We start from the raw sequence: 144,179 nt of genomic DNA, 5'->3' as shown, positions 1-144,179 counted from the left end.
TGTAAAGATGGGCTCGATAAACGACAGAAATGGTATGCACCTAACAGAAGCAGAAGACATCAAGAAGAGGTACAGCAAGAATACACAGAAGAACTGTACAACAAAGACCTTCACGATCCAGATAATCACGATGGTGTGATCACTGACCTAGAGCCAGACATCCTGGAATGTGAAGTCAAGTGGGCCTTAGAAAGCATCACTATGAACAAAGCTAGGGGAGGTGATGGAATTCCAGTTGAGCTATTTCAAATCCTGAAAGATGATGCTGTGAAAGTGCTGCACTCAATATGCCAGCAAATTTGGAAAACTCAGCAGTGGCCACAGGACTGGAAAAGGTCAGTATTCCAATCCCAAAGAAAGGCAATGCCAAAGAATGCTCAAACTACTGCACAATTGCACTCATCTCACACGCTAGTGAAGTAATGCTCAAAATTCTCCAAGCCAGGCTTCAGCAATACATGAACCATGAACTTCCTGATGTTCAAGCTGGTTTTAGAAAAGGTAGAAGAACCAAAGATCAAATTGCCAACATTTGCTGGATCATGGAAAAAGCAAGAGAGTTCCAGAAAAACATCTATTTCTGCTTTATTGACTATGCCAAAGCCTTTGACTGTGTGGATCACAATAAACTGTGCGAAATTCTGAAAGAGATGGGAATACCAGACCATCTGATCTGCCTCTTGAGAAACCTATATGCAGGTCAGGAAGCAACAATTAGAACTGGACATGGAACAACAGACTGGTTTAAAATAGGAAAAGGAGTATGTCAAGGCTGTATATTGTCATCCTGCTTATTTAACTTATATGCAGAGTACATCATGAGACACGCTGGGCTGGAAGAAACACAAGCTGGAATCAAGATTGCCGGGAGAAGTATCAATAACCTCAGATATGCAGATGACACCACCCTTATGGCAGAAAGTGAAGAGGAACTAAAAGCCTCTTGATGAAAGTGAAAGAGGAGAGTGAAAAAGTTGGCTTAAAGCTCAACATTCAGAAAACGAAGATCATGGCATCCGGTCCCATCACTTCATGGGAAATAGATGTGGAAACAGTGGAAACAGTGTCAGACTTTATTTTTCTGGGCCTCAAAATCACTGCAGATGGTGACTGCAGCCATGAAATTAAAAGATGCTTACTCTTTGGAAGGAAAGTTATGTGCAACCTAGATAGCATATTCAAAAGCAGAGACATTACTTTGCCAACAAAGGTCCGTCTGGTCAAGGCTATGGTTTTTCCTGTGGTCATGTATGGATGTGAAAGTTGGACTGTGAAGAAGGCTGAGTGCCCAAGAATTGATGCTTTTGAACTGTGGTGTTGGAGAAGACTCTTGAGAGTCCCTTGGACTGCAAGGAGATCCAACCAGTCCATTCTGAAGGAGATCAGCCCTGGGATTTCTTTGGAAGGAATGATGCAGAAGCTGAAACTCCAGTCCTTTGGCCACCTCATGCGAAGAGTTGACTCATTTGAAAAGACCCTGATGCTGGGAAAGATTGAGGGCAGGAGGGGAAGGGGACGACAGAGGATGAGATGGCTGGATGGCATCACTGACTCGATGGACGTGAGTCTGAGTGAACTCTGGGAGTTGGTGATGGACAGGGAGGCCTGGCGTGCTGCGATTCATGGGGTCACAAAGAGTCGGACATGACTGAGCGACTGAACTGAACTGATGGTAACATAAGTCCTCCCCTGGTGACTCAGTGGTAAAGAATCTGTCTGCAATGCAGGAGACCCGGGTTCAATTCCTGGGTTGGGGAGATTCACTGGAGGAGGGCATGGCAACCCACTCCAGTATTCTTGCCTGGAGAATTCCATGGCCAGAGGCGCCTGGCAGGCTACAGTCCATTGGAATGCAGAGAGTCAGACACGACTGAAGCAACTTAACAGCAGCAGCAGCATGGTAGGAATATGTATCTGAGCAAACTCCGGGAGACAGTGGAGGGCAGAGGAGCCTGGCATGCTGTAGTCCATGGGGTCAAAGAGAGTCAGACCTGACTTAGTGACTGAACAGCAACATGGTAACACTGCGGGTGAAGTTAAACCTAGAAGTTGCACATCTGTGTAAGTGAATTTAGGGAGAATTGCAATGGGTTATCCAATACTAGATGAATTCAGTTAAATTCCTCTCAAGACCAAATGGCAAACTGAGATTCGAAGTCAATGACTATAACATGTGGATTTCTCAGGTAAACCGATCATTTAAAAGATAAAAAACAGAGCTAATCATTTGATTTCTTTACTCATAAAAGGAAATTTAACAGTTAAATCTTAACAGATTTTCTTTCTGTGAAGACCAGTACAGAATATGGCAGCTAGTTCCATTCAGAAATGCATGTCACTTACAGGTTCAACGTAATCTGTATCAAAATCCCAACTGTCTTCTCCCCAGCCAATCCTAAAGGAAATCAATCCTGAATATTCATTGGAAGGACTGATGCTGAAGCAGAAGCTCCAATACTCTGGCCACCTGATTCGAAGGACTGACTCACTGGAAAAAACGCTGATGCTGGGGAAGATTGAGGGCAGGAGTAGAAGGGGACGACAGAGGATGAGATGGTTGGGTGGGATCACTGACACAATGAACATGAGCCTGAGTAAACTCTGGGAGATAGCAGAGGACAGGGAAGCCTGGCATGCTGCATTTCGTGGGGTCACAGAGTTGGACACGACTTAGCTTCTTAACAAAAACAGCAAAGCTATTTTAAAAGTGTGTAGCTTACTTATCTTAGATGCATGAAAGATATATTCACACCAAAGCGAACCATTTCCATTTCATGATAGAAAGAATATTTCAAATTCAAGGTAGCCTTTAAGTTTCTGTATTATTTCCCATTATATTTTAGACATAATAGGTTATTACACATAACATACTATTTTACTTTATTATCTTGTAGTTAGGAAAATAGTAATAGTTGCTTGGGAGATTATCATAATAAGTGAAATAAGTCAGAAAGAGAAAGACAAATAGTATATGATATTGTTACTTACATGTGTAATCTAAAATATGAGACATATGAACCTGTCCATGAAACAGAAACACACTCACAGACAGAGAGCAGACTGTGGTTGCCAAGGGGATGCGGCATGGGAGTGAGACGGACTAGGAGTTTGGGATCAGCAGATGCAAACTGGTATATATAAAATGGGTAGGCAAGGTCTTTCTGTACGAAACACACTCACAGACAGAGAGCAGACTGTGGTTGCCAAGGGGATGCGGCATGGGAGTGAGACGGACTGGGAGTTTGGGATCAGCAGATGCAAACTGGTATATATAAAATGGGTAGGCAAGGTCTTTCTGTACAGCCCAGGGAGCTATACTTAATATCCTGTGATAAACCATAATGGAAAAGAATATGAAAAAGAATGTATATTTATGTATAACTGAGTCACTTTGCTGTATAGCAGTAATTGCTACTGCTGCTAAATCACTTCAGTTGTGTCTGACTCTGTGCAACCCCATAGACGGCAGCCCACCAGGCTCCCCCGTCCCTGGGATTCTCCAGGTAAGAACACTGGAGTGGGTTGCCATTTCCTTCTCCAATGCATGAAAGTGAAAAGTTAAAGTGAAATCGCTCAGTCGCGTCCGACTCTTAGTGACCCCATGGACTGCAGCCTACCAGGGTCCTCCATCAATGGGATTTTCCAGGCAAGAGTACTGGAGTGGGGTGCCATTGCCTTCTCCATAGCAGTAATTAACACATTGTAAATCAACTATACATCAGTTAAATTTTTAAAAAATCTATTATAGTTAAAAAAAAAAACCTGCAAAAAAAAGTTGCTTGTAGAAAGTTATCCACAGTGGCCATTTAGTTTTTATTCTGCAAAACTGAACTTTGTAGAGCTGCCTAGTGTAAATCCATCAGCACAGCTCAGTACAGCACAAAGGCAACCAAAACCCAGGTACCATCTCCCATGCCCCAGGCGGGCCTCTTCACTTAGAATACTAGGCAGGTTTACTTCCTCTGGTGTTTTCCCATTTTTGTCTGTATTAATTGTCTTTCTCTCATTATTATAGGTGTCTATGTTAAATTTAAACCATCTTCTGGGCTTCCCTCGTGGCGCAGTGGTAAAGAATCTGCCTACCAGTGCTGGAGACACAGGTTCGATCCTGATCTGGGAGGATCCCGCATGCTGCAGGACAGCTAAGCCCACGTGCCACAACCACTGAGCCTGTGTTCCAGAGCCCAGAACTGAAGCTACTGAGCCCATGTGCAACCACAGAAGCGCGCATGCTCTGGGGCCCATGGTCTGCGACAAGAGAAGCCACCACCATGAGAAGCCCACACCGCACGGCAAGAGAAAAGCCTGCTCAGAAACAAAGAACCAGCACAGCCAAAACCAAATAAATAAATAAAATGATAAAAAAGTTTAAACCGTCTTCTGAGAGGTACAGGAGAAGGAAGTTCTGGAGAAGGAAAGCCTAAGACAGGAATATTGGCTGTTAGAATGTCCTTGAATTTCTCTATATTTGCTGCAGAGTTCTTCCAGGAAACTTGCTGTACCTCTTTGCACTTGTGATCTAGGTTGCCTGTTTTTCTTTATCTTTTCGTTTTTCAGGATTTGCCCTCACTCTGTGATGTTGGTGCTCATTCTTTTTATGAAGCAAGTATAGTAGTGATTCTTAGGCCCCTTTCAAAGAGTCTAGGATTTTTCAGGCAGGTATTTATCTGTAAAAAGGCTATACTTCTGAAAGAAAGAGAAAGAGGCCTAAACACCAATAGCTTTGCCCTTGACTACATTCTTCTGGGCTTTTTTCCGTGGTTCTGTGTTGCCTTTTTCCAATTTCTTGGCTCTGAGATTTCATTTCATTCTCTCTCTAAGCTAATATGCTAGCCTGTTCCTACTTCATGGGTGCTGGCAGAAATTACCAGACTCTTGGATCAAGCATCATTGCATGGATTTATGCAGACAGCATAGCAAGCAGCATCAGCATTATATGGCATGATTTTTTTTTCTCACCACCGCCTCCACAAGTCCCATGGGGATGACGCAGTGTGGGCCTGATAGCTTTTGTGCACACGGTGAGTTTTCATGACAGTTGAGAAACACGGAGCTTGGAGAACTCACTATTTTGTAGCAAGCAGTATGCAAGCCTGCTCTCTGCCCCAGAGAGAAACAGTCTCACATCTCTTAGGGCTGCTTGCTGCAAACACAATCCTAAGAAATGGCCTGGGATTAGTCAGGGTAGTCAGGGACTTGTGTTCTTGGCATAGTGTTATAGTGTTAGTGACTCAGTTGTGCTAGACTCTTTGCGACCTCACAGACTGCAGCCCGCCAGGCTCCTCTGTCCATGGGATTTTCCAGGCAAGGATACTGGAGTGGTTTGCCATTTCCTTCTCCAGTGTTTTTGGCATACCCAGCAAGAAATGAGAGACACATGGAGAACTGTCTGTCTCAACATATTGCTCCTATTTCCCATATGTGTTGACCTCCCAAAAGGGCTCCCCTAGGTAACCCACCATCTAGGAGCTTCCTGGATGGCTGTGCTAATAATGTGCTAACAACAAGCATGAAAGATAAACCTTTATTAATGCTTCCACCAGTGGGGACTGTCAAAGGAGAAGGGGCTTCATCAGCTGGAGGCAGGTGATGACAGGGTCATGGGAGGGCAGCCAGGTTACAGAAGCAAAGCTATTTATGCGTTAATTAGGGCTGGGTTACATTTTGCACAAATTCTTCCCTGACTGGCTGGATCTGGATCCTAAAAAGCTCTCACAGGTGCCACCGAAAAGGGAGCATACATATGAGTTCAATACCTATGAGGTACAGGGGTGTCAGTGGGTGAAGGGATGGAGGACATGCAGATGGGGGAAAATTGCTGGGCGTCCCAGAGTTAAGTGGGACTTAACCAAGCTGAAGTGGGTCTTAGGAAGCATCACTATGAACAAAGCTAGTGGAGGTGATGGAACTTCAGCTGAACTATTTCAAATCCTAAAAGATTATGCTGTTGAAGTGTGCACTCAGTATGCAAGCAGATTTGGGAAATTCAGCAGTGGCCACAGGACTGGAAAAAGTCAGTTTTCATTCCAATTCCAAAGAAAGGCAATGCCAAAGAATGTTCAAACTACCATACAATTGAACTCATTTCACATGTTAGCAAGATAACTCTCAAAATCCTTCAAGTTAGGGACTTCCCTGGTGGTCCAGTGGTTAAGAATCTGCCTTGCAATGCAGGGGACACAGGCTCAGTCCCTGGTCAGGGAACTAAGATCCCACATGCCGTGGAACAACTAAGCCCATGTCACAGCTGAAGATCCTGCATAAGTCAACAAAGATGCCACATGCTGCAATTAAGACATGTCACAGCCAAATAAATAAATAAATATATTTAAAAAATTCTTCAAGTTAGGCTTCAATGGTACGTGAACCGAGAAATTCTAGATGTACAAATGAGATTCAGAAAAGGCAGAGGAACCAGAGATCAAATTGCCAACATCTGTTGGATCATAGAAAAAGCAGGGGAATTAAAAAAAAAATCTGCTTCATTGACTACGTGAAAGCCTTTGACTGTGTGGATCACAACACACTGGAAAATTCTTAAAGAGATGGGAATACCAGGCCACTTTACCTGTCTCCTGAGAAACTGTATGCAGATCCAGAAGCAACAGTTAGAACCAAACAAGGAACAATGGACTGGTTCAAAATTGGGCAAGGAGGCTGTATACTGTCACCCTGCTTATTTAACTTCCATGCAGAGAGTACATCATGTGAAATGCCAGGCTGGGTGAATCACAACCTGGAATCAAGATCACTGGGAGAAATATTAACAACCTCAGATATGCAGATGACACCACTGTAATGGCAGAAAGTGAAGAGGCGCTAAAGAGCCTCTTGATGAGGGTGAAAGAGGAGAGTGAAAAAAGCTGGCTTAAAACTCAACATTCAGAAAAATGAAGATCATGGCATCCAGTTCCATCACTTCGTGGCAAAAAAAGAGGGAAAAAGCAGAAGCAATGACAGATTTTTTATTTCTTGGGCTCCAAAATCACTGTGGATGGTGACTGCAGCCATGAAATTAAAAGACGCTGCTCCTTGGAAGGAAAGCTATAACAAACTTAGTGTATTAAAAAGCAAAGACATCACTTTGCTGATAAATTTCTGTTTAGTCAAAGCTATAGTTTTTCCAATAGTCATGTACGAATGTGAGAGTTGGACCTTAAAGAAGGCTGAGCCTTTATTGAACCCTCACTAAATGACGAGAAATTGACTTTCCATTTCCCTTCAGCTCATGATTGGTCTGCTCTCCTGCTCTGTTGATAAACCTGGAGTGAACTGGGTACTTCTCTTATTTTTGGAGATGTTAGGCATCACTCCCCTCTCCAGAAAGGCATTAAGACATCAGGACATATTCACAGAGTTATGACTGTCTTATTTTGAAGATTTTGCAACCCCCCATCAATTCTCTAACTATGTAGTACCAAATTAGGCTCTTGGCTTATGTCCTAGTCAATCAGTAATTTCCTCCAAGCTTGCCTGTCTATTACAGAAGGCATATCAGAAATTCCTTTCATAGAGATAAAGTGGCCCAATGAATAGTACTATATGAGCAGGATTAAAAGTAGTGAGGGGACAATTCTCAGTTCCCGCAGCCTCCTGTGTCCTTCATTCCATGCCGTTTGCTGGGACAACTGCCTTTGGGGAGGAGTCTCAGAGGAATCAGGCGGACATGGGAAGTGGTGCAGCCTACAGTGCTCTGTCTAGACTACACTGCTTCACAGTTGAAGTGAGAAGAACACAAGTGAGAAAAACTTCAGCCAAGCCTGAATTAGCCTCTGTAAGTTGGCCGAGGCTCAATCACATATCACCCAGAATCCTGGGCTAGACAGAAAGAACAAAAGAGAAGTTGGTAGAGCTCGGAGACCCACGCCTCACGCGGAAAGATGAGGGGGCCATGTGGCTTGCAACTACTCCATTTCTCATAACTATCTGTGCTCACAAGCCAAAATTACTTTTTTTTTTTTGGCCTCACACCTTACAACAGTGAAAGCTTGAAGTCCTGACCACTGGGCTGCCAAAGAATTCCCCCCAATTACTTTTTTTAATGGCGACTGTGGTTCTCCCTGTTGCTAGTTTCCAAGGGGCAGAGGTCAAGCACAGGCCAAAGACCGTTATAAATAGAATTGCAGGACAGTGTGCATGGACGGAGCAGCAACCAGAACGGTTTCACTCAAGAAATCCTTGCTGATGGGTTACAGAACGTGATATAATACGGAATAAAATATATGAAAACTCCACTAAAGTTGTAGTTGCTATGAAGAAGCAAAAATGTTTTACTTGTGGCCTCCACAGACCTGATTTGAGCCAAACATTGTAGGGTGATTTTCCATCACCCGATTCTCACACTGAGGCAGTTTACAGCCCCAGGGCCTCTTAAATTGAAGGGGGAGGAAATCTCTCTGAGGAAAAATCTTGCGAGACTTCCCTGGTAGTCCAGTGGCTAAGACTTCACACTCCCTATGCAGCAGGGCCTGGATTTGATCCCTGGTCAGGTAACCACTAGACCACTCAGGTATGACCTAAATCAAATCCCTTATGATTATACAGTAGAAGTGAAAAATAGATTTAAGGGACTAGATCTGATAGACAGAGTGCCTGATGAACTATGGACGGAGGTTCACGACATTGTACAGGAGATAGGGATCAAAACCATCCCCAAGAAAAAGAAATGCAAAAAGCAAAATGGCTGTCTGAGGAGGCCTTACAAATAGCTGTGAGAAGAAGAGAAACAAAAAGCAAAGGAGAAAAGGAAAGATATAAGCATCTGAATGCAGAGTTCCAAAGAATAGCAAGAAGAGATAAGAAAGCCTTCCTTCCTCAGTGATCAATGCAAAGAAATAGAGGAAAACAACAGAATGAGAAAGACTAGAGATCTCTTCAAGAAAATTAGAGAGACCAAGGGAATATTTCATGCAAAGATGGGCTCGATAAAAGACAGAAATGGTATGGACCTAACAGAAGCAGAGGAGATTAAGAAGAGGTGGTGGGAATACACAGAAGAACTGTACAAAAAAGATCTTCACGACCCAGATAATCACGATGGTGTGATCACTGACCTAGAGCCAGACATCCTGGAATGTGAAGTCAAGTGGGCCTTAGAAAGCATCACTATGAACAAAGCTAGTGGAGGTGATGGAATTCCAGTTGAGCTGTTTCAAATCCTGAAAGATGATGCTGTGAAAGTGCTGCACTCAATATGCCAGCAAATTTGAAAAATTCAGCAGTGGCTACAGGACTGGAAAAGGTCAGTTTTCATTCCAATCCCAAAGAAAGGCAATGCCAAAGAATGCTCAAACTACCCCACAATTGCACTCATCTCACACGCTAGTGAAGTAATGCTCAAAATTCTCCAAGCCATGCTTCAGCAATTCATGAACCATGAAGTTCCAGATGTTCAAGCTGGTTTTAGAAAAGGCAGAGGAACCAGAGATCAAATTGCCAACATCTGCTGGATCATAGGAAAAAGAAGAGAGTTCCAGAAAAACATCTATTTCTGCTTTATTGACTATGCCAAAGCCTTTGACTGTGTGAATCACAATAAACTGGAAAATTCTTCAAGAGATGGGAATACCAGACCACCTGACCTGCCTCTTGAGAAACCTATATGCAGGTCAGGAAGCAACAGTTAGAACTGGACATGGAACAGCAGACTGGTTCAAAATAGGAAAAGGAGTACATCAAGGCTGTATATTATCACCCTGCTTATTTAACTTCTATGCAGAGTACATCATGAGAAACGCTGGGCTGGAAGAAGCACAGCTGGAATCAAGATTGCCAGGAGAAATATCAATAACCTCAGATATGCAAATGACACCACCCTTATGGCAGAAAGTGAAGAGAAATTAAAGAGCCTCTTGACGAAAGTGAAAGAAAGAAGAAAGTGAAAAAGTTGGCCTAAAGCTCAACATTCAGAAAACTAGGATCATGGCATCTGGTCCCATCACTTCATGGCAAATAGATGGGGAAACAGTGGAAACAGCATCAGACTCTTTTTTTTTTTTGGCTCCAAAATCACTGCAGATGATGACTGCAGCCATGAAATTAAAAGATGCTTACTCCTTGGAAGGAAAGTTATGACCAACCTAGATAGCATATTAAAAAGCAGAGACATTACTTTGCCAACAAAGGTCCGTTTAGTCAAGGCTATGGTTTTTCCAGTAGTCATGTATGGGTGTGAGATTTGGACTGTGAAGAAAGCTCAGTGCCGAAGAATTGATGCTTTTGAACTGTGGTGTTGGAGAAGACTCTTGAGAGTCCCTTGGACTGCAAGGGGATCCAACCGGTCCTTTCTAAAGGAGATCATTCCTGGGTGTTCGTTGGAAGGACTGATGCTAAAGCTGAAACTCCAGTACTTTGGCCACCTCATGCGAAGAGTTGAGTCATTGGAAAAGACCCTGATGCTGGGAGGGATTGGGGGCAGGAGGAGAAGGGGACGACAGAGGATGAGATGGCTGGATGGCATCACTGACTCGATGGACGTGAGTTTGAATGAACTCCGGGAGTTGGTGATGGAAATGGAAGCCTGGTGTGCTGCGATTCATGGGGTCGCAAAGAGTCGGACACGACTGAGCGACTGAACTGAACTGAACTGAACAGGTAACTAGATCCCACATGACTCAACTAAGAGTTAGGACACCATTGCTATAGATCCCGCATGATGCATCAAAGATAGAAGATCCCAGCTGCTGCAACTAAGACCCTGTGCAGCCAAATGAATGAATTAAAGAAAATAAAAAGACCCTGCATTGTGGCTACTCTTCTTCCTTGCTTTCCACATGCACCTGTGGCCACTTACCAGAGTGATTGCATATTGTAGGAAGGAAAATGCTCAGAAGTTTCAAGGATTACTGGATGCTGTCACTTAACTGATGTTATTTTCTTTTTTTTAAAAAAATTATTTAAAAAATTATGTATTTATGTTGAGCTGGAACTTTGTTGCTGTGTGAGAGCCATCTGTAGTCGTGGTGAGCAGGGGCTACTCTGTTGCGGTGTGTGGGCTTCTCATTTCGGTGGCTTCTCTTAGTGAGGAGCATGGGCTCAGTAGCTATGGTAATGGGTTTAGTTGTCTCTCAGCATGTGGGATCTTCTGGGACCAGGGTTTGAACCCTCATCCCCTGCATTGGCAGACAGAATCTTAACCAGTGGACCACCCAGAAAGTCCCAAACGATGCTTATTTTCTGATGAACCTTTGAATGGTAGGCTGAATAGTGATCCTCCCTAAGTATTTCACTTCCTAAGCCCCAAAATGGAACCTGTGAATAGATGACTTTGCTGATGTCCTTAAAGATCTTGAGATGGGGAGATTATCCTGAATTATCCAATGGACTCTTAACGGTCTTATAAGAAGGAGACAAAGGGTCAGAGAGAGAGGAGATATGATGACAAAAGCAGAGGTCAGAGTGTGCAGAGCCATGATCCAGAGAGAGTGGGAGGCTTCTAGGGGCTGAGAAAGGCAAGAAACTGATTCTCCCTTAGAGCCTCCAGCGGAGAAGGCAATGGCACCCCACTCCAGTACTCTTGCCTGGAGAATCCCATGGATGGAGGAGCCTGGTGGGCTGCAGTCCATGGGGTCGCTGAGGGTCAGACATGACTGAGCGACTTCACTTTCACTTTTCACTTTCATGCGTTGGAGAAGGAAACGGCAACCCACTCCACTATTCTTGCCTGGAGAATCCCAGGGACGGGGAAGCCTGGTTGGCTGCCATCTACGGGGTCACACAGAGTCAGACACGACTTAAGCGACTTAGCAGTAGCAGCAACAGTAGAGCCTCCAGAAGGAATGGGGCCCTGCTGATCCATTGTGAATGTTTGACCTCTAAAACTATAGTGGAGTTCTCTGGTGTCCTAGTGGTTAGGATTCTGGGCCTTCACTGCCATGGCCCTGGGAGATCCTATAGGCCATGTGTCCAAAAAAACCCCCAAACAACAAAAATAACAACAAAAAACCTCACAAAACCGTGTAAGACTTTGCACTTACTGACTGTGCCAAAGCCTTTGACTGTGTGGATCACAATAAACTGTGGAAAATTCTGAAAAAGATGGGAATACCAGACCACCTGATCTGCCTCTTGAGAAATCTGTATGCAGGTCAGGAAGCAACAGTTAGAAGTGGACATGGAACAACAGACTGGTTCCAAATAGGAAAAGGAGAACGTCAAGGCTGTATATTGTCACCCTGTTTATTTAACTTATATGCAGAGTACATCATGAGAAACACTGGACTGGAAGAAACACAAGCTGGAATTAAGATTGCCAGGAGAAATATCAATAACCTCAGATATGCAGATGACACCACCCTTATGGCAGAAAGTGAAGAGGAACTCAAAAGCCTCTTGATGAAAGTGAAAGAGGAGAGTGAAAAAGTTGGCTTAAAGCTCAACATTCAGAAAACGAAGATCATGGCATCCAGTCCCACCACTTCATGAAAAAATAGATGGGGAAACAGTGGAAACAGTGTCAGACTTTATTTTTCTGGGCTCCAAAATCACTGCAGATGGTGACTGCAGCCATGAAATTAAAAGACGCTTACTCCTTGGAAGGAAAGTTATGACCAACCTAGATAGCATATTCAAAAGCAGAGACATTACTTTGCCAACAAAGGTTCGTCTAGTCAAGGCTATGGTTTTTCCTGTGGTCATGTATGGATGTGAAAGTTGGACTGTGAAGAAGGCTGAGGGCCGAAGAATTGATGCTTTTGAACTGTGGTGTTGGAGAAGACTCTTGAGAGTCCCTTGGACTGCAAGGAGATCCAACCAGTCCATTCTGAAGGAGATCAGCCCTGGGATTTCTTTGGAAGGAATGATACTAAAGCTGAAACTCCAGTCCTTTGGCCACCTCATGCAAAGAGTTGACTCATTGGAAAAGACTCTGATGCTGGGAGGGATTGGGGGCAGGAGGAGAAGGGAACGACAGAGGATGAGATGGTTGGATGGCATCACTGACTCGATGGATGTGAGTCTGAGTGAACTCTGGGAGTTGGTGATGGACAGGTGATGGACAGTTGTGTTATAGGCTGAAACAAACTCTTTGTATACGTCATTGAATATGCCAGATAAAATATATGCAGTTAAGAGTTAATTATTTGTCTGTATACCAGTAGTTCAAAATTGTACCCTTGTTTCAATAGTTTCTGTCAACATCTTCTCATTTTTCCTTACAGACTACCAGGGTGTATCATAAATACTCCCTCTGAGAATTTGCACTTTAAGTATTTGTGTGCGTGGTTTTAGCCAAATGAAGTGTTATCAGTAATAAACGGGTCTCTTCATAGGCAAAAAAAAAAAAAAAAAAAAAATCGCAGCCTGGCGTGCTGCGATTCATGGGGTCGCAAAGATTCGGACATGACTGAGTGACTGATCTGATCTGATCTGACCATACAAGGATGGCTCAGCAATAAAGAATCTGACTGCCAATTCAGGAGACACAGGTTTGATCCCTGGGTCGGGAAGATCCCCTGGAGAAGGAAATGGCAACACATTCCAGTATTCTTGCCTGGGAAATCCCATGGACAGAATAGTCTGGTGGGCTGTGGTCCAGGGAGTTGCAAAAGAGTTCGACACCACTTATTGACTAAACAACAACAAGGAGATTGTGCATGCATGCCAAGATTTTTGGTTTGAAAAAATGTAGACTCCTAAATTTGTGAAAAAACCGACTTTGTTTTCTGCAACCAGTTTCTTTGTTGACCTTAGATTCTTAAAGTTCCTAGCCAGTTTTGTATGATACATTTAAATTTAGCCAAAGGTATACATAGAGCCCCCTTAACAGTGATTTCAGTTTCCTGCAGATTTGCATTGTGGGTTCTGTGTAACTCCCACTGCCAACTTTATAAAAGCTGTCTCTAATTGGTATAGATTGGAACTGATTTTTTCACATTTATTTTATTGACATGTACTTGAGTTACAATGTTAATTTTCACAGTGTTAATTTCTACTGTACAACAAAGTGATACAGTTATCTACATATATATTCATATTGTTTTCCATGATTTTTTTTAAAAGTCTTTATTGAATTTATTATAATATTGTTTCTGTTTTATGTTTTGGTTTTCTGGCCTCAAGGCATATGGGATCTTGGCTCCCCAACCAGGGATCAAACCCATGCCCTGCACATTGGTGAAGTCTTAACCACTGGACCACCAGGGAAGTCCCTCCATTATTGTTTATCCCAGGATATTGAATGTAGTTCTCAGGACTATACAGTAAGACCTTGTTTATCTATTCTATGTAATTGTTTGCATCTGCTAATCCCAAATTCTCAAGCTTCCTCCTCCTCCCTTCCCCCCTTCCCCCAGCCATTTGGCAACCACAAATTTTAGAACCTGGTTTCTGGCCATAAGATATTCTCTGAACGTTGTTCCCCTCACTCTCTCTGAGTATATCCTCCTGCCCCCAGACACCTCCCTTTTCGTTGGGCAATTCAAAGTTTAATTCCTTCCTCTTTTTAATCTAGTCTTGCATCCTCCTCCAACAACTTAGTAAGACAGAGGAGCTATATGACACTGTATCAGGTTCAGTCACTCAGTCATGTCTGACTCTTTGCAACCCCATGGACTATAGCACATCAGGCTTCCTTGTCCATCATCAACTCCTGGAGCTTGCTAAAAGTCATGGCCATCCAACCATCTCATCCTTTGTCATCGCCTTCTCCTCCTGCCTTCAATCCCAGCATCAGGGTCTTTTCTAAGAAGTCAGTTCTTCACATCAGGTGGCCAAAATACTGGAGCTTCAGCTTCAGTATCAGGCCTTCCAATGAATATTCAGGACTGATTTCCTTTAGGATGACTGGTTTGATCTCCTTGAAGTCCAAGGGACTCAGTGTGTTGCCATGCCCTCCAGATCTTCCCAACCCAGGAATCAAACCAGGGTCTCCTGCTTTGCAGGCGGATTGTTTACCAGCTGATCTACTAGGGAAGCTCAAACAGATACGTGACACTGTATAGAAGTAGCTAAATAAGTGGCAGAGACTTTAAGTGCTAAGAGTTCCAAGGACAAATGTGGACCAGATTTCCTTACGCTAAATAGGCACTTCAATGCAGGAGCATGTGAACATCACATAAGTGGACACATACATTCAGACAAGGAATCACAGGTTAGGAAATGGGGAGACACAAGGGCCCAAAAAGGCCTTTCGTGAAGCAGAATGGGGACCAGTGATGCAGACCAGACACTGCCCATCAAGTTCTCTGAAGTGATAAAATTAACAACTGAAAAGTCCCCCAGGAGCTTCAGTTCCTTTTTATAAATTAGGGATGCCATTGTGGGGCCAGTCAATAAAGAGAGAACAAGATGCTGGATCAAAGATGTAAAATAAGAACTGATTTGACAGAAATACAAGTAGAAGAAAGATGTAAATGTAATTAAAGATAAAGCAGTGTCAGTTCAGTTCAGTCGCTCAGTCGTGTCCGACTCTGCGACTCCATGAATCACAGCACGCCAGGCCTCCCTGTCCATCACCAACTCCCGGAGTTCACTCAGACTCAAGTCCATTGAGTCAGTGACGCCATCCAGCCATCTCATCCTCTGTCGTCCCCTTCTCCTCCTGCCCCCAATCCCTCCCAGCATCAGAGTCTTTTCCAATGAGTCAACTCTTCGCATGAGGTGGCCAAAGTACTGGAGTTTCAGCTTTAGCATCAGTGTAAAAATACTTAAAAGGTAGGCATTTACAGTTAACTTATATATGACTCCTCCGTCCTGATAGGTTACAGTCCATGGGGTCGCAAAGAGTCGGACACGACTGAATGACTTCACTTTCGCTATATATGACCATTTTTAGATATTCTGTCTTTATTGTGTTTATTAACTTACTTTTGGGCAATTTCTTTTGCCAGATGATGTGGAGCCCTATACCAAGGTCACAGGATAAAAATCTCTGGAATTGACCAACCCCGATAGCATAGCAACTGTTGCCATGTGCCTCTGGGATCTAAACCAGCCAGTTCCCTGATCCCATATTAGGTAAACTATCCACCCTACTGTCCACCCTATAGCATCCTCACCAATCACCTAATGCCACCATTTCAGTAGGAATTTTCTCTGTTTTGAGGCTATAAAAACTGGGTGCAAGGCTGTGGAAGGGCTCAGTTCTCCCTTGAGTTAGCCCACTATTCTAACAGTATCTCCCACTTTAATAAACTTTATTCTCCTCTCGTTCTGCCTCATGTTTGGAAATTCATTTCCAACCTGTGTACGCACCACGACAGGTCGTTCTTTGTTGGGAACTCTAGTAAAACAACTCTGTAAATGCAAAATATATACTAGTTCAAACAGTACAAAAATAGTAAAATATCTTAATGACATTAAAAATAACTGCACATTTAAAGGCCCTTGTTGCCTTACAAGGACCAGGTGGCCTGGGTCTGCAGGGCCAGCACCCCTGAGGACATAACTCTCCCATTGGGTCTGCCTACTCTTGAGTCCTGTGTTAAGAGAAAAAGCACACAGAGTCAACAGTGGGCTTTCGTTTCTGGAATTACAAACAGAGCTTAAAAGTTGGTAGAGTCTATGCTCTGTCTCTTAAATAGTTCAAGGAGACTCACTGATCTCATGGCAGGTCCTTTGCCCACAAGCTGACAGGGTAAGAGCAGTAGCAAGGGCAGAACATCTCCTTGGTTGAGTATGTTCACATAGACAGAGGAGGGTGATGTGGCTGGAGTTCATCATCAGATGTTGCGTGATACTGTTCTGGGGGTAAATAAAGCGGGTAAATGAGAGAGAAGGTAAAGATTGGGGGATCTACTTTAGGTGGGGAAGTGAGGAAAGTCCCTCTGAAGAGTTGATGTTGACTGTGACCTAAGAGTATGAGCAGACCTTGTGGAGAAAGGGGAAGAAGACAATTCAGTCCTGGGGTGAGGACATTGCATGGAACTAAGTAACGTCCTGTAACAGGGAAGAACAAAATCTGACTCTGTGCTGGGTCTGTTTCTTTTACTTTAGCCTTTGCTTTCCCTTGCTTTTGCTACTATAATCACTGGAAGAATGCCATGGATTCTATGTGTATGCTACAAGCATACACAGTGGCCTGCCTTGTGGAACCCTGTCCTTCTGCCTTGATGTTGAAGTACCTTTGTTCAGCTCACAGGGAGACACGCTGACCCTGCCCACCTGTGAATGGCTGCAGAAAAGAAGAAACTAACAAGCCCTCTCCACAGGCTGACCACACCAGGAGATATTTTGCAAGACTTTCGGTGGTTTTATTTTACTTCCTCCTCTCCTTCCCTCTCTCTCTTCTATAAAAGAAACTGGTATCCAGATCATGATAAAATGGTACTCTAGGACTCTAGTCTGTCACCTTCTCTGACACCCGGCTTTCTGAATAAAGTCATTATTCCTTGCCTCAATGCTGCGTCTCTCAATTATTGGTCTGTGGTGCAGAGAGCAGACTGAGTATGGATTTGGTAACAAACCCTGTGCTTGTGTGGTGACATCTAATAGGGTATAGTAGACCATAAACAAATATAGAATGGAAAAAATAAAATGGGTAAATGAGAGAGAAGGTAACAGTTTGGGGGATCTATTTTAGGTGGGGAAGTGAGGGAAATCCCTCTGAAGAGTTGATGTTGACAGTGACCTAAGTCAAGAGTATGAGCAGACCTTGTGGAGAAAGAGGAAGACAATTCAGGCAGAGGGGACAACACAGCAGGGTGTCTGTGCGTTCAAGGAGCAGTCCTGGTGAGGAGTGCATTCAGTTTACTCTTAAGAATTTTTTTAATGACAGATAGGGTGGTTAGCAGAGTCTATGGCTATTGAGCCCTTAACATGACTGAATTGAGATATGTTGTAAATGCAAAATGTATACTAGATTTCAAACACTATTACAGAAAAAGAGTAAAGTGTCTTAATAACTCTTAAAATAACTGCACATTTAAATGACAATGTATTAAATATACTGGTTAAGTAGAATATGTTGTTAAACTAATCTCACTTATTCTCTGTACATTTTAAACACTTTTTATTGAAGTATAGTTGATGTGCAATGTTGTGTTTAATTTCTGCTGCACAGAAAAGTCACTCAGCTATGCATATATATGTATATATTCTTTTTAATATTCTCTTCCTTTATGCTTTATCTCAGAATATTGAATATAGTTCCCTGTGTCTTTGTACTTTTTTAATGTGGCTACTAGAAAATTTAAAATTACATATGTGGTTCACATTTTATTTCTATCAGACACCATTGATCTAGAGATCTGGGCTCTGTCAACAGCTCCTCTTAGGCAGGGTGTCTGAACTTCTGGTTTCTACTCTATGAGTAGTGTTTGGAAGTCATCTTTCCTATCCTCACAACAAGAAAAAACTGAGTGAACTGAAAGTCAACAGAGAATTGAGTCAGAAGACAAACTGCCAACCCCAAAACTGGAGAGATGGGTAAACACAGAGAATAAAGATCATCCTACCTGAAGTAGAAGCTGCTGGAACTACTAAGTGATAGGAACGCTGAACAGGTAATTTGGACAATTTTCTAGAGGCTGAGTCTACACTAGTTTGAGAGATACCCCTGAGGGCCCAGAGTAAGGTGAGATGGGCCCTACAGTTTTGTGGGGTCTGTCTCCAGGAGCCTTCCCAGATACACAGTGAGTACCTTAGAAAAATCCGTTCATGTTTGGCCTGGTGGAAGGGAAACGCAATGATTTTGAAACAAGCCCGGAGAATTCCCAGAACAAAGACTTACCCAGTGAGGAGAAAGCCATTACTGCAGCTTTCTGACTTGGAGGGAAGGAAATCCCTGAAGTCCAGCCCCCTCTGGATATCCTGTCTCATACAATGTGAAAAGCACTTGTGGAGGTCACAGCCCTGGGAGACAGGCCTACAGAAACTAAGACCTAGTCATAGAATTGCTCAGTTTTCCCTCCCATCAACCTTACCACCACATCAACAGGACTCTTGTGATAAGGTGGGGTATACAGCTGAAAGGACTAACAGTGCCCAGGCTCTACTTAAGAAGTCGTTTCTAGGGAAACCCAAATATAAGAAAGGAAAGAAAAACAAGAGGACAACAGAGTAAATGTAGGTCTCTGATATATACAGCTTCAGCAACAGTAAACACAGCCCAACTCCTAGACGGAAAAATATAAAGGCTCACACCAAGGTCTATTTATCTCAGTTCCTCTTACCTAGTACATCATGTCTGGGCTTCAAGCAAAAATTACAGGCAACAAAGTCCTTAAAGTCAACAAAAAATATAGTCTGACAAGATAAAGCATCAGATCAGGCTCTGATACGGAGAGATTTTGGAATTATCAGACTAGAATTTGAGTAACTTTGTGTAACACGCTAAAAGCTTAAGTGAAAAATGTGGGCAACATGCAAGAATTTCTCTTTGTGTCTTCAGATGACAAAAAGGCAAGGGAGCCTTTTTTTTTTTAAGGGAACTAACCCCATGCATGAGGGTTCCACCCTCATGATCTAGCCCCTTCCAAAGACCCTGTCTACAAATATTACCACGTAAGGTTTCAACATATGAATTTAGGTGGTGGTGGTGGTTTGGTCGCGAAGTCTTGTCTGGCTCTTGTGCCCCCATAAACTGTAGCTTGCCAGGTTCCATAGGATTTTCCAGGCAAGGATACTGGATTGGGTTGCCAGTTCCTTTTCCAGGGGATCTTCCCAACCCAGGAATAGAATCTGAGTCTCCTGCATTGCAGGCAGATTCTTTACCAACTAAGCTATGAGAATTTAGGGGTGTGACACAAACATTCAGTTATAGTTCTCAGTCGCTCAGTCGTGTCTGACTCTTTGTGACACCATGGACTGCAGCATGCCAAGACTCCCTGTCCATCACCAACTCCCAGAGTTTACTCAAACTCATGTCCATTGAGTTGGTGATGCTATTCAACTATCTCATTCTCTGTCACCCCTTCTGCTCCTGCCTTCAGTCTTTTGCTGCATCAGTCTTTTCAAATAAGTCAGTTCCTCCCATCAGGTGGCAAAAGTATTGGAGTTTCAGCTTCAGCATCAGTCCTCCAATGAATATTCAGGACTGAGTTCCTTTAGGATAGACTGGTTGGATCTCCTTGGTGTCCAAGGGACTCTCAAGAGTCTTCTCCAACATCACAGTTCAAAGGCATCAATTCTTTAGCACTCAGCTTTCTTTACAATCCAACTCTCACATCCATACATGACCACTGGAAAAACCATAGCCTTAACTAGACAGACTTTTGATGGCAAATTAAAGTCTCTGCTTTTTAATAAGCTATCTAGGTTGGTCATAACTTTTCTTCCAAGGAGCAAGCGTCTTTTAATTTCATGGCTGCAGTCACCATCTGCAGTGATTTTGGAGCCCTCCAAAATAAAGTCTGTCGTTGTTTCCAATGTTTCCCCATCTATTTGCCATGAAGTGATGGGACCGGATGCCATGATCTTATTTTTCTGAATGTTGAGCTTGAAGCCAACTTTTTCACTCTCTTCTTTTACTTTCATCAAGTGGCTCTTTAGTTCTTTGCTTTCTGCCATAAGGGTGGTGTCATCTGCATATCTGAGGTTATTGTTATTTCTCCTGGCAATCTTGTGCTTCACCCAGTCCATCATTCCTCATTATATACTCTGCATATAAGTTAAATCAGTAGGGTGACAATATACAGCCTTGACACACTCCATCCTGGTTTAGAACCAGTCTGTTGTTCCATGTCCAGTTACGACTGTTGCTTCTTGACCAGCATACAGATTTCTCAGGAGGCAGGTCAGGTGGTCTGGTATTCCCATCTCTTGAAGAATTTTCCACAGTTTATTGTGATCCACACAGTCAAAGGCTTTGGTGTAGTCAGTAAAGCAGAAATAGATGTTTTTCTGGAACTCTCTTGCTTTTTCCATGATCCAATGGATGTTGGCAATTTGATCTCTGGTTCTTTTGCCTTTTCTAAATCCAGCTTGAACATCTGGAAGTTCGCAGTTCACGTATTGCTGAAGCCTGGCTTGGAGAATCTTGAGTATTACTTTACTAGCGTGTGAGATGAATGCAATTGTGCGGTAGTTTGAACGTTCTTCATTGCCTTTCTTTGGGATTGGAATGAAAACTAACTGACCTTTTCCAGTCCTGTGGCCACTGCTGAGTTTCCCAAATTTGCTGGCATACTGAGTCCAGCACTTTCACAGCATCATCTTTCAGGATTTGAAAGAGCTCAACTGGAATTCCATCACCTCCCCTAGCTTTGTTTGTAGTGATGCTTCCTAAGGCCCACTTGACTTTGCATTCCAGGATGTCTGGCTCTAGGTGAGTTATCACACCATCGTGATTATCTGGGTCATGAAGATCTTTTTTGTATAGTTCTTCTGTGTATTCCCACTACCTCTTCTTAATCTCGTCTGCTTCTGTTAGGTCCATACTATTTCTGTCCTTTATTGTGCCCATCTTTGCATGAAATGTTCCCTTGGTATCTCTAATTTTCTTGAAGAGATCTCTAGTCTTTCCCATTCTATTGTTTTCCTTTATTTCTTTGCATTGGTCACTGAGGAAGGCTTTGTTTTCTCATCTTGCTATTCTTTGGAACTCTGCATTCAAATAGGTATCTCTTTCCTTTTCTCCTTTGTCTTTCACTTCTCTTCTTTTCTCAGCTATTTGTTAGGACTTCTCAGACAATTATTTTGTCTTTTTGCATTTCTTTTTCTTAGGGATGGTCTTGATCACTGACTCCTGTACAATGTCACAAATCTCCATTCGTAGTTCTTCAGGCACTCTGTTTTTCAGATCTAATCCCTTGGATCTATTTGTCACTTCCACTGTATAGTCTTAAGGGATTTGAGTTAGGTCATACCTGAATGGTCTAGTTATTGTCCCTACTTTCTTCAATGTAAGTCTGAATTTGGCAATAGGAGTTCATGGTCTGAGCCACAGTCAGCTCCTGGTCTTGTTTTTGCTGACTGTATAGAGCTTCTCCATCTTTGGTTACAAAGAATATAATTAATCTGATTTTGACTATCTGGTGATCTCCATGTGTAGAGTTGTCTCTTGTGTTGTTGGAAGAGGGTGTTTGCTATGACCAGTGCATTCTCTTGGCAAAACTCTCTTAGCCTTTGCCCTGCTTCATTCTTTACTCCAAGGCCAAATTTGCCTGTTACTCCAGGTATGCCTTGACTTCCTACTTTCGTATTCCAGTCCCCTATAATGAAAAGGACATCTTTTTTTGGTTTAAGTTCTAGAAGGTATTGTAGGTGCTCATAGAACCGTTTTACTTCAGCTTCTTCAGTATTATTGATCGGGGCATAGACTTGGATTACTGTGATATTGAATGGTTTGCATTGGAAACAAACAGAGATCATTCTGTCATTTTTGAGATTGCATCCATGTACTGCATTTTGGACTCTTTTGTTGACTATGATGGCTCCTCCATTTCTTCTAAGGGATTCTTGCCCACAGTAGTAGATATAACGGTCATCTAAGTTAAATTCACCCATTCTAGTCCATTTTAGTTGCTGATTCCTAAAATGTCGATCTTCACTCTTGCCATCTCCTGTTTGACCACTTCCACTTTGGCTTGATTCATGGACCTAACATTTCAGGTTCCTATGCAATATTCCTCTTTACAGCATCAGACTTTACCTCCATCAGCAGTCACATCCACAACTGGGTGTTGTTTTTGCTTTGGCTCCATCTCTTCATTCTTTCTGGAGTTAGTTCTCCACTGATCTCTAGTAGCATATAGGGCACCTACCGACTTGGGGAGTTCATCTTTCAGTGTCCTATATTTTTGCCTTTTCATATTGTTCAGTTATAGTAGATGCTGATAAGATCAGTGTTTGCCAGGATTTCAGGGGAGAGGTGAATAGGTGAAGCACAGGGGATTATTAGAGGGATGAAACTATTTTGCGTGAAACTGTAATGATTATTATGTGCACATTTGTGAAAACACATAAGATAGTACAACAAGAGTGAACTGTGATGTAAACTATGTACTTTAGTAATAATGCATTTGTATTATTTCCACAAATAATACTAACAATCAGTTAGTTGTATGCTATAACTAAGCAAGTATTGGTGTTATTCATGCATCAATAGCAGACAACCAAGTTAAAACAGAGTGAAAAACTAACTCTGTATTGTGGTTAAACAATTCATTTTTAATTAAATTATCACTTGAAGTGACTTTAAAAGGCATACAAAACACACAATGGAAAACTTCTAACAAAATCTTTCTGAAGAAATATATTTTGAAACAATCATTTTCATTCCTTAAATTTTTTTGAAATTTAGTCTAGCAAGGAACAGAAAACCCAACAGTCAGCTACAGTTCTTAAGCACAGTACAGACATATAGGTATCAGACTAAGACAAGTGTTTTTTACTACTTGTTCTGCCACTCTCAAGGGACGGACTGTTTGCACCATATAACCATAAGTCAGTTAATATTTTACAGTTTTTATTTAGGTACTTACAAAAATATGTTTGGCTTTTTAGCTCACTTTATTAGTTACAATATATCGCCCAAAGACTTACTCATTTCTGGGTGGCTAAAATGACCTGCCCAGTGTCATAATTCTAAAAATATTTTACATAGTAATTTATATTTGCCAAAAAGTAATTCAAAGGACAAAGTAACCCTTGCAGATTAAGCTGCCACTTCCTATACAAAATAAGCAAAAACGTCTCATGAAATTAAAAAAAAAAATTCTTTTCTCTGCTCCCTGGAACGGAAGCTATCCAAGATAGTTTGAGATAAAGTCTAAGAAACTCAGAAACATTAAGTCGTTTGGTTCTTTACGGTGCAACAGTGCTTTTAACGGACGAGTTTAAGGAAGTGGATTCTATCCAGTCTCTTCATGTGGTAAAGCTTTTGTGTCTCAGTTGTCCCCTTGCTGCTGCTGCCGCTAAGTCTTTTCAGTCGTGTCCGACTCGGTGCGACCCCATAGACGGCAGCCCACCAGGCTCCCCCGTCCCTGGGATTCTCCAGGCAAGAACACTGGAGTGGGCTGCCATTTCCATCTCCAATGCATGAAAGTGAAAACTGCAAGTGAAGTCGCTCAGTCGTGTCCGACTCTTAGTGACCCCATGGACCGCAGCCTACCAGGCTCCTCCGTCCATGGGATTTTCCAGGCAAGAGCACTGGAGTGGGTTGCCATTGCCTTCTCCCAGTTCCCTTACATGTTCACACAACCTCAAAGAACAGCGCCTCCCAAACCAAACGGAACCTCCGGAAGCAAGGAGAGAGGCGGAACCTCTTCGGAAGTAAGATGGCAGTAGCGTGGCGCTCTGGGCGGCCCTGGCCACGACTCTGTAGCCGGAAGTCCTCCGGCGCTAGCCAGTAGGAAGCGGAAGTAAAGGGCGGTCGGCAGCTGGTCTCTCTTTTGCGAGGCCGGCTTGTGAGTAGAGCCGCGGGAAAGGCGCGTGTCGGCCGCTCACTGGCGCAGCTGCTGCCGCCTGCGCCGCTGTCCTGCCCCGCCCCGGCGTTGTCGCAGGTGCCGTCGCGGACAGAGCGCGGCCCCTGGCATGGGCTGGCAAGGGGATGAGAGCGGCGCGTGTGCTGCAGCTGCAAGACCAGTGACAGGTACCCCTGGGGTTGGAGTGGGGAGGTCTCGCCGGCGGAGAGAGGGTCTGGGGAGCGAGGCCACCGTGTGTCTCGGTCACCTTGATCTTCCAATTCTTTCCTCACTCAGTTTCCCCTCCTGTGTCTCAGCCCTTCCTCTCCGTTCGAGTCCCTTTAGAAGTCCTTCAGTGTTTTCTGGGCAAAGCCGGTTTCTGCGAGGTTGGCCGCGGACTGTCTTCATCGGTTTTGCGCCTTCATTGGAGAGCTTTGAAACCCGTGTGCCCAAGTGCAGACGGAGGTGGGGGACGTGTCCTAACACGAATTCAGACCAAGCTTGACCCCAAGGAGGTTGAGAGCCAGCGGTTTGCAGGACTCCTGTGGGAAAAAGATGGATCTTTTTATGGATTTCTGTTTTCCCTAAAATGAATTCGGGTGGTGAATTTTGTTTACCGTTTTCGTTTGTTTCAAGGATCTGTTGACTGGAAATTGGATGATCCGGTTTCACTTTTAGCCTGGGACCTGCCAGAAGAATAAGATCCGCGTACATCGCCAATGAGTTATGGGCGTGAGCTCTTCAGTGTTCCTTGGCCAGAATCTAGATTGTTTTGCATTTTTTGCCAGATTTGAAAACTAGCATAGTTTGTTCATTTGAAGTCTTGGGGTCTTATGCCTTACTGTGTGCTAACTATTTTGAAAACATTCATCATACACTTGGCCAGACAATTTTAGTGTGATATTTGAAGACGTTTTAAATAGCTATATGATAGCAACATAAAGGAAAAGGCAATGGCACCCCACTCCAGTACTCTTACCTGGAAAATCCCGTGGATTTTCCCTGGTAGGCTGTAGTCCATGGGGTCGCTGAGAGTGGGGCACGACTGAGCGACCTCTCTTTCACTTTTCACTTTCATGCATTGGACAGGGAAATGGCAACCCACTCCAGTGTTCTTGCCTGGAGAATCCCAGGGACGGGGGAGTCTGGTGGGCTGCCCTCTATGGGGTCGCAGAGTCGGACACGACTGAAGTTACTTAGCAGCAGCAGCAGCATAAAAGTTGGGTTGATTGTAGCTTTTCCGTTTGACTTGCTTTTGATATACTTAGCTGGAACTTATTTTTAATAAGGGAAATAAACATTGCTTTCTACAGTACTATAACTCCCTTCACAGTGTGTGTTCAACTTGAGGGGACTAGATTGAACTATGGAGAAAATTCTAGGTATAAATGTATATTAATTTAATTATTTCAGAAGTAAATTTATTTCTCAAGAAGGGTAACTTCCTAATATTTTTCCTTGCTATTGTCATATATGTTGAAACTCATCTATTAACCTGAACCCTTTAAGTGTTTTTTTGAGTTCATTAGCTATTTTCTTCAGTTTAAAAATGGAAAAAGTTGGTGATGACTTAGAACTTTATGCCTTTTCTATTTGTCAAAAGTGATAAACACTTGCCAGAATATAACTGATGAATACTTTAAATAAATGAGCAAGAGATAGTGTCTTTAATTTAAAGAAGCCAGGCCACACGTTAGATCTTATAGATGAATCATTTGGGCCTGGAACTTACTAAAGACTTTTTAATTTATGCATCATGCCATAAGCGTGATGCCTGTAATCATGCAGTGCCACACTGAAGATTCTGCCAACTGTTAGTTTGCAGACTATTCCTCTTAATAAGCAACCCTGAAGGACTACTAGGGTCAGAGTGATATGGGATCTCGGCAAATGAAGGTATCCTCAAATAAATGACCACTCAGAAAGGTTCTTATTTTGACTTCTGTGAACAGTCTTTTCCTCTGGTGTTACCTGTGGTATGAAGGATGTGGGGTTTGGGTATGGGAAAGCTGTTCATTAATGTATGGCTTTCCTCCCTTTTCCATCTCTAATGATGCTCTGCGGCACCCCAAGAACTCTCTCTGTGTCTTTAAAACAGGTCTAGGGGATCTCGGGGTGAGTCATGATGCGTAGTTTTCATTTTCACCCTTAAGTCCTAGGCTTTCTGAGCGCCTTTGCGTTTGGTGCCACATCCCTTTTTCTCCCAGTTCTTTTCATTCATCTGTTAATGAACAGAGTCTGTTTGTTTATGTTGAGGGCCTCCTGTGTTCCAGGCATTATGCTAGGCGTGTGATTGTGACAAACAAAACTCCCTGCTCTTGAGGAGCTCACATTCTGTTCCCAAAGTCAGTCCCAGTATGGACCTGTCAGGCTGGTTGCTTGATTGCACCCTTGGTTCCTTGGTTTCAAGGTGAAACTATACCTCTCTTGGCCATTTGGGACCCAAAGACTCTGCCCTAGAAATCCTTGAACTTGTCTTGGGTCTCGTAATAAAGCCGTATGCTCAGTCTAGGTCTGGACGTTAAGAACCCCTTCTTAAAGCCAGGGCAGAGAGCATGGTATTGTAGAACTTCTAAAAACAGGCATGTGTAGGTTCTAAGTATTGCTATTTATTAGGCAAGTTACTTAGCCTCTCTGAATTCCCATTTTCTTATTTTTAAAGTGGGGGTGATAGTGTTTCACCCATCATGCAGCGTATTTATGGACTCTCTGCCATTTGCCAGGCACTGCTGTTTACTGAGGTGAGCTGGGGAACGTGCTGTTTGCAGAGCTCTTGGCAGTGGCGCAGTCAGAGTGATCCCGCCTCTAGTAATTGCTCAGTAAATGTGGGTGTCTGCTCGGGTGAGTGGGGAGGAGCCTCCTCCTCACTCTCTGCATGCGGTCCATCTGGGAGTACTGTTAAGTGGCATCCAGTTTCTCATCTGGAATCATCACTGCTGGGGGTAACATGTCTAGGTCCCTGCAGGAAAAATTGTGAACACAGCTGGAGCATTATTACTGCTTGAACATAGTTCATATGCGCTGCCTCTGGTTTAGAAACTTACTGATTTTGGGGTAGGATTTTAAAAAATTTTTGTTGGCGCAGTGGTAAAGAACCTGCTTGCGCATGCAGGAGACACGGGTTCAGTCCCTGGGTTGCGAAGATCCCCTTGAGGAGGAAATGGCAACCTGCTCCAGTATTCTTGCCTGGAAAATTCCATGGACAGAGGAGCCTGGTGGGCTACAGTCCATGGGGTCACGGAGATGGACACAACTGAGCAGGCAGGCACTATGGCTGATCTACAATGTTGTGTTAGTCGTTGCTGTACAGCAAAGTGTTTTTCCCCCCCAGCCACAGAGGATATGTTTCCAAGGAATGTTTTTGGGGCCTTGTGATAGTGATGAGCTGTTATTCTATAGTTTAGAACATAGTTTCTAGCTTCTCTTCCTTATGACGTATTTTGCTAGAGCAGTTTAGCTTTCGTGTAGTACTTGGCACATGCTTGGCACAGTACAAAAAGTAACTTTCACTACAAAGTGACTTTTGTTACAAAGTGATTTCATGTTGCCTTCTCATTCTCCCCCATGGCAGTTACTGTTATTCTTATTTTAGAGAGTGGGAGACTAAAGGTAAGGGCGGAGGAGTTATTAGGTAACATGCTTGGGGTTAAACTGTTGGTAACTAGCAAACTCAGGAATTGATCATAGGTCTCTATTACTAACTGATGTTCTATCACGAGGAGCAGGTTTCTGAGGCTGCAGTCCATGAACCTCCAGGGGAGGGTGTCTGAGAGAGTTCTTAAGTGGTCTTAAATTGTATGTAACAGTTTGGGTCCTTGCTTGCCCCTCTGCAGGAAATGTCAATAACTTTTGCTACTTCGGGAGAGGAGCCTACATCATTTCCAGTTTCCTGTCCGTGCCCCCCACCCCTCCACCCCCCACACCCTCCCAAGCTAGGACTTACCTGCTAGCAGGTTTCATTGTCAGAGGTCTGGTTTGGTTAGTCCTAGTCTTCATTAATGTTGATTTTTTAAAAAATATCTGTTTATAAAGAGGCTTCCCTAGTGGCTGAGGGTAAAGAATCCACCTATAATGCAGAAGACGGGGGTTTAATCCGTGGGTCAGGAAGATTCTCTGGAGAAGGAAATAGCAACCCACTTCAATATTCTTGCCTGGGAAATACTATGGATAGAGAGCCTGGCGGACTCCACGGGGTCGCAAGAGACAGACACAACTTAGCGATTGAACAACTACACATTTATAAATGGAACGTTCATATTAATTTTTTTGTTTCCCAAGAAGCCAACAGTATCTGAACTTCACACTCTTTTAAAAGCAACTTTTTGGGCTTCCCTGGTTGCTCAGTGGTGAAGAATTCACCTGCCATTGTAGAAGACATGGGTTTGATCCCTGGTCTGGAGGATCCCACGTGCCATGGAGCAACTTAGCTGGCGCACCACAGCTGTTGAGTCTGTGCTTTAGAGCCTGGGAACCACAGCCACAGAGCCCCCATGCTGCAACTGCTGAGGCCCACACACCCTCGAGCCCTTGTTCCACAGCAAGAGAAGCCTATGAAATGAGAGGCTAACATCTCTGTATGGTATAGGCACCCAGGAGATGAAGTGCAGCCTTTGTAGAAAAGAGTGTAATGAACGACACACCTTTAGTTGTGTGTCAGTAATCAACTAACATCTATCGACTATCTATAGATAGTATGTGCTGTTATATTTTGGAAACATTTTTATTTCTGTCACAATCATGTTCTTTTGTGTCTCTAAGTATTAAGATTCAGGTTTAAACATTGCCTTGTAGAAAAATCTTTTTTTTTCCCTTTCTAGGACTTTGCTGTAAAATGGGCCTTCTGACTGTGCTTACTGGACTATGGCTGTTTTCCTCGGTTAAGGCAGATTCAAAAGCCATTACGACCTCTCTTACAACAAAATGGTTTTCCACTCCGTTGTTATTAGAAGCCAGGTAAGAAGACATGTTTTTTCCTTTCACGTGTTTAATTGAAAATGTGGGCTCTGCCAGTGAATATTTGGGAGCTTTTAGGGAGTGGGATTCTCATTATGCATTTAGTAGGAGCCCCACTCACTGTGCACCGTGCTGAGTCCCTTCACAGATTATGCTGCAGGCTAGGACTGCACTGATGGCAGATCCTGAGGGACTTCTTTAGACAGGTATACTGAATTGGTTAAGTTATTATGGTGTCTTCCAGGAAGAGTGTAAATATGCTAATAAGGGAAGAGAGTGTTGTACTTAAAGGAAAATTTCTGTTTATTTGAACAGGGTGCTAAGGGGTGTTTAATACAAGAAAGAGAAGAGATCTTGTTGAGATGCAGATGGAGGACATACCCCTCCTGAGAACTCAGAAGGAGACAGACCCCAGATAAAAGAGTGCAGGGGGAAGCTGAGAAAGTGTCCACATTTTATCTGATGTTAGCTTCTCCAAAATCCGAATGCAGCCAAGTTGTTATCTCACAATTAAAATTGGTAGCATCTTTCACTCTTAGCATTTTCTAAAACAATGATGTGTCTTAAAATCGACAGTTGTCTTTGGGCAGCATTTCCTGAAACATACTGGACCCTAGTCTCCTACCCCATCTACCTCAGTACCATCTGGGGCTTCAAGAAACTCTGCAAGACTGGTTCTTGCCTGTTTGCCTTCTGCCCCATGCAGCCATTTCTACTTCTGCTGTGTTCCGGGGTCTTGGTGCAGAAAATGAGTTTCAAAGGCCTAGGCTTCGAAGGGATTTAGAGTGTAGTGAATATGCAGTAAGCCACACCAAGTTTCCCACTGTTACCTCTCAAACGAGAAGAGATTCTCTGGTCTGGGGATTATGGAAGAAAATGAAAGTTGAAGGAAACTTGACAACCCTTCAATGAACCGCAAGAAGGAGTTAGTAGACAGATTGTAGAAACCAGACGTGTGTTTTTAGGGGAAAAAAGAAAACATGCATCTCAATTTCTCAGTAAAGAAGATTGCCCAAACTTGGGGGGGAGGGGAATGTCTTAAAATTGATAAAGTAAAATATAGTCAATGATTTCTTGGAAGATTTTATAAACCAAATATACTTTTTAGTAAATGGTTGTTATATAAGTATAATCAGATACCTGTCTTTTAGTCAGTTTTTTTGTTTATAGAGGGAAGCTTATTTTTATTGTATCTCAAATAACATATAGCTAGGACCTATAGCGAATCTTTCTAAAGCATACACTTAGGTAGATGAACGATAAACATTTAGTAATTTCAGAATTTGATAGAGCTGGAAATTTGAACTGTTCATCAGTTAACTTTGTGGTCTATCTTTGTGACCTTCAACTTAGAATTTCATCTTCTCACATCTTTCCTTAATCTCTAGAAAGATGGGAGCAAAGTGTTTGTTGTGTTGATGGTGTACCTCCTAAGGAAGAGCCTCCTTTGTATTGAGGAGAGGCCGGTAGGAACATGGGACATGCGGGAGCTGGTCTTGACTTGCTGAGGAGCCTTCCAACTTTCTGCCGAACAGGCTTTCTGCCGTCACTTCTCCGTGCCTCCCTCTCCTCAGCAATTAAAGGGCAGCAGAAACAAACCCCAGGCCCTGACAAACCCCTGCCCGCCCTACCAGACCCCACTGCTTATATGTCATGGTGATGTTACAATAACTAGTTAGATAAATAGGCCAAGCCCCTTGTTAGATCTTGGGTGTTTGTAGCAGTGAAGTGTGCAGGCATGTGAGGTCCGCGACTGCCTGGGCTAGCACTCTTACAACTAACTGAATGTTTTTTTCTTCCTTTCTGCTCATCTTATTTTGGATGATTTGCCTGGTGTCAGTCTAAGTCACTGAGATTTACTACTACTTTACAAATAAGTTTGTGCAGCTGTCTGTAATAGATGTTTTAAGATATTCTGCTTAATATTCATAACTAGGTTACATCCCATTACTCTCACTTATACTAACAAACTTACTGGCGTTTGGATATTTTCTTAGAAGAGTCTTATGGCATATACTTATGGACTTTTGAGAAAGTATGCTCAAGTTGTCAGCCTTAATTGATCAATTTTTTTCAGTTCTTTGATCTCAGTGAAGTGAGTATTATAAACTATTTCTTTCACCCCAGTTTACCCATAACAAACATAGCCCCTTTTCATGATATCCTGGCCATTTGCCATTTGGGTTCACTATTTTAGTTTTCCTTTGTGGCTATTTACAGATAGTTTGCTAGGGTAAAGGGTTGGGTAGACAACTCAAAAACATGCTGTGCTTGTTTGAAACCACTCCATATTCACCTCAGAGCTGGCTGAGGCCACCATCCTTCCCTCCCGCATCCACGGCAGACACTGATGGTGGGTCACAGCACGTCTGTGGTGGGAGGCTGAAGGGTCAGATACTTCTCCACACATCGAGGCATGCAGTTAACACAGACATTTTGCTTTCTTTGCTTCTGGCCCTTAGGGACTGAAAATATTCCCATGTGTATTCTTAGATTGGAACTGATGCTAATGAAGGGTTTGTAGCTTCTGTTTGTCCATCAATACTTAATTGAAGTAGAGCCCTGAATATGTTTTGCGCAGCTATAGTTACTAACAAAAACGTTGTATAAATAAAGTTCTGTTATTAAAATTGAAGCAATCATTTATTGAATGCATAAATATTACAATGGCCTGAGAATGCAGCTTGAAAGATTTGAGTGATAGAGACTGGAATGTAAATTCCAGATTTTTCTTTTACTACCTCTATGCCCTTAAGAAAGTTAATATATTTATAAATGGAGAAAATGTTCTATATGATATGCTCTCTCTCTGCCTGTCGCCCAGTTTTAGCAACTGTCAGCTCAAGTCCAATAGCCGTCACTGTCACCACCCTCCTGCCTTCTCCCACTAAGACATTGTAAAGCAAGTCACAGACACCGTAGAATTTCATCTGTGAAACTTGATTTTTTACTCAGTGGAATAGATATCAGAAGCTAAAAAACAATTTAGAGCAAAAAGCAAACAAATTGAAGCACACTGTAAGCAAATGGCAGCATTCCTTTTAATAGTGTCTTGTACTGTTCTTATCTTCCATGGCTTAGTTCAGTGGATCTGGTAATTAATTTTCTTGAGACTGTTTGACACTTAGACATTGTAAGACTTATTTATACATTGGGGTGAGAAAGAATGGATGTTTATGTTTTCCTGTAATTATATGAAAATTATATATTTATGTGCATATGGCCTTTGAAGGAGGGTCTTAGCTTAAGTGAACCCTTGTCTCAGAACTAATGTGTATTACTTTTCCCCCTTCTGCTCACTTATCTTGTGAATGCTGCTTTAATTCATGAATTTAGCATTTATTTACACATCATAATCTGTCTTAATACCTGTAAGACATTAATAGACTGTAAGCTATTATAAGATGTGTGTGATGTCTGTGTCAGTTGCTCGAAAGCCTAGAAAAATGCCACACTCAAGGAGGCACTAAATAATTTAATACATGATTATAATGGGTATTTTCAGAAACCTATTTTTAGAGAAGCTGTGCATTACCAGGAAATGTTTCTTATTTTTCCCATATTTCTGTGTCTAGCTGTGGAGTAGAGTGAGAGTTGTACACCCCAGTGTTGACAAGTAATGGGAAAGTCTTCCTTTGGCTAGGTAAGCTGAGATCCAGATCTGTAGTTTGCTCTAAGACAGGGAAAGACCACCACTACATTGGTATGGCTTGGAGGAGAAGATAACCGATTTACATGAATCATTCAATGAGTACCTGCTGCTGCTTCTCGGGATTTTAAAGGCCCTGAATGAAGGGAAGTGTAGAATAACCTTTATTTTATTTTAGGTCGGTAGAGTAAAGTCAAGGAAAAAATTAAGATGGCATTAAGTTCTGAGACCTGATTTTATTAAATCAGTGCTAACTTTAAAATTTGATGGCCTTTAAAGTTTGGATTTATGGATGTAAAAAGATTACAGCATGCTGCCTTCAGTCTCCTAGAGATGTTTCTAGGATTCATGTTTTCCTCAGGAGAACCTTAGGCGAAACATGTTGTTTTGTTCTTTGTAAGTCTTTCAGAAAATGAGTGAGCAGAACTAGTACTAGAATTAGAAATTCCTAATTCTGCTTCTACTACTGACAGCATTTTCACAAATGAGATTTCATAACCTTTCTTTATATTGGGACTTCTCTGTTGTTACAACATTTCTATTATTCTAGGCTTCTTAAGGAATACCTATGAAGTTATTAAGTGAATAAACTATGAAGCTAATTATTAATAGCTAATTAGTAAGATGTGCCTAAATTAGAAAATATTTTATTGAAATATATTACATATATTCATATATAATATATATTATCACAACTAAGCTTTGGACATTTGGAAACTTAAAGCTTATTTTTACTCTCCTTAGTAATATAACTTATATTGGAAGATTTTTATTAAGTTGTTTTATTTCTGATATTTCCCCCTTTTCTCTCAGTGAGTTTTTAGCAGAAGACAGTCAAGAGAAATTTTGGGATTTTGTAGAAGCCAGTCAAAATATCGGATCATCAGATCATCACGGTAAAATAGAAGCAGATGCTTCTTTGACTTTGGTGTCTGGGAATGTATTAGAAATTTGGTCTCTTTCAGAGTATGGTGGCATGGCAATTAATGAAAAACATTTTTATCTTTAGTGAGTAGAATTGTCATGGCAGCCAGCAGAGCCAACACAAACTAGTAATTATTTTTGAAAAAGTTTACAACTTTGGCAATAAGAATTGCCTTTGATTCCCACCCCCCCGCTTTGTGTTTTGTTCTTTTATGTTCTTTTATTGAAAGTGCTATGTGAATATTTTGCAGAAGTCAAATTCATTTAGAATCATTTAGCATCGACATAATAACCATCAGATTTGATTCGCTTTCTTTTGTTATGAACTTATTACTCAACTGATCTGTTATCTGTTGAGTTTCTTCTCACTGAGTGCCATCCAAAATGTTTTCCATTACGCATGCCAACCACTGACAACTAGAGTGTCAGGTGTCAAATTAATGTAAACTGTATACTTGTTTAGTTTTTGATGAGCTTTCACAAACGTTTTCTAATTCAATGTAAACTATATAGAATATGGACATTAATAGTCAAAGATGCTGATACATGAGTAGTTAAAACCTTGAATATTGCATTGACAGGCATAAGTCCTTGTGGAAGTGAAAGTGTGTAAAAATTATAAATATGTGACTGCTGTTAATGTTTGAATTGATTTTTAACTTTATGATTTAAAAAATTAGAGCATATTTAAAAAGTGAAGTCTAAATCTTTTTTGCAGTTTAAATATGTAAAAGTTTTGAACAAGCTTCTGTAAGTTTTAGTTAAGTAATTTAGGGTCAACTAGAATTGTTCAGGTAACCAAAAAAATCATTTTAGTTTACAGTTTCATAAAACAAACTTATCAAAGTGGTTTTTATAGTGAAATTTTAACTCTGACATTTAAAATGAAATTTCTTCAGTATAAATGCTAGTGTGTTTTTGGTTGAAGTTAGGAGAGTATGAATTCTTGAAAGTGACCATAAAAGTATATTAAACACTTTATTTGAAATATTCATACTCCTACTACCCAAAGATAGTCACTTTTAACACTCTGGCAACATTCCCTTGTGGCTCAGACGATAAAGCATCTGCCTACAATGCAGAAGACCTGGGTTCAATCCCTGGGTTGGGAAGATCTCCTGGAGAAGGAAATGGCAATCCACTCCAGTATTCTTGCTTGGAAAATCCCATGGACAGAGGAGCCTGGTAGGCTACAGTCCATGGGGTCACAAAGAGTCAGACACGACTGAGTGACTTCACAAAACATTTTAAGCCATTTCTTTCTGATCTCTTTTTCTACTTTGAAGGTGCTAATGTCATACAGAACCTTTTACATTTTGCTTTTTAAAATGTTAAATATTTTTCTTGAATTTTTCAAAAATATATAATAGTTTAAAAGTCAAAGCTTCACATACCTGAAACTATCATAATATTGTTAATCAACTATACTTCATTATAAAGTAAAATTTTAGAAGAAAAACCAAAGCTATATAAAAGGCTGTACACAGAAAAATCTTGTTCCTTCTGTTTCTCTTGGCTTTTTAATAACTATTTAAAATTAATTTGTTTAGCCTTCAGTATTTTTTTCATTCTTCTTCTTTTTTTTTTTTTTTACAACTATTGAGTTGACCAAAAATTTGTTCAGGTTTTTCCATTCTATTTTACAGAAAAACCTGAATAAACTTTTTGGCCAATCCAATACATAAGTATGTATTCTTATTTCTTATTCTTTCTAACAGTAAGAAAAAATAGTGTACTAAATATATTGTTTTGTACCTTGTGATTTTCATTTAATATATCCTTGGGATTTTTTTATACTGCTACATGTATTTTTCCCCCAGATAATTTGTTTCAATGCCTCTCCCCAAACCATAGTTTCATTAGCATCTTTTAATATCTTGTACTTCCTCATTACATTGCTCAGTCTTGTTGTGTTATTTGAATAGATAACATGTGCCAGGGGACACAAAGACACATCATAGTTTCTGTGTGCAGGGGCTCAAAGACTATTGCGGGGGGGTAGTTAGTGATTAAGTAAACGAGTGAACAATATGCTAAGTGAGAGAGGTGAGCAAAGAAGAGAGGAACATGATTGATTGAGGTGTGGGAGTAGGGGCTGGGAATGCCTCCGTAGGATAGGTGCTCTCATAAACTGAGTTCTTCCTGAGGAAGAAGGTGGGAGTTAGTCATCCAGGTAAGTGGGAAAATCTCAGTCCAGGGAGAGGGAATAGTGAAGAAAGGATTGAAGAGAGGAAGAGTCCAATTGCACAGCATACTCTAAATAATTCTAAGCATTTGACAACAGCTCAAGACAGTATGCTTTGCTTCCCTGGTGGCTCAGGAGGTTAAAGAGTTCCCCTGCAGTGTAGTAGACCTGAGTTTGATCCCTGGGTCGGAAAGATTCCCTGGAGAAGGGGATGGTTACCCACTCCAGTATTCTTGCCTGGAGAATTCCATGGATAGAGGAACCTCAAGGACTGCAGTCCATGGGGTTGCAAAAGAGTCAGACAGGACTGAGCAACTAACACTTTCACTTTGCAAGACAGTATAGTGGTAACATTTTGCAATTATTTGCTTTTGTAAACATTTTGCAAACATTTGCTTTTGTAACACATAGCTTTATACTTTATGAGCTAACTTATTTGGATACCTGTAGTTATATAGAACTATTTTGGTTGATATTCTTCCTGACAGGTACTGATTACTCCTATTATCATGCAATATTGAAAGCTGCATTTCAGTTTCTGTCACCACTACAGCAGAATCTGTTGAAATTTTGTCTGTCTCTTCGCTCCTACTCAGCTACAATACAAGCCTTCCAGCAGGTGAGTTCAGTGCTTCCCTGTGACAGTACTTTTTTTAGGGGTTGTATAACATGATTGGATATATTGCAGCTGTCCTGTCATTGTGTTACAGCACTGTACCTTTTCTACCTGAAATTTTCTAGAATTTATGATTTGTTTGTAAATAATGAGCAAAACTGATTATGTTCAACCTTCAAATAACATATAAAAAAGGTCCATCTAGTCAAGGCTGTGGTTTTCCCAGTGGTCATGTATGGATGTGAGAGTTGGACTATAAAGAAAGCTGAGCGCCGAGGAATTGATGCTTTTGAACTGTGGGGTTGGAGAAGACTCTTGAGAGTTCCTTGGACAGCACGGAGATCCAACCAGTCTATCCTAAAGGAGATCAGTCCTGGGTGTTCATTGGAAGGACTGATGTTGAAGCTGAAACTCCAATACTTTGGCCACCTGATGTAAAGAGCTGACTCATTTGAAACGACCCTGACGCTGGGAAAGATTGAGGGCGGGAGGAGAAGGGGATGACAGAGGATGAAATGGTTGGATGGCATCACCAACTTGATGGATATGAGTTTGGGTGGATTCCAGGAGTTGGTGATGGACAGGGAGGCCTGGCGTGCTGCGGTTCATGGGGTCGCAAAGAGTCGGACACGACTGAGCGACTGAACTGAACTGAACTGAATGTGCACTTATTGTCATTTAAGGAAAAAAAAATGCCTGTGCAAAAACCCTGAAACTACAGACTTCATTTATATAGCACAGCTGAAGAGAGAGATACAGTTTTGCTAAACCAGTTAACCCCAAGGGTGATCACAGTCTGTAGATCACAGGAGAACAGCAGATAGGAAATGTGAAGAAATATTACAGGGCTATAGTCAGGAAAAGCTAGAATGTGAAAGACTTTATGGCAAAATGATCTGATTTTATCAACAAATACATTAAAAAGAAAAGAAAAGAGGGAAGGAGGAATTTCAAGAGAAACTTAAAAATGTGTCACCTTAATGTAATGTGTGGATCTTACTGGATTTTGAGTTGAACAAACTTGTAAAAAAAATAGAGAGCAAGAGAATCAAAGCTGTTTGTACACTGGTTGTATGTTTGATATAAAAGAAATGCTAATTTCAAAACCATTTTTTAATTCTGAAGTGAAACTGGTATAGACAGCAACTCACAAGAAATGTATAGTGTGATGCATTATGATGAAGGGAACACTTTTGTGATTTTCACCCAGGTCAAGAAATTGAACTTGGCTTGGCACCATGGAAGCCCTGCATGTGCTGTGTGCCCACCACAGCTGACTTTTGCCCTTCAAAAGGAGTCTCTTTCTTCTTTTGGAATAATTTGCTGTTTTCTTTTAAAAAAAACCATTTCATTGCCCAAGAGTGCCTCTCCATACAATAGTTTAGTTTTCTCGGTTTTTTTACAAATTTATTAATTTTTGGTGGGAGTGTGTTCTCTTAGTTTATAGGTCTCCCTCCGTCCCTTTCTTTTCTGTTGAGTAACTTACGCAGTTTGCCCTGTACATTTCTTTTTGGCCACACCAGGTGGCTTACAGGGGATCTTTGTTCCCCAACCAGGGATTGTACCTGGGCCCTAGCAGTGAAAGTGTTGAGTCCTAACCACTGGACTCCCATGGAATTCCCAGTATATCGTTATCACTGCAGAATTTTTCTGTAAGGCTAAGAGTGTTATTCTGTTCTTTCCCCTCCTCTTTTCTTAAAGCAGCTCTGTATGGCATTTGACACTGAGACTTTCTCTGCTCAATTTGATGTGAAATTTGTTTTCTTTAACTTCCCTGGTTCCCTATCCTGTTGATTTTATGTTTTGTTAAAATATGGTGACTTAAAAAAAAAGGTAGCTTGCTTTTTGAAATTTCCTGACTCTGTTCCCTTCTTCAGATTTTATTTGGACTTTTTCTTTTATTGTCTATTTCTGTCCTACTCAAGTATTATTCTGCCCTCAAAAGTTTCTCCTTTGCGTGGGGCCCTTCCCTGGAAGGGAGTCCTAGCTTGTGAGTTCCACATTCTCAGAGGTCAGACTGCCGTGTGCTTACCTAATATTAGGCTGAACAAAACCAGTTGGTCCATCATACTTGGCCATACATCATCTCAGATTCTGGGGTTTTCTTATTCTCAGAATCATTAGAATCTCTGCAGTTTCCCTCTGCTTCCATGACCTCTGATAACTGCAGGTCTTTTTGCATTTTATATCATGGAGATTTCCTTCCCCCTGGTTTTGTCATAGTTGTGGTCCATTGGTTTCTGTTTTTATTTTTGCTCTAATGAGGGCATTTGAGAAGACAGAAAAACTATGCTGCCAATGGCCATCAACATGGAACTGTGTGACTTTTTTTTTTAGTTGTTTATTTTAAAGCTTGAGATTTTATTTGTTTATTTATTTTTAGTTTTGGCTGTGGTGGGTCTTCCTTGCTGCATGACAGCTTTCTCTAGTTGTGGCAAGCAGGGGCTGCTGTTAGCTGCAGAGCCTGGGCTTCTCACTACGGTGGCCTCTTTTGTGGAGCACGGCCTCTAGGGTGCGTGGGCTAACGTAGTTGCGGCTCACGGGCTCTAGAGCACTGGATGAGTAGTTGTGGTGCCTGGGCTTAGTTGCTCCGTGGCATGTGGGATTGTCCTGGACCAGGGATTGAACTGGTGTCCCTTGCATTGCAAGGCAGATTCTTAACCACTGGACCACCAGAGAAACCCTGGATTACTTGTTAAAAGTGATAATGGTGGTATGTTTTTAAAAGAAATCTCTGTGTTTTGGGAGTTCCTTGATGGTCTAGAGGTTAGGTCTTCGGGCTTTCACTGCCATGGCCCAGGTTTAATCTCTGTTACGTGAACTGAGATTCTGCAAGCCACGTGGTGTGGCCAAAAAAACTAAATGAATAATTTTTATGTTTTATTGAAAGGTACTGAAACATGCATGAAATGTTATTTGGAGTGCATATCAAAATGATCCAATAAAGTGTGGTAGGAAAATGGAGGAAATAAGATTTGGCCATAAATTGATAATTACCGAAATACTCATCATGGGTACATGGGATTTTATTGTACTATTCTTTCTTTTTATAAATAGAAGTTTGGAAGTTTTGTAGTGACTTAAAAAAGAGACAAAGAATGTAATGAAAAGTTTTAATGTTAATTTTTCATAGCAAGCTTTCCATTTCTTCCCCTCTTTTCTTAATTATTTGTATTCCAGCCATAGAAAAGAACATTTAGTATGAATATATTACATAAATGACATCAGTGCGTATAGCAGTGCTTGTCATCATGTCCTTTCTTTTTCCTTTCTTCACACTCGTGCATGTCGGTGAGCCTCTCATTAAGGTTGCGGGTGGACTTGCGTTGTCATGCCTGGGCGTTAGTACATTTTCCTCTGAACATACCCCATAACTCATTCAGCCTTTCTTTTAAATATCTTACTGCGCTCCTTGGGTGATTTTGCCTTTCCATATATACTCTTCTTTTCGGTCCTGTTGGTTTTTTAGATGCAGTGTCATTCTTCCTGTTTCAGGGAGGGGCTTTGCATTAATCTGCATATTACACTCAAGACTGCATTGTTGCACTTTGACACCTACGGCTGCCATTTGTAAGCTTAGTTTTCTGCAAGGTACATATTCTATTCCCTGGATAGCTTTTGATGTCTTCTAAGATAGATTTTTAAAGTTCTTTTTTCGGAATAATAATAACATCTACTTCATGGAGTGATACTGGGAGGAGCTAGGTGAACTGGTGAAATAAGGAAGGTAGTGAAGCAGAGAGCTCTTACTCCTGTCACATAATGAATGTGCAGTAGGTGTTGCCTTTGTTTTCACTGATGTCTTATTATCATTTTATTACCTATTTAGAATATTTATTTTTTCTCTTGTCTTTGGTTAGAAATTATTTTTAAAAATGTCTTGTATCTTAAATGACAGATAGCAGCTGATGAACCGCCACCAGAAGGATGTAATTCATTTTTTTCAGTGCATGGAAAGAAGACTTGTGATTTTGATACCCTTGAGACTCTTCTACTAACAGCCTCTGAAAGGTACATCTGTGTTTATTTAAGTGTCATGCATTCATTGTGCTTTCTTCTGATTTTTCTTCTGGGTTTTGTAGTTCGTAAATATAGTGGTTTAGAATATGGATTCTGGAACCAGACTGACTAGATTTAAATCCCAACTCCATCACTTAAGATAGTTTTGCCTACTTAAGCAAATTATATAACCTTTCTTTCCTCATCTTGTTTTGAAATAGAGATAATAAGAGAACTTACTGTTATTTAGTAATGACTATATCAAAGAGCTTACATAGGCTTTTTCATCAGCTTAGTAAAGAATATTCTGTGTATTTAAACCAGTACCTGGAGTAATGATATTAATGGTAATGATCTCTAGGGATAATATTACTTTCAGACAAAGGAGATTATTTAAGATAATTGCAAGCTTAGTTTGAATATTAAGTTGGTAATGGCTGACTTTTTTACTTAAAGGTAGGTTTCCTGTGATGGACAAATAATAGGTCCTTCTTGCTATCTGGCTAGGGCAGTAACCCCTCTGTATATCCTCTCATACTTTTGTAAATAGGATAATAGCGATCTCTCTCTTTGATGTTGCTCTGTGCCAGAAGTGCCAAGGGTGTTTTAGGTGAGGAAATTCTTCTTTAGTGAAATTACCTACTCAGCATCTGTCCTGTGCCCACCAGATGACATGAGTGCTTTTCCTCAGGGTGATAACCAGAAACAGTGAGCAGCATTCAGCCATCTCAGTGGGGAGGTGTGCACTTTTGAAATTGGCTGCATGGCACAGTGCTGTTCACTGGGGAAAGCAAGTTGACTGACTTGAAAAATTCTGTGTTTCATTTGTTAGAATAATGCACACCTTTATAAAGAAAAGAGTGATAATGTTTCCTCTTCTGAGATGTGGTAACTTTTTAATGGATTGGCATATATCCTCTTATACTTTTTTCCTGTGGTTATACATTTATGCAGGTAGGTGGGTTTATTTTTATAAGAGGCATCTTCCACTTAGTACATGTAAGTGTACCTCCTTGAGAGGGGTTGGTCGGTCATAACGTCTGTGCATTATGATCTTTTAATACCTTGATGCCATTCTTAAAGGAGTTTTCTTGAGGGCAGAGTTTCAAAATTTATGACGAAAACCTAAATAAATGTTAGATCCAGTAGTAGGATGATCATAATGGTAAAAATGATAGAGAAGGGAGATGCTGTGATGGGGCAGTTATATGCTTAAAATGATCCCCGCTCTTTTGCATTACTCACACTTAGGTTTTCAGATAAAAAGATAATTATATGCTATTTATATAGTAGAATAATTTACTAAAGTTTTAGTACTATGAGGTCTGGATATGTATTTGTTTCCTGGCTCCCCCCTCCTGTAGGAATTGATAACAATTTCTAGTCAAAGTCTACATTTTATAATTTATATAATTTACATTTGTTATTTTTAATTATGGACCAATAAGACTTACACCTGACAGTATTCTTACTAACTAAAAGCTATTTAAGATTGTGATACTCAATTTTCTATTAAGATGCGTATAATCTTTACTTAAATTATCCTTGCTGTAGCTTCATTTTGTACTGTTTTTAACGTTTAAAAACTTTTTTAAAGTTAACAGTCTTAAGTTTTTAATATTTATTTTCAGACCAAAACCTTTATTGTTCAAAGGAGATCACAGATACCCGTCATCTAATCCTGAAAGCTCAGTGGTTATTTTCTACTCTGAGATTGGCTCTGAGGAGTTTTATACTTTCCACCGACAACTTATTTCAAAAAGCAATGCAGGCAAAATAAATTACATATTCAGACATTATGTATCAGTAAGTATTGACTTGTTTTATAACTGTTTTAAATGTTAATTTGCCCATGAAAACCTTAGCCCTTAAGCTAATAATTTTCCCCTTTATAAAATGACTTGAACTACTTCTTTGGAAACTGTGGTACTTTCATCAGATCTGTTATTTATACTTTGCTTGCCTTACTGAAGAAGTATAAATAATTATGCTTTAAAAATGACTATATAAAGTTATGCTTTAAAATTTTAAAATAAAATTATGCTTTAAAAATAGCTTCCCAGGTGGTTCAGTGCTAAAGAATCCGTTTGCCAAGCAGGAGATGCAGGTTTGATCCCTGGATCAGGAAGATCCCCCGGAGAAGCAAATGGCAACCCACTCCAGTATTCTTCCCTGGAAAATCCTATGGGCAGAGAAGCCTGGTGGGCTACAGTCCACGGGGTCACAAAGAGTCAGACACAACTTAGCAATTAAACAACACCAGTATAAAATTTACGTTCTATTTCAAAATGAACCATGCGAATTATATTTAATTTCATCCAGATTTAATATGGGCATCATACCATGAAACTGATTCTTGAATTCAGCTCCTTTCTAAACCCTTTTTTTTTCCCCTCCTTTTTGGAATTTTTCATTTGATAGAAGGAGGAGAATGTCTAAAGAGATAAAATCTAGCTGAATGGGTTTGAAATTAAGGTTTTCAAACTTTGTGTAGCTTTTAGCATTTAAAATATTTATATGTAAAGATCATTAGCCTTTAAAGTCTCTTTGTCATATTGAGCTCAGTAAATACTGTTAAGTCCATGTGGAATAAAAATTTTAAAGGAAAACTTACATGAGCAGAAGCAGATTTGTCAGTATCCAGTTTTTGACCCTGTCCCACTATGCTCTATTGCTGGTATTAAAAGGCCATCCTCATTTAGGATGATGGTAAGCCTGTGACATTTGGTCAGCCCAAACCCTACCTGAAGACATTTAAATTCATTAAAAAATGTACACACACATTTACACACATGGTCTCAACAAAGCACTTCAAGGTTTGAAACCTTACCAGTTTTCAACCCTATGTAGGTACAGAACTTCTTTGTTATTTTCTCCATTTCTTCGTATGGTTTGGTGACCATTACGCTTTCCACTATGCCTTCATCCAGTTTTGTTTCTCCCTTGGAATTTCGGTTCTCACACTTGTGGCGGGATCCACAATCTAAGGATTCCCATAGAAGTTAAAGCGTATCATGAGTGCCTAATCCTAGGTGATGACTGCATGACATTAATGTGGTTGCACTCTGTATGCCATGGTGCATTAAGAGCTAGGTGGTCATGATGGCGTGGGAGCTCGGTGGTGATGGAATGCTTGCTCTGTCTGCAGAACCCCAGGAAGGAGCCTGTTTACCTCTCTGGCTACGGTGTGGAGTTGGCCATTAAGAGCACCGAGTACAAGGCCAAGGATGATACTCAGGTGAAAGGTGAATTTGTAAATTAAGACCAACGCGTTTTCTTTAGATACGACAAGTTAAAGGGGAATTTTTTTCTTTAATGAAAAAGAATACATTTAGGAGAATGATGAAGCTGTGTTTAAATCTTGGTTCTGTTATATTCGAGTTGGGTGACAAATTCTGTAGGTCCTAATTTTTTACTCTGTAGAGCGTGGTTAATGATATATGCCTTTTTAAGTATTTGTAAGGAGAAAATAAGATGTATAGGTAAAAAAATTTTACAAAGTTTTTGATAAAATACAGTTCAGTAAGTAGTAGCTACTGTTATTGATAATAAGTAGCTCACAAATAGTAATTAACTTGTGATCCAATATGAAATCTTAAACTATTATGTAATTAACAGTTTAATTTTTTGTTGTTGTTATTTTCTGACTTGAAACAGTTTATTATGGCTACTTCTTGTTGTAATATGCTAGGGTTTTGAATTTCAGCAAGGTTTATGTGTACTCTTTTTATGTCTTTTGCTTTATTTTAAAGGTAAAAATGATTGATTTTGGTACATGGAAGGTAGCCTAGTACTTCATCATTTTGTTCTCAATAATTATATCTAGGATTAAGTTGCCTAGTTACAAATTCCTCAGAATTTTGATATTGAAATACCTGTTATTCTTAATTTTGAGGTATTTAAATGTAAAAATTTTCAAAGTTCAAGGAAAAATACATTCTTACTTTATCCAGGAACACAGGATATATCAAAAACACATTTATAAATGCTATTTTAGTTTCAGGTATTTTAAAATGTTTTCTTATATTTTTCAAATTTTATGAAGTTATTATTTTTATATTCTGAATGATTAGACATGTAATTGCTGTGCTTTTGTAGGAACTGAAGTTAACACCACAGTGATCGGTGAAAGTGATCCTATTGATGAAGTTCAAGGGTTTCTCTTTGGAAAGTTAAGGTATGTATATTCTTTTAACTCTTTAGGCTTAACATTGTAAGTATCATCTTTCTCATTACTATATCTCCTGTTTCTCAAGAGTACTTTATATATGTATTCTGATATGAGAAGATGACCATTTAGTTTCTAGTATGTTTATGATTTTTAGTAATTCTGAAGCACATTATTCTTACATGATACTATGACTGCCTCCTATGGCTTAAGTTGATTTCCCTTTTTGGACCTTGTAGTTGACAGTATTAAAGTTACATTCCACTTTTTGATTCACATAGTAGGAGAAATCTAATAATTTTATGTAATCTTTTCCTGAGAAAATCAAGTGTATTTTAACTTAAAGAGGTTATAGCTATTTTTTTTTTGCTTGTTTTTTGTCTCTTTAAAAAAAATTATTGAAGTATAGTTGATTTACAATGTTGTGTTTATAGCTATTTACTTATGCTCAGCATAGCTTGAAAAATTGCAAAAGAGTTATAATAGGTATGGAGGATTTTATATGTTCAGTTGAAATACATTTTATTGCAATTTGATTTATATGAAAGAAGATAGAAAATGGCTTTTTGAAGAAAATTTCATTAACTTTTTTTTTCATTAACCGTTTTATGAAAGCATCTTAGAATTTTTTACCTGAAAAATCTTCTTAGCTCTTATTTTAAATGTTGTAGCTATTTCTGATATGACTTCTCATTGTTCTGAGCCCTGAATTCTGCTCAGGGCTCAGGGAAATCTTAATTAGGACATCTATGGTGTGCTTTTTAAAAAAATAGAAATAGTATATGTAGATGTAGTTTCATACACTTTAGCTTTAACATTTGGTTGAGTAAAATGGTGTAACTAAAGTTTAGCAGAGATGATTTCGTGTGGAGTGACTGCACAGACTGAGTTCATCCTGTGCGTATGTACGTTTCTTTGTGCTGAACGCCAATTATGGCCTCATTAGTATGCAGTCAGGGTCCATTTTTATTGCATCCAGATTTCCATAATTCCTTTTCATAGTCACGTTTTATGTTTGTTTTTTGGATAGCATTATGATTTCATGTATTTACAGCACAGTATTGTGTAGAATATTGAAGACATTTTCCTTTATGGACATTCAGAATAGTTATTTAGCTATTTAAAGTAATTGACCCATTTTAAGACACTTCTATCATGAAGAAAAGTTTGTAATAACTCGAATGTATTGGTTGGATGGTGAGTGATCTGAGTAAATGTTTTACTTTTGGCATGTTGTATTTAAGAAATTTTGAGTTATAATATTTAAAAACAATTAGTCTATTCCATCTGTGTTTCTAATCTAAATGATGTATGTCTGACTTTGAAAATTTGTTTTACTAACTTTAAATAGAATGCACTATATTTTGAGATAGAACTAAGAAAAGTCCAATTATTTTGGAAAGCTTGAATTATATTCATGTGAGTAAAGGATTTATGGGCAGGTATTGAAAGAAATTCATTTTGGGACCGGCAGCAAGGTATTTCCAGTTTTATTTTGAGAAATTAAAAAGATTCAGGAAAGGAGAATAATATACCCACGTACTCACCACTCAAAATTGATTGTTGCTATCATACTTGCTTTTCTATATGAAAAAACTGTGAATTGAGTTTTTTTCCCTTCAACATAATGCCTTCTTTTCCTTAAAGAAAGAAAAGAAGAAACAAGTTGAGTAAAACACAGTGAATAGCGTTGAGGTCCTCTCTCTTCCATACTCTCAGTCCCACTCCTCTCCATCCCCTCAGAGAGAGAAGCACTATTGTAGTGATGCATTTTTAAAACTGTGTTAGTTTTTAAATGAACTTATTGATTTTTTTTAAGAAAAGTAGTTATACTTTAATATTTTTCCTATATTGTAGGATTTTTTCTATTACGTAGAGGGAAAAGTCGTGAAGATAAATTTGAGGTCAACTTCTAAATGCTTTGGGAAAGAAAAGACACATGAAAGGAATTGATTTTGTGTTTCTTTCAGAGACCTGCACCCTGACCTGAAGGGACAGTTGAAAGAACTCAGAAAGCATCTCGTTGAGAGCACCAATGAAATGGCACCTTTAAAAGTCTGGCAGTTGCAAGGTAATAAAAATGTAGAAGAATCGTTCTAAATTTTACGGTGTTAAAAAAGTTAGAATTTGTATTTGTTCATATTTATTCACAGATTTTAAGGGTTGTGTGATTTATTATGATTTATCAGAAATGGAAGGAAGTCCTTTTGTAGACAGATAACACTTAGCAGAATAATATATATGTATGGAAGAGTACCAGATCTTTCTGTCTTTGCCCAGATGTGTTAGTTTGTAAAACTAGAAACAAGCTTGTCAGAATCTTTGTGTTTCTATATGTACACATTTATTAAACAGTTGGATGCTGAAGGCATCTCAGTATGGCAGGATGTGCTCTTGGTCCAAAGAACTGTATGTCAAAGTTTTTTTCGCAAGATAATTTACTAAAATCTTTTGCTATACTTTGTGATATGTTGTAAATTCAGAAGAAGGAAAAGGATTTGGGATGGATTAATCCTGTGCTGAATGTGTTTGTATGTACCCTAGTGTTTATGCCGGCAGATTGAGGAACGGCTACAGTAAACACTAGGGGCCTGTGAATTGAGTAAAACCTGGACACGCTCTGAAATGGTGGCATTCTAAGGCATTCTTAATTACCAAGAAAATAATGGGAAATCAATGTTTTTTCCTATTTCTCATTGTGTTAGATTAATACACTTCAACTTCTGTTTGACGTTGTTGCAGATCTAAGTTTTCAGACTGCTGCACGGATCTTGGCTGCACCTGTTGAGTTAGCTCTCGTGATTATGAAGGATCTCAGTCAAAACTTTCCCACCAAAGCCAGGTAACACAGAGTAATACAGTTTTGAGGCAGTCTTCTTTTTAACACATGTCTAATTATGTCCATGCTTACGCCATGTTGAAGCCACTAAATTATGAAAATGCTTAGAAAATTAAAGTTCTGTTGCTACTAGTGCTGTACTACTAATGGTACCATCTTTTCAGGAAGGCACCCTTGCATTGTGTGGTTGAGGAGAGTAACTGCAAATAATCACGTTCCTCAGCAATAAAACAGAAGTAACAGTACCTGCCTTTCAGGATTAGATGAGTTAACAAAATTTAACGTATGCAGACGTAACTAATCTAGGGTCTGGTGTGGACTCTAGTGCTTTTCTTCCTAAACAGTTTCATATATATCGTTTTAATCAGTCTTGATGAAGGAAATGAATTATAGAGGCTGACTGATAAAGGTTTGTCAGTCACTGATATAGTGACTGATTAAGGTTTTGAATGCAGCTTTTCTGCATTGCTTTCAGTTGTATAAAGGTCCTCTACTTCTCATAAATATGAGGCAAACTTGTTTTAAAAGCCACATTTTCAGAAACTTAAATGATTGTCAGTCCTTTACTTGAGTAATTGAATGAGGTGTTTTAACTGAAATGCTTTTGTAAGTAAATTTGTTTACTTGTTTAGTCTTGGAAAACACTTAGACAGGACTTAAAAATCATGTAGTACATCCTTATTTAGTCGTGTGTGCTGTTGACATGTGTGTGCGAAGTCGCTTCAGTTGTGTCTGATTCTTTGTGACCTTGTGGACTGTAGCCCACCAGGCTTCTCTGTCCATGGGGATTTTCCAGGCAAGAATACTGGAGTGGGTTGCCATGCCCTCCTCCAAGGGATTGAACCTGATCTCTTATGTATCCTGTATTAGGAGGTGGGTTCTTTACTACTAGCGGCACCCGGGAAGCCCTGTTGAAGACATACATATGCTTAAAAAGGTTGAGGAGTCTGTAGCCTTAACTTATTTAACATTATCCTTTTATTCTATGAGCTGTAGAGATGATATATAGGAATAGAGTTGCATATATTTAACTAAGTTCCTGGAAATAACTGCACTTCCATTTAAATCAGCTATTACTATTACTTTCCCTTGGTTTTCTATCTTATGATAATGAACAAATATACACGTCTGAGAGGAGAAATTTATTTTATCAGTTGTAAAGGTTTAGAGTTTTTTCCATTTAGTTTTTTTTGTAATTTATTGAACAGTGTGTTGTTTCATATAGGGAAATTGAAGTCATGTATATCAAATACTAAACCAATCACTGATAATGTTTTTCTTTCCTTAGAGCAATAACAAAAACAGCTGTGACTTCAGAACTTAGAGCTGAAGTGGAAGAGAATCAGAAGGTACTAACCAATGGAAAATAGTAGCCTTTCTATTTTGTATTATATCTTTAAAGATGCACAAATGTGAGTTAAATCAGTGACGTTTAATGGTTTTACTGTTTTATTAAAGATGATATTTTGATTCATTTGTAGAATCTTTTTTATACTTTCCGTTTTTAATCACAGTTAAATATGAATGTAACTCAAAGCATCAAATAATGTTATCAGTTTCTTTAGAAAAATAACATCCCCCCTAACATGTCCCACTCCCTGTGTATCCCCCTTCCCAGAAGCATCTGCTTTCAAATCCTGATTTGTTTTGATATTTATCTCCAGATTCTAGCAAGCTTAAATTGGTACTTTCTCATTTTCCAGTCTTATGTATTGGCTTCTGTTACAACAGTGAGGTTTAACTTTCTTTCACTGCGCTGCCTCTCCTCCCACTGTCTACCAGTACTTCATACTGGCACTGTCCCCGTCTCTCTACTGTCCCTTTAGTTTTGTCATGATTATATCGGTTTTGATCCGCTTCACTGTGGACTGGTGGTTCTTTGTGTCTAGTGTTGTGCTGTGCTTAGTCGCTCAGTAATGCTCGACTCTTTGCCACCCCATTGATTGTAGCCCACCAGGCTCCTCTCTCCATGGGGATTCTTCAAGCAAGAATACTGGAGTGGGTTGCCATGCCCTCCTCTCTCTATGTCTAGTACATATCAATTATCCTGGGACCTTCCTTTAACCTCTTTTGTTGGATCTCCTATCTCTTGGATATCTATCCATGTCTTCTTTGATTTTGGTTTACTCCCTTATTTCGGTGCAGCAAATCATTCTTCATGAGAAGGGTTGTGTGTGAGGTAAATTCTAAGAAATCGGTTTTCCTTTTTTTTTTTTCCTTGACCATGCTGTGTTGCATGGATCTCAGTACCCTGACAAGGGATCGAACCCGCACCTCCTGCAATGAAAGGGCAGAGTCTTAATCACTGGACCGCCAGGGAAGTCCCTTCTGTTTCTGTTTTTATCAGGAGCTTGGCTGGGTATAGAATTCTAGGTTGGAAATTATTTAGAAGTTTGAAGGCACTGCTCTTTGGAATTTTGGTTTCCATTATGGCTTTTGAGAAGTCTGAAGCCTTTATATGCTGTTGTGTCTTTGTTTTTTTTTGAATCATAGGATCTTTTCTTTGACCCTAGTAATCTGAAATTTCACAGTGATAATGCCAAGAAGGGCAATGCCAAAGAATGTTTAAACTACCGTAAAACTGCACTCATTTCACATGCTAGCAAGGTTATGATCAAAATCCTTCAAGCTAGGCTTCAGCAGTACATGAATTGATAACTTTCAGATGTACATGCTGGGTTTAGAAAAGGCAGAGGAACAAGAGATCAATTTGCTAACATTGTTTAATCATGGAGAAAGCAGGGGAATTCCAGAAAAACATCTGCTTTATTGGCTGCATTAAAGCCTTTGACTGTGTAGGTCACAAAAAAACTGCAAAGTTCTTAGATGAGAATACCAGGTCACCTGACCTGTCTCCTGAGAAACCTGTATGCAGGTCAATAAGCAGCAGAACCAGATGTGCAACAACTGACTGGTTAAAAATTGGGAAAGGAGTACATATTGTCACCCGGCTTATTTAAGTTGTATGCAGAGTACACCATGGGAAACGCTGGGCTGGATGAATCCCAAGCTGGGAGTTAAGATTTCTGGGAGAAATATCAGGGTCCTTAGATAGGCAGATGGTACCAGTCTGATGGAAGAAAGTGAAGAGAAACTAAAGAGCCCCATGCAAAGGGTGAAAGAGGAGAGGGAAAAAGCTGGCTTGAAACTCAACATTCAAAAATCTAAGGTCATGGCGTCAAGTCCCATCACTTCATGGCAAATAGAAGGGGGAAAACTGGAACAGTGACAGATTTTATTTTCTTGGACTCCAAAGTCACTGTGGATGGTGATTGCAGGCATGGAATTAAAAGATGCTTATTCCTTGGAAGGAAAGCTATAACAAACATAGATAGCATATTCAAAAGCAGAAACATCACTTTGCCAACAAGGGTCCGTATAGTCAAAGCTATGGTTTTTCCAGTAGTCATGTACAGATGTGAGAGTTGGACCATAAAGAAGGCTGAGTGCTGAAGAATTGATGCTTTGGAACTGTGGTCCTAGAGAAGCCTCTTGAGAGTCCCTTGGACAGAAAGGAGATCAAACCAGTCCATCCTAAAGGAAATTAACCTTGAATATTCATTGGAAGGACTGATGGTAAAGCTGAAGCTCCAGTACTTTGGCCCCCTAATGCAAAGGACATTGGAAAAGACCCTGATGCTGGGAAAGATTGAAGGCAAAAGGAGAAGAGGGTGGCAGAGGATGAGATGGTTAGATGACATCATTGACTCAATGAACATTATTCTGAGCAAACTCTGAAATAGTAGAGGATGGAGGAGCCTAATGTGCTGCAGTCCATGGAGGTGCAAAGAGTTGGACATGAATTAGCAACTGAACGACAACAACAATGCCTTTTAAAAAAGTCTGTACTTTTTAGTGGTTGGTGAACCCTTTAAATCTGGAAAATCATTTCCTTTAGTTTTGGGAAATTTTCTGGACTTATTTCTTTGCATTTGGTCTTTTTGGTTTCTCTTTTCTGTTTTTCTAGAACTCCTGTTTACTCTTAATATGTTATACCTTCTTGACTTGTTTGACCTAATTAAAAATCTTTTATTTCTTGTTTTCTAGTTCATTTGCTTTTATTTTTAAACTTTCTGGGATGGATTTTCAGACCATTTGTTGAGATTCTTTTCTTTAGTTGACAAATTTTTAATTTACAAGGGTTATTGGATTCTTCTTTTTATGGTGTTACTTTTCTGAAGATATCCGTGGTTCATGTGTGTGTTTTCTTTTCATAGTCTGTTTCCTTTTAAGTTGCCTTTCTGTCTTAGCCTCTTGTCTTAAATGTTGGAGGCTTTCCTGAGATACCCGGTGATCTCTCACTAACTGCTTGTATTGGAGAGCAAGGCAATAAAAAACCGATTGAAAGCCCTGAGAATGCAGCTCTGTGACTGTAGGCTAAGCTGATATGGCCATTTCTTAGGGCACTCCCGTGACAGATCTTTAAACTTTTCGTCTTAAGCTGGGTAGTCTCCAGAAAAGGATCTTCTCATCTTCTGCCTGGCAGGGTTGTTGAAGCCCAGTAGAGCAGAGCATTTGATAGCTTCCACTCGGTCACCTGTTTTCAGCATGGGATCCCCATGTTGTGTTTCATTTCTCATAGATCCCAGTCAGTCTTTCCCACAGTCACAGGGTGCTGTGTTCACAGCCTTGGAGTGAGCAGATGTGGAGTTTTCCTTTCCCATGTAAAAATTTCTGATTCTCATTGATGGAGTTTTCTATTATCTACCCTTCTCTTGCTTATTATTTATCTTCTGAGGGCAAAGAAGCAAAAGCTGTGGCTTCTGCATTGTTTTGTTTTATGTTTTTCCCACACAGTGCTAGATCTTAGAGTTCATTTCTCTTGGTCCTCTGACTGCGCGGTCATGAAGGGAGCTCAGTGGTCCCTGCTGCTCACTCCCAGCCCTGGGAGAGCTTAGGGATCCAAGTTCTGTCCCTAGCATCTGATTTGTTTCTTTCCTTCTCTATTGTGTGGTGTCTAATATACGATTAACAGTGCTGGTTTCGTTGGAGAGAAAGAATTGAATGGAAAAGATAGAAGTCAATAGAAGCTATGATACGGCATCAAAGCAGTGTTTCCGGTGGGTTAGGCAGTTCTGAAGGCTGCAGGGGCTGTGGGGTTGTGTGTGTTCCACCATGACTGTGAGCATCAGTTGGAGGGCCCCTTAAAGGCCAGGCCTTAGAGAGCGTGGGTGCATATAGGTGCCACCCTTAGCTCAGCGACTCAGTTTCTTGGTATGCCTTGGTTTGGAGGTTTAAGGGAGGTATAGGGTTTTGAAACCCTTTTGAATCAGATCCCTGGACTTCATCCAGAAGGCCAGCTGTTAGTGACTGCTGGCTCAACCTTGACTAGCATCACAGACAGGCAAGGGTATCAGAAAAGTAAATCTCAGCACTTGGCTTATTGAATACCCTCCCTACCCCAACATTGTAGGAAACACTGTAATGATCATTGTCAATATTTGTACATAAAGCCAGAAACGTGGAAATTTTTGTTAAACATTCTCTTCCTACTCCTTAATCAATTTTTCATATTTCAGTATTTCAAGGGAACTTTAGGGTTACAGCCTGGAGATTCAGCACTATTCATCAACGGACTTCATATTGATTTAGAGACACAAGATATATTCAGGTATGGATAAATATTTTTCACTCTGATAAGTTTTCATAATGTGTGGCTCCTTGTGATATGTCCAGACTGTTGTTCCTCCTTGATGTGACATGCTGCAAAACCTGATGACTCATCAGCCCAGTGAGTGCGTTTAGGTAGTCCATGTTCTGGCTGGGATGGGCAGAATGATACTTGGCCATTTTTTATCATAATGTACATCTGATACCTTGGACATTTAAGGTCCAAGTGTCTATTATTTGAATAGCTATCTTTTTGTTAAAATGTGGTTTAGGATTAAATTTCTCTAAATTGTCCCCATGAATTTTGGGGTGGGTGGATGTGGAAGACAAGTGGAATTCTGATTTTTTCTTTGAAATTAAAAGTGACATAGTTGACACTAAGGCTTTATAATAGTGAAAACAAAAGCTATGGTTGGTTAATGCTTCAGAAGAAACAGCTTCCACAGTAAGATACTTTTCACATTAATTTAATTTAGCTTTTACGTCCACACACTGCTTTCAGACCTAGTAAAAAATTGGTAAAGAACACATTAAAAGCTGCCCTCATTTTTACTTCATATTAAAAAACCTTTAATTTTCCATACTATTACAAACTGTGTACTAGCTTTTTGTAAACAGTTTTCAATAATGCAGAGATAAAGGAACTAAACAGTGAAGTCTCATTGTGTTTCATCTTATTTAATCTTCCTTACCCTGCAAACCTTTTAAGTTGGATGTGAATTCCTCCACACCTTTTTCTATGATCATATGTGTGTGGGCCTTTTGGGAATTGATACTGATATTGAAACACATATTATTTAGTGTATTTTTTGGTGTTACTAAATTATTTTCAGATAGTTATAGATTCATGTGCAATTATAAGAAATATCACAGGAAGATTACTTTAGTGTTTTTAAAAACATACAGTGTAAAATCCAGATTTAGGATTATTTCATCCTCAAATTGTGTGTGTGTGTAGTTAATCTCTACACAATGTATACATTGGTAAGTATAAATAAATATCAACCAAGAAGCAAGTCTTACCCGCTCTGTTCTGCATATTTGGACAAAATGAACCAAGGGAAGAACCTCCTCTTTTGACTTCTCAACTACTGTGAAGGGGCATAGAGTTTGAACTGATGAATTTTTTCATGGTGAGAAATTTTTTTTAGGGCCCTTTTTCCTAAATACTGTTTTTTTCCCCCAGTCTGTTTGATATATTGAGGAATGAAGCTCGGGTGATGGAGGGTCTACATAGACTGGGAATAGAAGGCCTTTCTCTGCATAATGTCTTGAAACTGAATATACAGCCCTCTGAGGCCGACTATGGAGTAGACATCAGGAGCCCTGCTATTTCGGTAGGTATTCCGTGAGTGTCCAGGGGGTGATCTGGCCAATTATTTTATTATGGAATTTGCATTTGTCTTCTATGAAAGATAAGTTATTCCTGTCATCTCTTTCATTGGCATCAAAGATTTGCAACAACTGCTTATATGGCATATGTGTATATAATAAAGTAGGCTCTTAAATGCTCCAGAAAGTTGAGTCATTTGGTTTAATGTGGTTAAGACAGTGATTTTTCGAATTTTATATCTCCTTAGGAATAAGCTGAGCACCTCTTTGGAAAGTGTTTAGTTTTTTTAGTTGTGTGATACTCTTGTGTGACTTTGTTTAAAAATATTATTTTAGCTACCAAGCCTCTTTAAGAAAAGACTGATATTTTATACTGAATGACTTATAGAGATTAATACCTGCTATATGATGTCTCTGGGCCTTTGTCTCCTCAGATATGAGAGACTAGAGGGCTCGGAGCTGCCTGGGTAGTTGTGGTGACAGTGACACAGGTGGTAGCGATGCACCCGCACCTTTCGCTCTCCAGGCCCTTTCTCTCGGTGTCTGTCCTGCATTTATTTTAGGGAAATTTTTTGGAAAGGGGAGTAATACAGAATGTAGATGTTTCCTACTTGAATTCTCACTTGGTGTTACAACTGTTATGTGGATGAATACTGTTATGTGATTTGTTTTTCTGTAGAATTTTTTTCATTACAGAGTAAAGCTTTGACATAATTAACAATCATAGGACCCATTGCCATACTTGCTAAATGTTAGTTTAATCATTTCATGTTTTCTTGGAAGAAAAAAACGTTTCGGTGAAAGCCCTCTTTATATCTCTTCCTAGTTCCACCCCTCTCCTCCCTGCAGGTAATTCATCTTTTGAAGTGGGCAGGTATCCCTCCTGTCACTTATTTGATCATTTTCTTCCCTGTCATATGTTTTTAAAACTTTTTAAAATGCAATATCTCAGTATCCTTCATCAAATTTTTAAAAAATGAGTTACTCAACAATTTTTTCAAGACTTACCTACTTGATACATAAAGGTCTAGTTTATCATATCATGTTTTATATTCTTCTAATTTTTAAAAAATACCTTTTATGAATTCAAATGTGGAATTTAAGACATACAAAAGATTGTGTATTGAAAAAACTCTTAACCGAGCTGTCCAGTTTTTCTTCCTAGAAGCAACTGCTGCTGCTGCTGCTGCTAAGTTGCTTCAGTCGTGTCCGACTCTGTGCGACCCCATAGATGGCAGCCCACCAGGCTTCCCCGTCCCTGGGATTCTCCAGGCAAGAACACTGGAGTGGGTTGCCATTTCCTTCTCCAGTGCATCAAAGTGAAAAGTGAAAGTGAAGTCGCTCAGTCATATCCGACTCTTAGCGACCCCATGGACTGCAACCTACCAAGCTCCTTCGTCCATGGGATTTTCCAGGCAAGAGTACTGGAGTGGGCCTAGAAGCAACAGGCTTTATCAATTCATTGTATATCCTTCCAGAAATACTCTTTATGTACATGAACAAAATATTATTCACATACTTTCCCACCCTGCTATTTGTTCAGATATTATGTACCATTTAATTCATTCATTTTTTATGAATATTTAGTTGTTTCTAATTCTTTGCTGTTTTGAGCAGTATTGTTATGGCCCTTTTGTACCTCTCTTTGTACATTTGAGAATTTAATATTCGGGATCGATACCTAGAGCTGCAGTACTTAGTGGTAGGATAGTAGCAAAAGTTTCATCTTTGAAGTGGAGTGAGGTGAAAGTTGCTCAGTCATGTCCAACTTCTTGCGACCCCATGGACTCTCTCCAAGCCAGAATACCGGAGTGGGTAGCCTTGTGGGGTAAATACCTGGAGCTGCAGTACTTCGTGGTAGAATAGTAACAAAAGTTTCATCTTTAGTAGGTCATTTTCTCCAAAGTGACTGTTCCAGACTTCAGAATTGGATGAAAATGCCCACTGTTCTATATTTTTGCCTATTCTTGGATATTGACAATATGAGTGAAATTACATTTTGCTTAGTTTATATTTCTTGGATTACTAGTGAAGGTGTGTATCTTTGCTTGTGTTAATTGCCCATTTAAAATTCCTCTATAAATTCCTTATTCATATTTTTGACTCATTTCTATTTCTCATATGTTCTTTGCCTTTTTAAATTGATATGTTAGATTTCTGTAGATATTCTTGACACTAGTCCTTTATTCATTTTGTAAGTTGCAAATACCTTCTTGTATTTTGTGGCTTGTGTTTTAGTCACTTTTTAAAAAAAAAATATTCATTGATTTATTTTTGGCTGTGCTGAGTCTTCATTGCTGCATGTGGTCTTTCTGCCGAGAGCAGGGCTGCCTCCTAGTTGCCGTGTGTGGGCGTCTCCTTGCAGCGGCTTCTCTTGTTGCGGGGCACAGGCTGTACGCTTGTGGGCTTCAGCAGTTGTGGCACATAGGCTTAGTTGGCTCACAGCATGTGGGATCTTCCTGGACCAGAGATCGAACCTGTGCTCTCTGCACTGGGGACATTACCGCTGGACCACAGGGAAGTCCTAGTTACTCATTTGTCTACTTTGAAAATGGTCTTTTCACGACGTGATTATTCTTGAAATAAAGTCTTACTGTTATTTTTGCAAATTTCACTGGTGGTAACTAAAGTATATACACCATGTTGTGTTCTTTTTTTTGTAGTGGATCAACAACCTGGAAGTTGATAGCAGATACAATTCGTGGCCTTCTAGCCTACAAGAATTGCTTCGCCCCACCTTTCCTGGTGTAATCCGACAGATCAGGAAGAACTTGCACAACATGGTAAGTGAAGCTCCTTGTTGCTGGACCATGATCTCTATTTCTTCCTTGCATTCTTCCTTTTCTCTCGTATCTATAGTGTTCGAGTCTCTCCTTTACTAGTTGCTTCTCTGCCTTGTTTCCACCCTGCACTAATACCACTAAATATGTTTTTTTTTTAGCTCTGTGTTCAAATTGAAAGGGTTTGGAAATGTATTCGTTGTAGGGCTGTGAAATGTCTGTGTATAAGGGATGCTCCTCATCTTTAACCTGAAGGTTTAGATTGTCTTGAGTTTTAAGATAGTTTTCCTTTTTCACTCAGAAGATAAATATATCTTCTGTTTTTCTTGAATAGCTTAATCCCTAAAATTTGATAGTTCAGTTTATTCTCTTAAATAAATCTTTGCCAGCTCCTACTTTTTATCCTTATTCCACTGCTTTAAAAAGACAGAGGTTCTTAGTTGGCCCTCTTTCCCCATCTCATGTCTTTCTCTTCCCTCATGTAGCTCCTGCAGAGATGGGGCAGGTGAGGGCTGAAGTTGGCTTCCTGAGAACTTTTCAGGGAAACGATCTTTTATACTTCTGTCACTCTTTTGAAACCCCCCTTTTTCCCTTCCTAGTCAAAATTTCAGTCTTTTTTTTTTTTCTTGGCATATGAAATAATTTATTAAATGAGAACTTTATTTGATTCAATGAGATGGCTATTATTTTTTTTTATTCAATTTTATTTTATTTTATTATTTTTTTAAATTTTATTTTATTTTTAAACTTTACAATATTGTATTCGTTTTGCCAAATATCGAAATGAATCCACCACAGGTATACCTGTGTTCCCCATCCTGAACCCTCCTCCCTCCTCCCTCCCCATAAAGCACACCATGAGAGCTTAATACATGATACCTATTATTGTGGTCTAAAAATTGGGTTCTATCCTTTGAAATGAATACCCAAGAAGCTAATCTCTGTTTTCTAAAGTGGAAGAATTAATAAAATATGTATTGTTAAGTAGTGAAGGATAGGAATAAGGTATCTGGATGTAGTTTTCATGTTAGCATAAGATCATGACAAAATCATTTAGTCTTTGAGTACCATGTTCTTTGAATACAGAGGGAGGGTAACTGCTATTTGTATAATTTCTTTTTTATAAGGTTCAAAAGTAGCTGGAGGAAAATGGCCAACCCAATAAAAAGACGTAAGGCATTTTTACTGACCCAGTGGCATTTGAATGAATGTCATTTCATGTTTTCCTTTCCCTCTTCCTATAGGTTTTCATAGTTGATCCTGCTCACGAAAGCACTGCAGAGTTGATTAACACAGCTGAGATGTTCCTCAGTAATCATATACCACTAAGGTAACATCATTGTTGATTTGATAATGTAACATTTAGTTGAGGTTTTGTTTGTCATTCTTAAATGCAAATCTGGTACTACTGAACTTTAGGATAATTAATTGTGGGGATCATTAATTACAGTTTTATCTTTAGCTCAGTATGAAGCCAGTGTATTTTGGGATAGAGAACTTGATTCTTAATGAATAGAATCTTACTGTCATTGAGTTATTAGTAAATAGCCCATGTAAAATTAGCATGTGATCTCAGTTTATTTTCCAATTGAAGGGAATTTTCCTACACAAGGGTCCACATCACAAAGCCTACTTCCACTTTTGGCAGAGATAAGAAGCTTTGCCAAGAACTTTTGTTAGACTCAGAACTAAATGTATACATAGCTTTTTGTAGATGCAAACAGACACATTTATTTCACTAAATAGATTTTACCAAATCTACCAACAGAGTATTTAAATGGCTGAGTTTCCACTATGCCTTTTAAGAACAATGTTTTAAGACTTTACATATAAAGGTTAAGGTATTTTCACTCACATTCTAGATAATATCTGATAGTTTTATGAGTTGATAAAATTTGAATTCTTAGAAAACAAGAAAATTAAGAAGAAAAGAGCTCTTCAGTTAACAAATGTTATTGTGTATTCCATACTTAGCACTGAGCTAAGTGCTGTGAGTGGTATATAAGGCACATTTCTACCCTCTTGGAAAAAGTACAGCGCCTACTTCCTGTAAGATACTTGGTTAAGTGCTGAGTGATATCCTTACTAGTTATAAGTTCTTTGGAATTTCAGGGAAACAAAAGACTATAGATGGATATTTGGGAAGGACAAAGGTTTCATGGCAAAGTTGGATTTAAGTAGACTTTGAAGAAAAAGGTGGGTTTTCATTGATGGAAAAGCAGAGGTTTTGAGTTTAATGCAATTTTTAATGTAAACATGAATACTATCTGCCTCAGGGGCGGATTACAGCCAGAGCTATGTTTGATTAAAAGGGAAATATAAGAGTAGTCATGTATGGATGTGAGAGTTGGAGTATAAAGAAAGCTGAGCACCAAAGAATTGATGCTTTTGAACTGTGGTGTTGGAGAAGACTCTTGAGAGTCCCTTGGATAGCAGGGAGATCCAACCAGTCCATCCTAAAAGAAATCAATCCTGAATATTCATTGGAAGGACTGATGCTAAAGCTGAAACTCCAATACTTTGGCCACCTGATGTGAAGAACTGACTCATTAAAGACCCTGATGCTAGGAAAGATTGAGGGTGGGAGGAGAAGGGAACATCAGAGGATGAGATGGTTGGATGGCATCACTGACTCAATGGACATGAGTTTGAGTAAACTCTGGGAGTTGGTGATGGACAGGGAGGCCTGGTGTGCTGCAGTCATGGGGTTGCAGAGTTGGACACAGCTGAGTGACTGAACTGACTGATAAGAGCAAAAAGAAGTTGGCTCATGGCACACAGTTCAGTTCAGTTCAGTCGCTCAGTTGTATCCAACTCTTTGAGACCCCATGAATTGCAGCATGCCAGACCTCCCTGTCCATCACCAACTCTTGGAGTTCACTCAGACTCACGTCCATCGAGTCGGTGATGCTATCCAGCCATCTCATCCTCTGTCGTCCCCTTCTCCTCCTGCCCCCAATACCTCCCAGCATCAGAGTCTTTTCCAATGAGTAGGCACTAGTTAAACATTTACTGAATTGTTTTGAGAGATAGGAGCAAGAAATGTGGCCTTCGGATTGCAAGGGTAGATAAGAAGAAGGCACTGGCCTCATAGGCATGTTGTGAACAACTGGGGGAAAGGCAGACCAGCAGTTGTTTTCCTTTGTTGCTTTGATGTGGTGGCTGGGTTGTTGGCAGTTTAATGAGGAGAGGAGAGAACGAATCTGAGAGCCTTCTTGCTGGTCCTTGATGAGGGACCGGGCCTGGAAGAACCTGAAGTCTGAATTTTGGAAGTTAGTTAACAGAACGACTCTGATGCCCTTTTTAGAAATTGAATACCTGGGAAAGGGAAGTATTGATACTTTGTGAGGAGATAATTAGGTTCTCTCCCTTATTTTTATTTTCATAAAAATAATATTTAGGTCATTTCTGCCTGGAGCTCACTCATGTGATTTCTGTCATAAAAGAGATTTAAAAAAAAAAAAAAGACAATTTTTAATCTGAAAACAAACCCTCTCAACCACCTTATCTTTGGATACACAAATTTTCCATGTATATTCTGAGAGTTTGATGTTTGAAATATGTTCATATTTTCTTCTGTTTAAGCTATACTTAAAAAAAATGAATAGACTTTGTATTTTTTAGAGCAGTGTTGATTATTGAACTGATGCTGCTGCATTCTTATTAACAGAAGTCCATAGTTTACATCTGGGTTCACTGTTTGTGTTGTGCATGTTGGGAATTTTGACAAATGTATAATGACATTTTCTGCCATTATTTTGCAGCAGTATCATAGATTAGTTTCACTGCCCTAAAAATCTCTTGTGTGTCACCTGTTCGTTCCTCCCTACCTCTCTCCCAGCCCCTGCCCACACACGGTCTTGTTACTGTCTCTGTAGTTTTTGTCTTTTCCCGAATCATAATGTGTGTAACATTTTCAGATTGGCTTCTTTCACTTAGCAGTGCGGTTTGCTTTTAAGTTTTATCCACGCCTTTTTGTGACTTGATACCTCATTTCTTTTTATCACTGAGTAATATTCCATTATATGGATGTCTTATAGTTTTTCGGTCCATTTGCATGTTAACAAACATCTTTGTTGTTTCCAGGTTAGGGCAGTTATGAATAAAACTGCTACAAGTATTTGTGTGCAGGTTTTTGTATGGATATAAGTTTTCATTGCATTTGAGTAAATACTAAGTGTGATTGCTTTATCTTACGGTAAAAGTGTGTTTAGTGTTTTGAGAAACTGCCACATTATGTTTGAAGTGGTCGTATCATTTCACATTCTCACCAGCAACAGATGAGGGTTCCTATTGCTCCACATCCTTTCCAAAATTTTGTGTTTTGGGTTGTACCCTTTGTCATAGGTGTGTGGTGGTATTTCATTATGGTTTCAATGTGAAATTCCCTAATGACGGTGATTTTGAGCATCTTTTTTTTAAAAAAAACAGTTCTTAAATAAATTATTTATTTAGTGTTGCCCGCACTGGGTCTTTGTTGCTGCACCCTGTCTCTCTTTCTTTATTTTTTTTTTCCCGTCTTTCTTTAGCTGTGGCAAGCGGGGGCCACTTTGTAGCTGTGGTGCGTGGGTTTCTCCGTGCGGTGGGCTGTCTTGCTGTGGGACACTGGATCTAGTGCATGGGCTCAGTAGCTGTGGTGCGAGGGCTTGGTTGTCCTGTGGCACGTGGGATCTTCCCTCCCCAGGGATCAAACCTCTGTCCCCTGCATTGACAGGTGAATTCTTAACTGCTGGGCCACCACGGAAATCCTTGAATGTCTTGTAATATGCTTTTTTGCTGACTGTATGTCTTGTTTGGTGAGGTGCTTGTTCAGATCTTTTGCCCAGTTTAACTTTTTAAAAATTATTAGTTTTAAGAGCTCTTAGCATATTCTGCATATCAGTCCTTTATCAGATATGTGTTCCGCACAGATTTTCAGCTAGTCTGTGGCTTGTCTTCAGTCTCCTAGCAGTGTCTTTTGCAGAACAGAAATTTTTAATTTAAATGAAGTCCAGCATACCCAGTTCTTTTTGTTGTGGGTCATGCTTTTGGGGTTAGACCCAAGAAGTTATTGCCAAACCCAGGATCACCTCATTTTATCCTGTGTTATTTTCCACGAGTTTTACAATTTTTTGTGTTTTACATTTATGTCTGTAATCCATTTTAGTTAAAGACTGGCTGTTCTTCATTGCTTTTGCTCTGAGATGGAGTCTAGCGGCCTATCGCCAGTGCACATTTTTTTGGCCAGTCTGTAAATGTGTGATGGTGTTTCTTTGTGGTTTGTTCCTTTAAGTTTTAAAATGTAATTAACTTTGGGTATAGCTTTTTACTTAAGGACAGTAGTAAAAATTTTAATGCTTTCCATTTGCCTATAATACTCATATCGCTGGGGTGAAATCTCGAAATCCACCACACCTGTGTATATTTTCACGTTCTGAGAATTTTCACTTCTCCTAATTTTGATTTAAAAACAGAACGAAATCTCTATCTAAAACTATAGCAATACCTTATATGTCAGTGATGGTCTCATTTCATGATCTTGAAATGAGATCTTGGAATGAAACTTGCTTCAATAGTTATAGTCTAAGCCACCTTTGGGAACTTGCTTTTTTTATACTTAAGTGATGAATACCTTTGCCAACCATGTTAGAGAATGACGGTGACGTGAACTGTGTTTTGTAAGACAAAGCCTTTGCTTTTTTGACTGGTTGCATTCTTTGAGATGTTTCATTTGCTTCTTTTTGCTCACCCCTTTCTCCCCCCAGACTTGGTTTAATCTTTGTGGTTAACGACTCTGAAGATGTTGATGGGATGCAAGATGCTGGAGTGGCTATTCTGAGAGCATATAACTATGTTGCACAAGAAGTGGATGATTATCATGCCTTCCAAATTCTGACACATGTATGTTTTTGTTCAAAATGGTGAATAATTTCTAAAAATCTAAGTTACTGTCAGAAACAGTATGTGGTAAGGGGATTCTATATTTCTGGAAAGAGAACCAGGTAAAGTATTCACAAACTTTATGCATTTTATATGTTAGGAATTGCCTTTATTGATACACTAATGTTAATAATAGATTGTTGAGATTTCAGCTAAGATTCCTTAGATACTAATTCCTTAGATACTAAATACATTAATATATCTTAGTCTTCTGCCTTTTGACAATTTGAAATCACTGATTAATGCCTTTTGGTAACTGTGATGTTCTCTACTTGTTTAAAAAACTTTACTCTTTTTTAAGACCATCATGATATTTTCATTAGGGATACATTTAATATTCAAGTCATAAAATTCTTATTATCTGTTTTCTCTATTTTTAACTGGAAATTCTCAAATGTTCTGAATTATATATATGTATTTTGAGATACTTGCTCAAGTTCAAACAGAGAATTCTCCTTGTTTTTTTTTTTCTATTTTTGAGTATTAAAAGCTTATAAGTAGTAGTTGTTTTGTTTACAAATTAGTGTTAATTATTTAAAAAACTTCTGTTTTACCTGTAATCATGGTGGCAGCCTGCTGTTTATTATCCTTGTCTTGTTTATTGTTTAGAGATTCAGTCAGAGGCTTTTTTTTTTTTTATTAATTGAGTGTTCCTTTATTTATTTGGCCAGCCTTTATTAAAGATGCACTCTTTACAAAGAAGTGTAAGCTTTCCCCCATCCTCCGACTCCTTACCATCTACTGGGGGACACCTCCACAGAGATGATGTGGTTCTGTGTAGCACCACTGGCTACAGCAGCATGAGGACCTCACTCTACGTGGAGTGAGGGTGTTCTTGTGGAGTGTCGAGTTGTCTCAGCTCTGCATAGTTGAACAAACAAGGAGTCAGTGAACAGTGACTGCAGATCAGAGGTAGTGACTCCAAGTTGTTAGTGTGACTTGAACAGAATATTGTGAGCACAGAGTGGAGCAGGGAACCTGGTCAAAGAGCCTGGGCTGCGTAACGGGTATCTGCTAAGTCGCTTCAGTGGTGTCCGACTCTGTGTGACCCCATGGACGGCAGCCCACCAGGCTCTGCTGTCCCTGGGATTCTCCAGGCAAGAACACTGGAGTGGGTTGCCATGGCCCTCTCCAATGCATGAAAGTGAAAAGTGAAAGTGAAGTCACTCAGTCGTGTCCGACTCTTCGCGACCCCATGGACTGCAGCCTACTAGGCTCCTCCACCCATGGGATTTTCCAGGCAAGAGTACTGGAGTGGGGTGCCACTGCCTTCTAGAGTTAAACTCCAGTCCAACTGAAAAACCGCATTGTGATGCGTATATGGAGGTGGATCTGATGAAGGCTGAGAAAGTGGCACGGGTACTAGTTGATGAGCTGTTGCTGTGACCTCTGTAAGAAACAAGGGTGGACTCAGGATTAGCAGCAGGCTGTGGAGAGTGAAACAGGTTCATGTGAAGTTACTGAGGATGAGGGTTTTAAAGTCTGCTTTTTAAAGTTTTTTCCTCTTATAGCTATGTGTATGAGGGAAAGGATAGTGAGTTTTCTTTTTCTTTTTAGTCACAAAAGGAAAAAAATTATGTTTGTTATTAAAATTTTTTAAAAACAGTATTGATGTGTCAGTTAAAAATCTCTTCTCCCCTCTCCTTAATTCTGCTCCCTAAAGGCAGCCACTGTTAAAAGCTTGCTTAGTATATCCTTCCTGTGCTTAACTGTGTATGCACAGACACAGTTTTGTTGTTTGTTTTGTGTCTGCCTTTTACAAACAGGGATTATGCCGTACATATTTTGAAACTCTTTTCCCCTTAAACATCATGGACATGAATTCTTATTTCAAGGATTACTTATAAGTATTCAGATTTAAAAAAAATTAACAGATTTTTGTGTTTTGGACTTTTAATGTGTGAGTATGAACTGACTATTTTACGAATATATAGTTTCTAACATAAGAAGGCATAAGGAAGTAATACAGAAAAGGGAGAATTGCTAATATGTCCCATTTGCCCTTTAAGAGAAATAGCTACTTTAAAGCAGTTGGTTTTCACCACTTCTGTTTTACCTGTAATCATGGTGGCAGCCTGCTGTTTATTATGCTTGTTTTGTTTATAGTTTAGAGATTCAGTCAGAGGCTTTTTTTTTAATTAATTGAGTGTTCCTTTATTTATTTGGCCAGCCTTTATTAAAGATGCACCCTTTACAAAGACGAGTAGGCTTTCCCCTGTCCTCTGACACCTTACGATCTATTGGGGGATGCCTCCACAGAGAGGCCTTTTTTTCCTCTGCATTCTGGAATCTTTTTTAATAAGTACTCTGAAATTTGGATTTGAAAGTGTAGTTGGTTACTTGGTTTTTCTTTCTTTAGATGTATAACAAAGTAAGGACTGGAGAAAGAGTGAAAGTTGAACACGTGGTCACTGTCCTGGAGAAGAAATATCCATATGTGGAAGTGAATAGCATTTTGGGAATTGACTCTGCATATGATCAGAATCGAAAGGTAAATGTTCTCTGGTGTTTCTCATCTGACTGCAACACTATGCTTTCCTTACCTCCCCTTATTATTGAAAGTGAAAGTCACTCAATCTCTCTGACTCTTTGCGACCCCATGGAGTATACAGTCCATGGAATTCTCTAGGCCAGAATACTGGAGTGGGTAGCCTTTCCCTTCTCCAGGGTGTCTTCCCAACCCAGGGATCGAACCCAGGTCTCCTGCATTGCAGGTGGATTCTTTACCAGCTGAGCCACCAGGGAAGCCCAAGAATACTGGAGTGGGTAGCCTATCCCTTCTCCAGTGGATCTTCCCGACCTAGGCATTGAACCAGGATCTCCTGCATTGCAGGCGGATTGTTTACCAATTGAGCTATCAGGATTTCTATTAATATAGGTGGTGGTGGTGAAATATTTAGATACTTAGCATTTAAAAAATTTAGAAACTAGATCACTCTTTTATCTTAGCAAGTATAGTTTATTTGTCAATTTTGTGAAGGTATCACTGATCTTTAACTGGTCTATTAGCTATTAAATTGAAAAATAATTTATTATGCAGTGGTAGTACTTATGTGATGTGTGTTCCAGATAAAAGCTGTTGGAAGTATATGATGTATGCTTGTGAGGGTATGATGTATAGCCTAATGCGTCATGTATTAATTGTTTAGGCTAAAGGTGGAAATGCAGTAAGAAATATAATCAACAGAATGGCAAAGTCTGATAATAAAGATGTAGGGAAATATTTTAAAATCTTTATTTAAAGATAATAATGAGACAAGTAAATACAGTGAAGGACCTTTATTGCAAACAGTAACATGGTGGTTTATTGAAAATAAGTGTTGAGGCAAGGAATCGAAATACATTTCTGAAACAATTTAAAACAGTAAGAGTATATTTATTTACCAACTTTTTTCATTTCTTTGAATGAAAGACAAGACATTTGATTCATCTGCTTGAGATCTGAGCTATCATTTCATTAGAAACCATACTGATACTGAATGCATTGTTTATAATTGGTCTTTTGTCTGAGTACAGAATCCTAGATTCTATAATTTCCCTCTCAAGTCTTATGCACACCAAATTCAGCACCAGTTGTTTTTAGCCTTTCGCTTTTTTGTTTTTCTCATCATTCGGTTTATTTTCATTTCCTCCCTTCCTCTCCTTTAGCTTAACATCGATTTATAACATTATAGAAGTTTCTTGTGTACAACATTTAATTTCTACTTTTGTATCCCCTACAACTTGCTCACCAAAAATCTAGGTTCTGTCCATCACTATACAGTTAGTTGAGCCTATTTAGTCATTTCTTCCTCTCCAGTATCCACTACTTTGTTACATGTTTGTTTTGTTTGGTTTGTTCATTTATTTTGTTTTGCTTGTTTATTAGCTTTTTATATTTCACATATAAGTGAAATCCTGTGGTATTTGTCCTTTTCCATCTGATTTATTTCACTTAGCTTATTAACTTCAGGGTCCATCCATGTGGTCACAGATGGCAAGATTTCATCTTTGTATGGTTGAGTAGCAGACTGAGCGACTTCACTTTCACTTTCATGCATTGGAGAAGGAAATGGCAGCCTGCTCCAGTGTTCTTGCCTGGAGAATCCCAGGGACGGGGGAGCCTGGTGGGCTGCCGTCTGTGGGGTCGTACAGAGTCGGACACGACTGAAGCGACTTAGCAGCAGCAGCAGCAGTCTATAGTATGTGTGTATATATCTCATATCTTTATCCATTCATCTGTTGGTGGACACTTGGGTTGTTTCTGTATCTTGGCCGTTGTAAACAGTGTCATGATGAACATAGAAGTGCATATATTGTTTTACGTTAGTATTTTCATTTTCTTTGGATAAATTACCAGGAGTAGAATTATTGAATCATATGGTAGTTCTATTCTTAACTTTTCTGAGGAATCTCCATACTGTTTTTCATAGTGGCTGCCCCAATTTACATTCCGACAGTGCAGGAGGATTCCCTTTCCTCCACATCAGTTCAGTTCAGTTCAGTTGCTCAGTCGTGTCTGACTCTTTGCCACCCCATGGACTGTAGCACACCAGGCATCCCTGTCCATCACCAACTCCTGGAGTTTACCCAAACTCATCTCCATTGAGTCAGTGATACCATCCAACCATCTCACATACTTACCAGCATTTTTTGTTGTCTGTCTTTTTTACAGTAGTCATTTTGGCAAGTGTGAAGTGATAGCTCACTGTGCTTTTGATTTGTATTCCATAATGATTAGTGATATTGAACATCTTTTCATGCGCCTGTTGGCCATCTGTATGTCTTTGGAAAATGTCTATTCAGGTCTCTGCTTATTTTTTAATCAGGTTGTTTTTGTTGGTGGTGGTGGTGTTTTGAGTGGTTTGAGATCTTTATATGTATTTTGCATATTAATCTCTTATTGGATATTATTTGCAAATATCTCTCATTTTGTAGTTTTTTTTTTCATTTTAGTGATTTTTCTTTTGCTATGCAGAAGCTTTTTTCATTTGATGTAATTCCATTTGTTTATTTTTACTTCTGTTTTCCTTGCCTGAGTAGGCATATCTAGAAAAATATTGCTAAGACCAATGTTAATGAGCATATTGCCTTTCTTTTTTCTTGGAGCTTTGTGGTTTCAGGTTTTACATTAGTTTTGATTCATTTTGAATTAATTTTTGTATATGGTATGAGACAGTGGTCTAGTTTCTTTCTTTCTTTTTTGTTTTTTTGCATGTGGCTGTCCATTTTTCCCAACACCATTTGTTGAATAAACTATCATTGCTCCGTTGTACATTCTTTGCCCCTTTGCCATAAATTGTCCCTATATATTTGGTTTTGTTTTTGGGCTGTTATTTCTTGTTCCATTGATCTATGTATCTATTTTCCTGCCAGTGCCATGTTGTTTGGGTTACCATGGCTTTGTAATATAAGGAAGTCAGGAAGTATGAAACCTCCAGCTTTGTTGTTTTTCTCAGGATTGTTTTGGCTATTTAGGTCTTTTATATTTTTGTATAAATTCAGAATTTTTGTTCTATATCTATGAAAAATGTTCTTGAGATTTCAATAGGGACTGCATTGCATCTGTAATATAAATTGCCTTAGGTAATACAAATGTTTTAACAGTGTTAATTTTTCCAATCTGTGAGCATGAAATATTTTTCCATTTATTTGTGTGTTCAGTTTTTTCAACAGTCTTACAGTTTTCAGTGTGTTTCAGGTCTTTCACCCACCTGGTTAAATTTGTTCCTAGGTGTTCTGTTGTTTTTGTTGTGATTATAAACATTAATTTCTCTTTGTGCTTAGTATATAGAAATGCAACATATTTTATATGTTGATTTTGTATCTTATAGTTTTACTGCATTTGTTTATTATTTTTAATAATTTTTAGTGCAATCTTCTTTATAGTTTTTTACACATAAAATCATGTCATTTGCAAATTGTAATTGTTATTGGGCTGGCCAGGGTGTTCCTTTGGTTTTTAAGTAAAAATAAAAGGCATGTTTTCATTTTCCCGTAGAACTTTATTGAACAGCATATTCACCATTTTGTTCCACTACCTTCTGCCATTTTCGAGGCAACTTCATAATTCCATCTTCCCAAAACTTTTTATCGTTTTGAGCAAAGAACTGTTCCAGGTACCTTTTATAGCCTTTCAGGAAATGGAAACTTTTTTCATTAAGAGAATCTTGTAAAGACTGAAATAAATGGAAATCCGAAGGTGCAATGTCTGGAGAATACAGCAGATGAACCAGAACTTCCCAGTCAAACTATAATAGTTTTTGCCTGGTCATTAAAGAAACTTGTGGCCTTGCATTATCCTAGTGGAAGATTATGCATTTTCTCTTGACTAATTTTGGGTGCTTTTTGTTGAGTGCTGCTTTCAGTTGGTCTAATTGGGAATAGTACTTGTTGGAATTAATCTTTTGGTTTGGTGGAAGGAGCTCATAGTAGAGGACTCCCTTCTAATCCCACCATATATACAATATCACCTTTTTTGGATGGAGACTGGCCTTTGGTGTAGTTGGTGGTGGTTCCATGATCTGTTCCATTCCACATTATTGTATAGTATCCACTTTTCATCACCTGTCACAATTTGTTTTAAGAGCGGAATGTTTTCATTACAAGTAGAGAATCACATGCAGAAATATAGTCAAGAAGGTTTTATTCACTTGTGTGGAACCCAAACATCAAAGCAATTAATGTAACCAAGCTGGTGCAAAATAATTTTCAGTGCTTGATTTGGATATTTTTAGTATGTCAGCTATTTCCCTTTCTCAATTCATGTCCTGATTTGATTGCTGTCAGCTTCAACTGGTCTACCCAACTATGGAGAATTGTCTGGTGAGAAATCTCCAGCACAAAATTTTGCAAACCACTTTTGACAGAGTCATAGCACATTCCACATTCTCCTTACGCTGCGCAAATCTTCTTTTGAATTTCAGTTGTGTTTTTACCTTTCTGAATAAAGCATAATTATGTCAGAAAGGTTGCTTTTTTCCTCCCATCTTCAGTATTAAAGTGGCTATGCAAAAGTTCACCAATATTAATAAGTTTTTAAAAAAAATCCTTGCTGATGGGACAGCTGTCACAATATGGTCTATTAAAATTGTTTCAAAGAAAGTTAAGACAACTGAACACTACTATAGCTACCTCTGCTCTCTTCTGGTTTCCACTTGAATAGTGTATCTTTTTTATCCTTTCTTTCACTTTTGAGTCTTTTTGTGTTCTTAAAGCAGCAATGAATTGTAGGCTTATGTAGTTGGGTCTTATTTTTTAATCTATCCAGCCATTCTATACCTTTTGATTGGAGAATTTAATACAGTAACAGTGATTATTGATAGGTAAGGGACATATAATACCATTTCATTAGTTATTTGAGGCTGATTTGTATTTCTTGTTTTTTTCTTCCTCTCTTGCTGCCTCCCTTTGTGAACTGATGATTTTCCATAATGGTATGCTTTGGTTACTTTCTCTTTATCATTTGTGAACCTACTGTAGATTTTTGTTTTGTGGTTACTATGAGTCTTACATAAAATATTTTGTAGATATTAACGGTCTCTTTTATGTTGATGCTCTAACTTTGATCACTTATAAAAACTACTCTTTTATTCCCTCCTCCTTTTTATTTTGGACATCACAATTTAATTCTGTATTGTATGTGCTGTGCTGTGCTGTGCTTAGGCGTTCAGTTGTATTTGACTCTTTGCGACTCCATGGACCCGCCAGGCTCCTCTGTCCATGGGGGTTCTCCAGGCAAGAATACTGGAGTGGGTTGCCCTGCCCTCCTCCAGGGATCTTCCCAACCCAGAGATCAAACCCGGTCTGCTGCATTGCATGCAGATTCTTTACCATGTATATTTAATAGCAAATTATTATAGCCTTAGTTACTTTTAAAACTCTATTTTTTTTTTTTTTTTGCTTTTCATTAGCATATTCTTTATATCGAAAAACAGATGGAGTTTCATGTGTGAACTGCATCATCTTTAGAGGGGAATTCAAGTGACTCTATGTTCTCTTTGAGCGTGGAGGTCATTGCTACAAAGTTTGTGGTTGAGGGCTCTCTCATGCTTCATCTGAATACTCTTGTCATTTGTAGAGTTAAGTTTCTTTAATTTCTTTTTTCTTTGATGCCTTCTGACTGGATAATTGCAAAGTTTCTGTCTTTTAACTTGTAGCTTTTTTTCTTTTACTTGATTTCACTCTGATGGTAATGTTATATTGTTTTTTATTTCATTCATTATATTCTTCAGCTCCAGAATTTCTGTTTGGTTCTTTTTTATGCTCTCTCTCTCTGTCAGAATTCCAATTTTGTTTGTGTATTGTTTTCTTGATCTTACTGAATGTCTTTCTGTGTCTTATAGCTCACTGAGTTTCCCTATGACAGCTATTTTGAGTTCCTTATTGTGTAAATTGCAGATTTCCATGTCTTCAAGATTGATTACTGGAAGATTACTGTGATCCTTAGGTAATGTTATAGTTTCTTGAATTTTTTGCATATTCGTTGCATTTTTATGTTGTTACCAGAAGTGACTGGTAGCAGTCACTTCTCCCAGTCTTTGCTCTCTGCTTTCGGAGAAAAATACCTTTCATTCCAGCCTTGTTAGGAATTCTGAGGCTTTCTCAGAACATCTGTGGGTACATGTACTCCATGCTGTTGTTCCCTCTTGTGCAGATTTCTGAAGCTTGTTTAACTCTTCTTGATTCTACAGTGCCCCAGGCTGGGTGCTGACAGGCCCGTTTTTTGTTTTTCCCAAAGTGGCACTACAGTTCAAATTTTGTCTGTTTCTGGCCCACGGGTTTGGACTGGCTTTCTGTATGTCCTCATTAGCCATTGGCAAAGTTCACTCTTGCTGCCGTTATCAGGATTGTACACTGGGAGCCAGCCTCTGTGTGCAGGTTTATGTGGGTTAAGGTGTATAGAGCACTGTAGGGTGCCCATGAGCCATCTGGGGGAGATCTGTGAATGAGATGTCCTGGGTGGCTCTTAGGTGGGCTTCTTGATGCAGTAAGTAGGATCTGCCTTCCTTAAATGCCTGAAGAGCACTGTCTGCTGCTCTCCCAGCCTTCCCACTTGGTGAAGCTGCTCACAGTTCTGTATTCTGGATGGGGCAGAACAGAAATGAGCCTCTTTGCCAGCATCTCACATAGCTGGGGAAGCTGAGTGCTCATTCCCTTGCTCTTACTTCCCCTGTGGAAGAAATCATAGGCTCAGAATCTCTCTTGTGTCCCTGAGCTATGCTGACTTGGGAGGAGAGTGATATGAATAAAGTCAGACTGTTTCTCTTAGTCTCACCAATGTGTCCAGTGGACAAAGTCCTGGAACTTCTCTGCTGGAAACCTAGACCTTCTTTGGCATCATATCCATGGGTGATTGCTTAAGATAGTTGTTCCCAGGAGTTCCCTGGAGCCAGCTCAAAGGCCAGTGCAGAGGCCACAGCCGTTGTCAAAGTCTGTCTGCCTGTTCCCTGCTGCATGGGTGGGCAACACTTCTCCTGGGCCACTTGGCGTTTGGTGCTGGATTCCAGAGCTCCCACAGAGACACTTTTGCCTGTGGATGGATGCCGAATCGTTGCTTTTGTGTGAGGGAGGCACTAATGAGGGATGTCTTATTTAGCCATGAAACTGATATCACTCCTTTGCGTGCATGCTCAGTCACTTGCTTGTGTCCAACTCTTTGCCACCCCATGGACTGTAGCCCGCCAGGCTCCTCTGTCCATGGGGTTATCCTGGCAAGAATACTGGAGTTTTCATTTCCTCCTCCAGGGGATCTTCCTGACCTAGGGATTGAGCCCACATCTCCTGCATCTCCTGTATTGGCAGGTGGATTCTTTACAGCTGAGCCACCTGGGAAACCCCCAAATCACTCCTGCCTCAGTGTTAAATCTCCTTGTTTTCAGAAATATCCAATTGGGTTTGAAGTTGAAGCTGGTCATGAGGTCTACGCAGTTTAGAGTGAACATGTTTCCGTTATTGTATTGCAACCTTTTGTTCAGTCACTTTCCTTTTTTTTTTTTAATAAAATAATATTGATATGGGCACGTGCTGGTGATTTTTTTCACAACCAACGTGAGGTGTACTCTGTAGAAAAAGGAAAAGTGAAATAAAAGGAAAGGAGGGCCACTTGAGAATATTTGAGGAAATTAATGGAATTTTCTCGTATTTCACATTTGGAAAATGTTTAACTTTGATTTTCTATCATTCTGTTGAAGAAAAAGTATGTGTTGCCTTTTTAATTGTGGGTGATTGCTATATCAAAAGGAATTGCTTAAAAACATTGAATACAATGGACAAATTGGAGGAAAGGGTGTGTTTTAATATTTATAATATATTTTATTAATAACATATTCTTTAATGATACATATGCAGAGTTGGATGTATTAGAGATGAAGGACATATTCTATAATAGTAATGGTTTTAAAGCATAATAATGTGAGAAGGAGTATTAAGCTTCTAGGGCATGGATTACCTTAATACCTTAATACTTGTCCTGTATGGTAAAGCCTCCCAACTTGCCTTTTTAAACTTGAAAAGGCTTATGTTAATAGACTGCTAAAACAATGCTGGAAACATAATTGTTACGTTAAAAGAAATGATAACATTCTAAAATTTACCTCTTATGATCAATTTATCTTGTGCAACAGAGAATCAGTTATTACATCTTCTTGAATTTTCATTTATATCCAAATGAATAATTCACTCTTGAAATACAGGCTTTCAGTGATAGCTTATATAAATACATAGATACAAAAGTGATAAGAAAATAGCATACTATTTTGCTGTCATGTTTCTTTCATATAGTGCATAATTAGCAAGCACTGTTAAAGAAATACCTACTTCTGAAGAAAAATATATTAAATCTAAAGTTCTGATTTCATTTAGCAGATTATACATTTGATTGAAAAATGAAACTCTCTCACAACCAATATTGGGTTTGTGTATATGTGTGAAAAATGTTTCAAGAAGCAGTCTCCACTGCAATAAATTTGAGGTGATCATTCTTTTACGTCTATTGATATAGAGATTGATCAATGAAAGAGATAGATATTGTTAAGAATTTAACATTTAGCTCTTTACATTTATAAAACAGTTTCATCTAAATAAGTTGTATAATCTGTATCTGCATGTGTGGGTGCTAAGTTGCTTCAGTTGTGTCCAGCTCTTTTTGGACTATAGCCTGCCAGGCTCCTCTGTCCATAGGATTCTCCAGACAAGAATACTGGAGTGGATAGCCATTCCCTTCTCCAGGGATTCTTCCTGATCCAGGGATCAAACCTAGGTTTCCTGCATTACAGCAGATTCTTTACTGTCTGAGCCACCAGGGAAGCCCAATCTGTATCTAACTGTCCCTAAATAAGGTTCACAGAAAGTGGTATTTTCACGTGTTGTCTTTTATGCACTGAAATCTTGATTTTGCTGAAGAATCAAGTGAGAGTATCACAAACCCAGCTCCGCAGTCATTTCTCCCATTTGGCCATTTGCCTCATCTGTACTGGTTAGTGGGCCTTCTCATATAAACAGGTCATAATTTCCTAGCTAAGTAATCGCATACTTTCAAGAGAAGATTATTGTGAGATTCTCAGAAGTCCTAAGAATCTAATGATCAATAAGATTCTTTAATTTTTTAAGATTTTTGCAGGACATGTACCCTTCATATGAAAAAGCCCAAGGAAAATAGATTTTTTTGAAAAGAAAGAATAAGTGCATGTTTTTTTTAAAGGAGAAATGAGTACAGTTGGCAAATGTGATTATATTTACAGATATCTGAGTCTTTTGTTATAAATTTGAAACGTTGTTATCTTCTGTGTTTGATATCTGAAAGAAGTAATTGTTTCTATAACTAAGGAGTACAATTAAAGTAGATCTTTTGAACTGAAGAGCATATAGTCTGATAGGTGCATATTTGTATCTTTTAAAGCCAAAGTAAGAAAAGTTCTAAATTATTCATGCCAACATTTTACTGCTGGCATATTATCTCTGGGTCTTTATTAATCTCAGTTATCTTTTTATGAATGACTCATTTGTGACTTTGTAATCAGTGTTTCAAAATTGTGTATAATTAGCATTTTTAGTGATCGGTTTCTAGAAATTCTCACATAAAAGTTTTAAGTGTGACTCGGATTATTGGCCTGCATTCTATTGTTTAGTCTGATAATCTTTTTGCAGGTTGTGAAAATGGAAAGTCAAAACATCTCCCTCCCACTCTTGACTTTTACTCAATTACCACTTTCAGAGAAAGCCAATGTTACTTACTTCCTATTGTTACTGAGAGTTATAGTGTGGGTTTTGTTTTGTTTTCTTGGGGAATCCATCAGTAAATTTTCAGAGCTCAAAGTATATTAAAATTGGGTGTCTAGGAACTTCTTTGAAATAGGTGAGATGTCAAAGAACAGAATTAATATAAGTTTTGGGGGTGTACCTTTGAAAGGTTCTAACACTGGCATAGAGACGTGGCAGAGATCAACCTAGAATGGTATAGAGAAATGGTGCGCTCACAGTCTTTCTCGCCGTGCCCTGTTATAGTCCATCATCGAAGTCTGTAGTATCATTTACCACTGTGGCTAGATCTGAAACTAAGCTTATGACTAGTATCAGTTACCACATTTTTCTATTCGTGCTATCTCAAAAAGTTATATACTTTAAATTTCTGCTATTTTCAGAAAATATCAGTTATAAGGTGTTTAACAAGGATGTCTTATAAACTTTTTATGTCTTGGGTAATGACATAGTTTTTACTCTAAAAACTTAGTCTTGAGTCTGTGGTTGGTATCTGGAGGAATGTACCTATATAGATTTTTGGAAAAGTCTCAGATGTATTTTTTCACCTGGTATTTCCCTGCCGAGGAACTTCTTCTGTCCTTGAGAAGAAAAGAAAGATTGAGCTTAGTACATTATAGAGTGATTTTTTGAGCACTGTCTTTTCACCAGCCTTGTTTTGGTTTCTGCAGGTGTAATTTCTTTTTTGGTGATATGGACCCTTTTAAATTGAGAATTGGATGTAAATATTTCATCTCAGGTTATCTGCCCAGGAGCACTAATAGTTTATGACAGTCTATAGTAGTGCCACCCATTATGGTAGTCTCTGGTCACGTGGGCTTTTAAAATGGAAATTAATTAGTTTCCTGTGCTCAATAGCTACATGTGGCTAGTGGCTACTGCATTGAACAGTGAAGATAGAATATCTCCATCATTGCAGAAAGGTCTGTTGCGTAGTTTGGGCTGTAATATGTATAATTCAGATCTGTTAGCCTGGGCTGCTTAAAATTACCCTCATCCCCACCTTCAACTACTTCTTGATTTATAAGGTTTTGTGGTTTTATTAAACCTCAGTAGTTTAAACTCAAATTTACCTAGTAGGATATTAACTATGATGTTCTTTATATATATATTTAAATTAATTTTTATTGGAGTATAGGTGATTTATAATGTTGTTAGTTTTTTATATATTTTGAAAATAAGTTTTCTACAGTTATCTCTTGGATTCTATATTTCTGTTGATTTTTTTTTCTTATTAGAACATGTATATGTCAAAAATATGCTTTGTTCCATTTTTCTCAGGAATGACAAAAATATCCTGTTTGTGGTCCCATGTGTTTCAGGAAGCAAGAAGTTACTATGAGCAGACTGGAGTTGGCCCACTGCCAGTTGTCCTGTTCAATGGAGTGCCCTTGGAAAGGGAGCAGCTAGACCCTGATGAATTGGAAACCATTACAATGCACAAAATCCTAGAGACCACAACTTTCTTTCAAAGAGCAGTGTACTTGGTAAGTAGTGTTTTGGGTAGATTTTGAAAGAGAATGGTTTGCTTACATTTTTGTAGTCTCTGTATTAGGCATTAAAGTTCTTGAAGTATCACTGTTTTCTGTACCACTCTCAACTGATTTGTAGACTCCCAGCAAATTCTGGGAGTGGAAATATTCGTGAGACTTCTGTACATTGTTTTTGAAATAACTAATTTTATTGGCTTTAAGATTAAATTTTATACTAAAAATTCCTAAGAACTTAGCCATTCTTAGAAACATTTATTCTACTTCTAAGGAATTTTGACATAGAGAAATTCAAATATGCCATATGTGTGTGTGTGTAGTTATTATTGACATCTAACTTACATGCCATAAAAGTCAGCCTTTTAAGGTGGACATGCGGTAGGTTTTAGTATATACACAGAATTATGCAGCTGTCACCTTTGTCTAATTTCAGAGCATTATTACCCCTAGAATAAACCTGACACCCAGCAGCAATTGCTTCCCATTATCCCCTACCCTACCCCCTGACAACCATCAGTCTGTTTTCAGTCTGTGTGGATTTCCTGTTTGGATAGTTTATATAAAGGGGTTCAGGTAATATCTGGTCTTTTGTGATTGATTTCTTTTACTTAGCATAATGTTTTCAAGATTCATCCTTGTTGGAGCATATGTCAATACTTCATTCCTTTTATCACCAAATAATAGTTCCTCCAATGGACAGGCCGCGTTTTGTGCATTTATCAGTTGATGCATATTTGGGTTATTGCCACTTTGAGGCTACTGTGAATAATGCTGCTGCTTGCTATAAGCGATCGTGTAAAACTTTTACTGTAGACATGTTCTCAGTTGTCTTGGATATATACCTCGGAGTGGAATTGTGTGTCAGTTTAGTTCTATTTTTAACAGTAATTCTGTTTTTAAGAGAGCTGCCAGACTGTTTTCCAAAGCAGCTGCACACTTAAACATGTATACAGGTTCCATTTTTTATACTTGGTATTATCTGTCTCTTTGGTTATAGGCTAGTGGGTGTGAAGTGGTATCTCATGGTGGTTTTGATCTGCATTATTCAAACATGAATGATGTTGAGTGTTGTTGCCTGTGCTTATTCACCATTTATTTCCTCTTTGGAGAAATGTCTATTCAGATTATTTGCCTGTTTTTAATTGGGTTATTTGTTTTATTACTGTTGAGTTATAAGAGTTATTTATGTATTCTGGATATGAATTACTTATTATATGTATATAATTGTCAAATATTTTCTCTCATTTTCTGGTTTGTCTTTTTACTTTCTTGGTAGTGTCCGTTTACTTTTTTTGTTGTTGCTTGTACTATTTGTATCATATGTAAGAAATCTTTACTTAATCCTAGGTAATGAAGATTTCTGTTTTCTTCTGAGTATTTTATAGTTATTTCTCTTAATGTTTAGTTCTTTGATCCATCCTCAGTTAATTTTTGTATGTGGAGTGAGGTAGGAGTCTATCTCTTTTTCCATGTCCAATTTGAGACATGCAGCTGGATATCTTTGAACTATTCAGTTAGCTGCCCCAGTACCATTTTTGAAAAGAATAGCCTTTCGCTGTTAAATTGTCATGGTACCCTTGTCAAAAATAAATTGCCCACTAATGTATAGGTCTATTTTTAGACCGTCTGTTGTTTCAGTTAACCTACTTTTCCTATGTAAGTACCTCACAGTCTTGATTATAATCATAATCAAGTTTGAGTTTTCCAACTTAGTGTTTTTCTGTTTTTAAGAATGTTTGGCTCTTTTGTGAGTATTAAATGTATAAACATATGAATGTGAAATATATAAATGTATACTGAAGCAGTCTCTATAACAGCAAAGAATGAGAAATGATTTAAATATCCAACAATATGGTGGAACACAATGCAGCCGTTAGAAAGACGTTAACTAAGACCATCTAAAGACATGTCTACAACATGTTGCCACGGACCAGCAAATGGATTATATAAGGTAGTGTGGCTAGGCTGATCTTATTACTGTGTATATGTGAATGTGTCTGAGTAGGTGACATAAGTATATGTGTGTGTGTGTGTGTTAGGCTGGAAATGTGCTTAGTCACCCAGTCATGTCCAACTCTTTGTGACCCTGTGGACTGTAGCCTGCCAGGCTCCTCTGTCCATGGGGATTCTCCAGGCAAGCATACTGGAGTGGGTTGTAGTGCTCTCCTCCAGGGGATCTTCCCAACCCAGGGACTGAACCCAGGTCTCCCACATTGCAGGCAGATTCTTTACCATCTGAGCCACCAGGGAAGCCCAGGCTGGAAATAAATAACTCAGATGAGCAGCTTTTTCATGGACAGCATGGCGAGATCACAGATGATTGTTTTTCTTTGAACTCTTCTGTATTTATCATATTTTCATCAATGAATATGTACTATGGTGCTAATTTGAAGTAAAGAAGTTTTTAAAAAAGCCTTAGCCTGTTTACCGCCTGACAGGAAAACTACTCAAGCACAGAGAAAACCAATTGCTTTATAGTTTTAAGATTGAAATTATATTAAAAAAAATCAGATTTGAGTTCAAAGTGAGCTTCAGACAAGATAATTATGTGCCCACTTCCCTGGTGGCTCAGACGGTAAAAGCGTCTAGGTACAATGCAGGAGACCTGATTCGATCCCTGTGTCAGGAAGATCCCCTGGAGAAAGAAATGACAACCCACTTCTGTACTCTTGCCTGGAAAATCCCATGGACAGAGGAGCCTGGTAGGCTACAGTTCATGGGGTGGCAAAGAGTCGGACGCAACTGAGCGGCTTTGCTACACTTGTGGTTTTAAAACTCATTGTGTGGTTTTGAGTAAACATTACAAATTTCAGCTCACTATTTGCTAAAATGAATATTTTTAGAAAGGAACTTTTCCTAATCACATTGATTTACATGAACACCTTTGGTTTTCAATCTACTCTTTTCACTGGGCTCCTGTCTATGGTCAGACATGCCCCATCTGCCATTTTGCATCAGGCCAGCTTACAAGACAGTTGTCTATAAAATTTGTAAAATCCCTAGTGAAATTTGATTAACTAAAACCTTAATTAATCAGTCATGTAGGTCTTTGTTTTTTAGGAGAAAGATCAAAGAAAGAGGAAATAAAATATTAGAGACTTCAAGCCGACAAAAAGCCCCTGAAACTCAGCTTTACATGTATGCTTTGTGCTTGTTCCATGTTCAGATGAATCTTAAAATTCCAAACACAAAGAAACCCGAAAAAGCAGCTGAAAGAAAATTAACATAGCCCCAAATCTCTGATTTAGCCACCATATTACCAGTCTTTAATGCATACACAAAATAGATGCATGCCCATGTGTATATATACTCATATATCTGGGAGGAAGATGATGGCTGGGGGTGGTCGCTTCCTCCTGAAAGTTTGTACCTGGAGTATTAATATTTGAAATGTACCGACAATTTTAAGTTTCTGGAGATGGAGGCATCATTTCTCCTTTGGAGTAGACTTCTAATGTTTCTAGAAAAAGTCCCAGTCTGGGCTGTTTAGTTCCCAAATATAAAGGACTTGGCTCATATACCGAGAGAAAATGTCAAGGTCACCATAAATATAACTGTTGTTGTATTCTGTGATGTGGCTACTAATGGGAACAAGGCTATTCTTTAGCCTGACTGTGCCCTTAATCTGTCGGGGAAATGATTTTTATGTAAATAAAACTTTGGATTGGACTGTTAGTATTCCTTAAAAAAAAAAGAAGGTTTGGCTTTTCTGTGTCCCTTTAATTCCCTATGTATCTTAAAATAAGCTTGTCAGTTTCTACCAGAGAGAGGCCATTGGGATTTTAATAGTAATTGTGTTGAATCTGTAGTTCAATTTGGGGACTATTGATGTCTTAACTGTAGTGAATCTTCCAACCCATGAATGTAGGACGCATTTCCATTTACTGTCTTTTAATGATGTTTCATAGTTTTCAGTGAAGAAGTCTTAGACTTTTGTTAAACTTATTCCTTAGTATTTTATATTTTACTCTTTTTGGTGCTGTTGTAAATGCATTGTTTCTTTAATTTTGGGGTAGTTTATTTGTGAACTTGAACTTGTTTATTAGCTCTGTTAGTCTTTTGTGTGGGTGCGTGTAGATTTCTTAACATTTTCTGTACAGAAATCATTGTCATCTTTCAAATGACAACAGCATGCCTAGAGTGAAACTCTTGAGTTTTTCCTACTTATAATATGTTACTTTTTTTTTTTTTTTGCAACAAATTACAGTATTTCTACTCTCTTAGTTTTCTGCTTTTCAAGACATCAAAGTATGACTTACTGTACAGATATTTCAGGACCCCAAAGCAATGTATAGACAGAAAAAAAATCTCAGTATACTTAGGGATTCTCAGTAGCTTGAGAGGGAAATCAAGGTCTGGCATTCTTATAAATGATGATTATTAAGACTGATCAAATGGAAAGACTCAAATGATTTGTCAGTTTTGAACTGTGTATTTAATTATTTACTACAAATTCCCCTGGTTATTGTCATAAGAGTAAAAAAAAAAATCTCCCTCTGTATCTAGTCATCCATCTACCCACCTTCCAATAATAGGTAATTGCTGTTTTAAGTTTCTTCTGAGTTGTTCCAAAACATTTTTGTATCTATATGCTAACAATGAAAATTTACTCCTTCCTAACCTTTATTCAAAGTGGTAACAAATTATTAATGCATAACTATACTACACCTTGGTTTTTTTCACTTAACAAAATACATAAGTCTTTCTAATTTGGTGTATAGAGTATTCTCAGTTTTTTTAAGATAGCCATGTAGTGTTTCATTAGTAAGCAACTTTGCCCCACTTGGCAGCACATTTGGCAATATATAGAGATATTTTTTGTTGTCATAGTTTGGGGAGGAAAGAGGTGCTGCTGGCTTCTAGTGGGAGTGAATCAGGCATGCTGCTAAACCTCGTGCAGTGCTCAGGACGTCCCTTCCCTTCCAAAACAGCAGGACATCACCTCCCTTTCCAAAGAGTTATCTAGTCCAAAATGTCAATAGTGCTGAGATTGAAAAACCATTTTGTGGATATACCCTCACTGCATTTCTCAGATATATAAATTAACATTTTCCATCAAAACTGGGAACTTTTTACCCTTTATTTCTTCTATTAGTCTTTTGGTTTGTGATGACTTCTGACACAACACGGCCCAGAGTTAGGACATAGTCCTAACATATTAAGGACATAGTTCTTCACAAGATTGTCTTTATTTTAGACACTAGACACAAGTTCAGAGATCCTCAGGCCACCCTTACTTATGATCAAATAGCTACAAATGCAGGTATCCCCTTAGTTATGATAATTTGCTAGAATGGCTTACAGAACTCAGGATAGTGTGGTTTTTACAGTTAGCATTATTAAAGTAATAGAATATGTATCAGAAGCAGCCGAAGACTGAGGAGCACACAGCAAAGCTTTGGAAGGTTCCAAATGTAAACATTCTATGTCTTTTCCCTGTGATGCCAGGTTATATTATCCTTCCAGCTCTTTGATGTGGGATACAATTGTTCTGCAGTGTGTGGGTCGTCTGCTTGGTGGTTCTACGGTGGGGTTACTGGGGACCTCCTCCAAGAGGGCTTATGCCACAGGCTGTGTGACTCAGATCTGCCACACGCAGAGCCCCTGCCTCTTCGACAGGCCCCTGCTGACCTGCATCTTCACAGGAGACTCTGAAACACAGGTCTGGCTCAGTCTCTGTGGGGTCTCTGGGTCCTGGTATGCACAAGGTTTTGTTTGAGCCCTCCAAGCATCTCTGGTGGGTATGGGGTTTGATTCTAAACGTGATTTCACCTGTCCTGCTGCCTTGCTGGGGCTTCTCATTTGCCCCTGGACACGGGCTATCTGTTTTTGCTGGGATCCAACATTTCTCCTGTCAATGGTGGTTTAGCAGTGAGCTGTAAAAAAAAAAAAAAAAAATGCAAAAGGCAAAATAGTTATTTGAGGAGGACTTACAAATAGCTGAGAAAAGAAGAGAAGCTAAAGGCAAAGGAGAAAAGGAAAGATACACCCATTTGAATACAGAGCTCCAAAGAATAGCAAGGAGAGATAAGAAAGTCTTCCTTAGTAATTAATGCAAAGAAATAGAGGAAAACAATAGAAAGGGAAAGACTAGAGATCTCTTCAAGAAAATTAGAGATATCAAGGGAACTTTTCATGCAAAGATGGGCACAATAAAGGACAGAAATGGTATGGACCTAACAGAAGCAGAAGATATTAAGAAGAGGTGGCAAGAATACACAGAAGAACTGTATAAAAATGATCTTCGTAACCCAGATAATCACGATGGTGTGATCACTCACCTAGAGTCAGACATCCTGGAATGTGAAGTCAAGTGGGCCTTAGGAAGCATCACTACGAACAAAGCTAGTGGAGGTGATGGAATTCCAGTTGAACTCTTTCATATCCTAAAAGATGATGCTGTGAAAGTGCTACACTCAATATGCCAGCAAATTTGAAAACTCAGCAGTGGCCACAGGACTGGAAAAGGTCAGTTTTTCATTCCAATCCCAAAGAAAGGCAATGCCAAAGAATGCTCAAACTACTGCACAATTGCACTCATTTCACATGCTAGCAAAGTAATGCTTAACATTCTTCAAGCCAGGCTTCAGCAGTACATGAACTTCCAGATGTTCAAGCTGGGATTTAGAAAAGGCAGAGGAACCAGAGATCAAATTGCCAACATCCATTGGATCATCAAAAAAGCAAGAGAGTTCCAGAAAAACATCTATTTCTGCTTTATTGACTATGCCAAAGCCTTTGATTGTGTAGATCACAACAAACTATGGAAAATTCTTAAAGAGATGGGAATACTAGACCACCTGACCTGCCTCCTGAGAATTCTGTATGCAGGTCAAGAAGCAACAGTTAGAACCGGACATGGAAAAACAGACTGATTCCAGAATGGGAAAGGAGTACATCAAGACTGTATATTGTCACCCTGCTTATTTAACTTATATGCAGAATACATCATGTGAAATGCTGGGCTGGAAGAAGCACAAGCTGGAATCAAGATTGCTGGGAGAAATATCAATAATCTCAGAAACACAGATGACACCACCCTTATGGCAGAAAGTGAAGAAGAACTAAAGTGCCTCTTGATGAAAGTGAAAGAGGAGTGTTAAAAAGCTGGCTTAAAACTGAAAATTCAAAAAATGAAGGTCATGGCTTCCAGTCCCATCACTTCATCACAAGTAGATGGGGAAACAAGGAAACAGTGACAGACTATTTTTTTGGGCTCCAAAATCATTGCAGATGGTGACTGCCGCCATAAAATTAAAAGATGCTTGCTCTTTGGAAGAAAAGTTATGACCAACCTAGACAGCGTATTAAAAATCAGAGAGATTACTTTGCCGACAAAGGTTCATCTAGTCAAAGTTATGGTTTTTCCAGCAGTCATGTATGGATGTGAGATTTGGACTATAAAGAAAGCTGAGTGCTGAAGAATTGATGCTTTTGAACTGTGGTGTTGGAGAAGACTCTTGAGAGTCCCTTGGACTGCAAGGAGATCCAACCAGTCAACCCTAAAGGAAATCAGAAGGACTGATACTGAAGCTGAAGCTCCAATACTTTGACTACCTGCTACGAAGAACTGACTCCTTGGAAAAGACCCTGATACTGGGAAAGACTGAAGGCAGGAAGGTAAGGGGATGACAGGATGAGATGATTGGATGGCATCATTGACTCAATGAACATGAGTTTGGGTAAACTCTGGGAGTTGGTGATGGACAAGTAAGCCTGGCGTTACAGTCCAAACGGTTGCAAAGAGTAGGACACGACTGAGCAACTGAATGACTGAACATGTTGGGTATTTCCATCCAGGGAAGTTCAGTTAAGTTTTGGCGTCCAGATTTTTTACTGGGGCTTCCTTATGTAGCTGCTGATCAAAAGCTTTTAGGTTTAATTAGGTCCCCAGTTGTTTTTTGTTTTTATTTTCATTATTTTAGGGTCAAAAAAGATCTTGCTGTCATTTATGTCAAAGAGTCTTTTTCATGTGTTTTCCTGTAGTGTCTGGTCTATACATTTAGGTCTTTAATCCATTTTGAGTTTATTTTTGTGTATGGTGTTAGGTAGCATTCTAATTTCATTCTTTTACATATTGCTGTCCAGATTTCCCAGCACCACTGATCGAAGAGGCTGTCTTTTCTGCACTGTTCCTGCCTCTTTTGTCACAGACTAGGTAACATAGGCTTGTGGGTTTATCTTTGCACTTTCTATTCTGTACCATTGGTCTATGGTTCTGTTTTTGTGCCAGTACCATATTGTTTTGATTACTGTAACTTTGTAGTATCATTTGAAGTCAAGGAATCTGATTCTTCCTCCTCCATTTTTCTTTCTCAAGATTACTTTGGCTGTCCAGAATCTTTTGTGTTTCCACACAATTTGTGGAGTTCTTTGTTGTAACTCTGTGATGAATACCATTGGTAATTTGATAGGAATTGCATTGAATCTGTAGATTGCTTTGGGTAGTATATTCATTTGCACTACATTGAGTCTTCCAATCCAAGAACATCATATATTTTTCCTTCTGTTTGTGTCCTCTTTTGATTTATTTCATCAGTGTTTTATAGTTCTCTGAGTTCAGGTCTTCTGCTTCTTTAGGTAGATTTATTTCTTAGTATTTTATTCTTTTTATTGCGATGGTAAATAGGATTGTTTCCTTAATCTCTAGTCTTTTGTTGTTCGGAATCTAATTTCTGTGCATTGCATTTTCTATGCATGTAATTTCTGTGCACTAATTTTGTACCTTGCAACTTTACTTCTGTTTCATTGACTATGCTAAAGCCTTTGACTGTGTGGATCACAACAAACTGGAAAATTCTTAAAGAGATGGGAATGCCAGACCACCTTACCTGCCTCCTAAGAAACCCATATGCAGGTCAAGAAGCAGCAGTTGGAACTGGATATGGAACAGACTGATTCCAGATTGGAAGAGGAGTACATCAAGGCTGTATATTGTCACTCTGCTTATTTAACTTATATACAGAATACATCATGTGAAATACTGGGCTGGATGAATCACAAGCTGGAATCAAGATTGCCAGGCGAAATATCAACAACCTTAGATATGCCACACTAATGACAGAAAGTGAAGAGGAACTTAAGAGCCTCTTGATGAGAGTGAAAGAGGAGAGTGAAAAAGCTGGCTTAAAACTCAGCATTCTAAAAATGAAGATCATGGCATTCAGTCCCATCGCTTCATGGGAAATAGGGAAACAATGGAAATAGTGACAGACTTTATTTTCTTGAGCTGCAAAATCACTGCAGATGGTGACTGAAGCCATGAAATTAAAAGATACCTGCTTATACAAAGAAAAACTATGACAAACCTAGATAGCATATTAGAAAGCAGAGGCATCACTTTGCTGACACAAGATCCATCTAGTCAAAGCTATGGTTTTTGTAGTAGCATGTATGGGTGTGAGAATTGGACCATAAAGAATGCTGAGTGCTGAAGAATTGATGCTTTTGAACTGTGGTGCTGGGGATGACTTCCTGAGAATCCCTTGGACACAAGGAGATCAAACCAGTCAATCCTCAAGAAAACCAGTCCTGAATATTTGTTGGAAGGACTGATGCTAAAGCTAAAGCTCCAGTACTTTGGCCTCTTGATGCGAAGAGCTGTCTCATTGGAAAATACCCTCATGGTGGGAAAGATTGAGGGCAAAAGGAGAAAGGGGCGACAGAGGATGAGATGGTTGGATAGCATCACTGACTCAATGGACATGAGTTTGAGCAAACTCTGGGAGGTAGTGAAGGACAGGGAAGCCTGGTGTGCTGCAGTCCATGGAGCTGCAGTCCAGAGTTGGATATCACTCAGTGACTGAACAACAACAGCAGCCTCACCATATTCACCGATTAGTTCCAGTGGTTTTCTGGTGGAATCTTAAAGGATTTTCTGTGTATAGTACTGCAAACAGTGACAGTTTTACTTCTTCTCCAGTTTGTCGTCCTTTTATTTTTCTTCTTTGGTTGCCATGACGAGGACTTCCAAAACTATGTTGAGTAAGAGTGGTGAGAGTGGCCATTGTTGTCTTGTTCCTGATCTTAGGGGAAATGCTTTCAGCTTTTCACCATTGAGAATGGTGTTTGCTGTGGGTTTGTCATATCTGGTCTTCATTATATTGAGGTAGGCTCTCTCTATGCTCATTTTCTGGAGAGTTTTTTTTTTTTTTAAATAAATGGGTGTTGAACTTTGTCAAAAGCTTTTTCTACACCTTTGAGATGATCATATGATTTTTACTCTGTTAATATGATGTATCACATTGCTTGATTTGCATATATTGAAGAATCTTTGCATTCTGGGATGTGCAGATGTGTGAGATTCAAAGTGTGTATAGAGATATAAATGAAGCAAAATTGTCACTTAAACATTCCTGTTCCTCACTGTTCATTTTTCTTTCTGCAAACAATCCCTGTGTGTGTGTTTGTAGGTGGACTCCATTTAAAGGTATGTATAATTTTCATAGATGTTGCCAAATTTCCTTCCTTCAGTTAGGCTTTTATCATAGAGACCAAAGTTATATACATGGGCTTGCATCTATACTGAGTCATTGAGTACCTTTGTAAGTCTTTTGAATTGTGTAGTTGGTTTGCTGCTGCTGCTGCTAAGCCACTTCAGTCGTGTCCAACTCTGTGTGACCCTATAGATGGAAGCCAGCCAGGCTCCCCTATCCCTGGGATTCTCCAGGCAAGAACGCTGGAGTGGGTTGCCATTTCCTTTTCCAATGCATGGAAGTGAAAAGGGAAAGTGAAGTCGCTCAGTCGTGTCCGACCCCCAGCGACCCCATGGACTGCAGCCCACCAGGCTCCTCCATCCATGGGATTTTCCAGGCAAGAGCACTGGAGTGGGGTGCCATTGCCTTCTCTGGTAGTTGGTTTGTATGCTCATTATTGGCTTATAGTTTGAGATTTTGTATGTGAGTTATTGCTCTTGAGATAAGTAGCCACAGAAGATGCCTGAATGGATTTTTTAAAGACTTGACTGTGTATATTTCATTCACATCTGTTTCCCCTGAAAATCATGTTGAAGTATGGTTTTGTGTGAAATATTTTCAGTGTGAAAGTTTATAAGTTTACACAGCCACATATACTAGATCACCTTCATGAAGTACAAGTATTTCTATAATATGAGAAGCATGAAAGGGAAGAGTTAATGATAAATGATTTCTTTTTCCCCAATGTAATTGTGACCCTAGAAATACAGGATTATTTGGATGCCTGAGATTGAAAAAGGCTTGGGGTAATTTTTTTTTTTTCAGAGAATATTAACTGCTTTAGTGAAGTCATTTGGCTTTGTTCTTTAGAGAGAAGCTTACTGTGAGTAGATCTCAAGGTGGGTTTTTGCTTGTGTTAACTCCAGTTTCTCAAGCTTGCTTGTTTCTGTGGCAAGATCGAATAAACATGGGTTTGCATTTCATATGCACTTCTCATTAGCTTTGTGGCTTTGAGTAAGTTATTTAACCTTACTGTACCACATCTTGCTCACATTGTCGAACAGATTAGAAATACTGTACATAAAGAGCCTGCTTGGCAACGACAAGAACCTATAACTTGGTTATATATATATATATATATCTCCCTATAACTTGGGATAACTTCTATTTTTAGCTGTTACTAGTTTGTCAGAAGATAATATAAAAATGATTTTTTAGCTCCTAATAAATCTATTGATCAGTGGCTCAGTGGGTAAAGAATCCACCTGCAATGCAGGAGATGCAGGAGACACAGGTTTGATCACTAGGTGGGGAAGATCCTCTGGAGAAGGAAATGGCAACCCACTCCAGTATTCTTGCCTGGAAAATTCCTTGGACAGAGGAGCCTGGTGGGCTGCAGTCCATGGGACCACAAAGAGTCTGACATGACCGAGTGGCTGAGCACTACTCAGATTTGTTTAATGTGCTTCTTGCCTGCATCCTGTCTCTTTTTTTCCTGTAGGGTGAACTGTCCCATGATCAAGATGTGGTAGAGTATATCATGAATCAGCCAAATGTTGTTCCACGAATCAACTCTAGGATTTTGACAGCTGAGCGAGAATACCTGGACCTAACAGCAACCAGTAAGTAACATTTCAGGAACACTTTAGGCTTTTTTGATTTGTCTTTCAAAATCCTGTATTTATTGGATTGTAATGTTCAGAAGATAATCCAAGATTGTGACACGATTTTGTTTAAACTCTTTGTACCTTGATTTCATTATATGAGCCTCTAAATTTACAAGAGTTTCCTCCAGAGGAGAGAAATTCTTCCTGGATAAATCTTTGTAAACTCTGAAAGTTATTCAATGTCTTTTAAATGCCAGCTAAACATAGGCAGTAGATGGTAGGAATGGTCCTGGATTATTGGCTTTCTTACAGTCCTAAAGCTCTTAAGCAGCTGTTTTCTTCCTAGGTCTGGTGTCAGTTTCAGCAATAATGTTGACAAATATCTCAGAGAGCTTTACTGTGTGGACTTAAGAATGCCTTTTTAACAAATAAAGCTTCATTGAGAAATACCGTACTTGCCATAAAAGTCAACCTTTCAAATTGTACAGTTATAATGTGTACTGTTTTTAGTATATTCTCAAAGTTGTGTGATCATCACACTGTCTAATTTTAGACTCCTCCGAAGGAAATGATGTACCCCGTTAGTAGTCCCTCTTCTAGTAGTAGTCCATTTCCCACTTCTCCTGTCCTTCAGCAACTACCTAATTTAGTTTCTCTTTCTATGGATTTTTCTGTTCTGGATATTTTATATAATTGGAAGTTTTTTGTGACTGGCTTCTTTCACTAAGCATAAAGGTTTTTAAGGTTCATCCACGTTGTAGCCTGTCTCAGAACTTCCTTTTTACGACTGATTCCTTTTCCATTGTATAGACAGGCCATACTTTGCTTACCTGTTCCTCAGTTGATTAATGTTTAGGTTGTTTCCACAAGAATACCTTTTTGTAGCTCATGAAACTGAATACCGGAAAAACAAACAACCTAGTCAAAAAGCGGGCAAAATACATAAACAGATATTTCTTCAAAGAAGACATACAGATGGCTAATAAACACATGAAAAGATGCTTAACATCACTCATTATTAGAGAAATGCAAATCAAAACTACAATGAGATATTACCTCGTACAAGTCAGAATGGTCATCATCAAAGATCCACAAGCAATAAATGCTGGAAAGGGTGTGGAGAAAAGGCATCCGTTTTGCACTGTTGATGGGACTGTAAATTGATACAGCCACTGTGGAAGACCGTATGGAGATTCCTCAAAAAACTGGGAGTAGAACTACCATATGACCCCACCATTTCACTACTTGGTATATACCCTGAGGAAACCAAAATTGAAAAAGGCACATGCACCCCAATGTTCACTGCAGCACTGCTTACAATAGCTACAGCATGGAAGCAACCTAGATGTCCATCGACAGATGAATGGATAAAGAAACTGTAGTACATATATATATATATATATAAAAATGGAATGTTACTCAACCATATAAAGGGTCACGTTTGAGTCAGTTCTAATGAAGTGGATGAACCTAGAGCCTATTATACAGAGTGAAGTAAGTCAGAAAGAGAAACACAAATATTACATATTAATGCATATATCTGGAATCTAGAAAGATGGTGCTGATGAACCTGTCTGAGGGCACCAGTGTCTGAGGGCACAGATGCAGAGAGCAGACGTGGGGACATGGATGGGGGAAGGAGAGGGTGAGATGCATGGAGAGAGGCATGGGGGCGCACACACGCTACCACGTGTGAAATCGACAACCAGTGGGGATTTGCCCTGTGACTCAGGGGCTCAGACTGGGGCTCTGGAACAACCTGGAAGGGCGGGAAGAGGGGGGTGGTTAGAGATGGAGGGGACACGTGCGCACCCATGGCTGACTCTTGTTGATGTATGGCAGAGGCCAGCTCAGTATTGTGAAGCAGTTTTCCTTCAGTTAAAAATAAGTAAGTTTGGAAAATGAACAAACTGAAACAATGCCTTGTTTAGAAGTTAACCCCAGCTGCAGCTTGTTCTTTGCCTTTGCTGGAGACTGTGGAGGCCACTGTGACGAACTGCAGGAAATGACATGGAGCTATCATTATTTGCTCAGGAAATCTCACGGGGAAGAAAGGATATGTTAACGGTGAAGTCAGAACCAAGTGTATTCGTTGTGGTAGTTGAGTACGATAAATATATAAATCTATTTGTGATTGGTACTTGATTGCGGCTATCTCTGTTCTACTTGAAACTAAATTCCTTTTCTTTCAGGCAGAATAAAATGGTTAAATATAGGCAGAGGAAAAATTCATATGTATGCTTATATTTGAAAAAAAAAGGTAGTTAAGAAAATGCTTTTTTACCAGAAGAATTAGTAGTGCAAGGCAGGCAGTGTTATGAATCTTCATCCTGTTTGTTGTTTCCATCATTTTAAATTAAGCTGTAAAGAGTTATCTTTGGAGTACTGATGAATAAGGAACGTAAAAACAGCTCTGTGTTTTGGGATATCTTTCTCCACTGAGTGTTAACACCCTCACCTGTGACATGATGCCAGTCCCCAGTGGCAAGGACGTAGTCGCTTGGTGAGCGTTGTGAAGCTGTTGGTGAAGGAGTAACTGGCATCCTCCTAACCCAGTGGTTATAGCTCCATTATCTACACTGCTCTTGGCCTTTGCTGTCCTGCAACCAAGTTTTAAGGCCATGGTACTTCCTCCCCTCCCCTGCATATAGCCAACAGTATGAATGGATTATGTCTGTCATAATCGCTTACCATTACTAGAACATTGATTGAGCAGATTGTAGGCCTTCGGTGTGCTTTCTTTAATGAAAAGATAGATAGGTGAGGGTGGGCAAGCAAGCTGTGCTTGGAGGGTAGGGCAGAAAGCAGGGCGTTTGTATTGGGATGTGAGTAATGCAAAGACCTGGGATGATTGCTAGAGATAGAGGGTTTATGATACCAGGCTGGAGACCACTTTGTAGGTAGGAAGAAATTATGAAGTATTTAGAGCAAGAGAGTGACTTGATGAAGCTGGAATTTTGGTAAGAGTAATCTGAGGGGAAATGATTAATAAGAGCAATTGCACATAGGTACTAATAGGAAAAATATATATCTAAAAATGACCTCTTATTTCTTTTAAGGTTAGAAATGTTATTATGATAGAGATGAAATAACTAAAATATGCGTTTTCTTATATTTTCTCTCCCATTTATCTCCTCTTATCCCCAAATAGAATAGGGAAGTGTTTACTATAGGGATGGACTATGGAAAGGGGAGGTGAAGTTAAAGTCTCTTTAAAAGATCATCCTCTAGGTATAAAGTGAAAAAATAGGAATAAAATTAATTTAAATAATCAACACATATATGAGAGTTATATGTCAGATGGGTACATTTTCCCTTTGTGTCTTAAAATATGATTAATGAGGTAGGGGTCATGTTGTTAACTTGTTCAATGAACTTGGAACAATATATTTTGCTCATGCATTTTGTTAAAACATATGTTATGGTCAAATAAGGTTATCAGTTGAATGTTAACATTAGCTTGAATTTAGGCATATTAATTATAAATCTAATTTTTTTTTTCAGATAACTTTTTTGTGGATGATTATGCTAGATTTACCGTCTTGGATTCCCAAGGCAAGACTGCTGCTATAGCCAACAGTATGAATTATCTGACTAAGAAAGGTAATTCATTTTACGCTTAACCTTGGATTCAACTTTTTTTTTTTCTTAGTATCTACAAAAATTTAGTGTCTGTTGAGAAAGAGATACCATAATTTCTTTTATTTTTTTGTATAATTATTTGAGTCTAGAAATTACCTATTTAAATTTAATTTTTATATATATTTGAAAATTCAGATGTTGTCTATAAATTTTATGTGCTGTGTGTGCTGTACTTAGTCGCTCAGTCATGTCCAACTCTTTGTGACCACATGGACTGTAGCCCATCAGGCTCCTCTGTTCATGGGATTCTCCAGGCAAGAATACTGCAGTGGGTTGCCATGCCCTCCTCCAGAGGATCTTCCCAACCCAGGTCTCTTGCATTGCAGGTGGATTCATTACTGTCTGAGCTACCAGGGAAGCCCAAGAATACTGGAGTGGGTAGCCTAACCCTTCTCCAGGGGATCTTCCTGACCTAGGAATTGAACCAGGGTCTCCTGCATTGCAGGAAGATTCTTTACCGGTTGAGCTACCATAATAGACATAAAAGGCAAAAAGAAAAATTTTTTCATGGTTCAGAATAGAAAAAGAATTATGTAAAAATGGTTTAATGCATTGCAGATTGGTTTGACTCACCTCTTCAATGACAACATTGGATTAAATTTTTGGGATTTATAGATAAGTGAAGTCAAAGTCGCTCAGTTGTGTCCAACTCTTTGTGACCCCATGGACTATACAGTCCATGGAATTCTCTAGGCCAGAATACTGGAGTGGGAGGTCTTTCCCTTTTCCAGGGGATCTTCCCAACCAGGGATTGTCTCCCACATTGCAGGTGGATTCTTTACTAGCTGAGCCGCAAGGGAAACTTGGTTCAAGAAATCCTTGTGACTGTTTTTAAGCTGATTTTGATACAGAGTTCTTTATGCAGATCAAAATTATGTAAAATGATACCCTTTTAATGAAAGACAGATGTTTTCCCTCTCTGGTTACATTTATTACCCTTTTAAAGCACCAACTGTCATTTAAGGTAGCTATTTTTATTACCATTGTAGTTTTCTCCCAGAGAGAAGTTCTGGCTTTTCAAATGTATATTTAAATACAGTCCATTGCTCCATTTGGTTCCTCTAAGAAATTGATTCCGAGGAGTCCTTGTATAGTTCTGTAACACAAATGGGACGAAGAACCAGAAAAAAAGCATAGAGGATGTTGGGCATTATTTAAAATTTGTCTCTTAAGTTGACATTAATTAGAGAAATGACATTTTCTTTTTTTCTACTCTTTTTCCTTTACTTTTGTCCAGGAATGTCCTCCAAGGAAATCTATGGTAACTTTAAACTTCAGAGTGTTCTATTCCTTTTATTTATTTTTTATTAATTATCTTATGTGGTTCAGGCACTGTTATAATTCAGAATTTATCGCTACTTTATTGGAATGTTTCTGGAACCTGTGGGTAACAGATATATTATCAATGCAGATAAGTTCTGTGTGTTTGTAAAGAGTTATATTATAGAAAGTTACAAATGAATATGATTAGAGACTATCATATTTTACCCACACTCTCAAAGACTTTTTCATTTTACATGCTAACAGATGCCCAAACCAAAACAGAATTAATAAATGCATGTTTCTAATTTCTAATTAAGCCACATGGAAGGTTATCATGCTTTCATTCTAGTATCAAAGTTTCGCTGCTTTTGCTTTGTATCTTTATTTTTTGCATGGTTTGCAGAAATTACTTGACTTAATAGCAATACTGAAACATAGGATGTGCTTTCTCCCCTCCTCCCACTCAGTATGTTGTGTTTGTTTTTCTACAGATGATTCTTTTATTAGACCAGTAACTTTTTGGATTGTTGGGGATTTTGATAGCCCTTCTGGAAGGCAGTTGTTGTATGATGCTATTAAACATCAGGCAAGTATCTCCTACTTCAGTCTGTGTCTTTGTTTGAGGCTGCAGTATCTTCATGAGCACCTGTGTGCTGATAATATTCTGGTGGGGAGGCTGAATCCTGCATTTTTAGTGCTTGGGGAGAAGAAGCATTGTTTTCTCAGAGGTCTGGCAACTATTGAGAAAGCCGAGAAGACTGCAACATTCTTTTTTTTCTTTAAAAAATTTATTTATTTATTTATGGCTCTGTTGGGTCTTTCGGGCTCCTCTTCCTTACAGTGCACAGGCTTCTCATTGCAGTGGCTTCTCTTGTTGCAGATCATGGGCTCTAGGCTGCAGCTCAGTAGTTTTGGCAAACTGGCTTAGTTGCTCCACAGCAATGTGGGATCTTCCTGGAGCAGGAATCGAACCCACGTCCGCTGCACTGGCAGGCAGAATCTTAACCACTGGACCATCAGGGAAGTCTGGGAATAGATTCTTTTAGAGGGAAAAATAACGAGATCTTCATCATAGACAAGTTTTTAATTGTACTACTGTTCATGCCCTTGCTGAAGAGATGCTGCAAAGTTCATTTTGTATATTGTGTGGAAGAGACAGAGTCCTTACCTTGACAGAGGTCCAGATATGGGAAAAATATTAACCAGGCACATCAGCGCCTATGTAATAGAAGTTGGTGTAGGCACGCAGAGGGATGCACATACAGGTGGCCTGAAAGCTAGGCAGGGTATCACCTGTAGAAGTGGACTGAATAGCAGTGGTGAACAGTTGAAAAAATATCACCTCTTCTAGAGATCCTCATTGTCAGAGAGAGAGTTGTTACATTTCCTGAGTAGTTTCAGATTGGATCTTCATCCAGGTTTCACACCCCTCCGACCTGTGTCCCTTTACCACCCTGTGTCCTAAGGAGGCTCACTGAAATACTGATGTACTGAGTGCCTTTATTGTCCAAAGGAACAGACTAGATGGTGTGGTCAGTTCAGAGTTGTATTTGTGAGCAGTCCTGGAAGGATGATATATGTATAATGCATTCTTAAATTGATAAAGCTTGTGTGGTGGTAAAGTGGGAGAACGGGGAGGGAGTAACTGAGGTGACACATAGGTTCAGAAGACAAGCACACATTAACAGGATGTACATTGTCAACGTGTGACCACCCCCCAGGTACAGAAGTAGTCACCTCAAAGTATGGCCCTGCCTGCGGCCTCATCACTATCCCTCTCCGGTCCCTCTCCTCACAGCCTAGGCTTGCCTGTTACTTACTTTGTTTAAATAGACTCTTACAATATTAACATGTGTTTGTTTGCATTTGATTTCTTTGCTCAACATTTTTGAAATTTATCCATGGCTTTACAAGTAGTGGTAATTAGTTCTTTTTCATTGTGCAGTCGCTGTACCACAGAGTTTTGTTTGTTTAGTCTGTTTGATGGACAGTTGGTTTGTTTCTAGTTTGGGGCTAGAAGAATGCTGCAGTGAATACTCAGGTACATGTTTTTAGATACACATCAGTATGAATGATACACATAAGTATGAATTTCTGTTGCTATGGCCCTTTTTTGTTTTTTTTGGTCCTAGATATCTTCTTCCACATGAATTCTTGACTTTTTACCCAAGGAGAGATTAATTTTTGCTAGAAATCTGTAAATCTGTAAAGGGTTTGCGCAGAGCCCTTCAAGAGGGTTGTGACTTCTGGTAGTAAAGATGGGTGTAGTTGGGATTCACATGCCCAAGTGAGGCATAACATGCATAAGAAGAATGCAAAGTGTGTTGGGAAAATACAGGACTCTGACAATCTGTAATGTATTCCATATTTACAGAGATGGCAAGAAATGAATTGGAAAGGTAGGTTGGGGGCCAATTCATATAAGGGTTTGAATGCCTAGTTACAGCATTTTAATTTTATTTGGTATGCAGAGGAGAACGACTGAAGACTTAAGTGTTATTTGCTACTTATGGAATATGACTGATGTTAATGCTGCTTTTTAAGTTCAAGACATCTACCATATAACTCTTAATTTCCCATTTTGTAAATAGAAATCCAGTAACAATGTTAGAGTAAGCATGATCAATAATCCTAGTGAAGATATAAGTTATGAGAAAACTCAGATCTCCAGAGCAATCTGGGCTGCTCTCCAAACCCAGACCTCCAACTCTGCTAAGAACTTCATCACAAAAATGGCCAAGGAGGAGACTGCAGAGGCCCTGGCCGCAGGAACTGACATCAGGGAGTTCTCTGTTGGGGTAAGTCTGTGTATTGCACAAAGCTGCCTTGTTCTGTTATTTAGAAGTTCATTCCTGTGGGCTGATTTGTCCTGTTCCTGTTGATGTCAGGATTTGTGATTGTAGTTCTGAGCTCAGAGAATATTTTTTAAGTTGGAAGAGCCTTTCCAATAAATAACAATTCTGTGATTTTCCCTTTACTTCACTTGAAACTTACTAGGTTTCATGTGTATACATGAGTTTATGTATGCTTTTAAGCACAAAGCCATTGGTTTTGTAAGTTTTTAAAAGGCAGAGTTAATTTTAAAAGTCCAAGTTAATTTATATACTACGTACTTTTGATTGTTGTGTAATTTTAAAACTTTTTATAAAATGATGAGTGTATTTGATGTTTCAGTTAGAAAAAAGGTTCTCTCTTGAAATTAACAAGATTTAAAAATGCATAATAAAGATACCATGAATTATAGTTTACCAATTAAACTATCACATAAAGGACCAGGAAAAGGAAATAAGCAATTACTTGTTAAGTGAGAGGTTGGGAAAAAACGGGAGGAAATGTGGAAAATGGAGACATCATAATGTTAATTATTAAAATTAGTCATAACTTTCCTCTAGAGCATTTTATGATTTATTCATGTGATTATTAATTTTTGTGGTTTTCATAATAACAATTACTTTTCCTTAATAACAATTACTTTCCTAGGGCATGGATTTCAGTCTTTTTAAAGAGGTCTTTGAGTCTTCCAAAATGGATTTCATTTTGTCTCATGCCATGTACTGCAGGGATGTTCTAAAGCTGAAGAAAGGACAGAGGGCAGTGATCAGCAATGGAAGGGTAAGGATTTTGTCCTGAGACAAGGTTGCCTTCAAATTAGATTAGTGAACAGTCTTGGCAGCATTCTTCTCTGAAGCTAGTAAACTCTTCAACAGAGCCACTTTTTCTGAAGGTGATTAGGGCTTATGCAGTGCTGGTGATCATTACTGCCCCCTTGTTTCAAAGGAAGTTTGCTCATTTGGACACAAATGTCCTTACATGAAACCTTCCTCCTGTTTAGTTTTGCCCTGTGAGTGTGTAAGATGGTGAGAGTGTGGTTGCTCTCAGAACATAAATTCCTAAGACCTTTGATACATAAAGTATTTGTATCATGTGGGGATTAAGTTTATGGTTTGTGCAGTTTATATGAACTTAATTGGTTTATGCTTAGAATACTTCATAAATATCTGCACATGTGAAAATGAGACTAGGCAGACATACTAAACTTGAAACTCTTAGCACTTAGGGTGAAATCTCTGGTATCTACCACTGCATTTCTATTTTGGCTTTTTTATTATATTCAGTGAGAATTAATGAAAATGATATTGCTGTTTTATATCAGAGTTTGTTTACTGTAAAAATAGTGTAAAATATTCGAGTCTACACTCTGTTGAGTGTGGAGGAATTGATAAGTGGATAGCCATATGAGTTGATTTGGCTTTTATTTTCACTTTTTCATTGATTTAACTTAGACATAAACATGCTTTGGGTCTGTAAAGTGATTTGGTTTGTAAGGTGGCCTGAGGACAACCCAGGGCTTCTTTGCAGCCTGCTGATTCCAGCACTGACTGCCCTGCTCTCTTTCACAGATCATTGGGCCACTTGAGGACAGTGAATTCTTTAATCAAGACGATTTCCACCTCCTGGAAAATATCATCTTAAAAACTTCAGGACAGAAAATCAAATCTCATATTCAGCAGCTTCGGGTAGAAGAAGATGTGTAAGTTTTGCCATAGAAGAAATTAATCAGTTCAAGTCATAGGGGCTATCTTAATTGGACCTTCCTCATTCTTTAAATGGCACCCCACTCCAGTACTCTTGCCTGGAAAATCCCATGGACGGAGGAGCCTGGTAGGCTGCAGTCCATGGGGTCACTAAGAGTCGGACACGGCTGAGTGACTTCACTTTCACGCATTGGAGAAGGAAATGGCAACCCACTCCAATGTTCTTGCCTGGAGAATCCCAGGGACGGTGGAGCCTGGTGGGCTGCCATCTACGAGATCACACAGAGTCGGACACAACTGAAGTGACTTAGCAGCAGTAGCAGCAGCATTCTTTAAAAAAAAAATGTTAAACATCTATTCCAAGATGTTTTATCTCTAGCTTTAAAATATAATAATTGTCTTCATTTCAGGTTTACTTATTTTTGCTTCCACTAAAATGAGTTAATTTTGCAGCAAGCTGTTTAAAGAACTGAATTCTCTCCATTTTGATTTTTTAAAAGTTTTTGATTGTAAAAATTTCAAACATATGCAAAAGTAGAGGGGTGATTTTATTTCTTTGGAATACTTATGGAAAGACATACTTATTCCTAATTATTTCTTTAATTACCCTTCAGTTTTATTTTCAGGAAAAAAAGGCAAATTAAGTGTTTCTTTTTCTTTATTTACTAATTATTGAATAATGAGTTTTTTGTTATGTAGTCCAAAGGTGATGATGATGAGTTGATTATTATTGGTTCTTTACTGTTATTTTAATCCTTTTCAGTGTTATTACTAGCTTATGTATTTTAATAAGTTATTTCTCAAAGGAAGAAAAGTAATTATTTGATTGGTCTATGTACCTGCAGTGTAACTGAAGCTCATATTCATATTCACATGGTTTTTGGCATTAAATAGCAAATGCATGTATAATTGGAGGATGTATGTTTATGTTTAATGTTGATGAACCATGATACCTTTTTCCACAGAGGCTATAGCATTTTACTTTCCCATCAGTAATGCATAAGGGTTCTAATTTCTCCACGTCCTCATCAACGTTTGTTATTTTTTATTTTTTTTATAATACCCATTCTAAATGAGTGTGGTATCTCCTTGTGGTTTGTCATACTCCCCTAATAATTAGTGATCTTGAACATCTTTTCATGTGCTTAATAGACCATTTGTCTATCTGGGAAAACATCTGTCCAAGTCCTTTGCTCATTTTTAAGTATTTTGTTGTTGAGTTGTAGGAATTCGTTTATATTCTGGATATCAATCCCGTATAGCTGTGTGATATGTGGATGTTTTTTCCCCATTCCATGGATTGACTTTTCACACTCTTGATAGTGTTCTTTGATGCATAGTTTGAGGATATAGGATTTTAAAGTTTTTCTGTTTTCTTCTTTTCTTCCTCTGTTTCATCATAGCATGATGTTGCAGAGTTCGAGATGCATGTCTTAGTGTTGACTTTGATAGCTACCAGAGTAGTCTCTTTGCCAAGTTTTATGTGATATGAGAAGGAATCTTTTTTTATCTCAGCCAAACTGGGGTCACAGATAAAGAGGTTTTGTTCTACCTCATTTAGTGCTCCTTGTTTTAGCCTATGAAACACCTCCTGGATACAGGCCAGGAGCTGACCTATGACTTGAAGCCATGTGTCACAGGCATAGGCTTGCTGTGTTCCTTGGAGCACTCCCTCTCTGTCTCTGGAGCCTGTGGAGGGGTCCCTTGGAGTCCTTGTGGACTGTATAATTGCCAGACTATGCACAAAAGACTTGTCTTTAACCAACTAGAGATGTATTAGGTGGGTCCTGGGTGGATATAGACATATAAGGTAGCTTTGGGCTTCCTTGGTAGCTCAGTTGGTAAAGAATCCACCTGCGATGCAGGAGACCCTGATTTGATACCTGGGTCGGAAGATCCACTGGAGAAGGGATAGGCTACCTGTTCCAATATTCTTGGACTTGCCTTGTGGCTCAGCTGGTAAAGAATCCACCTGCGATGTGGGAGACCTGGGTTTGATCCCTGGGTTGGGAAGATCACCTGGAGAAGGGAAAGGGTACCCACTCCAATATTCTTGTCTAGAGAATTCCATGGACTATATAAGTCCATGGGTTGGCAAATAGTTGGACACAACTGAGCAACTTTCTCTTTCTTTTTCACTTTCAAGGTAGTTATGGGGCTACCAAAAGATTGATGCTAAAACTTTTAGGGTTCTCAGAGTGCCCTTGCTTGCCTAGGGTTTTCCTTAGTGACAGGACTGCTCCACCTGGGAGTGGCCCCTTATGACAGCCACAGCTTTCATGCCTGACCCAGACCTGCAGCTAAGAGGCCGTCCTCAGCTCCCTAAACCCCAGTTGTGACCTCTTTAATCGAGGTACTCATCCCAGGCCCCGTTAGTGTCCCTTGACATATTTTGTGACAATGTTGACACATCAGAGGAAACAGATGACCTATTTTATTCTGTTTTCAGAGTTATATTGAGAAGTACCAGGGTATATAATTTAATATAGTTGTTTGGTTCAGTGAGAGAATGGATGGGCTTGATTCTAGTTCAAATATATTCACAAATATTCTCAAATATATTTTAGCATTCTTAGAATTCAATCCTTGGTTCAGCAGACTAGAGCATTTTTTTTGAGTCTCACGATTTAGTGTAAAATCTTCCTTGGTTAGAAATCAAGTTAGGAGGGGTGGGGAATGTGGAAGTGCTTTTCAAAGTTGTTTACTGTAATGTTGATTGTAATAGTGTAATAGATAATGATATATCCATAAATATAATACTATGCAGTTATTGAAAATATTGATGTACCCCAACAAAATAATGTTTGTAATATATTATTAAATGAAAAATCAGGTTACCAAATAATGTAGTACCACTTTTGTGTGTATAGATATATATATATTTTACAATATAGAAGAATTATGAACTGAAGTGTTTTCAACACTTATTTCTTAAATATGCTATTATTGTGTGTATCTCCATTTTCTCCTTATGTATTTTTTTCCTGAATGTTTTTTTTTGTAAATTGTTACTCTAATGATCATAAAAAATAATAAAGTTATTTAGAAGAGGGTGAGGGAGACATAAATGACACTGGCTGCCTGCTCTGGGCCAGGCTCTGAGCTAGGTGCTTTATTTTGTATGTTAGGCCAGTGCTGGTTTTATAAGAGCTGCTCCAAGTAGTTGCTGCCTCCATTTCACATATGGAAAAATCAACACTAACTGCAGGGCTATAAAACTAATCAGTGACACAGATTGTTGTTTTTTTTCTCATGCCTGTTGGTACAAAGTTTATTTCTTCAAACCATGTCGTTGGCATTCAGTACTTAGGTTGATTGCTAAATTTTCACCAACCACATCTTTCAGGGCCAGTGACTTGGTAATGAAGGTGGATGCTCTCCTGTCAGCTCAACCAAAGGGAGATGCAAGAATCGAATACCAGTTTTTCGAAGACAGACACAGGTATAGAATCAGTGTTGAATTTATGCATATTTTTGTTTTCCTCAGCTCCTTTATTCTTCCATTTAAAGTGTATTTGTAAGTGTGATGTGGTTTTTATATATGTTTATATTCATATGTAGAACTCATAACAGAGCTCAGTTGCATAAAAGTTGACATTTATTTCTAAATCAATTTAAAGTAGTTCTGAGTACACCCTTTAAGAAAACAGAGCTTTTAATAAAGCAGATCAGCTTAATTTTATGATATTAAAGAATAAACAGTTGTTAAACCACTCGTCTCTTCATCTTTTTTTGAAACCTGTCTTGTTTTCAATAAAATAAAAATAAGTGTAGCATTATAAGGAACTCTTTTGTCTTTTGTCTTTTTGTCTCTTGTTTTCCAGTTTTTTATTTTGAAAAGTTTCAAACTTGGAGAATAGTTGAAAGACTATTACAGTGAACACCCAAATATCTTTAACCTAGATTCACCAACTGTTGACACTGTGCCACATTTATCCATATGTGTGTGTATGTATAGTATACATACAATATAGATACATACATATAGTATACATACAAAATTTGTATTGCATACAAATGTAATGTGCATTCACATTTTTGGCAACCATTTGAAAGTATGTTGTTCAGTTCAGTCACTCAGTCATGTCCCAACTCTTGTGACCCCATGGACAGCAGCACGCCAGGCCTCTCTGTCCATCATCAACTCCCAGAGTTTACCCAAACTTATGTTCATTAAGTCAGTGATGCCATCCAACGATATCATCCTCTGTCGAACCCTTTTCCTCCCGCCTTCAATCTTCCCCAGCATCAAGGTCTTTTCAAATGAGTCAGCTCTTCGCATCAGGTGGCCAAAGTGTTGGGGTTTCAGCTTCAACATCAGTCCTTCCAATGAATACTCAGGACTGATCTCCTTTAGGATAGACTGGTTGGATCTCCTTGCAGTCCAAGGGGCTCTCAAGAGTCTTCTCCAACACCATAGTTCAAAAGCATTAGTTCTTCGGCACTCAGCTTTCTTTATAGTCCAACTCTCACATCCATGAGAGTCTCACATACATGACTACTGGAAAAACCATAGCTTTGACCAGAAGGGCCTTTGCTGGCAAAGTAATGTCTCTGCTTTTTAATAGGCTGTCTAGGTTGGTCATAACTTTTCTTCCAAAGAGTAAGCGTCTTTTAATTTCATGGCTGCAGTCACCATCTGCAGTGATTTTGGAGCCCCCCAAAATAAAGTCTGCCACTGTTGCCACTGTTTCCCCATCTATTTGCTGTAAAGTGATGGGACCGGATACCATGATTTTAGTTTTCTGAATGTTGAGCTTTAAGCCAACTTTTTCACTCTCCTCTTTCACTTTCATCAAGAGGCTCTTTAGTTTTTCTTCACTTTCTGTGATAAGGGTGGTGTCATCTGCATATCTGAGGTTATTGATATTTATCCCAGCAATCTTGATTCCAGCTTGTGCTTGTAGACATTGTTATATATCATGGATATATTCTTTGGCATCTGTCTCCTGAGTACTGACAGTATCTCCAGCAATTTAAATTGCTGGCATACCTCAGCAATTTAACCTTGATAAAGCAATATTATGTAATATCAGTCCATTTTCCGATTTCTCCGAAGCCCAGTAATGACCTCTTATAACTGTTTGTCGTTTTGGTCCAGCTTACACACTGAAGTTAGTTATTGTGTCTCTTTAGTCTCTTCTGAGGTAGAACAGTTTGAGGGTTTTTTTGTTTATTTGTTTTTTCAGTCTTTTATGACATTGACTCTTAGGAGTCCAGGCCAGTTGTCTTGTGGAATGTCCCACAATCTGGGTTGTTTTCTCATGATTAGATTTAAGATTAAATTGTCTTTAGGAAGGACTCCTACAGTTGATGTATGCAGCCCTTACTTTACCAGTCAAGTGTATATCTTTTTGCACCTCAGAATCACCACAAAGGCTTTAGATGCAGAAGCCTGCATGCTACTCTTCTATGATTTTGATTTAATTAGTTTAGAGTAGATTGGACTTTGGTTTAATTGACCTGTGCTTTCTCACAGTCAGTCCTGGTGGGGATAAAATTTGAACAGACTATTTGCCATAAAAATATTTGTTTAATTATGACTCTCATGTCTAGGAGTGCGTTAATTCTCAAGAAATTTCCAACAGTGATACAAAGTGGTTGTGAGAAGTTTTTTACAGCTTGAAAGCCATCTAAAAGTCTAGCAATAAGGAATAGCTTAAGTAAACTACAGCATGTTCACTTAGCAAATTGAAGATTATTTTTTTTTCAGGATATTAATGTATAACAATGTGGAAAAATCTTTATAGTATTTACAATTTCTGGGGGAAGGAATGAAGTCATTATAAGGTTGCTGATATCTTGTAGGTGTATCTGATCTTTATATAGGCATATAAGGAGGACTGTATAGAAATGTCATATAGTGGTTGAGTTGGGATGGTGAGATTTTATGATTATTTCCTGTTTCTCTCTTTTGCAAATTTCTTGTAATATTCTTATATTTCTTTTACTATTTGAAAACATCAATTTCTTCTCTCCTTACAACCTTCTTGCCAAGAAATAAAAATTGGCATAATGTTCCTTAACTGTTAAAAACAAGCATTAGAAACTTTGAGAGGGTTTTGCAAACTTTGAGGTGGACATAATCATGTAGTTGACCACCATGTAACTTACTGTTTTTTGGAAAATGCTAAGAGAGTTGATTAGCTGTATTGGATGTGTTGTCTTCCTGCCCCCACCCCGCCAAGAAATCAACTGTTTCCTATTTTCCCCCAGAGTAATGTTTTATCTTTTTGATCTCTGTAGTGCAATTAAACTGAAACCCAAGGAAGGGGAGACATACTTTGATGTTGTGGCTGTCATTGACCCTGTCACCAGAGAAGCACAGAGACTTGCCCCATTGCTTTTGGTAGGTAAAACTGCAGAGGCAATGCCCATGTTTTGTCCCCATGATAGGTAAGTGTGATTTTGATTGTGCACTAGAGCTGTGATTTCTAGGGATTTACCCAGTGCAGAATTTATAGGATTTATTATCTTTGTGTTTTTTCTTGAGATACACATTTCTGAAGAGAAAATATAAGTATTTTGTCTCGAGTATCAGTCACTTTGTAGGAAAAATTTTTGTTTTGTCATCTGATTTCCTCTTTTAGGTTTTAACTCAGCTGATCAACATGAATCTAAGAGTATTCATGAACTGCCAATCTAAACTTTCCGACATGCCGTTAAAAAGGTAAAACCAACTGGCTAAGAAATCAACCCTTGGAAAAAATTGCACTCAGTCTGAAAGCTAAAAATTGAATGTAAAAGATCAAAGGGATTTATATATGGACATCATGTTTAGAAAAAAAATCACTTACTGAAGTTTTGCTAAATTTCTAAGAACTAATCAAGAGTTTGAAGAACTTAGTATGAGTGTGGGACCTGGGGGCACAAGCATTTCCCCTCCCCACAAAATGCAGGAAGGAATGACGTCCCCCCCAACCCCACCTCCCCTGCTCTCCTTGCATCTTCAACAACCACAGGGCATACAGTTAGGGCAAAAGATGGTTTTGGAAACACTTTCTTACTGTGGAAGGAAGGTCTTCCAAATCTAGTTTGTCTTAAGTCAGTTGTTTATCTGTGTAGATATGTATAAGCTCAAAGGTTGTGGTTGCATTAAAAAAAAAGTTTAACATCTTTTCTTTTCCATTTCAGCTTTTACCGTTATGTCTTGGAACCAGAGATTTCTTTTACTTCAGACAATAGTTTTACTAAGGGGCCAATAGCAAAATTTTTGGATATGCCACAGTCTCCTCTGTTCACTCTAAACTTGAACACACCTGAGAGTTGGATGGTAGAGTCTGTCAGAACACCATATGACCTTGATAATATTTATTTAGAAGAGGTAAGAGTATCATTGCTTCCCAGTATCTAATCCCACATAACTCTGTTGAAGATGTTGTTATGGTAGTCTCTGATAATCTCCCTACAGTCTAGGAGTGCTTCTGAAACAGTAGTGTTCAAGTAACAGCCTCATTGAGATCTATATCACACACCATAAAATTCACCCTTTTAAAGTATACAGCTCAGTAATTTTAGTATGTTCACAGAGTTGTGCAGCCATCACCACTATCTAACTTCAGAAAATTTTCAACACCCCTAAAACTAACTCCATTCAGTTCAGTTCAGTTCAGTCACTCAGTTGCGTCCAACTCGGCGACCCCATGAACCACAGCACACCAGGCCTCCCTGTCCATCACCAACTCCCGGAGTTTACTCAAACTCATGTCCATCGAGTCGATGATGCCATCCAACCATCTCATCCTCTGTTGCCCGCTTCTCCTCTTGCTTTCAATCTTTCCCAGCATCAGGGTCTTTTCCAATGAGTCAGTTCTTTGCATCAGGTGGCCGAAGTATTGGAGCTTCAGCTTCAGCATCAGTCCTTCCATTGAATATTCAGGACTGGTTTCCTTCAGAATGGACTGGTTGGATCTCCTTGCAGTCCAAGGAACTCTCAAGAGTCTTCTCCAACACCACGGTTCAAAAGCATCAATTCTTCGGTGCTCAGCTTTCTTTATAGTCCATCTCTCACATCCATCCATGACTACTGGAAAAACCATAGCCTTGACTGGACTAACTCCATACCCATGAGTAATCACCCCCAATTCCCCTTGCCCTCTGACAACCACTAACCTATTTTCTGTCACTTTTTTGTGACTGGCTTCCTTCACTTAAATTATTTTCAAGGTTCATTCATATTTTGGCATTTATTAGTACTTTATTCATTTTTATTGCCAGATAGTATTCCATTGTATAGATATACTACGTTTTATTTATTATTTATTATATCCACCGTGTGGCTGTATCACTTATAGACATTTGGGTTGTTTCTGCTTTTAGACCATTATGAATAATGCTGCTAGGAGCATTTGTACATACGTTTTTGTAGATCTGCTTTTCTTTCTCTTGGGTATATACATAGGAGTGGGATTGCTGGATCAGATGGTAATTTTATGTTTAACTTTTTAAGGGATTGCCAAACTGCTTTCCAGAGTGATTTGCCCTAATAACAAATGACATTGAGCATTTTTTCATGTGTTTATTGGCCATTTGTGTATCTCCTTTGGATAAATGTTTATTCAAATCCTTTGCTTTATTCAAATCCTTTAAAAATTGACTCATCTTATAATTGTTGAATTGTAGGAGTTCTTTTTATATTCTGGATACAAGCCCCTTATCACATATATGCCTCACATACGTTTTCTCCCATTTTATATGTTGTCTTTTCACTTTTTTGATGGTGTCCTTTGAAGCATATAAGTTTCTAATCTTCATAAAGTCTAATTTTCCTATTTTTTCATTTGTCACTTATGCTTCTGGAGTTATATCTAAGAAACCATTGTTTAGTCCCAGATCACAAGGGTTTACGCCAGTGTTTGATTTTAGAACTTTCACAATTTAAAACTCTTACATTTTTGAAAACTCTTACTTCCTGGATACATTTGGAGTTAATTCTTTGTATATGGTGCCAGGTAGAGTTCCAGCTTTAGTCTTCATATGTGGCTATACAGTTGTTCAAGCACCATTTGTTTTAAAAACCTATTCTTTCCACATTAGATGGTCTTTGTGCCTTTGTCAGGAATCAGTTAAACCCTAATGTGAAGGCTTAATTTTGGGCTGTCAGTTCTAGTCCATTGATCTGCGTGTCTGTCCTTAGGCTAGTACCACATTGTCTTTTTTACTGAAGCTTTGTAGTAAGTTTTCAAATTAGGAAGTGTGAATTTTCCAGTTGTGTGTTTTTTTTTCCCAAGGTAATTATAGCTATTCTGGGTTCTTTGCATTTTGAAATCAGCTTATTAATATCTTTAGAAAAAGCTGCTGTGATTTTAATAAGAATTTCATTAAATCACTAAATCAGTTTAGAGAGTATTGCCTTCTTAACAGTATTAAGTGTTCTGAACCATGAATATGGGATATCTTTCCAATTATATGGGTCTTTAATTTCTTTCAACAGTGTTTTGTAGTTCTTAGTATACAAGCCTATACAAGACCATGCCATCTGCAAATAGAGTTTTAATTCTTTCTTTCCAATGTGATGCCTTTTATATAATTTTCTTAATGTATTGGAAAAATTTTAAATTACTGATTCAGTCTCTTGCTGTAGGTCTGTTTAGATTTTCTCTTTTGTCTTGAGTCAGTTTTCAAAGTTTATGTATCTTTGGAGTGTATCCATTCTATCTAGGTTATCTAATTTGTTGGCATACAGTTTTTCATAGAATTTTCTAAAATTTAAATTTAACAGCTGTGTTTCCTTTATCCTTGCTTATTTCAGTAAGTTGGCTCTTCTCTTTTTTTCTTGGTCAGTCTAGCTAAAAGTTTGACATTTGTTGATATTTGCGAAAAACAAGCCTTTGGTTTCATTGCCTTTTTTTTCTTTTCTTTCCGTATAACTGTGTTTGGAGTCCCTAAGGTAATTGGGCCTTTTCCCCTAACCCATTTTCAAAGATAGTTCAATTTCATTTCACTTATGTCTCTTACCAGCCCTCACTCTATACCTAGCTTAGAGTGTATTAACAAAGGAACTGAAAGACATGGTCTTTACCTCCAGGGAACTTGTAGTGCCTCAGAGCCTCCTTCCTTTTTAAAACATTTGTCATTGTGTCTGCCCTTAATATCTCCTATCACGGTTGAACCCTATTTTCTGGTTCTGTCTTCTTGGGAATTGGGAGACTGGAAACTTGAGCATAGATAGTTACCAAAGGACTTTGCAGACTTCTTTTTGTGAGGCTGAATAACCAGTTTCTTAAAGAGGAATCCCTGTGCTCACTTCAGCGGCACATACACTAAAACTGGAAGAAGAATCCTTTAGGTACTAGGCTGATTGAAGCAGAAAGAGAATGTGTGTGTGTGTGTGTGTGTGTGTACACGTAGGTACACACTTGGCTTTCCCAATCCTATCCACCATATTTTTAAAAAATAAAGAATACAGTTCTTGCCCTTGAGGAACTAACTTTTGTTGAAGAAATTATAGAATGGCCACAAAAAAGCACTAAGGAACATTGCACAGAAGTATAGAATCAAATGCAAAGCAAGTTTCTTCCATATTTCCCAGGGTTTTTGCTGCTCTTTTTTAGGCTTCCTCCAGTTTCTCTACATTCCACTGAAAATATAGAGCCTGAGACTTGTGAGCATGTGGGGGTTTCCCTCTTAGCTCTTAATATTATACTTTTGGAATTTAGTATTGCAATAACATGTTAAGCTCCAAATAGTTCCATTATCAGCATTAGATAAGGCTATAAAACCAAGCCTGAACTAGCCTGGGATAGAAACTCTTTAATTGTTAGTTTGGTGCAAGCGTAATTATGATTTGGGGCCATGAATTTTAAATCATTATAACGAGGCTCAAACACATCTTTATTAATCAGAGTAAGAACCATTACAATTAACATGCTTTTGCCAATGAGAAATAAGTTTGTTTAATCTTGTAGCATACAAATTCATGATTTGAGATTTGATGAACTCGTGGAAAGCGTTTTCTGCCTCCTGCTGGTGTGGAAGCTTTTTCCAGGCATGAAGTTGTCAGTATGTTTGCAGAAGTGGTAGTTGGTTGGCAAGAGATCTAGTGAATTTGATAGATGAGGCAAAACCTTATAACCCAATTTGTTCAACTCTTGAAACATTGTTGGGTGTTGTTGTAAAGAAGAATTAGGCCCTTTCTGTTGACCGGTGCTGGCTGCAGACATTGTAGTTTTCAGTGTTCAGTTCAGTTCAGTCGCTCAGTTGTGTCCAACTCTTTGCGACCCCATGAACTGCAGCATGCCTCCCTGTCCATCACCAACTGCCGGAGTATACCCAAACTCATGTCCATCGAGTCTGTGATGCCATCCAACGATATCATCCTCTGTCGTCCTTCTCCTCCCGCCCTCAATCTTTCCCAGCATCAGGCAGGGTCTTTTCAAATGAGGCAGCTCTTTGCATCAGGTGGACAAAGTATTGGAGTTTCAGCTTCAACATCAGTCCTTCCAGTGAACACCCAGGACTGATCTCCTTTCGGATAGAATGGTTGGATCTCCTTGCCGTCCAAGGGACTCTCAAGAGTCTTCTCCAACACCACAGTTCAAAAGCATCAATTCTTTGGCGTTCAGCCTTCTTCACAGTCCAACTCTCACATCCATACATGACTATTGGAGAAACCATAGCTTTGACTAGATGAACCTTTGTTGACAAAGTAATGTCTCTGCGTTTTAATATGCTGTCTAGGTTGGTCATAAGTTTCCTTCCAAGGAGTAAGCATCTTTTAATTTCATGGCTGTAGTCACCATCTGCAGTGATTTTGGAGCCCAAAAAAATAAAGTCTGACACTGTTTCCACTGTTTCCCCATCTGTTTACCATGAAGTGATGGGACTGGATGCCATGATCTTCGTTTTCTGAATGTTGAGCTTTAAGCCAACTTTTTCTCTCTTTCTCTTTTAACTCTCCTCTTTCACTTTCATCAAGAGGCTCTTTAGTTTTTCTTCACTTTCTGCGATAAGGGTGGTGTCATCTGCATGTCTGAGGTTATTGATATTTCTCCCGGCAATCTTGATTCCAGCCTGAGCTTCATCCAGCCCAGTGTTTCTCATGATGTACTCTGCATATATGTTAAATAAGCAGGGTGACAATATACAACCTTGATGTACTCCTTTTCCTATTTGGAACCAGTCTGTTGCTGCATGTCCAGTTCTAACTGTTGCTTCCTGACCTGCATACAGGTTTTTCAAGAGGCAGGTCAGGTGGTCTGGTATTCCCATCTCTTTCAGAATTTTCCATGGTTTATTGTGATCCACAGAGTCAAAGGCTTTGGCATAGTCAATAAAGCAGAAATAGATGTTTTTTCTGGAATTCTCTTGCTTTTCAATGATCCAGTGGATGTTGGCAATTTGATCTCTGGGTCCTCTGCCTTTCCTAAAACCAGCTTGAACATCTGGAAGTTCACGGTTCACATACTGCTGAAGCCTGGCTTGGAGAATTTTGAGCATTACTTTTACTAGCGTGTGAGATGAGTACAATTGTGCAGTAGTTTGAGCATGCTTTGGCATTGCCTTTCTTTGGGATTGGAATGAAAACTGACCTTTTCCAGTCCTGTGGCCACTGATGAGTTTCCCAAATTTGCTGACATATTTAGTGTAGCACTTTCACAGCATCATCTTTCAGGATTTGAAATAGCTCAACTGGAATTCCATCACCTCCACTAGCTTTGTTTGTAGTGATGCTTCCTAAGGCCCACTTGACTTCACATTCCAGGATGTCTGGCTCTAGGTCAGTGATCACACCATCGTGATTATCTGGGTCATGAAGATCTTTTTTGTACAGTTCTTCTGTGTATTCTTGCCACCTCTTCTTAATCTCTTCTGCTTCTGTTAGGTCCCTACCATTTCTATCCTTTATTGTGCCCATCTTTGCATGAAGTGTTCCTTTGGTATCTCTGATTTTCTTGAAGAGATCTCTAGTCTTTCCCATTCTGTTGTTTTCCTCTATTTCTTTGCATTGATCACTGAGGAAGGCTATTATAGCAAGATCTCTACTTGCTATTCTTTGGAACTCTGCATTCAATTGGGTATATCTTTACTTTTCTCCTTTGCTTTTTGCTTCTCTTCTTTTCTCAGCTATTTGTAAGTCCTCCTCAGACAGCCATTTTGCTTTTCTGCATTTCTTTTTCTTGAGGATGGTCTTGATCCCTGTCTCCTGTACAATGTCATGAACCTCTGTCCATGGTTCATCAGGCACTCTCTCAAATCTAGTCCCTTAAATCTATTTCTCACTTCCACTGTATAACAGAATTTGATTTATGTCATACCTGAATGGTCTAGTGGTTTTCCCCACTTTCTTCAATTTAAGTCTGAATTTGGCAATAGGAGTTCATGATCTGAGCCACAGTCAGCTCCTAGTCTTGTTTTTGCTGACTGTATAGAGCTTCTCCATCTTTGGCTGCAAAGAATATGATCAATCTGATTTCGGTGTAGACCATCTGGTGATGTCCATGTGTAGAGTCTTCTCTTGTGTTGTTGAAAGAGGGTATTTGCTATGACCAGTGCGTTCTCTTGACAAAACTCTATTAGCCTTTTTCCTGCTTCATTCTTTACTCCAAGGCCAAATTTGCCTATTACTCCAGGTGTTTCTTGACTTCCTACTTTTGCATTCCAGTCCCCTGTAATGAAAAGGACATCTTTTTTGGGCGTTAGTTGTAAAAGGTGTTGTAGGTCTTCATAGAACCGTTCAGCCTCTTCAGTGTTACTGGTCAGGGCATAGACTTGGATTACCGTGATATTGAATGATTTGCCTTGGAAATGAACAGAGATCATTCTGTCATTTTTGAGATTGCATCCATTTTGGACTCTTTTGTTGACCATGATGGCTACTCCATTTCTTATGAGGGATTCCTGCCGACAGTAGTAGATATAATGGTCATGTGAGTTAAATTCACCCATTCCAGTCCATCTTAGTTCGCTGATTCCTAGAATGTCAACGTTCACTCTTGTCATCTCCTGTTTGACTGCTTCCAATTTGCCTTGATTCATAGACCTAACATTCCAGGTTCCTATGCAGTATTGCTCTTTACAGCATCAGACCTCGCTTCTATCAGCAGTCACATCCACACCAGTTTTCAGTCTATCTCATTGATTCGCTGTGCATACTTCTCAGATATATTGTTTTTGCCATGATTCAGGAAGCTGTAGTGGATCAGCCCAGTAGCAGACCACCAAACAGTAATCATGACCTTTTCTGGTGCAAGTTTGGCTTTGGGAAGTACTTTGGAGCTTCTTCTTGGTCCAGTCACTGAGCTAGTCATTGCCAGTTGTCATATACAGCCCACTTTTTGTTGCATGCCACAATCCGATTGATAAATGGTTTGTTGTTGTTGTGTAGAGTGAGAGAAGAGGACACTTCAAAACGATGTTTTTTGATTTGCAGTCATGAGGTACCCACTTACTAAGCTTTTTCACCTTTCCAATTTTCTTCAAACGCTGAATGACTGTAGAAGAATTGACACTGAGTTCTTTGATAACTTCTCATTGTTTGTAAGAGGATCAGCTTCTGTGGTGGCTCTCAGTTGGTCGTTGTCAACTTCCAATGGTTGGCCACTAGGCCTCTCATCTTCAAGTCTCTTGTCTCCTTTGTAAAACTTCTTGAACCACCACTGAACTGTACATTCTTTAGCAGTTCTGGGCCAAATGCGTTGTTGATGTTGTGAGTTGTCTCCACTGCTTTACAACCCATTTTGAACTCAAGTAAGAAAATCGCTTGAATTTGCTTTTTGTCTAACATCATTTCCCTGATCTAAAATAAATATAAAATAAACAGGAAGTAATAAGTCATTACCAAAAAAATAAGGTGAGAAATATGCATTAAAACAATGTATAATATAACTACATTTATTTAGAATATATTCTAATATCAAGCAACAGATTTCAACAGTGCAAAATTACAATTACTTTTGTGCCAACCTAATAGCTAAAGCCAAGCTGCCCTAAGATTTTGTAATTATACCATATTTTCTGCAAGGAATTAGCAATAATTTAGGCAGTTAGTTTTATGCCACTATGGAACCATTAAATATATCTGCGATATTTGCATTTAGAACAGCAGTATTTTCAGCTGTCTTCTAAAGGCCAAGATGAATTTTCATTTTTGTCAGATGTTTTTCTGAAATTTTATTTTATGTGATTTTTTCCCCAATACTACCTTCCTAGATTAACATCTTATCCTCTCCTCTGTACTTTTGGAATAACCTCCTTACTGTTTTTCTGTGTCCTTTTTCCTGCCTCTCCTTCCAACCCACCTGAGTTTCTAAAATTGTGTATGCTTGTTAACTACCAGCACAATCAAGATACCAGAGCATTTCCATCTCTCCAAAAAGTTTTCTCATGCCCCTTTGCGGGTAATCCCCTCCTTCCCCCCCAGGCCACAGGCAGCAGCTGATCTTTTCGTCACTATAGTTTTACCTTTTCTTGAATTTTTTATGAATATGATTATATGACATATAGCTTTATGTCTGATTTCGTTCACTTTGCATAGTGCATTTGAGATTCATCTGTGTTGTTGCATGTATCACTAGACCGTTTCTTTTTATTGCTGAGTAGTCTCCAGGCGGTGATTTAATTTTGATATTGCAGGTGGATAGCGTCGTGGCTGCTGAGTATGAGCTGGAGTACCTGTTACTAGAAGGTCACTGCTATGACATCACCACCGGCCAGCCCCCCCGGGGACTGCAGTTTACATTAGGAACTTCAACCAAGCCAGTCATTGTGGATACCATTGTTATGGCTAACCTGGTAAATAACAGTACATCAAGGTGGCGATACTGCGTCACGTTAATTTGGGCCCTACACTTTATGACGGAGCGATTAGCATTCTGAACATGAGTGAGATTAAAGTTCATGATGGACTGAATTTGGTCAATTTAAAAATCATCAGTTTAGTTAAACTTGTAGATTGGAATCACATGGCATCTTAAAAGAAAGCATGCTAGAATATTTTCCTCTAACCATACTGGCTCCTGAAAATGTGTTGCTTATGAGCCAATAGCCTTTTTCTTTTTTTAATTTTGTTGGAAATTTGAAGTATATTCACATATTACATACTGCTTCTTCACTGAAGTACAGCTAAAGGACAGGCTTCTTGGCTTGACAGGCCTGTATTTCGCTAGTGTTTCTAATATGTGGGTTTTAAGAATTGCATTGGTTTAAGTATCTTATTTAAAATAAAGTTGACTGACATTTCAAAAAAGAAATAGCTGTCCCTCAGAAACAGCATTTTGATGTTTCCAAGAGAACTAAAATTTGTCTTGTCTTCTGGTCCTAGGGCTATTTTCAGTTAAAAGCCAACCCAGGAGCTTGGATTCTCAGACTAAGAAAGGGACGTTCTGAAGATATTTACAGAATCTACAGGTAGGATTAAATGATACAGGTGCATTTTTTCAGAATATTCTGCAGTATGAATCAGCTTGAATTGAATAGTACACTGGCAGTTAGGCAATTAGAATTTACTTTGTAATTGTATGTGCTTTTCCAGAAAATGAAATGTGGAAGAGTTGTTGGGGTATAATTGAACAGTAAGCAGTATAAATATTAGCAATATATGTAATCAAGTCTGGCTTCAGTCCCTCTTTTGTGCTAACTGTCCCAGCACCAAATCATTCTGTCAGCTGTGATGAAAACCATAGGCAGATGAGAAAGTGAGTCATTTTTAGGAAGGAGAAAAGAAATGAAGAACAGTTCAGACTTTTCAACCCAGGGTAGTATATTTGTGTACCCTGAGTGGGTTGCAGATTGACCAGACATAGGTAGGCTTTGGTCTTAGAACCTTGGTGGGAGCACTTGTCTTTTTAGGTCTGAGAAAGCATGGAAGTACTCCCAGCATGTCTGTCAGTAGCCTGCTGTTTTGCTTTAAGGTTTGCTACAAGTGACTGTTGCTTTAAAAAAATTATACTGCCTTCTAAAGAGGTGTGGTCTAAATTCTGTTTAACACAATTTAAATTAGTCTTAAGCTATGTGAGAAGACGTCATGCCAGTTCATTTTGGGAATGATTTCCATTAGTTATTTGAAAACAACATCATGTTGTGTCCTCGTCTTAGCTTCATAGAATCTGATCTGACACACATGAAAGCAATGTGAATTTCTGCATATTTCTTACCAAGAAAATAGAAGATTTTTGTATTATAATTATATCTTCATTGTACATGGTAGGGTTTTCTCCAATAAATGTTTTCCCTAAATATGGTTTTAAAGAATTTTAGTACTGTCATTAAGAGCTTATCTGTTGTCTTTCTAAACCCCATGCCATCTGTATGCCCTTTTCTTAGCCACTCTTCCCTCTAGGGTGTGTGGGCCTCTTTCCACCTAGCAGTTGAGGGCTCTCTTCCTTCTGTGCTTCCTGGGCTCTGGAATGTTCCATGCTCCCTATCAGAATCTCACCTTTGCCCATGAACTCTGCTCTCTGTTGGATGGAAGTGAATTCAGTGAATTCATATTTTATCATGGCTTTATATAATTAGCATCTTAAAAATTGGTGACTGGAAATTTTAGACATTATCGTTGATTAGGGAGGAAATACTCTCTTTAAATTTTCTCCTCTGCTCTGTCTGCTTGCAAACAGAGCTTGTTTTAGTTCTTCCTGCAGAGTATGGACGCTAGATTGAGTACATGGCCTGGACTTGGCTGTGTGCCTCCAGGAAGGACAGAGTTGAAGCCTTTACCAAACTCTGAAGTAGAGCTGTGTCTTGCTATGTGTAAAGTAATGCGTGCATCCGCACTCAGTCATGTCCGACTCTTTGCGACCCAGTGGACTGTAGCCTGCCAGGCCCCTGTGTCCATGGAGTTCCTAGGCAAGAATATTGGAGTGGGTTGCCATCATACTCTTGCCAGCACTGGGAGCCTCTCAGTGTATGGAAGGTCATTCAGTGAGGGGCTCCAGAAGGAAATTTGGGCTGTGACCAGTTCACATGTTCAACATGTAAGGGTAGAGATTTTGACAAGTGCCTCTGTGTTGCTTGAAGGGGTTTTCTGCAGGTTGTGAGAAAATAATTTGTTCAGAAAAAACTCCTTTATGGTGAAAGATGGTGGAAAAATACATCAGATTGATGTAAGTCCATTTACTGCAACTTGAGAATTATGATTTGTGATACCTGCTTCCTTTCTTCTTTTCTAAGTCACGACGGTACAGATTCTCCACCCGATGCTGATGAAGTTGTTGTTGTTCTCAACAACTTCAAGAGCAAAATTATTAAAGTGAAGGTAAGTTTGGTATATTAAGGCAGCCACTCTATTTTAGTTGATAAAAGCAGCAGTAACTTGGTCTTTAGTAGCTGTTATATAAAAATATGTATCTTTAAACCAGCTCCAAACTATATGAGGTGATGGGATATGTTAACTCCAGAAAAAGTGCTGTTATTATGGTGAAAAAGTCGCACAGCTGTGTCCTACTCTTTGTGATTCCATGGACTGCAGCCTGTCCCACTCCTCTGTCCATGGAATTCTCCAGGCAAGAGTACTGTAGTGGGTTGCCATTTCCTCCAAGAGATCTTCCCGACCCAGGGATCGAACCCAAGTATCCAGCATTGCAGGCAGATTTTTTACCAACTGAGCCACTAGGGAAGCCCGATCATTTCACAGTATAGAGCTGTACCAGGCCATCATGTCCTGCACTTTGAATTTACTCAGTGTTACTTGTCAGTTATATCTCAGTAAAGCTGAGGAGAAAGGAAAGAAACCCACCTAAGACTAATTCACCTTTGGGATTTTACTGTAGCCTTATAGCAATGCGGCTTGAAATGCAAAGCATATTTTGTAAATACAAGTTTGTGGCTTTCTTCAGCTGAGAGGTTGCGCCTTTTGGGTTATCTCATTGAGCAGTGCAGGTCTCATTTTACATGAAATGTTTTCATAGATACCGCTTTGTTTGTACAATCACAGTTCACATTATTTTTTGAGAACTGGGAAGAATGCCAATGAGAATTTCAGCAACAATAATAAATGGTGGTAGCCTTATTTAATTTCTTCTCACTTTTGCTTTCTGTTCTTAGAACTTTGAAATTCCTAGTGCATTATATTCAAATAAAAGATATTATGAGACAGTCATTATACTCTAAAATCTAAAGCAGGCCACACATGGTTGAGCAGAAAAATGATCCCTACGCTCTCGAGAAGTTTTAACCCCTCTTTGCACTAGTCAGTCCTAAAACAAGGCTGTCACGTGAGATGACTCCTTCCTGGCAGCTGGAGCATGTGCGCACTGTACTCTTTGCCTAGAACTAGAGTTAGCTTGGTGAATGCATTTCTGTTTTTACTTAAACTGTAAGGTTCTTTGCCCGTTTTTCAAACTAGAGACAGTTATTATCTAGTTACAAGAGGTTGCTATCTCCTCATCAAGATTTTAATGTGGTATGATGAGCATAGTTCTGTTGAATGTGTCTGGACTCATTCAACAGAATTCAGCATTCATGTTCCTTTGAATGTGTCTGGACTCAGAGTATGTTATATCTGCTCGCAGGAGAATTCACTCTCTAGTGTGGTCAGTATTCAGTGAGCATCCCGTGAAGATCAGTTCAGTGCCTCCTCAACCCAGTAGGGAGAGTGAGATTCATCACATGTGACTGATTGCAGGTTCAGAAGAAGGCAGACATGGTGAATGAGGACTTGCTGAGCGATGGGACTAATGAGAATGAATCTGGATTTTGGGACTCCTTCAAATGGTAAATTGGCATCAGAAAGAAGTGATGTTTTTAAGGAAAAACTGAGATGTAAATGCCATCCCTCCCTTCTTTTGAATATAGTAATCCTGTCTGGGCTTTTCAGATTCTGCTCTGTGCATCCACTTGTGTGTAGAGTAGATGAGTGTTCCCTACTGAGTACTGAAAGAGGTTAGTGTCCCCTCATAGTGGAGTCCTTCTGTGCCTGACTTCCTAACTCCTGTCGGACCTTTCCTGCTCTTTGGAGAGTTGAGTGGTAACTGCTCAGTTAAATTTCCATTGTTTGTTTTGCATTCTAGTGGACTAGTCCAGTCTTCTCCTGAAGCTCCACAAGGCCCTCTGGGCAGCCTCCCTCTCTTTGTCCTGGTGGGAAGTACCATCTCCTTCCCCTCCCCTTAAAGGGCAACATGTCTGTACCAGCATTTCAAGTATTCTTGTTTTTACCTTCTTTATTGTAGGGGCTTTACAGGAGGACAGAAGACCGAGGAAGTGAAACAAGACAAAGATGACATAATTAATATTTTCTCCGTTGCATCTGGTCATCTCTATGAAAGATTTCTTCGGTTAGTCATGTTTGGTTATTTCAGTATATATGCATGAATTTGTCATATTGTTCATTAGGGAATACACGTTTTATGGGATTCTGCCCATTATACTTCTTTGGATTTGAGGCAGTCTGAGGATTGTGTATAGATGATTATATATTGTTTCGATTTGGCCAACCTCATGAAATGGACTATATAATATATAGTAAATGAATCTGTATAGCTATTATAAGGTTATAAACCTTTAAAACTACTGTATGCACATGATAAAGAGTGGCTTTTCATTGTCCACCAAACATTGCCAAGGATAGAGAATAGAGGTGGAACAGGGCCATGGACCTGCCTTCTGATGACTTGTAGGAATTTAGAGCTAGGAGGGATCTTAGTTGTGTTTTATAGACAGGCTGAGACTTGGAGGGTAGCGGGACTCGACTGAGGTCACATAGCCAGAGTGGAGGGGAGGCACAGGCTTGGCTGGTGAATGCAGCCGCCACCAGGGGGAAAGCCCTCAGGGGCGCCTTGTGGTCAGTGGTCAGGGGGGCTTGGCTATGAATATGCACCTTTGCCTGGCAGTGACTCTCCTAATGCCAAGGCTCTTTTTTACTTGTAATTTTCCACTACAAATCTAATATAGCAGATAATCAAGATGTCATTTTACTCATGTTTAGCTGTCATATTCCCAAGAAATATATCTGACCTAGAATTGTAATGTCAGATGTTAACAACCACTGAATTTAATTAAATTCCTTGACTCAACATTTGTTTCTGTTTTCCAAGTAGGGAATCCTGAAGCTATGATCATTTGCCATCCCCTTCCTTCTGCCTACTGTCCTCCCTGGCTGGGCTCCCCGATGTAGGCTGGGAGAGGCAGTGCTATTACACAGCTGCTAAGGCTTCACCGACTTTCTTTTTAGAGTGATGTAGTCATTAAACACAACCTCCGTGATTCATTTGTACCATAATTAATGTGTCAGTTCATAAAGGAGTTTATTTTAAGGTGTAACGTAATTAGAACACATGCCTTTATTAGTCTGGTGTATTTTTATAGGTGATAAGTACTTCTTTCTCATCCAGTGATGACTCTATAAAATGAATAAGTGCAAGTTTCCAATTTCCACTATTCAGGGTCTCTCTTTGCCTAACTGAGCCATTAGTTAGCTCTGCCATAAAGAACATTGAGTCTAGTGATTGATTTTGTTGAGATTAAAAAGATTTGAATGATTGTTATTATTGTTTGCTTTTGTTTGACAGCATAATGATGCTATCAGTACTGAAGAATACCAAGACTCCAGTGAAATTCTGGTTCTTGAAGAATTATTTGTCCCCCACGTTTAAGGTTTGTTCCTTAGGCTTTGAAAAGGAAAACATTCTTATTAAGGAGATATATACAGTGCAATATACTGTTTACTACTTCTACTTTATCTGTGTATTTAAAAATTTTTTCCTTTTATTAGGTTACTGTAATTCACCTGCATAATTATATGTTGATTATTCTTTCCCCTGTCTGTTCGGGGGGAATAGTTGTTATAAAACCGAGCATAGAATTATGACTTGGTTGAAGCTTAGATAACATAAGAGGAGAGTCTGTTTCTTCTGTTTTGATGAAGTAACATTTCTCAAGCATGAATGTCCTCATTTAATAAGAAAGCACAGTACTGGTTCCAGTGAGAAGGATGGTTTGTTCTGTTTTGAACAACTGTACCCAGTGATCTGTGGAAGTAATATATCATCTGTGCAAAGCAAAAACACACATGGAAAGTTTAGAAAGTTTTCTGCTTTGTTTTTATCAGTATTTGTCATGCAAATTGATTTATTTGCATCTTTTTCTTTGTTGTTCTGTAGAATTTATTAAGCAACTTTTAATATATTCAGTAATATCTCTCCTAGATAAATAATTCACTTCTGGTCCCCTAGGGTACTTATATTTAGAATCTGAAAGACTTGATGGCAGCAAACTTGTTCAGAGTATTTGGGTTTGCCATGTCATTCCCTGGATTAGACTTAGTGGTGAGAAAGGCTTAAAATCAAGCTCAAAAAAATGTTTTACTGAAATCAAGTTTAGACAAAGTCCATTTCTCTTAAACACACACACATAAATTAGTTATATAAAAGCCTTCACTTAAAGATTTCTGGTCATCTCATGTGTGATTAGAAATCATAAAAAATGGAGATTTGACAGAAAGTTTATATGTATTCTTTACGTAGTCACAAGTTAGTCAGGGTCACATTCCTTCATTAGACTGCTGATACAGTAAATGTGTTTTATTTGTGCCATATTTGTGGTTTGTTGCCTGACTTGTTTTTCTTAAAGTAAATGCTTGTTGTTCCCTGTGTCTGCAAATAGGAGTTTATACCTTATATGGCGGACAAATACAATTTTCAGTATGAGCTTGTCCAGTACAAGTGGCCCCGGTGGCTTCACCAGCAGACTGAGAAGCAGCGCATCATCTGGGGTTACAAGATCCTCTTCCTGGATGTGCTGTTTCCACTGGTTGTTGACAAGTTCCTGTTTGTGGATGCGGATCAGGTGAGCTCTCAAAGGCTGGGTTTCAGCAGTGCAAATTAAGGGCATTCGAGTTCCTTTTCCTTTTTAAATGATTTTATCTTTCCAATTGTGGAAAAATACACACTTATTTTACATTATTCAGAATATGTGAGTCTATTTGTAGAACAGCAGTGGCAACACAGACACTGAGAACAGACTTATGGACATGGCTGGGCAGCGGGGAGGAGAGGGTGGGGGGTATTGGAGAGATTAACAGGGAAACATACATTACCATATGCAAAACAGACAGCCTGTGGGAATTTGCTGTCTGACTCAGGGAACTCATACTGGGGCTGATAATAACCTAGAGGGTTGGGATGGGGAGGGAGGTGGGAGGGATGTTCAGGTAGGAGGAGACATGGGTAAACCTATGGCTGATTTATGTCGATGTTTGGTAGAAACCAGTGCAGTATTGTGAAGCAATTATCCTTCAATTAAAAAGAAAAAGAATATATGGAAAGGTATCACCAGATGTGATCACTTTTAGAGTTTGCGTTCAGTGTATCTCCTTTCATCTTTCCTCCTGTGCCTCTTTTGTGTAGTTGTGATCACATCATTTATGTAGTTTTGTATCTTAAATTTTACTCATGTAATATACAAGCTAAAATTGAAAAATTTGCCGGTTTAACAAAACACTGCTTGCTGTCATCTCCAGTCATTTGCCCCAAAGCTAGGAGTTATTGACGTGGGTAAGAGAGGGGGTTGGTGCCTGGCCTTGACCATATAGAACTCTTCAGATGGTCTTCCTGCTATCAGGAAGACAGCTGACTTAATTAAAAGGAACATACAAATTTTAGAGCATACACACTCAAAAAGTGTAAATATACTTCTGCCCTACAGCCTTTGCCTTTATCCTGAACTATCTAAAACCCGAGTTCCTCATCTGAGTGGAAGTGATGTAATGTGTGCAGAAGTCATTTGGACAAAAATCATCCAACTCTTGGGAATTCTGCCCCACCTGGCTCATTTATATCACAGGTGGCTCAACATGAAGCCTGCTTTCCTAGTTCTACGATCACATTTCATCCTTGCTGAGCACTTACTGTGTGCCAGGCATCGTTTTCCATCTGTCATACACGAGTTCATGTGACCCTCCCAACAAGCCTGTGAGATGTCCAGTTTAGACCCAGAAACTGAGTCACAGAGAGGCAACACGGTGTGCGTCTGTTTTACTCCTGCCTTTTTTTGAATACTTAGAGTACTGTGTCCCAAGCACTGGGCTAATCATCTTACGTGCTGGAGAGGACAGTCAGTCAAGAAGCAGCCAGGCTTGAACTGGGATTGCTGCCTGTGCCACTGATCAGTCCCTGAGCTGCCCTCAGTATTTTTAGGAAACTGCTGTCTGCATGGGTGTTAAGCAAGTGACTGTGATCCTTTCTTCTTCAGATTGTACGAACAGATTTGAAAGAGCTAAGAGATTTCAATTTGGATGGTGCTCCTTATGGTTACACTCCTTTCTGTGACAGCCGCAGAGAGATGGATGGCTACAGGTTCTGGAAGTCAGGGTACTGGGCCAGTCACTTAGCTGGGCGAAAGTACCATATCAGGTAATGAGAATGTTATGGTTTGATTTTCATTTCCTTAAAATTAATTTTGTGTATTTAAAATTGTGAGTAGGTAATATGTTAATGTGGATCAAAAATAAGAACTATAAAAAATAAATAGTGAAAAGCTGCCCCATTCTGTCTACTTACTGTGTCTCCTAGAGTGTTTTAATTTTTAGGTAAAAAACTATGACTTCTTTTTTTACACAAAATATATCCTACCTTATTTACAGTTTGTGCTTTGCTTTTTTAACTTGATGTTTCTAGTAGACCTTACATCAACATGTAGAGAGAGACCTTTTTCCTTTTTGTATCAACATATTATTCCAGTACATGTATCACTGTGGTCTTGCTATGACACACAACGTTATTTGTTGTTGTTTAGTCACTAAGTTGTGTCTGACTCTTAAGACCCCATGGACTGTAGCCTGCTCCTCTATCCATGGGATTTCCCAGGCCAGAATACTGGGGTGGGTTGCCATTTCCTTCTCTGGCAGATCTTCCCAGTCCAGGGATCGAACGCTCATCTCCTGCGTTGGCAGGCGGGTTCTTTACCACTGAGCCACCAGTTAAACACACAATTTCCTATATTTCAAATATACCTATAGAATAGATTCCTGAAACTCCTAGGTGAAACAGTGTGTGTATTTGTTGTACATCTGTTGTTTCTGTATATTATCTTCTCTGAGAAAAGTGTGATTTGGACAGTAGGGAAACCTGTGGGAAGCAACATATATAGAGAGAAATATTGGGATGTTGGTGATTAAGTATTGTACTGTATGCCCTTGATCCGAAGGAACTATAACACTTGGTTTTTTCCTGTGTAACATTTAAGATATCATCAGGATATCTTTGACTAATGATTATCAATTACTATAGTTTTTATTATCAAACCTGCTGACATTTGCTAGAAACTTCTTTTGCCAGAGATTATTTCCTTTGGAACAGTGACAGAATGAGCTTGTGGTACCAGAATATGGGTTTTGTAATCACTTCCTGAGCATCTTTGAAGTGGTACATACTGACTGTGAGCTCTACTGAAGAGCCTCAGCTTACCTTTTCCACGAGAAACCAGAATGTTAGCCTAGTGATCTGTTCCATTCATCAGTGGGGTTACTTTTTCTGCCATAATCCATGGTTATAACAAGTGGATTTTCTCTATCCAGTGCACTGTATGTTGTGGATCTGAAGAAGTTTAGGAAAATAGCAGCTGGTGACAGACTCAGGGGCCAGTACCAAGGTCTGAGTCAGGATCCTAACAGCCTTTCAAATCTTGATCAAGTAAGTGGCCACTTTTTTTGGTTAACAGTTTTGGTGATGGGTGTACAATGTTGTGTCAGAAAATGAAATAGTATTTGCTTCTCATTTCTCTCTGTTGAGATAGTGTTTTGTTTTTTTGTGGAAAGGAATTTGTGTTTATTGGGGGGGTGTGTGATTTTTATTTGCCCTTAAGAGAGGACATAGTGGTAAAAAATATGATAGGCCTGATGTCGGTTTGGGGAGGGAGATGGAAGGAGGGCACTGCCATATCTTCTCATTTTGTGCCCAGCTAAGCTGATAAATTTGTTTCTCTGCCTGCTAGGGTCAGTTTGTTTCTCTTCTTTAGGAACCAACTATCACAGCACAGGATATAGTATTATTATTTCTCTTTTTTCTATATCAAAAACCATGGTGTTTTTTTAAGAAGTTTAGCTGAATCACTATTTATTAATGCTAAACATTTTTTAGAGATGAGATTGTAGTTTGTGCTTTTGGTACATAGTTTCACATACTTTGTTTTGCTTAAGTCTGCTTTAAACATTTTTCAACCTTTATTATGATATTTAGCACCTATAAATAAGAGTGTACAAAACAAAATATGTAAATACATATTCATATGCATCAATGAAGTACCACACAGCACACACCCATGTACTGCCATCCAGTTTAGGAAATTCAACATTCTTCCAACTCAAAAGCCACCCTCTTCTGCAACAGCATCCTAGCTTTTGTGGTAATCATTCCATGGCTTTTCTGTGTTGAGTAACTACTTACACATGTGTCCTTAAACACTATAGTTTTGCCTGTTTTTTTCCCCTGCCTGTCTCAGTGGGATTATACAAGGTGTACTCTTTTGAGTCTAACTTCTTTTGCTTAACATTATGTTAATGAAATTCATCCATGTTGCTGTATGAAATGGTACTGTTTTGTTTATTATAAATTTGGATTGTTTTCCATTGTTGTCTTCCATGGATACTGCTGCTGTGATCAGTTATACATGTCTTGGTTGATGCAAGACATTTGATGTACATGCAAATACATGTACACATATTGCAGTTGTGTATACAACTACAAGTTGAATTGCTGAACCATCAGATGGGTGGATCTTTATCTTTATTAGATAATCCCAAACAGTTTCCAAAGTAGTTCTGATTTATACTCCCATCAGCAGTGCAAGGATTCCTGATGCTCTGTGTTTTGAGTAATACTTATTGTTAATCGAATTGATAAGATATGAGCTAGCATCCCATGTGGCTTTCAACTGGAGAGTTTCATCTGTTTATATTTAATGTAATTATTAGTGAGGTGGGATTTACATCTGCCAGTTTCTTGTTTTCTATGTATCTTTTGTGTTTCTCAGTTCCTACATTACTGCCTTCGTTCATAGATGTTTGAATTCCCCTCTTGTTTCTTTCACTGTATACGTGGAGATTTTCTGGGTTTTTGTTTGTTTGTTCTAGCCCTGTTGCTCTAGTCTGAGAAAGTATTCTGTATGATTTTAGGCATTTAAAATCTGTTGAGCTTTGCTTTTTGATCCAGATATGGTCAGTTTTGGTAGACATTTCATCTGGTTTTATACCCTGCAGATGTTAGATGTGATGCTTTTCTTTGTATGTCCAGTAGGTGAGGTTTAGTGATAATGTTGTTACTGAGTCCAAGCGCAGTCTGCTTGCTGCATGAGAAGGCAATAAATTGAGAGATGAGGTGTTGAATCAAGGAATAGCAACTTTATTTGGAGACCTGGGTGTCCAAGAAGATGGTGGACAGGAGTCCTAGAGTACTATCTTATTGGGGATGCTAGTTTCTTTTATAAAACAGAGAGAGGCTGGAGGTGAGGAAGTAAAGTGAAGAGGCTGGAAGTCTTGCAAAATATCTCCTGGTTTGGCCAGCCTCTGGGAGGGGATGTGTTGATTTCTTCTTTCCTGCAGCCATTCACAGGTGGACAAGATCAACATGTTTCTCTAAGCTGAACAAAACCCCTTGAGTTTACCTTTCAGGCCGAGGGACAGGGTTCCCCAAGGCAGGCCATTATGTATGCTTGTTACTATAGAAAGCATCCTTTTAGTGATTTAGAAAGCATCCTCTAGTGATGACAAAAGCAACAGAAAGCATAAGGTAGAGAAACAGATCCAACAGAGTCAGCTTTTGTTCTTTCCTGTTACATTCTGTGTGTTTTGTCTGTTTTTCTATTAGAGGCAATTATGTTAAAATCTCTTTCCATAAAGTGAAATCTTATCTTTAGTTTTGTCAAATTTTGCTTGATGTACTTAGAGACTATATTGTTCATTGCCTAAAAACTTAGAAGTCATATATATTTCTGACAAATTAACTTTTTATTATTTCTGTTGACGCTTTTTGGGCAGGGGCTTGAAGCGTGCTTCATCTAATATTAGTATAGCTACACTGGTTTTCCTTTTAGTTAGTGTTTCATGGTGTATTTTTTTATCCTTCTGTTTTCAATAGTTCTTAATCCTATGTTTTAGTTCTGTTTCCTATAAAGAGCTTATATTGGTTTGTTTTTTCATTTGGTGTGACCATCATTTAATTTGAACATTAATACGCTGATAGTAAATGTAATCACCAACAAGTTTGGCTTTTCCACAGTCCCCTTGCTTATGCCATATGTCCTGTGTGTCTTTTTTTTCCTTAGTTTCTTTCCAAATGATCGAGAGTTTTTAATAATTCTATTTCCCTCTATACAGTTTTAAATAATTTTTTAATGATTAGCCTAGAGGTAACAGCATGCATTTCTGACTTTGCAAAGGCTAATATTAAATAGTGTTTTACCCAGCTACTGGACAGTGCAAAGACATTAGAACAGTTCTTCTCAAATTTTAGCATAATAAAAAAAAAAAATCACCTGAAGAACTTACTAAAGCACTAATCTTTGGGCCTCAATCCTCCACAGGCTGATTTAGTAGGTATTGGGTTGGACCTAAGAATCTACATTCTGAGCAAACTCTGTGCTCCAAGTCCACATACTACATTTTGAGTAGCATTGTCTTAGACCTCATTAACTCCGTTTATCCATTGTTCAGATCAAGTAATATTTCATTGTATGTGTATACTACATTTTGTTTGGCTATTCACCTGCTGGTGGACATTTGGCTTATTTCCATCTTTTGACTGTTGTAAATAATGCCTCTATGAACATTGGTGTGCAAGTATCTCTTTGAGTCCCTGCTTTCAGTTCTTATGTGTGTATACCCATAAGTGAAATTATTGGATCATATTGGTTGTTTGTGTCTTTGGACAATAGAACATTTTATTATTAATGTGTCAAACTCAAAAGTTTTACTAAGAAAAAAGCTTCAAAGCATAGAGTACAGTTGGCTTCAGAAAACATGTGGGCTTCATCTCCCTGGGATCAAGCCTCAGTTGACAAGGTGAATGTAGAGCTTCCTTTTTGGCTTCAGAAAACATGTGGGCTTCATCTCCCTGGGATCAAGCCTCAGTTGACAAGGTGAATGTAGAGCTTCCTTTAAGCAAAACTTTGACATTACAAGAGCCACATTCAGTGCTTAATTGGCTTTTAGAAGGCAGTGCTGTTTTTCTTAGAAATGCCCTCAGGAAGGGAAGTGTGTTGTTGCTGTTCAGTTGCTAGGTCATGTCCAACTCTCCTGACCCTGTCAACTGCAGCAGGCCAGGTTCCCCCGTCCTTCACTATGTCCTTCACTATCTCCTGGAGTTTGCTCTAATTCATGTCCGTTGGTGTTATCTAATCATCTCATCTGCCACCAGCCACTTCTCCTTTTGCCTTTAAATCTTTCCCAGAATCAGGGTCTTTTCTAATGAGTTGGCTCTTTGAATCAGGTGGCCAAAGTATTGGAGCTTCAGCTTCAGCATTAGTCTTTCTAATGAATAATCCGGGTTGACTTACTTTAGGATTGACTGGTTTGATCTCCTTGCAGTCCAGGGGATTCTCAGGAGTCTTTTACAGTACCACAATTTGAAAGGATCAATTCTTCAACGCTCAGCCTTATGGTCCAACTCTCACATCCATACATGACTACTGGAAAAACCATAGCTTTAACTATGTATATGGTTCTTTGTCAGCAAAGCAGTGTCTCTGCTTTTTCATTTGCTGTCTAGGTTTTTCATAGCTTTCCTTCCAAGGAGAAAGCAGACTATTTGTGAGTATTAGCCTAAAGTTTTTCAGGTGCTTCTTATGGGTAGGTGTTTTATGGATCATCTAAACTTTGGTTTTTAAAAACACCATCAATAAATACTGTAGGTACTTTACAGTTTTTGCTAAGGACTCTCTCTGTTTTAAAATTTTGTGATTGGCATGTGATATGTAATGAGCAGCTAATTTGCTGTTCATTTAAATTTCCCCTAGCACTTTATTTCTAAATATTCTGTTTTGTATTTTATTGAAGCATAGTTGATTTACAATGTTGTGTTAATTTCTGCTATACAGCAAAGTGATTCAGATATAATATATGTTCTTATTCATGTTTTTCCATTATGTTTTATAATAAGATATTGAATATAGTTCCCTGTGCTCTATAGTAGGACCTTGTTGTTTATTCTCCTAGAACTTCAGATTGTTGTGTTCTGTCTTCTCTACTGAATAGGATTTGCCCAATAACATGATCCATCAGGTGCCAATTAAATCACTCCCTCAAGAATGGCTTTGGTGTGAAACGTGGTGTGATGATGCCTCTAAGAAAAGGGCAAAAACAATTGATTTGGTAAGTTGTCTGTGGCTCTTTTCTGCATTCAGTCCAGTCTGATGTATAGCTAGATAATTTGGTCTTTCTCTGTAATTGTGTAGTTCAGGGGTTGGAGGACTTCTTACAGTAACCTCAGCAGGAAGGCAAGTCCTCTGTTGTCTAATGGGGCTGTGTTCACTATTTAGAATCCATGAAGGTACCATTTGTCTTCCAGATCACTCTGTGCCTTGTTTTTCCGAATGGACTTTCTCTTTCTGCCTTCCAGTACTGCTCCACGACTTCTTTGCAGAAGCTTTGTACGGCCCCGACCACATTGCTTCTCATGTCATTGTTCTTTTTGTCCAGTTAGGACCGACAACCCAAGAATAGAAACACCTCTGAATGCTATATAGTATACCCTTCCTTTAACTCGGTTGAAGTACGTTATTTTGATTTTCACAGTGTAATAATCCAATGACCAAAGAGCCCAAGCTGGAGGCCGCTGTTCGAATTGTCCCAGAGTGGCAGGACTATGATCAGGAGATCAAACAGCTACAGCACCGCTTTCAGGAGGAGAAGGAAATGGGAGCACTGTATAGAGACAAGACAGCAAAGGAGGCAAGCCGAGAAGGTATGTACAGATCTTTGGCTTTAGGTAGGTGCTTCTTGGCCTGTCTGATTTCTGTTGCAGAAACAGAATCTTGTAAGAACAGGAAGAATCAGTTATTCAGTCTTCCATCGTGACATCTGATAGTCTATATTTTTCACTTTGCTTATTCAGTTGGACTTCTAGACAGTATTTATTAATGTAATTGCTGCCTTTCTTTCTTCCTTTTTTTTTCTTTCTCCCATCCTTCTTCTTCTCTTCCTCCCTCCCTTCCATCCTTCCTTCTTTTGTTTTCTTTCTTTTTTTGAAGAAAGAGTGCTTTGTGATTATTATTGTTTAGGTTTATGAGTTTTGTGATACATGACATACACTGGTTTCTCTACTTTGTGTACATTTTGAGTGGTAGCCAGTCTAAAAAATTGTTAGAATACAAAAAGTGACTTTATATAAACCTTTAGTAAGATTTACTCTGGATTTTAATTTATTCAGCTCAAAACTAATTCTAAAAAAGCAATTATAGAAATGGATCTTGAGTGTTTCACCTAAATATCCTGAAGACTATGCCATGATATTAAAATCACAGCTGAAATGTTGGACATTCACCATAAAAATAATTAAATTCATCAGTAAAACATAAAGATTTTCATAAATAAATGTGTAAAGAATGTAGACATGCTGTTTAAATAAGATAGAAAACACAAATAATAAATGAATTTGAAGAAACAGTAATCAAATTAAAGGACTCTAGCATTACTATTCGGAGAAGGCAATGGCACCCCACTCCAGTATTCTTGCCTGGAGAATCCCATGGACGGAGGAGCCTGGTGGGCTGCAGTTCATGGGGTCCCTAGGAGTCGGACACAACTGAGCGACTTCACTTTCACTTTTCACTTCCATGAATTAGAGAAGGAAATGGCAACCCACTCCAGTGTTCTTGCCTGGAGAATCCCAGGGACGGGGGAGCCTGGTGGGCTGCTGTCTATGGGGTCGCACAGAGTCGGTCACGACTGAAGTGACGCAGCAGCAGCATTACTAAAAGAGTGTACATGCTTGTAATGCCAGGTTTCTCTGGTGGCTCAGATGGTAAAAAATCTACCTGCAATGTAGGAGACCCAGGTTTGATCCCTAGGTCAGGAAGATAACTTGGAGAAGGGAATGGCTGCCCACTCCACCGTTCTTGCCTGGAGAATGCCAGGGACCAGGGCAGGCTGCAGACCATAGGGTCATAAAGAGTTGGACATGATGGATCAACTAACACTTTAACTTTTGGTGATTATTCCATTTGTTGGGGAAGATGGTGGTGAAACTCTACTGGGTGAATCTTGTTGAAGCTGTGTGCATTAGAAAAATCCTTGTTAAAAGGCAGTAAATCAATCATCAGGATTCATTTAAATTTTATATCCTCAATAATTCCTCTCTTGAGAATTTACCTTGGAAGAAATACTTCAATACAATAAAGAAGTTATATACATGGAGAAATTTATTTAATATCATTTATTTTTTTAAAGGCATTGGAAAACAGTTTAAACACCCAAGACTAGAAAATGGTAAATTACACTGCTATAGAGGAAAATGTATACGTTATTAAGTGAAAAAAGAAGAATCCTGACTAAATATATGTGCATTTTTACTAGAAGTAAATATTGTACTTGTGAAAACAATTTAGAGGGAGTAGGGGTATACAGTTAGTTTCAGTGTTCTTGAAAATGAAAATGTATTATTTGTTTTTGCTTTCAAAATATGACACAAACACATTAAACCAAAGCTCCTAAAAATTTAAAAAGAGAGATACAGTGGAGGTGGGGCACAAATAATAGGTTTCAGTAGCAGAATATGCCCAGTCTGTACTTTATAACTTGATAGTGATCCGTTTTTTCTCCACTTGCTCTCCTTTTCCATAGGACCTCAGACACATGAGGAATTATGATCTCCACGGAGGATAGGAAATTATACCATTTGAAAAACACTTTTTATATTAAATGCTAGTTTTTTCCAATTTGTCTATACAACTGCTGATGAACCGACTGGGCATGCCGCCCTGTTCATCCTGACTCCCGCACGCTGGCAGCTCTGGATCTCTGGAGTTAAGGCTTTCTACTAGATTCGAACCTCAAAGGAAGACAAGAAACTGATCTTTGGGGGACTCTATGAAGAGCAGGCCTCTCACCAGAAGAGAAGATGGCAAAAGCAACTGGAAGAGAAACAAGCCCACACGTGCTGCAGTGTCTTAAGAGGCCACTAGCCGGAGCCGCCGGGTCCTCCTTACCTCAGTCCACGGGGAGGGGCGGCGGAGCTCCTTGCAGCGGGGGCCACCCTTCCGGGCGGATAGTGGGTGGGGCGGCGCCCATGCGGGCCTCTCCGGGTTTGCGCCAGTGGGCCCCTGTGCCCTTCCCCAGCATCAGGTTCATTGTTAAATTGAAACCCAATGAACAATCATGTGTCTTCAGGCTAAGCTCGGGGCAAATTAATTTGGGGAGAGGACGAGGGGAGGAGGGGGTGGGTTGGGGTGAGGGTAGGGAAAATAGCAGCAGTAGGAGGGCTCTGGAATGTTGGGGGAGGGGTCATGAGGAAAACCAGAAATTGGCCTTTCTCTTTTATAAACCGTCAGAACCATTGTGACTAATATGAAATGAAGACATTATTCTTATTCTGCACCCAGCCCCAGTGAACTTTTTAAGTAATTGTTTTGTAAGCAATTTTTGTATTTGCAAAAGTCTTTGCTTTCTCTTCCCACTTTCTTACAGGAAGTCTGTTATTTCCTTATTGGATACAGCCATAGTAAGCCTCTCTAGTGATCCACCTTGAGGGGTTCAGAACTCCCTCAGGAAGGTCACCACATCATTTACCCGCTGCTTCTCTGCAGAATTTTTGTCTCTCAGACCCAGGGGAAGTTGGCTTTGTCTTTTCTCTACAAAAGACTCCCAGATCTGAGACCAGGAGAGATTTTGATTGTGTAACTCATTTTTTTATAAATACACCGTTCTGTAGTTCTTTCAGTTTAAGCCAGCAGACGTTGCCAGCCTTCCCCTCGTTCTGCCTCTACAGAGTTGCTTCTTGAAGTAAGAAGGACTCATGAGTCATGGCTTTTTGTGTCGTTAGCAACCCGGAACAGCCCTTGCACAGCAGCCTTTCCTACTGGGTGGGCAGTGCTGGGAGGCACCCAGAGGAGTCTTCCGGTTGTGTGAAACTGCAGGTCCTGCTCCCCGTCTGCCCAGGCTGCAAGCTACAGCTGCAGAGCACTCCATAGACTCCTTCCAGGGTCTTAGGACAAATATCAAATAATTAATTTTTTTCCATATTCATATGCAAGCATTAGTTCAGGAGTCTGTAAGTCTGAAGGAGCTTTTGAGTTTGCTTTTGTAAAAACTGGGGAGGAGGGACTTGTAGATAAATTGATCCAAGACTAAAAAGGTCCCTTAGAGTTATTGCTGTTGACAAAGGCGGTAGTGTGATCTATCCCCCCACCCCCACCCCCCAACACTGCTCCTCTACTGGTCAGAGCAGCTAAAGGGATAGAATCAATGAGGATGAAAGACATTTGCTCAGCTTCATCTGAGGTTTAATTAAGTCTTCCGAGAAGCTGCTGTCGCCACCACTTGTGTCTATAAACCATGGGCACAGTGGTGCTTTTTTCCAGTTTATTTTCTGGGATATTGAGCAGGAAATAACTAAAAAGTCACTGGGATATGCTTTCTAAATGCTGGTTCCCCTGGGTCATGGAATAGGGCACCTTTCCACCTCTTTATGCCTGGTCTCTCATGCGTATTCTGTATGAGGAAGGTGCAGTGTGAAATCTGTTCTCTGTTCAGTGTGTATTCTCATTGCCCCTTAGCACCCTGGATTTAAGTCTCTAAATATGCAAGCCCCAGCCTGCTTCTGAGATGGCCTCAGACCCTCCTCCTCATGCCAGGAATTCTTGGTTCATGTGGCATAAGATCTTCCAAAACGAATCTCTAGCACCCTAGGAAATGATGCTGCCACAAAAATTTGGTCTTGGTCAGCTTTGTCTGCTGTTTCTACTGTGTGAAAGCAAATTGTGACTGAAAAGATTGGTAGATTTTTTTTCTAAGAAACATGAATTGATTTCATTGAAAAGTTGAAGCTTCTGGAAACTGTTCACAGTGTGTTGTTTTTAACCATCATGTATATGTAATGAATCTTTTTCTTTCATCATGCCATAATAGAAAACTTGTCTTAATCAGTGCCAGAGTGATATGAAATAACGTGACATGTCAGAATGAAATGCAACAGTGTGACTTTTTGTGTTCTGTGAACAGTGATATTTGATTGAGGTCAAAATGCATGTAACACAATCTGCTGTTGGGGCTGTGGGGACATGCCTGTGTTTTGTTTTAAAATTGTCCTCTGTACGTAGCACATTGAGGATGATGGTGTGTTAGTTTTCCATACAATTGATAAAGTGTTGAATCTCTCACAATGCATTTCAGATTGCACACGCATCTGGTAAGCCCATGTATTTTGTGAACTCAGCTCTCTGGAGAGAGCAAAGGTTTTATAAACATTAAGAAGCAGTTCCAAGAATGGAGCTTAATTTCCTCTGCTGTCCTCACGACTTCCTATTACGAACCTTCTTAAGATTCTGATGGAGTAAACAATGATTATCTGGTTGCAGAGTCCCTGATGGCCAGGGACAGCAGTGCAGCTTCCAGAAGAGACTGGGAGGAAGGAAAACCCATTCCCTTTGGCTGGGAGTTACACCATACTGCCACTGTGACCTGGAGCTGGCCAGATACCACCCTCAAAACGAGTACGATTCCCCTTCCCCCACACCTGCTTCATGAGTAAATTTAGGTACTTGAAAGCAGTTTTTTCCCCCCTACGATTGTCATGAATGGTTAAAAGAAGTGATTCAGCGCAAGAGTTCCAAGGGAACATCTAGTGTGTTTTTCTGGATAAAATGATGTTAGTGCTGGAGTATCAAATTTCATGGAACTATTAAAGTTTTTGTAAAGCTATGTAATGGAAGATTTCTCTTGGTAACAACAAATGGAGGGTGCATTGTGTGCAAAGTTATTTAAATTTATATTCCATTGTGTAATTTTAATAGTTTTTTAAATACTTTATTTTATGGGGACATTTTTGTGGGTTAATCAACTTGAATATTGCTGTTAAGTGTCTAGTCTGGTGGGATAAACTTTTTAATTTAAATTTCTGTTTTCTCAGTCTTGACATAGTGAGGAAAGACCTTTAACCTGACAGAGTTCACCACATGTAGACATCGTTAACTCAGGTTGTCATTGCCATTTCAGAGTATCTGGAGGATACCAGTTCCTCTTTTATTATTTGGTCTTTGAGCTCTCAACCTAATGCAGAAATGACTTTTCTGGGTGGCGATGAGTCCGTGCCCTGACTGGAGGATCTCTCCCTGTCAGGGTGTCATGAGTGCTGACAGTTTTTAAAAAACAAATCAGGAAATCAGCTTCCGAGGTAGTCCAGAAGTGAGGCCATCTCCTGAGCCCTTTCCAGTTACCTCACAGCACAGAGGCCAAATGTGGCAGATTTAAGTAGGACATGAGTTAGGGTATGAACCAGGGCCTTCATCCCACCTGTAATTTATGCATCGCCTTACTTGTCACCTTTTAGATTTCCTCAGAGAAATGGGTATAATTCCTCTTTAAAATGAAAATAGCAAAATACAGTAACCTAAGGTCAACAATTTGAGACAAGAATATGAAGTACCATGTTTTCCAGTCACTTGTTTTTGGTAATAATAAGGTAAACATGGAAAAACAAAGTAAAATATTAGAATTTTTAAAGAAACTATGTACTTTAAAAAAACCCTTTGCAACTCTTGTGTTTTACTGTAATCATGTTCTATGAAATGCACCATAGGTTTGGGTGCTGCCCCTTGCTTTGGAGCAAGCACTGGGGCGCTAAGTGTCTGCAGAGCCCTCTGCGCCGGAAATGAACTGAGAATGAATTTCTGGTACTGTAATGAAAATAAGGTCAACACAATAAACTTTTCCTTCTCTTCTTTAAAGCCCCCTGGTCTGTCATTCAGTTCTTCGGTCTAGGAAGAGTAGATGGTTAGAGCTCAGAGTTCCACGCCTTCATCTGACACATGCAGCAGGCCTGGACAGGAGGAAGAACTTTACCTGAACATCCTGTCTAGTGAGGAGCTGGGTCCAGGTGCAGCCGATTCTTTCGGTTCTCAGGAGAACGTTTAGGCCTTTTCTAGGTCCCAGACTTCGGGGAACTGCTTCAGGCAGGATCTGGCAGGCAAGCTACCCCAGAAGCACTAACCATAACAGGAAGGATGTCAGGGCCTTTGTTCATTTTGGAAATTCTCCGAACTACTCTGGGGCTGGATTTAAGGTTGAAGATACAGTTCCCGCTTTTCAGGTGCTCACTGGGCACTGCAGGCTGGTGTAACGAGAGCTGTTGCAGAAGTGGAGGCTGGGGAGGGGCCCTTGTGACTGTGAGAACAGCGAAGAGCACCTGAGGTGGAGGAGGGGTTCGGTGGCCAGGAAAAGCCTATACAAGGAGATGGCGCTTAAACTGAAGCTTGAGGAACAGTAGCGTTACCCACAGAGAATGAGGGAGATGGGGATACAGGGAGGAGTGAGAGCTGGTGTCGTCTCATTTAGGGAGTCACGTGTGAACCTCTGTGGCTGGTGTCATGGACAGGAGAGAGGTGCTGGAGAGGTGATCTGAGTTGGTCTGGGGCCATCAGAAATCTGGGTGCCGACACGAAATCACATTTTTCTTGTAAAAAAATTACCACTGATGTATATAGCATGTGAAGGTACAAGTACACAAACATATACCTTGGTAGATTTTCAAAGGGGGAAAATCCCAGAAAGGAGGAAGCCACAGAGATTTGAATTTGCCTTACAGGTGTCTGGTACTGGGGGGAAAACATTTGCATTTGTGTCCCACCAGGTGAAAGAGCCTGACGTTGGGAAAGATTGAAGGCAGGAGGAAAAGGCAATGACAGAGGATGTGATGGTTGGATGGCATCACCAACTCAATGGACGTGAATTTCAGCAAACTCTGGGAAATAGGAAAGGACATGGAAGCCTGGCGTGCTGCAGTCCATGGAATCACAAATTGTAAAAGATGATGCTGTGAAAGTCCTGCATTCAATATGCCAGCAAATTTGGAAAACTCAGCAGTGGCCACAGGACTGGAAGAGGTCAGTTTTCATTTCAATTCCAAAGAAGGGCAATGCCAAAGAATGTTTAAACTACCCCACAATTGCACTCATTTCACATTACTAGCAAGGTAATGCTCAAAATTCTTCAAGCTAGGCTTCAACAGTATGTGAACTGAGACCTTCCAGATGGACAAGCTGAATTTAGAAAAGGCAGTAACCAGAGATCAGATTGCGAACATCTGTTGGATCATAGAAAAAGCAAGAGAATTCCAGAAAGACATCTACACTAAAGCTTTGTGTGGATCACAACAAACTGTGGAAAATAAAGAGATGGGAACACCAGATCACCTTACCTGCCTCCTGAGAAACCTGTATGCAGGTCAAGAAGCAACAGTTAAAACCAGGCATGGAACAATGGACTGGTTCCAAATTGAGAAAGGAGTCACCTTGCTTATGTAACTTCTATGCATTGTACATCATGGGAAATGCCAGGCTGGATGAAGCAGAAGCTGGAATCAAGATTGCCAGGAGAAATATTAATAACCTCAGATATGCAGATGACACCACCCTAATAGCAGAAAGTGAAGAGAAAAAGCCTCTTGATGAAAGTGAAAGAGGAGAGTGAAAAGTCTGGCTTAAAATTTAACATTCAAAAAACAAAGGTCATGGTGTCCAGTTCCATCACTTCATGGCAAATAGATAGGGAAACAATGGAAACAGTGACAGACTTTATTTTCTTGGGCTCCAAAATCATTGTGGCCTGTGACCGCAGCCATGAAATTAAAAAACGTTTGCTCCTTGGAAGAAAAGTTATGACAAACCTAGATAGCATATTAAAAAGCAGAGACATTACTTTGCCTACAAAGGTCCATATGGTCAAAGCTATGGTTTTTCCAGTAGTCATGTATGGATTTGAGATCAGATCAGATCAGATCAGTCGCTCAGTCGTGTCCGACTCTTTGCGACCCCATGAATCGCAGCACACCAGGCCTCCCTGTCCATCACCAACTCCCGGAGTTCACTGAGATTCACGTCCATCGAGTCAGTGATGCCATCCAGCCATCTCATCCTCTGTCGTCCTCTTCTCCTCCTGCCCCCAATCCCTGCCAGGATGTGAGGCCTGGAACATAAAAAAGGCTGAGAGCCGAAGAACTGATGCCTTTGAACTGTGGTGCGGGAGAAGACTCTTGAGAGTCCCTTGGACTGCAAGGAGATCAAACCAGACAATCCTAAAGGAAATAAGTCCTGAATATTCATTGAAAGGACTAATGCTAGAGCTGAAACTCCAATACTTTGGCCACCTGATGCAAAGAGCTGATTCATTGGAAAAGACCTGTATGCTGGGGAAGATTGAAGAAGGCAAGAGAAGAGGACGACAGGGGATGAGATGGTTGGATGGCATCACCGACTCAATGGATATGAATTTGAATTAACTTTGGGAGATAGTGAAGGGCAGGTAAGCCTGGCGTGCTGCAGTCGATGGGGTTGTAAAGAGTCAGACACAACTGAATGACTGAATGATAGCAACGGTGTTAGAGGTCAGTAAAAATTCAGGGCTTTCCACTGAATCCAGGTCCTGGCCCTAGGATGAAAGGCTAATCTAAAATAGATTCACTCTGTAGTTTTAGTTGCTAAGCTGTGTCTGACTCTTTGCAATCTCATGGACTATAGCCTGCCAGGCTCCTCTGTCCATGAAATTTCCCAGGCAAGAATACTGGAGTGGGTTGCCATTTCCTTCTCCAAGGGATCTTCCTGACTCAGGGATCAAACCTGCATGTACTGCATTGCAGGTGGATTCCTTACCACTGAGCCACCAGGGAAGCTCAGACCTACTCTAATAAAGTCTAAAATCAAAATGATCCGCTAGTAACTTAACTCCCTACTAAAACAAAATGAATAGTTTTCATGTGAAAATTAATGAATCCAGGGTCTGTACATCATTCAGAATGTCCAGTATACAATATGTATCTAATGTCTGATTTATATGTCATAAATCAGACATAAGAAATAGAAATGCATGACATATAAATGAAGCAAAAAAAAAAAAAAATCAAGAGACAAATAGGCAACCAAGATATTGAAAGTATTGAATAAGAATTTAAAATAACTATTCAAAAATGGGAAAGGAGTATGTCAGGGCCGTATATTGTCACCCTGCTTATTTAACTTATATGCAGAGTACATCATGCAAAATGCTAGGCTGGAAGAAACACAAGCTGGAATCTAGATTGCCAGGAGAAATATCAGCAATCTCAGATATGCAGATAACATCCCTCTTATGGCAGAAAGCAAAGAGGAACTAAAGAGCCTCTTGATGAAGGTAAAAGAGGAGAGTGACAAAGCTGGTTTAAAACAACATTAAAAAAATGAAGATCATGGCATCCAGTCCCATCACTTCATAGATCAGGAAACAATGGAAACAGTGACAAACTTTATTTTCTTGGGCTCCAAAATCAATGAAGGTGGTGAGTGCAGCCATGAAATTAAAAGACACTTGCTCCTTGGAAGAAAAGCTATGACTAAACTAGAGAGCATATTAAAAAACAGAGACATTACTTTGCTGACAAAGGTCCATCTAGTCAAAGCTATGGTTTTTCCATTAGTCATGTATGGATGTGAGAGTTGGACCATAAGGAAGGCTGAGTGCTGAAGAATTGATGGTTTTGAACCGTGGTCTTGGAGAAGACTCTTGAGAACACCTTGTACTGCAAGGAGATCCAACCAGTCCATCCTAAAGGAAATCAGTCCTGAATAGTCATTGGAAGGACTGATGCTGAAGCTGAAGCTCCAATACTTTAGCCACTAAAGAACCAACTCGTTGGAAAAGACGCTGATGCTGGAAAAGACTGAAGGCAGGAGAAGGGGAGGACAGAGGATGAGGTGGTTGAATGGCATCAATGACTCAATGGACTTGAGTTTGAGTAAGCCTTGGGAGATGGTGAAGGACAGGGAGGCGTGATGTGCTGCTGTCCATGGGATCGCAAAGAGTTGGACACGACTGAGTGACTGAACGATACAATAACTATGTTACAGAAATAGGAATAGGTATATACAAAGGATGAAGACATGGGGAATTTTAGGAGAGAGATAAAATTTAAAAAATCAATTTCATGAGTGGGCTTAAATGAAGATTAAACACAGCAGAAAGAAAGGATCAGAGAACTTGAAGACAAGTTAATAGGAATTGTCCAACTTGAAGATCAAAGAGAGAAAAACGGCTGAGAAAAAAAGAATATATGAATAAACTGTGAGGCAGCATCAAGCAGCTTAACAACTATGTTAAGTGGAGTTTAGGAGAAGAAAAAGTATTTGGAGAAATATTGGCTAAATTTTTTCAAAGTGTGATTAAAAATATCAACTTATGAATCCAAGAGCGTTAGTAATTCATGAAATGTAGTTTCTCAAAAATATTGTCCTGACCCAATTTTAGCCCTGGCTAAAGATCAGTCACTTATCTTGAGCAGTCAGTCTAGTCCATACCCCCAAGAACTTCACCAAAGATAAAGAAAATTTTTAAAAGGTAGTCAGGAAGAGAACAAGATGGTGCACGGGGAGTACATCTCTCTCCATGGATACATCAGGAATACACCTTCAGACACAGAAGTCCATGCAGAACACCAGCTGAGAGCAGACAGGAGTACCCAGCCAGTGGAAAAGAATATATAGAACCACACAAAACTCAGGAGGATGAAGGAACTAGGGGAGAAACAGGAGTGTTGGTAGGACTGGACCTGCCCTCAGCGGGTGGGGGGACTGAGGCAGGGGTCCGATCCCCACATCGGGGCAACTGTCTGAGTCAGAGGAGAAACATTTAAGGCCGAGAGTGAAACAGCTGCTCTGTGGCAGGCTAAGTGGAATGAGAATCAGACAGTCCTTGCCCCAGCCATATATAACCCGGGCAGGAACACTGGTCCCCTGGAAGGTGCAGCGGCTGGGAGCTGGTGTTTAGGGATTACGGAGCAATCCCAGGGCGAGGGCTGATGTTGACTGCGGTGAGACGGATTGAGGGGATGTGAGGAAGGAGAGTGTGTTGGGAAGTGCCTGTGGAGGAAAGCCAGAGAGCCATGGAAGCAACGTGATACTGCTGAGCTGGAGCCATATGGGTTGGAGCCATCACCAGAGCCTCTCTCCCCCTACGCCAGCATCGGCAGCTGAACAATAGAGGGGCTGGCCCATCAAACACCTGAGGCACTTAACTACAGAGTAGGACCCCAGGCAAGGGAGCCTTCCAAGTGCCTGAATGGGTGGAGCTACAGAGAAACACTGGCCAAGGAGGCCTTCTGATCACCAGCTACAAGAGACTCCAAAAAAGACTGATAGGGCCATAACTCCTGAAGCAGAGGCAGTCCGTGTCCCTGCACACTTGAGGCTGCCAGGGTCCCCGCAAGCCAAGCAGCTGAGCCACCTTCACACTCAACTCTCACTGGGGCAAAGCTGCCATGGGGAAAAATGTCTTGCATTTATGCACGGAGAGTTGCTTCGGTTGTGTCCAACTCTGCGACCCTGTAAACTGTGGCCTGCTAGGCTTCTCTGTCAGGGAAGGGGGTTTTCCAGGCAAGAACACTGGAGCATATTGGCCAATACTGGTTGCCATACCCTTCTAGAGCACTATATTTCCTGCTGCCCTAGCCACCCACCCCTGAGTACCTGGTGCTGCCAGAACCCCTGCAACCCAAGCAGCCGCACCACCTCCACACCTGGCCCTCACAGGGGCAAACCCAAGTCCTCTAGGGCAGCCTCAGGAGCAAACCCCAGTAGATGACCCACATGCAGAGGTGGAAATAAAACCACAGTTGAAACCCAGGGGCAGTGTGGATAAGGAAGAAGACCAAAACCTTTCCACCAGCTGTACAAGCTGCAGATTAAATCCACACGTTCAACTAGGCAGACTCTGTGTCTATGGAATATATAAAAGGCCATTGAGAGCGCTCACAAAAGAAAACACACTAGTTCTGATAGCCATGGACATTGGAGGCAAGAACACACAGGAGTAGGACCAGATTAGAGTCCGAGCTGCCCCCACAGGAGGTCCAGAGATCAGCACAGTGTTGAGGGCATCCTAGGGAGGTGAGGTGGACTGTGACTCCCAGCGAGGGAAAGGACTCTGGCAGCAGTGACTCAAGAAAAACATTTATTATTCTTATGTTTTGACTTGTTCTGTAGATTTTTTGGATTTTTTTTTCTCCTTTTTCCCCCCTCTGTTGTAGTTGTCAATTTTACTGGCACTAAGAAATCCAATTAAGCTTTTTAAGATTTTTTTTTCTTTCTAAGTCATATTTTTTATTGCTGTTATAAATCTTTGCCTCTGTGTTGGGCTTTTGCAGTTCTGTGGAATTTTCCTTTTTTTTTACTTTTCAATTTTTTTAAATTTTAACTTTTAATATTTTAAACCTATTGTAATTTTTCTACATTTATTCTTTTGTTTGCTTTCCTTACTCTTCTTTTCCCCTTACAGTTAATCTTTAATGTATGTAAATCTTTTTCATCTACCTCTATTTAAGTTTGCATATCTATTCTTTCTTTACTTTCTCTCCTTTCCTCTCAGCATATTTCTTAGTTTTATTTTCCTTGCTTTATTCCCCAATTGGCACCTTGCTTTAGTGTTGTTTTCCAGTTTGTGCTTTAGTTAGTTTTGTTCTGGGAGATATAATTTTTGGTTTCCTTTGTTTGCCAGGTCAATCTATTTTACTTTATTTTTGTTGGATTGTTTTGATTTTGCTTATGGGTGTGTATGTATGTGTGTATATTCAGTCACATTTTTATTGTTGTTATAAACCTCTGCCTCTATGTTGGGCTTTTGCAGTTCTGTAGAGTTTTCCTTTTTTTTTTCTTTTCTCTTTTTTATAATTTTAATTTTTTAAAACCTATTGTATTTTTTCTACATGTATTCCTTTGTTTGTCTTTCCTACTGTTCTTTTCCCTTTGCAGTTAATCTTTAATGTATATAAATCTTCTTCATCTACCTCTTTAACTTCGCATATCTATTCTTTCTTTCTTTTCTTTCCTCTCAACATATTTGCTAGTTTTGTTTTCTTCACTTTATTCCCCACTTGCCACCTTGCTTTAGTTTTGTTTTCCAGTTTGTGCTTGTTAGTTTTATTCTTAACTGGTAAATATAATTTTTCATTTTCTTTGTTCTCTGAGTCAATCTACTTTATTTTTGTTGGACTGTTTGACTTTGTTCATGGGTGTATATGTACATGTGTATATTCCATTATTTTAATTATTATTTGCCTGACTGTGTAACTGCTATTTGTCTGGATTTCATCTTTGGTTTCTCATTTTTGGATATTTGTTTTAATCTTACTTAATGCCATGACAAATTACTTGTGGAATCATTGTTCCTGACCAGAGATCAAGCCCTGAGCCTTTGGCATGGAAGCACTGACTCCAAGACCGTAGAATTAAACCTTTGTTGTTGCTAAGTCGCTTCAGTCATGTCCGACTCTGTGCAACCCCATAGCCCACCAGGCTCTCCAGTCCCTGGGATTCTCCAGGCAAGAGCACTGGAGTGGGAGAATTAACCCTAGGGAGTATCAAACAGTGAGAACTCACACAAAGGAAACCACCTGAATATAAGACCAGGCATCACCCAACCACCAGTAGCACCCTGTGCAGGACGTCTCACCTAAACAACAAACAAAACAGAAATACAGACCCAGTCATCAGCAGACAGGAGTACCACCTCACTCAGCCTTGCCCATGAGAGGAAAAACAAACAAACAAAAACTCAACACAAATCTCACCCTATACTGAAGCTTACACAAACCAATGGACCAACCTTAGGAGGGCAGAAACCAAAAGGAAGACAGAACTCAAAAGGAAAGAATCCAACTTTCCTTGAAGCCTGGGAAAAGGAGACATCAAACACAGTAAGTTAAAAAAAATGAAAAGGCAGAGACATACTACACAAATGAAGGAACAAACTAGAAAAACAGAAGTCCAAATAAATGAAGAGGAAATAGGCAGAATAATGATAGTAAAGATGATCAAAAACCTTGAAAACAAAATGGAGAAAATGCAAGAATCAATTAACAAAGACCTAGAAGAATTAAAGACTAAGCATATAGAGACAAACAACACAATTACTGAAGTTAAAAATACTCTAGAAGGAATCAATAGCAGAATATCTGAAGCAGAAGAACAAATCATTGAGCTGGAAGATAAAATGGTGGAAAAAACTTCTGAAGAGCAGAATAAAATAAAAAGAATGAAAAGAACTGAAGACAATCTCAGACCTCTGGGACAATATCAAATGCACCAATATTTAAATTATAGGGGTCCCAGATGAAGAGAAAAAGAGAGGGTATGAGAAAAAATTTAAAGAGATTATAGTTGAAAATTTCCCCAACATGGAAAAGGTAATAGCCAGTCAAGTCCTAGAGGCACAAATAGTCCTATACAGGATAAACCCAAGGAGAAACACACCAAGACACATACTAATCAAACTAACAAAGACTAAACACAAAGAAAGAATATTAAAAGGAGCAGGGGAGAAGCAACAAGTAATGTACAAGGGAAATCCCATGTGCTTAACAGCTGATGTTTCAGCAGAAACTCTGAGGCCAGAAGGGAATGGCAGGATATATTTAAAGTACTGAAAGGGAAAAATCTACAACCAAGATTACTGTACCCAGCAAAGATCTCATTCAAAATTGATGGGGAAATAAATAGCTTTTCAGACAAGCAAAAGTTAAGAGAATTCAGAACCACCAAACCATCTTTACAACAAATGTTTAAAGGACTTATATAGTCAAGAAACACAAGAGAAGAAAAAGATATACAAAATCAACCCCAAACAATAAAGAAAATGGC

At 39.3% G+C, this 144,179-nt stretch overlaps 1 protein-coding gene across 2 annotated transcripts; it reads left to right on the top strand.

The window, feature by feature from the left end:
- The first annotated feature begins 24,248 nt into the window (after positions 1-24,248).
- Positions 24,249-135,248, top strand: UGGT1 (UDP-glucose glycoprotein glucosyltransferase 1). 2 transcript variants are annotated; one of them, XM_027554517.1, is made up of 41 exons: positions 24,249-24,469; positions 29,099-29,234; positions 33,697-33,779; positions 36,481-36,611; positions 40,507-40,619; positions 42,239-42,413; positions 43,756-43,852; positions 44,706-44,784; positions 46,746-46,846; positions 47,518-47,617; positions 48,903-48,963; positions 53,134-53,225; positions 54,411-54,561; positions 57,220-57,339; positions 58,581-58,666; positions 63,081-63,216; positions 65,615-65,746; positions 76,815-76,979; positions 88,899-89,019; positions 92,509-92,607; positions 93,884-93,907; positions 94,401-94,495; positions 96,501-96,707; positions 97,390-97,521; positions 98,310-98,440; positions 101,791-101,886; positions 104,691-104,793; positions 105,035-105,114; positions 105,579-105,768; positions 114,018-114,176; positions 114,706-114,791; positions 116,553-116,637; positions 118,006-118,094; positions 118,550-118,654; positions 119,888-119,972; positions 120,981-121,163; positions 122,568-122,728; positions 123,892-124,006; positions 128,563-128,679; positions 129,103-129,271; positions 131,149-135,248. In XM_027554517.1, exons 1-41 carry the CDS (start codon positions 24,412-24,414, stop codon positions 131,172-131,174), a joined length of 4,674 nt encoding a protein of 1,557 aa, XP_027410318.1. In that variant the 5' UTR covers positions 24,249-24,411; the 3' UTR covers positions 131,175-135,248. The 2 variants fall into 2 exon arrangements, with proteins under 2 accessions (XP_027410318.1, XP_027410327.1); XM_027554526.1 differs by lacking the exon at positions 93,884-93,907.
- The last annotated feature ends 8,931 nt before the right edge of the window (positions 135,249-144,179 follow it).

The sequence above is a fragment of the Bos indicus x Bos taurus genome, chromosome 2 (assembly GCF_003369695.1).
Source record: "Bos indicus x Bos taurus breed Angus x Brahman F1 hybrid chromosome 2, Bos_hybrid_MaternalHap_v2.0, whole genome shotgun sequence".
Taxonomy (NCBI): Eukaryota; Metazoa; Chordata; class Mammalia; order Artiodactyla; family Bovidae; genus Bos; species Bos indicus x Bos taurus.
The sequence above is the reverse complement of the archived record's forward strand: the minus strand, read 5'-3'. Positions and strand labels throughout refer to the sequence as shown.

Excerpts from the sequence above, each read along its gene's own strand:
- UGGT1 (XM_027554517.1), top strand. The coding sequence starts at position 24,412 with ATGGGCTGGCAAGGGGATGAGAGCGGCGCGTGTGCTGCAGCTGCAAGA. Across the intron at positions 46,847-47,517 it reads AAAAGTCTGGCAGTTGCAAG|ATCTAAGTTTTCAGACTGCT; the intron begins GTAATAAAAATG and ends ACGTTGTTGCAG. Across the intron at positions 124,007-128,562 it reads GCCTTTCAAATCTTGATCAA|GATTTGCCCAATAACATGAT; the intron begins GTAAGTGGCCAC and ends TCTACTGAATAG.